Source organism: Panthera onca, chromosome A1 (assembly GCF_046562875.1).
Source record: "Panthera onca isolate mPanOnc1 chromosome A1, mPanOnc1 haplotype 2, whole genome shotgun sequence".
Lineage (NCBI taxonomy): Eukaryota > Metazoa > Chordata > Mammalia > Carnivora > Felidae > Panthera > Panthera onca.
The window spans coordinates 63,579,930-63,718,606 of record NC_138339.1 but is presented as its reverse complement, the minus strand read 5'-3'; the positions used below and the strand labels follow the sequence as shown (position 1 = coordinate 63,718,606).

Genomic DNA, 138,677 nt, shown 5'->3' with positions numbered 1-138,677 from the left:
GCCACGTCTTTCTGCTAAGTTTCTAGGCATATCATTAAGCACTGGCAGTGTGAAGGGGAAAAGCAGTGAGAATTGAGGGTTTGCCCCAGTCCATTATTAATTTCTTTTCAGAACCTTAGCTCCCTAGGTCCCTGCTTCACCGGTTCTTCTCCTTCAAACAGCTGTTTTGTTTGTTTCAGTTTTAATTAACAAAGTTTTTTTTTCTAATATTTATTTAATTGGGGCCACAGTGCGAGCAGGGGAGATGCAGAGAGAGGGGGACAGAGGATCCGAAGAGGGCTCTGTGATGACAGGCTAACAGCAGTGAGCCTGATGTGGGGCTTGAACTCACAAACTGTGAGATCACGACCTGCGCCAAAGTTGGACACTCAACCAGCTGAGCCACCCAGGTGCTCCAACAAACTTTATTTTTTTTAAAAGCAGGTTCAGGTTTACAGAAAAATTGAGCAGGAAGTACAGAGTTCCCATATACACCCTCTCCTGCCACCACCGACCCTGTGCAAACACACATCCAGTTTCTCCTGTTACTGACATCTGACATTAGTGTGGAACGTTTATCACAATTGATAAACTGGTTCAAATTGGATGAGCCAATATTGATACATTATTATTATTAACTAAAATCCATTATTTAAATTAGGATTTACTTTGTATTGTACACTCTGTGAGTTTTGCCAAATGTATAATGTATCTGCCATTACATGTATATAATACATTCATCATTACAGCATCATACAGAAGAGTTTCACTGCCCTAAAAATCCCTTGTACTCTACCTTTTCATCTCTCCCTCCTTCCCCCCAAACCCCTCGCAAGGACTGACTATAAATTTGCCTTTTTCAGAATCTCATATAGTTGGAATCATGCAGTATGTTTGCCTTTTCAGATTGGCTCCTTTCACTTAGCAATATGCATTTGAGGGTCCTCTATGTCTTTTCATGGCTTAATAGCTCATTAGTTTTTACCACTGAATAGTATTCCACTGTTTGGATATACCACAATTTATTTATCCATTCACGCAGGGAAAGACATCTTGATCACTTCCAAGTTTTAGCAACTGTGAATAAGGCTACATTAAACATTTGTGTGCAGGTTTTTATGTAAACCTAAGTTTTCAACTCATTTGGGTAAATACCAAGAAAAGGGAATGCTAGGTCATATGGTAAGCGTATGTTTAGTTTTGTAAAAGACTGCCACACTCTTCCAAAGTATTTGTATTATTTTGCAGCCCCAATAGCAGTGAATGAGAGTTCCTGCTGCTCCACACCTTACTAGCGTTTAGCGTTGTTAGTGTTTTGGATTTCAGCCAATCCAAAGCTGTATCTCATTGTTTCAAAGAGCTGTTTCTGTGTTCGCCAAAACTTTAGTTGTTCTCAGTTTAGAAGTATTGCCAAGCTTCTCCATCATGCCAACCAAGAATTTGGGACTTACCCTCTCAGGCCCTGAGTTCAAAATTCCCAGAGAAGGGCTCTGATGGGCCCTAGTTGAGTCCAGTGACCACTTCTGACAAGGGAAACAAAATTTGAAAAAGATTACAACTTCCATTCAAACCACATGGTTGAAGTGGACAAAAGCGCTTCTTGGAAAAAAAGGAAGGGGGTGTTTCCAAAAAGTGGGAAGGAGCGTTGATCACTCAAACTAACAGATATCTGAATACCACAGTAGTGGGGCGCCTGGCTGGCTCAGTCGGTTAAGCGTCCGACTTCGGCTCAAGTCATGATCTTACAGTTTGTGGGTTCGAGCCCCGCGTCGAGCTCTGTGCTGACGGCTCGGAGCCTGGAGCCTGCTTCAGATTCTCTGTCTCCCTCTCTCTTTGCCCCTCCCTTGCTTGCACTCTGTCTGTCTCTGTCTCTCAAAGGTGAATAAATGCTTAAAATAAATAAATAAATAAATACCACAGTAGCATGCTGAAAAGTTTAGACTTTATCAACATCACCCTTAACTAACAGTATGCTCTTAAGACAATGTATTGGCATTCCTGGATGAAACAGAGAAATAATTACTCTTTAAATATTATCTGACAATTGTAGGTGGCTTGCACCATAAATTACCTACAAAGAATATTTTTAAATCACCCATGTGTTTAGCATGTCATAGGCATTTTTTCACTTATAAAGTTTTAAGCTGTTATTCATTGTTTCCATGAGTTTTTAATCATTTTCCCTAATAATTGTGTGCATATTATGGAAATTAAAGATACAGTCTTTAGAGCCAGACTGTCTGGGGTCAAAACCCAGCCTTGCCACTTGCTAGACTTCTGGTCTCGGGTAAGTTTCTTAACCTCTTTGTGCCTCAGTTTCCTTATCATAAATACAGGACACTACCAATACTTACTGTGTAGGGTCACTATAAGGAGTTAATATCTGTAAGATGCTTAGAACAACACTTGTAAGTATTTACTCAACTTATTCAATAATTAGATACACACTGTTTTAGACCTAGCTCCTATATTAATCAGTTTTATTTTTAGTTTTCTAATTTATAGTTCTTAAATGTTTTCTTCTTCTTGATTTCCTTAAGTATATTTTATTTCTCTCTTTTGAACTTCCTGGAACAAATATCTAGTTTATTGGTTTGCTTTCTTCCTGTTTGAAAATGAGAAATTAATGTTATTATTTTAATTTACCTCTGGTTATTGCTGTTCTTTCATTATCATTCTTCAACTATTTTATAACTAAAGATTTGTTTCTCTGACGCAAGAGTCACTCAGTAAATAGCTTTATTTTTATTTATAAATGCTTACGTTTCTTTTTTTATTTTTGAGGGAGAAAGAGAGAAAGAGAATCTTAAGCAGGCTCCGTGTTCACACAGAGTGTAACCTGGGGCTCTGTCCCAAAATCAAAAGTCGGATGTGCAACTGACTGAGCCACCCAGGTGCTCCATAAATGCTTACTTTTCATTGTTGCTAATTTGTATATTTTGAGATCCATTTCCAGTTTTATGGTTTGTAGTCCAAGAGTGTTTTCTGTAAATTTTCTGACTTGCAGAATGTATTAAGTTTTCTTTGTGGCCTAACGTATGAACTATTTCTGTTAAAATTTTCTGAGCATAAGAAAATAAATCATTTTCTGTCCAAATACAGATTTTTTTATATATAACTATTAAGTCAAATCTGTCACAGAAAACATTTAAATCTTCTGTACCCCAACTGATTTCTCACTTGCTTGATCTATCAGGAAATTAGAGATAGGTGATGCTATTTTGATCTCTGTTGTGATATTTCTCCTTGCAGTAAAGTTATGTTATTTGACATACCGCTTCATGATGTCACATCTTCTTGTAAATTTTGCTTTTATGGATGTAAAATGACCTATTATTCCTTTTTAGTGTTTTGGGATTTTAATTCCTCTCTATCTAAACTACAAATACAAACTCCTCTTTCTAGGTTTGTATTTGTTCTTGCCAGTTTTTGGATTGGACTTGGACTTTATTTCTTGCCTAGGTCATTACAAGTAGTCTTTTTTTTTTTAAACCTTTTTTTTTTTTTTAACGTTTTATTTATTTTTGAGACAGGGAGAGACAGAGCATGAACAGGGGAGGGTCAGAGAGAGTGAGACACAGAATCTGAAACACGCTCCAGGCTCTGAGCTGTCAGCACAGAGCCCGACGCGGGGCTCTAACTCACGGACGGTGAGATCATGACCTGAGCCGAAGTCGGCCGCTTAACCGACTGAGCCACCCAGGCGCCCCTCAAGTAGTCTTTTTAATATGGGAACTTAACTCCTTAAAATGAACTCATGAAGACATGTATTGTCTTATACTTGTCATAATCTTCATGGTTCCTTGCTATTTCTTTCATGGTTTTCTACATACATTCTTTTCTTTACTAATTTGAAAGGCACACCTAATATTTTAAAATTATGTCTTCAGTTATTTTTTAATATACCAAAAACATATTTGAATCAACATTCATCTCCCAGCTTCAAGAATAGAACAAAATCCTTTGATCTCCTCCCATGTAAAGTAAGATGATTAGCATATATTTTTTTCTCTTCCTTTTCCTGCCTCTCATTTCTCCCACATTTATCAGATAGTAAACCCAAGTCTTTACTTTCCCTGATGCACATTTTCCCATTGTATTTCCATTTCCTGAGACACGCTTGTCAAGATTCAGAGTGGGAGAAAAGTGAATACAGTGTGAGTCTTTTCCCAAAGGGCTCAATGAGACTGTATCTGAAAATAATTATGTTACATACATAAGTTTCAAAGGATCTGTGAGCTTCTGTGATAGGTTTTCGTTACATCTTAGCATTTAATGTTTTGTTTTGTTTCCATGTATAAGATATATCTCCAATGAAAGAGATGATAAAAGCAATTTAAATGTCTCATTATAAATCTTGTTAAGTTGTCAGTTTAAGAATGTTATTCAAAATTTAATGGTGTGGTAGGAATATAAGCTTTTTAGAAATCTGTTCTAAGAATCTCCCAGAGGCCAGCATAAAAGGAAGCTATGCTCATACTATTGCTAGGAGCTCTATATTTAAATTTCAAACAACAGCAGTCAGAAAGCTATGAAAAGCATGAGATTCTCTTTCTTCTTAAAAAAGGGAAGAGGGCATTGCCTATTTTTGATTTAAAGGAAAAATGGACAATAGAGAGGGAGAAAGGCAAATGACAGAAAGGCCAGTCCACATTTCCTCTCGGATTGGCTAGAAATAGACGCAGAAGAAGGATTTCTAAATAAAGGAGGCAAGTCTTGGGGGTGGAAATTGACATCAGCTTAACTCAAGCAGGATGACTTATGAAGAACCCTTCAGTTAAGTCTGGGGATCCACCTAGAGATAAGTTGATAAGAATAAAACCTTTTAAAAGTTTCAAATTTTGTCTAGAAGTATACGTCTTTAAAATGCATTCCAAGGAAATCTTTCCTGTTAAATGATCCATTCACCTGTGCCTTCCAACAAAAGTTTTCTCGGTCTATGTTGTAAAATGAGTCACAGTTGAGTGGAAAGTTTTGGTTGTAGAAGAGGCTCCCCCAAAATCCAATTCTGAGAGCTCTGAATGCATGAAACATTTTAGAGAATGTTCTCACAATGAAGAAGGGAAGGGGGAAGGAAGCAGGACCAGGGGGAGAACCTGAACTGTGATACAATCTCAACAAAGCCCTCAGACAATCTCACAAGTACCTATGATGGCCTTTCTCAGTTGTCCTGAGTTCAGATGCAGATGGGCACCTTTCTCCGAGAGGGCAAGACCTTGGGCAATGTGGCTTTCTTCAGCCAAGGGCAGTTCTTGGAGAGGGCTAGAAGCTAAGGCTGTCAGCCAACACCTGAGGGGCAAAAGACTTTCAGTCCTGAAAGGGGATCTAACTGCGCAGCATGGCATCCACCACAGGCTCTGTCCTAGGCTGTCCTCGCGCTCCCTCATTCGACAGTCACAATCTGTGACTTCAAATATCCTTCATAAACCAATAACTCCCAAATGTTTGTCTCAAGCAGAGAGATTTCTTCTGGACTCCAGACGCATACATACAACTCTTTTCCTTGACATTTCCATTTCAATGGTTCACAGGCACTTGAACCACAACGTGTCCAAAACGAAACTCCTGATCTCTCCCCTCAAACCTGTTCCTCCCGTGTTGCCTCGTGGTGAATTGCACCATTATTCATCCATTATCCGACCAAAAACCCGAGGATTTCTTGACATCTTATTCCTCATTCCTACATCCAGTCACCGGCTCCTGATCATCCTCCCTCCAAAATACATCTCACATCGGTCCACCCTTCTATTTCCATGACTCCTGAATCCATCTTGTCTCCTCATCTAACAAGTCTTCTGGCAACTGTATTTTCCTCCCCACCAATCTATTCATTATACCGTAGTCCAAGCAATTTCTGTAAAATGAAAGTCTAGTAATTTTATTTCCTTACTTAGAACCCTTCAGAGGCTTTTCTTCTTCATCTCCTGCTCCTCCCCCCAACTCCTCTCTCTCCTCCTCCTCCTTAAAGATAAAGTCCAACATCTCAAACTTAGCCTGAAAGGCTCTTTATGGTTTGTCCTCTGTCTATTCCACAAGTTTCACCCCTGCCACTCTTCCCCTTACATCTATGCTCCAGCTTCCCTGACTCCCCAAACACACTCCTTCCCAATCCAGAGACTTTCCACATGATGTATCTTCTATGACTTCCTCTTCAGGGAGTGCTCTTTCCCATTCCTGTAATAATTTCTTAAAATTCTTCAGAGTCACTTAAATATGACTTCATCAGAGAAGTCTCCCCTGAGACCTCAAGACTATATTTGACTCCTCTTGGCTCCCATAAGACTGTTTTTTATGTTGAAATACCTACTGTTCTTAAAACTTTTTATGATTATTTGTGTAAATATGGCTTAATGAGAGTAGGGATTGAGTTCTTCCAACCTAAATATCAATAACCAGGAGGTAGATGGTCCACATCATATGATGAAATATTATTATGCAGTCATTAAAATGATGTCATAGAATATTAAGTAACATGGGAAATGTTTATAATGTTGAATAAAAAGAGTACTCAAAATTATAGAGACATTATGATTTTGACTCTGTGAAAATATAAAGGCTGAATACCAACTACTAAAAAGAAAGAATATGGGGTGCCAGGGTGGCTCAGTCAGTTAAGTATCCGACTTTGGCTCAGGTCATGATCTCACAGTTTGTGGGTTCAAGCCCCGCGTTGGGCTCTGTGCTGACAGCTCAGAACCTGGAGCCTGCTTCAGATTCTCTGTCTCCGTCGCTCTCTGCCCCTCCCCCACTCATGCTCTGTCTCTGTCTCTCTTCAAAAATAAATAAACATTAAGAAAGAATAATTATGAAATGTGACAGAGGTACTAATTATTGCTATTGTGGCAATCATATTACCATAGGTAAATGTATCAAATTAACATGTTGTACACCTTAAATTTACACAATGTTATGTGTCAAATATATTTCAGTAAAAAAGACTGAAAGATATAAAAGTGTTTATGGATTTTTTCTGGATGAAATTTTGGTGGATTTTCATTCTTATCTCAACACTTCTTTGCTCATCTCTCTCAAAACATGTGATTTAGGGGCACCTGGGTGGCTCAGTCAGTTAAGCGGTCGACTTCGGCTCAGGTCATGATCTCCCGGTTTGTGAATTTGAGCCCCGCGTCAGGCTCTGTGCTGTCAGTGCGGAGCCTGCTTCGGATCCTCTGTCCCCCCCCCCCCCCCGCCCCTCCCCTACTTGCACTCTCTCTCAAAAATTAACATTATAAAATAAAAATAAAATAAATGTTATTTATTTCTAAACCAATGGAGGGAAATTAGTAATTTTCTGTTAGAGAAAACTCTACTGAGTTCTAGGAAACAAACTTTTCTAAACAACAGCATTATTATTTTTTTTTTTAGTAAGGTAAGTCAGCCAACATGGTGAAATCAAATAGTTGAGTGCAAGTTTACTGGGTGTTATGGAACACTTCGTGGAAAATTCCTTTTATTCCTCTCTGACACACCAGAGAGGATTTATAGACCGTAAATATCTTTTACTATTTTTTCTTCCAACTTTAGTGAGATGTAACTAATAAGTATTGTAAATATTTAAGGTGTACAATGTGTTAATATGTGTATACGTTGTGACATGATCACCACCATCAAACTAACTAACATATCCATCACATCATATAGTTACCACTCTTCTGTATGTGTGGTGAGGACATTTAAGATCTACTCTCTTAGCAAATTTCAAATATACAGTACAGTATTATTATCAAAGTCACCATGCTATACATTAGATTTCCAGAACATATTCATTTTGCATAACAGCAAACTGTATCATCTCTCAAATTTCATACCTTTTAACCAGCACCTCTCCATTTCCCCCACTCCCAGCCCCTGGCAACTATCATTCTACTCGTGGCTTCTATGAGTTCAACTCCTTTAGATTTCATATATAAATGAGATTATGCAGTATTCGGCTTTCTGTGCCTGGTTTAATCATTTAGCCTAATGTCCTCCAGGTTTAATCATGTTTCTATAAATGACGGGATTTCCTTCTTTTTATGACTGAATAATATTCCATGTGTGTAATTATACACACAGCTGACCCTCGGGCAATGCAGGGATTGGGGCACTGATCCCCCAAGCAGTCCAAAATTTACATATAACTTTTGACTCCCCCAAAACTAAGCTACTGTACTAATGGTCTACTATTGACCAGAAGCCTTACTGACAACATAAACAGTCAATTAGCAATATTTTGTATGTTATTTGTATTACAGACTATATGCTCATGGTAAATAAGCCAGAGAAAAGAAAATGTTAGGAAAATTACGAGGACAAGAAAATACATTTACAGCACTGTACCATATTCATAAAAAAAAAAATCAGTGTGTAAGTGGACCTATGCAGTTCAAAACCATGCTGTTCAAAGATCAACTGTATGCATACATATATATACATGCATCACATTATCACATTTTTTTATCCATTCATCCCTTGATGAACAAAGGTTGATTCTATACCTTGGCTATAGTGAGTAATGCTGCAGTGAACACGAGAGGACAGATATCTCTTTGAGACACCGATTTCTTTCCCTTTGGATGTATACCCAGAAGTGGGATTGCAGGATCATATGGTAGTTCTATTTATAATTTTTTGAGGAACCTTCATACTGTTTTCCATAATCGCCGTATCAATTAACGTTCCCATCAAAAGTGCACAGGGGTTACTTTTTCTCCCTATGCTCACCAACAGTTGTTATCTTTTATCTTTTTGAATTTTAGCTATTCTAACAGGTGTGACGTGATATCTCACTGTGGTTTTGATTTGCATTTCCCTGACGATTAATGATGTGTAGCATTTTTTATATACCTGTTTTTCCTAAACAAAGTGCAACAAGGATGTGAGCGTCCCTCTCAGAATATGAACCATATACGTTGGCAAGGAATGAAAACTTAGAGTATTTGCAAATTTCCCATGAAAAGTTCCTTTTTACAGAGAAGTTCTCCTTGCTTGATTTTTTTATGTTTATATTAAAGAACTGAGGAAAACTCATCCCTCGCTGACCCATATAAGGTAAAAGGGCCCTTGCTTCCTCTCAGTCCATGCTCAAAACAGGTGCCAAGGTTGTTCTGTTAAATGTTAGTTGGTTCCTATCAACCCTCTGCTCAAAACTGTTCAGCAGTTTTTCCTCTTAACTCTGAAGAAAAGGAAAGTCCTCAAAGTAGCACAATGCAGTCTGGCCTCTGTCACCCTCTCACCTTATCTCCTCCTCCTACTCACTCTCACTCACTCCACTGGACCTGTTTTTTGCCCCCCCTGTTCTTCAGCCTTGGGGCACTGGCCTCTATGTAGAATGCTCTTAGGGTCTTTCCTCATATATCTGCATATATTCCTTACTTAGGTTTTTATGTAAATGTTACCTTCTATGTGAGGCCTTCCCTTCAGCTCCCTACCTAACACTGCATCCCTTGACACACACCTTCATCTCCTTTATTCTTCTCCATAGTATTTTTTTTTTGATGTTTATTTTTGTATTTTGTGTATTATCTCTCTGCCCCTGAAGACAGGGATTTTTACATCTTTTGTTTGCTTCTATTCCTCCAGGGCCTAGAAGAGAATCCGGAGCATACGACTTTATCGTAACAAAAAGTGGGAAAATCCAGGCTCAAGTTGTTTTATTTCCAAAAGTGTGGATATTTTTCCACACTTTACTTCACTTTTAAAAAGTGAAGAATCAAATAAACCACAGTGATGGTCAACAATACATATGAATGTTGGCAATATGATACTAAAAATATTAATATTAAAACTCCAAAAATATTACATGTAGCCTAATGTACTCATTCGAAAATTAAACACAAGTTTTAAGGAGACACGTAATTACAAAAAAACTGCATAAAAAGGAAAGTAGAGAAATCATATGCATGATCAGCAGGATGGGTATCTGGAATACAGGAAAGGGAGGGAGGATGGGTTGAAGGTATTAATGTGATTTGATATAGCTTATTTTCAAGATATTGTTTTGGGGATAGGTTCACAGTTGCTTATTGCATTATTAAAAGTCACTGAATAAAAGCAGACCATGCGCTGATCAATGAGAATGCGATGAACCAAGATTAATGATTAATGAAATCTCTACCCTTGAGGTTCATAAGTGTGTCAGGATAGAGATATGGTGATCAAACTTTCATGACAACATGAAATTAAACATAATCAAGTAATAGTTGATGGCCCAAACTTCTGGATTCAGCTTAGTATGTACCAAACTGGAAGGAGCATCACTCCCATCCTAACAAAAAAAAAAGCTGAATATCTGCAGAAATCACAATTTTCCTTTAACCCATCAGAGTACTGAGGTTACAGTGGAACCAACTTACTTGAAATCTAAAGAGAGATAAGCATGCCAGTAACTTTCTTACCTGAGTTAGAACCCAGACACTATACAAGTTGGTAAGAATAATTCAGCTAAAATGTTAATGGATTGTGAAAAGCTGAATTTGAGGCAGTCTGAGAGTATAGAATCCACAGGAACAACAGACATGAGAATTTTCACCTGTTCACAGGTCTTCTCCACATATTTCACCAGGTGCTCACTAGAAAGATTGAGGACAGAGTAAAAGGCCAGAGAAAGCCTTCTTCATGGTGTAGAACTTGCATAGGAAAATGGCTGCACCACAGGAAAGGCACAAAGCTGCGTTCAGATCCTTCCCTATCTCTAGTGGAAAAGACTGGCAACATACATGACCAGATGAGAAATTTTATCAGAAAAATTAAAAGCATAAGAAAGAATCAAGTGAAAATATTAGGAATTTTAAAAGTGCTGGAATAAAAAGTTTTAATGCCAGTAAAGAGATGAAAAATATTCTCTGAAGGCTCATCAGTAGACTTGAAACAGTGGTGGAAAGAATTAACGAACTGGAAGATAAATCAATAAAAAGTGCCCAAAATAAAAAACAAAGATAAAGAATGGAATGGAAGAGAACAGAGCATTCACAAGCTGTGAGACAATACCGAATGTCTAACGTATGTGTAACTGGAATACTAGAAGGAGAAGACAGAAAGAATGAAATGGAAGAAATATTTGGAGAGATGGTAGCAAACTTTTCCAAAAGTAATAAAAGATACCAAAGCACACAGCCAAAAAGCTCAGAAGATATCAGGAACAAAAACAAAAACAAACAAGCTGCAACAACTTCGACACATCGTATTCAAACTGCTGAAGACCCAAAACAGGGAAACCCTAAAAGGCAGCCAGAGACAAAAGAAACTTGACATACAAAGAAACAAAGACATATGTAACAGCAGACTTCTCATCTGAAACTTCGCAAGCTAGAAGACACTGGAGTGTCACCCTTAACATCCTTAAGAAAATTAATCCAGAGTTCTACACAGGGAAAATACTATCCAAAAATAAAGAAAAACATAAAGATTTTTTTTTCAGAGAAGGAAAAATGAGAGTAATCATTACTAGCGGCCATGCACTGCAAGAAATGCTAAAGGAAGTTCTGTAATCAGGATGACAGCAGACAGAAACTTAAATTTACACAAATAAAGGAAGATCACTAGAAATGGCATAAATTAAGGTAAAGATAGCATTTACTTTTAAATTGTTTTTTAATTTTTTTAATGTTTTTATTTATTTTTGAGACAGAGAGAGACAGAGCATGAGCAGGGGAGGGGTACAGAAAAAGGGAGACACAGAATCCGAAGCAGGCTCCAGGCTCCGAGCTGTCAGCACAGAGCCCGACGCGGGGCACGAACCCACAAACCGCGAGATCGTGACCTGAGCCGAAGTCAGACGCTCAACCGACTGAGCCACCCAGGCGCCCCTAAATTATTTTTAATTGCTCTAAAATAGTACTTGAAGGTAGACCAAATAATTTAAGATGTATACTGAAAACCCTAAAGAGACCACTAAATTTTTTTTAAAGAAGTAATAAAGTATAAGCTGTGGTAGGCAGACTTCTAAGATGGCCCCTAATGATATCTTCTTCTGATAATCACTTCTTCATGTAATCACTTCTCCTTGAATATGGGAGGAACCTAGAGACATGCTTCAAACTAATTTGTCAAAATATAATTTGACAAAAGAGATGGAATATCACTTGTGTGATTAGGCTATAAAAGACCAGACTTCCACATTGTTACAGACTCTCACTATTTTGGAGACCCAAATAGCAAGAAACGGAAGGTGGCCATAAGCCAGGGGCTAGCAAGAAACTTAAGGTTGCCAATAACGAAGGAGTAAACTTGAAAGTATATCTTTCTCCAGTTGAAACTTCAGATAAGAACAGACGCTTAGCTGATACTTTGAAGCACTGGGAGAGACCATGAAGCAAAGGGTTCAGTTCAGCTGTGTCTATATTCCTGACCCATAGAAACTGTGAGATAATAAATGTGTGTGGTTTTAAGCCACTAAGTTTTGGGATAATTTGCTATGTAGCAATAGGTAACTAATGCTTAAACTAATAACTTAGATTCAATGGAGTAATAAAAAAATACCCAATATAGAAGAAAACAGAAAAAGAGAACCAAAAGAGACAGAATCCATAGAAAATAGCTACCTAGGTGACAGACTTGAATCCAACCATATCGATAACTGTATTTACTGTAGTCTAAACACACCAATTAGAAGACAAAACTTACCAAATTGGATTTTTAAAACTATAGGCTTTCTACAAGAAATAGACCTTAAATATAAACGCAGACAGGTTAAAAGTAATAGCATGGAGAAGGATATACCAGGCAAGTGCCTACCAAAAGAAGACTAGCGTAGCTATGTTAATATCAAAGCAGACTTCAGAACAAGGATTATTACCAAGAATATAAAAAGACATTACCTAATGATAAAGTTGTCAATTTCTCCTTTACCATAGGTCAAACCATTCTAAATGTGTATACACCTAATAACTTGCATGAGAACAGCATTACCTTGATACTAAAACAAGACAAAAATTACAAAAAAAAAAGAAAACTATAAACCAATATCCTTCATGAATATAAAGGCAAAAATCTTCAACAGAATAATAACAAGTCAATTCCAATAATACATTAAATATATATATATTACATCACAACCAAGCAGGGTTTATTTCAGGAATGCAAGGCTTGCTCAGAGTTTTATAATCAACCAATGTAATTCACTTTATTAGAGCTTCATGCACTTCTCCCAAGCCCCACCTCCTCCTTAATCCCTGGAAACCACTGATCTGTTCTTATTTTCTATAATTGTCCCATTTCAAGGATGGTACATAAATGGAACAATACAGTATGTAACCTTTTGTGACTGGCCTTTTTTTTTTACTCAGCACAATTCTCTGGAGACTCATTCAGGTTGTTGTGCATATCAACAGTTTGCTCCTTTTCATTGCTGAGTAGTATTCCATGGTATGGAGACACCAGTTTGTTTAATTATTCATCCACTGAAGGGCATCTGAGTTGTTTTCAATTCTTGGCTCTTATAAATGAAGATGCTATAAGTATCATGTATTTTTATTTGATGAAATCAGACCAATCCAGTTTGAACCCTTTGCTTAATTCTATGTCATTAAGACTTTCTCCTATGTTTTCTTCTAAACATTTTGTGGTTTTACATTTTATATTTACACGTATGATCCATTTTGATTATTTTTTTACATAAGGTGTAAGGTTTAGGTACAGGTTCATATTTTTGCACATGAATATCCAATTGTTTCAGCACTATTTATTGAAAAGACTACTTTTCTTCACTGAATTGCCTTTGTACTTTTTCTTTATAAAATATCGAGACGTATGCTTCTGGGAAAATAGATATACTTTTCCCTATTCCTACCACTAAAACCTTGGATATTATATATATAACCTTGGATATTATATATATAACAAACATAAGAAGACTCTGAAAGGCGTAAAGAAGAAGACAGATCAGCTAAGAACCTGAGTACCCAAGAAGCCAGCAACCTGGAAATGCCAATGGGCACAAACAAAAAATTCCCAATAAAAGCCTGCTCCACCTGAAAAAAAATAGCCTAGAAAGACAGAAAATTTTAATAACTTCTCTTCTCCAGCCAAACACCACAGAAAAAAAACTGGATCCCAAATAACACCCATGGCAGCAAAGGCTGAGTGGAGACTTCAGACTTCCACCTTTCCCCTGAATTGAAATGCCCCCTCATAACCCAATGGGGTTATGTCAGAAAAGGCCGAGTAGGGAGCCAGAATTTTCAACCCCACTGGCAAGTAATGAGGCTTTTCTTTCTTCCCACACTCCCTTACTCCCCCCTTTCCATTGTTGACACAGTGTCAATGGACATCACATGAGCAGCAGGAAGGCAGGAAAAAGAAAACAGAGAAAAGAAGAAACAGAAAACATAAAATAAAATAGAAGAGTTAAACCCTCACATATCAAGAACTACCTTAAATATAAATGGTATGCGGTGCCTGGATGGCTCAGTCGGTTGAGTATCCTACACATGATTTCTGCTTGGGTCATGATCCCAGGGTCGTGGAATCTGCACTGAATGAGGAATCTGCTTAAGATTTTTTTTTTCTCTCTCTCTCCCTCTGCCTCTCCCCTGCTCTCTCTCTCTCTAAAATAAAAAAAAAAATGAAAAAATATAAATGGTATAAATATATCAATTAAAAGACAGAGATTGGCTGAGTGGGCTAAAAAACATGACCCAACTATATGCTGTGTATAAACATTTCAAATATAATGAAGGATATAGGCAAGTTGAAAGTCAAAGGCTAGAAAAAGATGTATTAATTAAAATAAGGCAGAAGTAATTATATTAAGATCCTATAAAGTAGACTTAAGAGTAAAGAAAATTACCAGACACAGGGAGGAACATTAATTATCTAATGATAAAGGGCCAATTCACAAAGAACACAGGGCAATACTAAATATGTTTGCACCAAGTAATATACAAAATATGTAAAGAAAAACTGATAGAACATAAAGCATAGACAAATACACAATTAAATAAAAAATGAAAATGCGACATACAAAAACCTGTGGGACATAGTTAAAGCCGTGCTGAGAGGAAAAATTATGACGCTAAATGCATACAATAGAAAAGGGGAAATGTCTCGAATCAGTAATCTAAGCCCCCAATTTAAGAATACAAAAAATAAAAAATAAGCCCAAAGCAGGCATGGAAAAAATAATTGAAATTAAAGAAATCGATCAAGTTCCTGGGCAGCCAGTGATGACAGGTGGCTGACACCAACTGGTCATCATTGTGTCTACTTAGCTGGTCAGTGTCTCTTCAGCGGTGGATACTTTCTCATGAGCACTGGCAAGTGATACAAAAAATTCACACTTTGTGCCCCTTCCCGTATGTCCATCCATATGCCTCTGTATCAGATCTTTTTGTCTCCAATATTCCAGTCCTTCCTACCACGCCCCAGATCAGATGACCAGGTCATCGACAGATTCATATGGATTCTTGCCTTGAACCACCCCACCTATCACACAAAGTGGATAACCATTTGTGCAGCTCACAATTCTGCCCTTTTCCCTTTCCAGTATCTTTCAGGGCCACTCTGGAATATGGCTATAGTACTAACACCCACAATGGAAAAATCCATTCGTAAACCAAAGCTCAGACTTTTCCTCCTCTTTTATCTGGTTGTATGGGACCGCTTACATGGCCACAGGTGCAAGCACAGGGAAGGGAACTAGTACAACTGATGTCGGTGACATGAGGACTGGACTATCTGCTCACACAGCCTGCTGCTTGTGCTGTCTGGCCCCACTTAGGAACTTTCTGCTGGGAAGTCTTCCTTCGCAGATGGGCTATTTCCATTTTGTGAGTCTGCTGCTGGTTTTTGTTTGTTTGTTTTTGTTTTTTGCCTCACGGCCAAGCGATTTGTTTCTACCAAAGCCTCAAACATGTTAAAGCTGTCTCTCAAATGGCATTTAATTTTATGCTGTGGACAGTATGACCTTGATTTATAATTCCACCATGGGGCCCCTTTGGTTGGCTTTTCATAAGCTTCATACTACATCTTTTCCCACTAATGATATCTCCAACACCAAAGGGTCTTCCAAATCATATAATTCAAGGAGTAGGACTGCTTATTTCCGGGGCTGGACCTACTGCAAAGCCCTTTCCTGAACTGGGTCCCACTCAAAGTTGGCAACCTTCTGTGCCAGCTAATAGATGGGCCTGGTCAATACTTCTAGGTGAGGAACGTACTGCCTTTAGAACCAAAAAGGTCTACCACGCACGTGCTTCAATTTTTGTGGCAAGAAATTCAGGATGGATGTGGAATTTTTTTTTTTTAATGTTTATTTATTTTTGAGAGAGAAAGAGACAGAGAGACCGAGAGAGACACAGAGCACAGTGGGGGAGGGGCAGAGAGCGAGGGAGACAGAGAATCCGGAAGCAGCTTCCGGGCTCTGTCTGAGCTGTCAGCACAGAGGCCAACGCAGGGCTTGAAAGCATGAACTGCGAGATCATGACCTGAGCCAAAGTCAGACCTTAACCAACTGAGTCATCCAGGAGCCCCATATGGGATTTTTTTGTCTTGTGTCTTGTTTTGTTTTGTTTTATTTGTTTTTATCACAGGCAAACTCTTTTTGTCTTTTCCTCCTAAGTTTTCAGTTCCACAGAGGCCTTTAAAACAATGCAGGGAAAGAGACTGCATCAACAAAAAGCAGATAAAATGATCTACGTAACAGCTGATTACTACTTAATACTGAGTAGAAAATAATGGTTCTTCACGGAGAAACATTTCTAAATTATTTTCAGAATTCTAAATCTCTCACTTATTGACTGAAAAAAATAATGTAGCTATTAGTTAGGGGCCTGAAAAGGAGAAGAATGTTTCCTTTGATCTTTGCCCCAAAATTATCCTAAAATACTCCATATTACAATTAGGATTTGCATAAATTTTCTAACTTTCCTTAGGATGAAAAGATGTGTTAAATAACCATTAGTTTTAACACCGAAAATAATTGTCACTATGTAAATTGTAGGTTTTTATCATAAGACAATTGGGAAATTTAGAAAAAGGAAGCCAGAAACAATTTAAATGAATCGAAGTTTAATTTAAAGCAGTTATATCATAATGAGGGATGAATAAAGTGGTGGTTTGCAGACGCATTCATTAAAGGGAAACATTGGTAAATATAAATGCCTGCAATTGTATTGCTATGTCAATTTAAATTTTATGTATAAGATTAATTTAAAAGAATACAGAATAAGTACTAATTCACACTTGAAAAACACTTGCATAACGCTTGTGTGCATACAACCATATTTAATTAATTTGTAAACAAACACTATTAATTTATAAAGAAAGTAGTTTTTCTATTCAAATATTAAAGTCCCAATACCAACAAAACACACCAAAATTAACATATAATTATGATTCAATTTAAAGTTCCATCTTTAAACTCTTCACAATCTTCTTTGGTAAACGGATCCAAAGATAGGTTAATCCTAAATAAAAGATGACAAAAGTGATTCTTGTTACTATAAGACGGTTAATAGTCACTAAAATATTTTAACTTTTCTAACATTGCAAAGCAACAGTTAGCCATTCTCTGTATTCACTGTTTTGGTAACTTTCACTTCCAGATTTTTCTTCTCCATTCCAGCACCGGCCAATAATACTGACGACTTCAACAGCCCCATTTACAGAAACTGTGTCACAAAAACTGTGTCACAAAGGCCTTAATCTCCAGGCCACTTCAAGGCACTCACAAGCCAGGGTACCGCTAGGGCAATGTCATCACTTGGCACTTGTGCCTTACTTCTAGGAACTCTGACATTGTTCCTAGCTGACTTATTTCTGCACTCCTACTTTTTGTACCCCTACATTCTCACTGAACAAGGCCATTGCCCTCCTTTGGACTGCCAAGCCCCTGGTCTCCTACAAGCTTCATCCGTATCCCCCACCACCCCACCATCACTTCTCATTACTCCTGATTAAGCACCCAGAATCACTCTCTGAAACTGAGACTTGCTCTTCATCCTAGACATCACCGACATTCTGTTCTCCTCCTTTCCTCTCCTCCCATCCTCACACTGAGGTTTTCATGCACATCCACTGCCAGAACTACCTACGACCTTCACGCACCATAGACTGCACACTAGCCTCAGTATGAAACTTCAAGCTGCTTGCTTGGAATTTCTACCTGAACACCTCACTATCACCTAAAATTCAACATGCCAAAATGAAACTCAGTAGCTTCACAAAATCGGTTCTTTCTCTTGACTTCCTTATTTCTTATCTCCTCATTCTCAGAACTCAAGATGATCTCTCTTATCTCCTATGGCCAATCCTTTGTCTCCTCTCCACAAACTCTGCCACTTCCATTTAAGTGCATTTCACTCACTTGGACTGCTGTTAGAATCCTTGGATTTTCATTTCCTATCTTGCCTCCATTCCAAACCTTTCCACATTAGTAACATCAGATCTGACGTAAATGCAGATCTGATCAATCCACTGCTCTAAAATGTTCTATACTGGTGATGTTTGAGGTATTTGCATAGTCTTTTATTAAGTTTCCACAAAATACTTATTAATTACAAAAGGAAACATAAATTTCCTGAATTTGATCATTGTTGGGTGGCTTTATGAAAGATATCTTTGTTCTTAGGATAAACACACTTAAAGTATTAAGGGGTAATATTTTATTTATTTTTTTAATGTTTATTTATTTATTTTGAGAGAGAGAGAAAGAGCATGAGCAGGGGCGGGGCAGAGAGAGAGAGAGAGAGAGGCTGAGAGAGAATCGTCAGCAGGCTTCATGCTATCAGCGCAGAGCCCAACATGGGGCTCAATTCCACGAACCATGAGATCGCGACCTGAGCCAAAATCAAGAGCCGGACACTTAACCAACTAAGCCACCCAGGTGCCCCAAGGGGTAATATTTTAAACACACATACATACACACAGACAAAGAGAGAAAGTGCCTAAGAATGAACCTGCAAATGTGACAAAATGTTAAAAATCAGTGAAGTTAGGTAAAGGTTATGCTGGAGTTCTTTGAATTTTTCTTGCAAACTTTCTGTACTTTTGAAATCATTTAGAATAAAGGGTTAAGAAAATGTTTCATGTTTCTTTACTGTCTACTTAACTGAGTACAAATCCTTGGTCCAGTGCTCACATAGGACCCTTTGAAATACAGTCTCAGTGGACTTTTATACCTTCCTTCACAAGGACTCCATAAACAAGCTTTGATCAAACTATATATTCCTGGACATTTTCTTGGACTCCATGAACTTGCTCACGGCCATGTCTAAAATATATTTCCCTCCCCCACCTTCCCATATACAAAAGTCTGATTTCTTTTTTCCAACACCCATCTTACTTTTCTAGTACTTTCCGAACCCCACTAAACTGGTGTCATCTCTCCCTAGAAATTTAATGAGCCCAGGTAATTAGCAAATCAAGACACAACTGAAAGAAATGGAGGAGAGATGATGCGTTCGATTTAAAACATGGAATATTTCAAAATAACTGTGGAATAGCCTGAAGAAATTCAGAGGTCAAAGGCAGAAGAGAGATTTAGGGGTCATACATCAAGAAAGAGTAACTGAAGCTATAAAATGGGTAAATTATTTCAGAATAAATATGTAAAGAGAGAGTCGACCCAACAACTACTCCTAGGGTAGTGTTGGATGTCAAGTGGTAACAGAAGGGACAAATTAAAAAATACACAGAAAATACAGTCAGAAAGGCAGAAAGTGAACCATGTCATAGCTCCCAGGACACTAAAAAAGAAAGACTGAAAGTAGCAGTGAGATAATATTAAATGTGAAAAGTTCAAAGAGAAAATAGAACTAAGAGATATTAACAAACAGAAACACACAAAAAAACCAAAAACCGTGGACCATGGAAAGAGTAGTTACAATAGCACTGTTAAGACAGGGCCCAAATGAAGCTTGTTAAATTTCAACAAATATTTAATGAGGCCTTACTGGGTTTAAGGAAGGAAACAGGCTGGAATTAGCAATGGGTATACACTAAAAGTTGGAGAAGTTAAGATATAAAAGGGGAGGAAACAAAGTCTATACTTTATAATTATCATATAAATGAATTCTTACCAGAAGATGATAAGAAGATTCATCTTGTGTAATCTGAGTCTACGAACAACATAAAATATATGGGAAAATTCAACTTGGCCTCTAGTGCTGGTTTTCCCATTAATAAATACATATTAGGAAATAAGAGTCATAATACATTTCTAAATGTATTTCTATTAGTTTTTGTAATCTGGTTTAAAATTATAATACAAAATAATGAATTACAAGGATACTTGTTTGTAACAGGCTATTTCTGGAAAAGCATAGCATATTATTTTAAATTACTAAATAATTCTTACAAGATTACTTGATGTTTAGTAGAAGCCCTCTTACTGAGGCACAAGAGACTGACAAGATCAAGGTTATGGCCAGAGCAAAATTAGATGTAATCTAATATGTTTATTAAAGTAACTGGATCTGGATTAACACTTGGAACAATGTCCAGGTTTCTTGCACGTTGTTCTGCCTATTCAAACATCTTTTTCTCCCAATAAATCACGGACTACTTTTTCTTCCTAATCCCCCCATCTGCCTCATTCTTCTCCTTAATTGAACAAATAAAACCGAGTATCACTAATCTGAACATTGTTCATATGCCACTATAGCAAACAACTTATGCTATTATTGACACAATATTACACTAACAGTCATGAGTTTCCAGTGTGACATTGTTTACAAAATGGCATTCTGTCCTAATTATTATCTTATGAAAATATTCTTCACAAAATTAAATTCTGCAGATTTACTGACTGTCAAAATAGAAGTTGCCATCGAGTGACTGTAGTAAGAGCCTACAGAAGCATTCAGCATGGTAACATGTGTATTAGGACAAGCATGTGAAGGAAAGGAAACAACTATTATGATTTATCAATTGATATGGCATTATCAGTTACATAAATTTTATCCAACTTAATTGTTTGAGAATCCAGAATTTCCAGTGACTTTAATAAATATACTAGATCACATCTAATTTTTCTCTGGCCACAATATCAACTCATTATTTTTTTAATATGAAATTTATTGTCAAATTGGTTTCCATACAACACCCAGCGCTCATCCCAACAGGTGCCCTCCTCAATAACCATCACCCACCCTCCTTTCCCTCCCACCCCCCATCAACCCTCAGTTTATTCTCAGTTTTTAAGAGTCTCTTATGGTTTGCCTCCCTATTGATGGAGCTTTAGAACATAGTTTAATTTATGAGTTGTTTTCCAGGAATGAAATAATGACATCAAGGCCATAATTCAAGAGCAGTTTTGTCAAAAGCATTAAATTATACTGTAGCATCCATGGAAAGGAAGTGACTATAAGAAGTGACACAGAATGTGTAATTTTATATTGCAGTTAAAATGTTTGTCTTCGTCAATATGGATGAGTTTTGTAATCTATATTAAAAAGCTGCCATTAAATCACAGGTAAGTGTGGTCCTTTTGCTCAGTAAATTCTCATCAACATTTACCTTCTGCTCTTCTCTACTCACACCTACATCGGTGGTCTAGCCTGTAACTCAGTGCTTTAACATTGTTTGTACTTTTTAATTACGATGAATAGTTGTAGCCTCATTTCTATAGTTCTGTACACCGCATGTGACAATTAGGAAAACTACTAGACTAATGTGACCCAAGGGTGACTGACCTGTTAGGAAAGCCAGTCTTCTTTCATACAATCAACTGTGTTAACTTGCTTTCACTGGGTAGTTGTTGGTATTTCAGCCTGAGTCTGTATTTTGCATTTTCTTCAAGCATTCTAGAAATGACTTTGTATACTTTATTCCATACTCGAACCTTAAAAATATAAACACAGTTAAGGAACACCGAGCAGAAAGGTGGAAATACATTTTGACAGAGGCAACTGGTAGTGACTGAACTGTGTTGTACCTCAGCTGAAACCACGCTAAGGCAATTCTAGCACTTACAGACCTAAAACTTAAATGTGACGGTTTTCCCACAATCAGTGATCTCTTCTGCTAATTTCCTAGCATTTCCTCTCTGTACTATTTAAATGAGCTACCCTGGGTGAAGGCAATGCCTATAAGGTCCTATCTAAATGGTTCTAACACATTCAATTTTGTTTTCAACAGTTATGAAAATACTGAATTTCTATCCCACTGGGAAATTACTCGATTTTTAATGGGCAAGTGTTTTACATCTCATCTAGTAATAGCTTCATACACTGGATTGTTAGGATTAATGAAAAATATACGTAAAGCACGTACCCCAATGTCTGGCATATTGTAGTTACAAGTAAATATTGGCTATTGCTCTTTTCTCTTCACCCAAGAGGAACTGATTCTCGGAAGAAATATTTCTTAGTATAGTGGGAAGATCAGGTGCACACTCAAATTACATTTGGGGTTAGTCACCTTGAATGCTGTTTTACACTATACACGGATTATAACTCATATAAACTCAAAGCTCAGAAACAATACAATTTGACGTGTCATTATCAACTAACGATTTCTTTAAGCTGAAGTGCTTAAGATACATGGTGGAAAACAAAGATTCGTAGAGCTACTGATCTCGAATATGTTTAAAACACTCAAGTTGCCATGACATTTGGACAACCAGAGGTGAAAATGGTTCAGCAGTAAAGGTTCATCCTCGTTAGCTTTCCTTCTAGGAAGTAAATGTATGTCCCTTGTCTTTAAAAGAGCAATATGTCGTTAATACAGATACATTATTCTTTTCTGTGAAATCCGTGATTTTCTCCTCATATTACACTACCTATCAGAGTTTGTTATATTCTGTGGAACATATATTTTTATGCTTTGAAAAATCTCCCATTATGTTTTGATTAAAATGTGTTCATATCTTCAAACACTGGAAGGACTGTTCTCTATAGTTAATAAATATTTCCAAACCCAGTTCTATTTCTGCTAAATTAATTCTATTTTCTCATTTCAGTAAATTTTCAAAAGATGGAACTGTTTTTACTGTTGAATATCTTCACACATTTGTGTTTAGAGAAGTTAATCTAAAATTCAAATATTGCTCGTTCTCCTTTATAATAATATACCTTTTTCTTTTTCTTCATTACTTTCGAAGCTTCATGCAAAGGTATAGGGAAATCAAACTGTTTAGCTAAATTCTTCTGGGTTAAACCTAATTTTAGAAAAAGAGAGAGTGAAAGCTAAAATATCAAGGCCAGCACATATTTTAAAGGATTCACTATCCTGAGAACAAAGACAACTATAAATGTCTCCTGAGCTCTCTTTGGGGATTTTTACACTCGTTGGTGTATTTCTGATCACAAGATGCTACCAGTTTACCAACTAGCTAATACTATGCCGAGGGGAGAAAACCAAGAAAACTAGAGACAAACTCCCTTAGAAATGTCTAGAAATCCCTTAGGAATCTCCTTTCTTTTTTGATTTGAAAGGTGAGTCCCCAAAAAATCAGCAATAGAATAAACAAATACCAGAGGCCACATCTTAACCCAATGCATCTCCAAACTCTCCTTTCTTCTCCGTTCAACTCCAGACACACATTATGCTTTCAACCATTCAAAATGCCTGTGGTTCTTCAAATGTTTTGCTCTTATCCTTCCTAGCCTTTGCACATGCTGTTCTGTCTGGCTAAAACACTCTGTGTGCATGCATGTGTGTACACACACACACACACACACACACACACACACCTGCCAGGCAAATTTCTACCTGCTCTTCAAGACTCAGCTCACACCATCACCTCCTCTCTACAGTCCCCTGAACAGCACTGGCTCTAGGAATGCTTAGGTCAGAGCACTTAGCACACTTTTATTTTATTTTTTTATTTTTTTTTAATGTTTTTATTTATCTTTGAGACAGAGAGAGACAGAGTATGAGCAGGGGAGGGGCAGAGAGAGAGGGAGACACAGAATCCGAAGCAGGCTCCAGGCTCTGAGCTGTCAGCACAGAGCCCAACTTGGGGCTCGAACCCACGGACCGTGAGATCATGACCTGAGCCGAAGTCGGACGCTTAACCGACTGAGCCATCCAGGCGCCCCCTTAGCACACTTTTACATCACATGTTTATAATGTGTTTCCTCCACTAGGCTGTGACCTCCCAGAGGGTAATAACTATGTGGGTCTTAGTCATCTTTCTAGCCACCCTACCAGACACACAGTAGGTACTAATAAAGGTTTGTCAGGAATGAATAAGCTTCCTCTCTCTACTCACCAGACCATGCTGCCTTCCCAAATATTAACTGTGAGAAGAAAACCCAAGGGCTTGTGTGTCCAAAGACAAAATCATAAAACACTAAGCATGTGTTCCCTGAAAGCCTTTATATTCCCCTATATTACCCACCTTATTCCTACCCTGCCATCACCACTCTATACCTGGCTTTCTTCCACTCATTCAATATTTAGCTTTCCAGGAACCTTCTCTGATTTCACAAAGCACCCTATATGCTCAGTAATCATAACGTTTACCATGTTGTTTTATTCTTTATTAGAGATCCAATATCTAATACCATACACATTAGAAATGCAGTAAGCATTCCATTTGTTAGCGAATTAGAGTATGTTCTAAAATGGCATTGCCCAATGTCTTAGAAGCACACCACGAATTCCGTGTGGGGCACACACACAGCACTAAAGAACATTGACTCACACAGTGAGAAACTCATTCTCTCCCATTCTTTTTCATTCTGATTACATCAAGGAGAAAGTTTGGAAGTAGTATGTCATTAAGACTTCCCTGAGACTTGCTCCTCTCTCTTTATGACCACAGACCACCTTTATTAGACAAGCTGTTTGGCTAGAATTTAATAATATTGTTGTTTCTTTATTAGATTGCTTTTAATTAATTTCTATTTGTGGCAAATGGTACAGGCTTGCCGCTGAGGTAATGATGTAACGTGTTCTAAAAAGAAAATTTAGTCGAGAGGGGAAAATGCACATATTAAGTAAATATATTAAGCAAATGATAGTACAGATGAAATGCAGATAGGGCATAGGAAAAGAACTCAAGTCTGCGAAATCTCTGTTCTTCATTTACCCATACGGACCCTTCTCCCCTAAATGCCTAAGCCTTTGGAATACTATACTTGCATCATTCCAAATGTTTTCCATTTGTAAGCCTTTCCTAACCTACACATTACTCCCCGGGGTCAGGATAGGAGCCGTCAAGTCGACCTGTAATTATCGGGGATCTAAAACGTGTCAAGGAGTATAGGGGATGTGAAAAAGAGAAAGGACGAAATCATTTCTTCTACTCGTTTTGCATACTTCACTGAAGGTAGCTCCAGTACATACCAAAGGCTTTGTCCCAACTCGTGTTTCCAAGCTTCCTCTAGCCTTCTTTCTGCACAGTTTCTACACACTCAAAATACGCTTCTGGTTCTTCCCTCATCACTCTCCCTCATGGATCCATTCCCGGGGTTATGCTCACACATTTTTCCCACATATAATTCCTTCCTAGCTCAGCAACATGTGGGACTCTCGTGGAGTTTCTGCCACTGTGAAGTCTTCCCTAATTCTCTCATCCTCAAATTCCTCACCACTCCGAAAGCATTTATTTGGACCTCCACAATAGTATTTGTCATCCCCTATGATATATCAATTATGAATATATCTCCCAAGTTCTGTGAGAACTAACTTATCAGTCTTGCCTGAAATGTTAGATGAGTTTCCTGATTTGCCTGTCCCTGGATTTCTAAACTCCACTGCATCTTACAAACAGCCGAAGATAAATTTGCTTATCTTCCAGAAGTGTAACTGTCTCTGATAGCTTCACTCCACCATTCAAAAATCTTCAGTGACTATAAAATGATTGTCTCCAAGGCATTCTACAATATGGTCCAAAACTTGCTTTTCATTCATTCTACAAATATTTAGTCCATTCTCACTATATACCACTCACTGGAATAACCACCCCCTTCCCTTCAAGCCATCTCTGTTCGGTAAGCCAACATTCACTGGTCATTTATTCCATATCAAACACTGGGCTGGGCCCTATGCATACATTACATACTGCATTTAGTCATTATAGTGACTTATTAAGGTAGGAAATATTATCCCCATTTTACATAGAAGGAAACTGAGGATCAGAGTGGTTAACTAACTTGGCCAATATCGCACTGCTAATAAATGACAGAGCCAAGATTATGTCTTTCTGACTTCAAAGCCAATACCCTTGATAATTTCTACCATCCCACTAGGAATGTCTCCATTCATGTCCCTTGATTTCCTGCCTTTATGCCTCTCCTTTCCCTAAACTATCAAAGCCTTTTGAAGGGGTCCATCTTACAGCATTCAAGTCTACTAGCTTATATTCACATTATTCATTTAGAAGTTCCTTATGAGCGGAATATTTGTCTGATCCATCTATGTCACGAGCACCTAATCTAGTGTCCACAGTGAGGGACACGTTCATGTTGTTGAACAAATAATTCACCTGGTTCCCCAAGAAGAGCTAGGCATAAGCATTTAATAAATGTCCCTGTAATATTAATATTAAATCCACCCAAAACTGAGTAAAACGTAAGCACTTTCTGGCTTGGTTTAAATATACATCTATGCCAGGACCTCTCTCCCTTAACTCTACTCCTGGTCGCCCAAGCACAGCAGGGGGGGCTCTGAAGTTAAGGGCTCCATCCTCTGCCCAGCTGCCTAGCACAGAAACTTCAGAGCTGGCATGAACCCTTCCTTCTCCATCTTTCCATCAGTCATTGGTCCTGTGTGCCAGCTCCATTGCTCTGCCTTAGGTCAGGCCTTTCATCTTTGTACTGGACCACTGTGCCCCCTACCAGGGCTGTAGACTCCAGTGTCTCCCAGCCAACCCCATCGTAGTTCTCCTTCCTCCAGATCTGATCCTGTCACCCCTGCCACAAAGGAGCAGCAAAAATCCCAAAAGAGAAGCCAACTAGAGGAAAGACGGACACCTTAGGTCTGCACGGGGTAAAGTTACAACAGCGCAACGCTGCTTTCATAATCCTGCCTACCCAGTTACTTCTAACCGACATAGGTGGGGATCTCCAGCACGAATTCATGTATCCCCTCCCTTCTCCCCACCAGCTTCTTCACCTGCTTTCAGTGTTCTTCACTTCCAATCCACTACCTTGCTGATGGACTATTATTTGTCCTCGCCATTTGTGGCCCTAAAGCAATACAGGCTTTCTATTGAATCCATTGTATTTGTCCTGGCTTCCTGCCAAAGCTGTAGAGCTCCCCACCACCACCACCACCACCACCACCACCACCATACTCTTTCCTCTTCTTAGAACAGGACTTTCATTTGTTTCTATTATTCAAAGAAGCTGGAAACCCAGGGCTAAAATGTTTTATACTACCCCCGGATTTTTTAATCCCCAGCAGAGGGGCCAGGAAAAAAAAACCCCAAAAACAAAAACCTGAGTGCCTTTTAACAATGAGGCCATCAGATGGGCTTGAAGTCCACAATAATGACCCTGCTTAAGTATCTCTGAAGGCTTCCCACCACAGCTCATTCTCAGCAGTCAATCAAATTATACAGAGTACCATTTTATACATCTAAATTATCAAAGCAAATTTAATCTGGAAGGATACCAAACAAATATAGATTATAGAATATAGATTATAGAATATACAGAATATAGATTATTCAACTTGGGCTTCAGTCTTGCCTACCTCCAATTCAATCTCCCTTATATAGATAGCATGGCCTAAATTAATCCAACCTTATCACTTCTCTTGTTCAAAACCTTTCAGTTTAGGATTTCAGAGTCACTGAAGACAATGGGGAAGGCGTGGTAACTGACTTCCCAAAATTTCACCCCAAACAACTTCACCTTTTGAAAATTCTACATAAAACCATGCCCTCAGCATTACTTGAAGACACAGAACATTGAAACTGCAAAATAACTGGAAGTAAAATAAGAAAAATCATTGAATCGCAGAGCTATGATCCCATGTGCTCCCCCCCTCACCCCAAGCAGGGCTTTGCAGCCAACAGGGAAGCCAAAGGAAGGACACTAGAAAAAGTGCCTGCAGGAGGGCTAGAGCAACAGAAAGACTGAATCCACCCTAAATCTGAAAACACTAAGACAAAACCCTATGGATCATAGCACAAATTACAGGGAAGGGAGTTCAATGGTCAATTTAAAGGCCTAGACACCACATAAAGTACTAAACATGACATTTAATGGGACTGACTCAATTTAAAAGGGCAAGCATGATTTAAAGGGACAGTCTTTCAATTGCATGGCTTCTGGGGGAGAAAAAGAACAAAAAGGAAGGATCATAAATTAGGTCACAAAGAAAACATCGGTAGTACCCATAAAGTGGAGACCTTACAAACACTCTGACTACAGTGCAATAAAACTAGAGTTTACTAACAGAAACAAAACAGAAAAGTCCTGAAAATTAAAAATGTTTTAAACTTTAACTCCACAGTGAGAAGGGTAATACAAACTGAAATCACAGAATGAAAAAAAAATAGTGACACTGAAAATACTACGTATTAGAATCTATGGGATTTATAATAGTGGTTAAAGGAAAATTCATTGCACTAAATATTTTTATCAATAAAAAGAATAAAAATAAATGAATGAAATGTCCTGCTGAAAATAAGTATAAAAAGAACACAGTAAACCAAAAGAAAGCATGTTTCATCTTTATTATCTATCTTCATTTTTTAATGAGGAAGAGACCAGAAAAACAAGATGTCTCATTAATAAATCAAAATCCTGGTTTTTTTTTTTTAATTAACAAAATGGACAAGACACTGGCTAACTTGCTCAAGAAAAAGGGAGAAAGCACGTACATACAGAAAAAAAATGACAATTTGGAAATAAGCACTGAAACACAAGAAATTTTTTTAAATTTTTTTTTAACATTTATTTATTTTTGAGACAGAGAGAGACAGAGCATGAACGGGGAAGGGTCAGAGAGAGAAAGAGAGAGACACAGAATCTGAAACAAGCTCCAGGCTCTGAGCTGTCAGCACAGAGCCCAATGTGGGGCTCAAACTCATGAACCGCGAGATCATGACCTGAGCCGAAGTTGGACACTTAACCGACTGAGCCACCCAGGTGCCCCAGGAAATTTTTTAAAAATCATAAAATACCACTTGCGGACCTCTATGCAAACAGATTTGGAAACGATGAAATATAATTTCCTAGGGAAATACAGATTACTGTTAGACTTAGAAAGCTTGAAGAGAGCAATATCCATAGAAGGTATAAAGAAAGTTGTTAAGGAATTATCCCACAAAAAGCACTAGACCCAGATGGTTTCACAGAAGAATTCTACCAAACCTTCAAACACCAGGTAGTCCCACTGTTCTATAAATTATTCCAGAGCATAAAAAAGAAGGAAAAGTTTATTTTCATTCCTTTTATGAAGTAAGTATAACTCTGATACCTAAACCAGATGAAAATGTACAAAGAAAGAAAAACCACAGATCCCTATCTGTCACAAATACCAATGCCAAAACCTAAACAAATTCTTAGCAGAGTCCAACACTACTTTAAGAGAATAACACATCATAACCAAGTAGGCTTTATTTCAGGAATGCAAGGTTGGTTCAATACTAGGAAATCCATTTATATTATATGCCATACTAATAAATCTAAGGATAAAATATATTTATCTCCATAGATCTGAGAAAGCCTTTGACAAAAATTCAACACCCATTTATGATAAAAACACTGAAAAAATAAAAGTTGAAGAATACTTTTTAATATTTTAAATATAAATGCCTTGGTCCTCAAGCCAGTACCTTATATAATGGGCAACACTAGAGACATTTCCCCTAAGGTCAGGAATAAGGCAAGGATACCCCACAACCTCCACTACTATTCAACATTGTACTCGAGGTATTAGCAGGCAATATTTTGATACATGGCAGGCATAAGAATGGGTAAAAAAGAAGTGAAATGATCTCTACTTACAAATAATACCATAGTATACCTGAACAGTGACAAAACTCATTCTAATAATAAAAGAATGCAGTGAAGTGCTAGGACCTAAAATTAACACACCAACAGGCTAAGTGAAAGAAGACAATCAGGAAAGCTCATATATTGTATGACACAATTTACACGCGATGTCCAGAAAAAGCAAATCTATGCAGATAGAAAGTTTAGCACTTGCTTAGGGCTGGGGTTAGGGGTAGGGGAGGCCAGTAAAAGGGAACAGTGAGTGTCAATGGATACAGGGTACGATGCTAACAGGTACCCGGTTCTTTGGAAGGCAATAGAAATGTTCCAAAATTGAGTGTGGTGATGGTCGTACAACTCTGAAAAGCACTGAATTGTGCACTTTAAATAGGCGAGTTGAATGAACTGTGAATATCTCAATAAACTTTCCAAAAAAAAAAAAAAAAAAAAGCACAGGTAGAGGGATGAGCCTTCAAAAGAGAGGCAGGACTTTTCCAGAAGGAACTGCTCTCTATCTTAACTGCGGTGGTGAGTTACTAAAGAATATAACCTTGTCAACCGCCTCAAAATGTATATAAATCAATCCTAAATAAAGGTGATTTTTGAAAGATCAAGAAGTTTCCTATATACAAACAACAAGCATTGAGAGGACTTTACGAAGAGGAACAGACGAGAAGTCCAAACACCTGGAATAAATTTAACAGGATATACGCAAAACCTATGGAAACGTTTCAAATAGAAAACATTCCCGAAGGACACCGAAGCAGATGGAAGAAATGTTTTCAGGGAGGAAGTGACTCAACAGGGTAAAGATGTCGGTTCTGCTCACGCGAATTTGTAAATTCAGCGAGCGCTAGGAACGCCGACAAGCACCCCGACGCCCCCCTCATTCTGGGGGACGCCGGCGGCTCCCTCCGGTGCCCTTCCCTGTCCGTCGGGCTGACCTCACATGACCGGCGTGTGCCCCTGGGCGCCCTCTCCGCCGCACGCGTGACGCCGGGCACGCGAGGGACCCGTCTTTCTGCCCCCCGCGCCGGCAGCCGGACTGACGGGAGGCGGAGCCTGGCCGCCGACGGCCCCAGTGCCCCGCCCCGCACCAAGGCCGCGGGCCGCGGCGGGGCGGGAGGGCTGACAAGACGCTGACGGAAGGCCGAGGCCCGAGGCGCCCCACCGCCCTGAGACGGCGGCCCAGGGGACGCGGGGGCCGACTCCCAGACCGGCCCCCGACGGGCGGCGCGCCCCGCTCCCGCACGCCCGCCGCCCCCTAGGCGCCACCTGCTCGCGCCGCAGCCCGGGGACCGCTCCGCGCGCTCGACGCCGGCGCCGGTGGGGCGGCCGCGGGAGCCCGAGGGCCGGGGGCCAGCTCCGCGCCGGCCCGGGCCGCCGCCCGCGGCTCCTCGGGGCTGCAGCCGGCCCCGCGCCCGGTGCTCCCGCCGCCCCGAGCCCGGCGGCGGCCCAGCTGCAAGACGCCGCCGCACCGGTGCGAGCCGAAGCGCGTCACGTAGACGAAGCGCGCCAGGTCCCGCTCCTGCTCCCTGCCGGCCGCCGCCATCGCCGCCTTGGTCGCGCAACCGCCGTGGAGCTTCCTCAGCGACCCGCGACGTCCAGTGAGCGGGCACGCCGGCTGACGGGGGGGGGGGGGGGGGGGAAGGGGGCGGGCCACGGGGCGGGGCGGGGAGTGAGGGGCGAGCGCTGGAGCGGGATCGCGGGGCTGGCCGTGGGCAGGGGATGTGCGTGAGGAAGGAGGGACGCCCGGTGATCACTCGGGAGACAGCCCTTTAGAGGGCGGGGGACCCGGAAGGGTTTCTTTGCGGGGATGGTGGACCACTCCGCTGGAGAGTGGTGTTGAGGTTTGGGGACCAGATCACTCGGGGGTGGGGAGCAGACCGTGGGGGCACAGCCCTCTGAAGAAATGAGCTGAACCAAGAAGAGGATGGGGGAAAGGAAGCAGGCCACCGGGGCTCCCTTTCCCGTGGCTGAGGGTGAGAAAGGTTTCCGAGTGATGAGCTGACCCCGGACTTGACCGATCTGGAGTGTCAGTCAATGAAGTTGGGGGCCTGGGGGGAGGGGAGGGGAAACGGCACCCCTTACTGCCACAGGGTTCCGGTGAGACCTTGGCATGGCATATGTTGTGCTGGGCCAAGGGCCTGAGGTAGGCGGCTTACTCATGCCGACTTGAGGCCCATCGCGGTTCTGCTGCTCCCCAGCTGGATTACCTGGAGGCTACTTTCCCTCTATAAACTTCGTTTCCCCAGGGGCGCCTGGGTGGCTCAGTCGGTTAAGCGGCCGACTTTGGCTCAGGTCATGATCTCACAGTTTGTGAGTTCAAGCCCCGCGTCGGGCTCTGTGCTGATGGCTTGGAGCCTGTTTCAGATTCTGTATCCCCCTTTCTCTCTGCCCCTCCCCTGCTCATGCTCTGTCTCTCTCTGTCTCAAAAATAAATAAACATTTTAAAAAAAAAAATTAAAAAAAAAAAAAAAACTTCGTTTCCCCAGATGTAAACTCCGCATGACTGGGTTGTTAAATCAGAATAAGGCATTTTAAGCATCTGGCACATAGAGATAGTTCCCCTTAGACTTAGACTTAACATTTCACATTTATTGAGTGCATAGCCTATGAAGTGCCCATGGTAATATCTTTACATTTATACTTTACAAATGGTTTTCCCATAGACCACCCTTTTAAATCCATGCAGCATTTTATAGCAGAGGAACTGAAGCTCCAAAATGAGTGACTTCCCCCAAAGTAATAGGCAGAGACATATTTTTCTTAAAATGAATCTTTTTCATTGAATTATAAATACGTGCAGAAAAGTGCCCTGATCATCAGTATCCAGATGGATGAATTTTCACACACTAAATATATCCATGTAATAGCCACCCACGTTCAGAAACGGTGCAATGCAGAAGCACCTCATGTCCTCACCCAGGCCCAATCCCTTTCCCAATTCAAACCACATCAATTAGGTTTGCCCACTGTGTTTGACTTCCTTCACTCAAGTTGTGTTTGTGAGATACAAGGTATGGCACGAGTTTGTACATCATTTGACTACACCGCCATTTATTCATCGGTTCCACTGTTGGTGAACATTTGGTTGTTTCCAGTTTGAGGCCATTATGAATAGTCCTGCAAGGAACATTAAAATATATCTTTTGGGGCGCCTGGGTGGCTCAGTCGGTTAAGCGTCCGACTTCAGCTCAGGTCACGATCTCGCGGTCCGTGAGTTTGAGCCCCGCGTCGGGCTCTGGGCTGATGGGTCAGAGCCTGGAGCCTGCTTCCGATTCTGTGTCTCCCTCTCTCTCTGCCCCTCCCCCGTTCATGCTCTGTCTCTCTCTGTCTCAAAAATAAATAAACGTTAAAAAAAAATTAAATAAAATATATCTTTTGTTGAACATATATCACAAGGGGTATACTTTATTGCTTAGGGTATTCATAGGTTCAGCTTTAGTAACTACTGACAAACAGGTATTTAAGTGGTTGTACAAATTTTCACTTCCACCAGCAAAGCTTGAGAATTCCAGTTGCTCCACATGTTCATTTTGCATTGTCAGTGTTTTTCATTTTAGCCATTCTGATGGGTATGTGTATTAGGGCTTTCCAGAGAAACAGAACCAATAATGATATGAGTGTATATGTGTGTGGAGGGACAGAGAGAGAAAGGTTTTAAGGAATTGGGTTACATTAGAATGTAGGCTGGCAAATCCAAAATCTTCAGGATAGGCCAGTAGGCTGGAGACCCAGGGAAAAGTTGATGCTGTAGTTCAGGTCTGAGGACCAACTGCTGGCAGAATTTTCCCTTCTTCAAGAGAGGTCATTAGTTTTCTATGAAGGCCTTCAACTGTTTGGATGAGATCCATCCACACTATGGAGGATAATCTGCTGTCCTCAAAGTCTACCCCTCTAAATGTTAATTTCATCAAAAAATACCTTTGCAGAAACATCTATGATAATGTTTGACCAAATATCGGGGTACTGTGGCCTAGCCAACAAGACATGTGAAATTAACCAACACAGTGTGATACTGCTTTCTTGTAATTTGCATTTCCCTGATTACTTAGGAAGTTAAGCTCATTGGCTATTTGGATATCATCTTTTGTGTTTAAATGTCTTGTCTATTTCTATATGGGATTTTCATCTGGTTCTCGGTCGTTAAGAGGACTTTTTAAAAATATGTTCTGTATATTAGTTATTTGTTAGTCATATGTATTGTAATTTTTTTCTCACCTTGTGACTCACCTTTTTATGCTGTCTACGAACTCTTAATAAATAAAAGTTTTTAACTTTAGTCCAATACATCCGTATTTTTCTTTAGAATTATACTTTTTGTGTTTGATTTAATAGATCTTTGTCTATCCCAAGAAGTTATTGGCTATCTTTTAGAAGCTTTATTGATTACACTTCACATTTAAATATTCAATCCACCTGGAATTGATTTTTATGAATAGTATAATATAGAGATTTAAGAATCATTATTTGTTTATATGGATATCTAGTTCATTTTGGCTAAAACCTCCAGTATAAGGTGAACACAAATGATAGTGAACATCCTTGTCTTATTTCTGCCCTCAAAGTAAAGTTTCAATGTTTTATTATTAGGTATAATAATAATTAAGTACTCTAGTCGCTATAAATTTTTTTTTAATCATGGTATTTGTCAGATTAAGGAAGTTCCCTTCTATTTTCAGTTTAGTTTGGTGTTAAATTTTATCCAATACTTTGGCTATAATCTATTGAGATGGTTATATAATTTTACTCCCTTTGTCTGTAAATGTGATGAATTGCGTTGATTGAATTATAATGTTAAACCAACCCTCTATTCAGGGATAAATCCTACTTGCTTGTGGCATATTATCATTTTATATGATTGATACACTTCTCAATTTTATTTTTCAATGTTTTCTTTAGACTTTCCACTTCTGTGTTCATGACAGAGAATGACTTAAAACTTCTTTCTTACGTATTTGGTGGAATTCATTGATGAAGACACCTAGGCATGAAGTTTTCTTTGTAAGAAGGTCTTTAGTAGTTATAGAATTATTCAGATTTTCTATTTCTTTTTGGGTCCATTTAGTAAACTGTGTTCTAGGATTTGTTCAGTCTGTATTTTAAAGCTTAGTAGCAAAAAATGTTCAAATATTCTTTTATTATCTTCTTAATGTCTCTAGGAGCATTGCAAGATCCTCCTTTTCATTCCTAATATTGATAATTTTTGCACTATTTTTTCTGATTTGGTCTCAACAGTAGACCATCAGTTTTATTAATCTGTTCCGAGAATTAACTTTTGGCTTTGCCAATTCCCTCTGTTGTTCTTTAATTCTTTCTATAACATCCTGTGATGGATACTTAAATCATTGATATTAAGCCTTTTTTTTTTGTAATGCAGGCACATAAAGCAATACATTTTCCTCTGAGCATAGCTTTAGCTGCATGCCATAAGTTTTGTATTTCATATTTCCATTATTCCATTCAAAATATTTTAACTGTAGTTTCTTAGACATATGGGTTGCTTATAAGTATATTGTTTCATTTCCAAACATTTGAGAGCTTTTCAGTCTTTTTGTTATTTATTTTTAACTTAGTTCCATTGTAGTCAGGGACTATACTCTGAATGATTTCATTCCTTTGAAATTTTCTGAAACTTGTGTTAGAATGCAGCCTGTGGTCTACTTTTGGGAACTACCTGTGTGCAGTTGAAAAGTATGTGTATTCTGTAGTTGTTGGGGCTAGTGTTTTATATATGCAAATTCGATCAAATTTATGAAGTGTCTTATCTAGGTTTCTTTTTTTAAATATTTATTTACTTTAGAGAGAGAGAGTGCACACGGGCACACACACAAGCAGGGGAGGAGCAGGGAGAGAGGGAGACACAGAATCCGAAGCAGGCTCCAGGCTCCGAGCTGTCAGCACGGAGCCTGACATAGGGCTCAAACCCATAAGCTGTGAGATCATGACCTGAGCGGAAGTCAGATGTTTAACTGAGTGAGCCACCCAGGAGCCCCTTATCTAGGTTTCTTAATGTATCCTTGTTGATTTCTTTTCATCTGTTTTGTACTATCAGTTAAATAAGGTCAGACTGTTCTGTAAGTTGCTGACAGAGGTGTGCTGAAAATCATCCTCTATAGCTCTGAATTTTTTATTCTCTTAGTTTTGTCAGTATTTGCTTTGTAGGTCTTTAACTGCTGTTAGACGCCTACACATTTACAATTGTTATATCTTCTGGTAATTTGACCCTTTGATTTTTATGAAGTATTAGCTCTAATGATGCTTCTTGGAATATATTCTGGTGGTTATTGTTTCATGGTATATCTCCATTATTTTACTTTCAACCTTTTTTCCTTATAATGTCTGTTGTATAATGTCTCGTGGGTTCGAGCCCCATTTCCTTATAATGTTGTAAACAGCATATAGATTTTTTTTTGGTAATTCTACAATGTATTTTAAACATCATGAGACATTAACATTATTGTTTTATACAGCCAGTATTCATTTTGACTTACCAAATTTTGATAAATCTACCTTCTCTGTTGTGTTTTCATTCATTCCTACATACCTGTTTTTCCAAATGGGATTATTTTCTCTCTACCTGAAGAACAGCTTTAACATTTTACGTTAGTGTGGTTGTGCTGGTGATGAATTCACTTAGTCTTTTTTGTAACTACTTTCATAATTTTTTTTTACATTTATTTATTTTTGAGACAGAGACAGAGCATGAACGGGGGAGGGTCAGAGAGAGGGAGACACAGAATCTGAAACAGGCCCTAGGCTCTGAGCTGTCAGCACAGAGCCCGACGCGGGGCTCGAACTCACGGACCACGAGATCATGACCTGAGCCGAAGTCGGCCGCTTAACCGACTGAGCCACCCAGGCGCCCCTTGTAACTACTTTTAAAGAATGTTTTTGCTGAATATCAAATTCAAGCTCGCCCGCTATTCTTTCAGCACTTTGAAGAAATTCTATTGTCTTGTGATTGCTATTTCTTTTGAGAAGTCAACTGTCAGTCAGATTACTGCCCCTTTAAAAGTGATGCAATTTTTCAGGGCGCCTGGGTGGCTCAGTCGGTTAAGCAATCCGACTTCGGCTCAGGTCATGATCTCACGGTCCGTGGGTTCGAGCCCCAAGTTGGGCTCTGTGCTGACAGCTCAGAGCCTGGAGCCTGCTTCTGATTCTGTGTCTCCCTCTCTCTCTGCCCCTCCCCTGCTTGTGCTCTGTCTCTGTCTCTCAAAACTACACATTGATAAAAAAAAAAGTGATGCAATTTTCCCCTCTGCCTGTTTTTCAGATTTTCGTTTTGTCTTTGCTTTTCAGCACTTTTATCACGAAATAGTCGACTGAGTATGGTGTTCTTGTATCTATAGATCCAGCTTGGACTTCATAGTGCTTTTTTTTTTTTTTTTTTAACATCTATTTATTTTTAAGACAGAGAGAGATAGAGCATGAACGGGGGAGGGGCAGAGAGAGAGGGAGACACAGAATCCGAAGCAGGCTCCAGGCTCTGAGCCATCAGCCCAGAGCCCGACGCGGGGCTCGAACCCATGGACCGCGAGATCGTGACCTGAGCTGAAGTCGGACGCTTAACCAACTGAGCCACCCAGGTGCCCCTCATAGTGCTTCTTGAATGTGTGATTTGCTATCATTTATCCGCTTTGGTAGATTCTAAGCTATTATTTCTCCAGCCGTTGCTTCTGCTTCATTCTTTCCCTTTTTTTCTGAGACCCCGCTACACATATTAAGTCTTCTTTTACCCTGTTCCGTATATTTCTTTTGCTCTTTCCTGTGGTTTCCGTCCTTGGTTCCGTCGTCACTTCTGTCTGGTTATTTTCTGTAGACCAGTCCACTAGTCCACTTTCCACGAATTCACTAACCTGCCATCAAGTTCTAAATTTCAGTTACGTTTTTCAGTTCCGGAATGAAATGGAAACTGAGTTTTCTGCCTCTGAATTTCTTCAGAATATTTTCTAGAACGTATTGATCAGAGTGGTTTTCCATCCCATTAGGATCCGTGCAACCACTTTTTTTCTTTCTTGTTTTTTAGTTACTTGATTTTTGAATCCTGGTGTTCTGGGGAATTTGTGCATGCCAGATAATGTATAATTAAAACTATAGATTATTTGAGAGTCTGGATAATATCTATCTTTCGTTTCTGGCAGGCAGGTAGGGTAGGGGAGTTTGAATTGATTTATAGCTTCGCTTGAGTCTTTATAAAGGTCGGTGTATATCTTGTTCAGTCTTGCTCCTTAGAATGTAGTTCCTCAGAGTCCCAATGTAAAGCCTGGGGCATTTACTAGGCCCTCCTTGGGTGACCTTGAACGCTAGGCTGCCACTCATAACCTGGGCAGCATCTGGGGAGGGGGGAGAATTATGGTAGAGAGTCCTCTTGGTGCTTCTCTAGTGTTTGATTGTCTTCTTGGCAGGAGAGACGCTGGACCTGACACCAGCTAGTGCCCCCACGGCCACCACAGGGGTGGGGCAGAGGCAGGGACCAGAGAAGACCGGCTTCCACGCCTCACCAGCGTATTCACTCTCACTGGGCCCACCCTGTGCTCCACTGGCAGTCGGTAGGGATGGCCTCTGACGGGACTACCAGCAGGATGTCAAGAGAGCCAGGTGGGTGGAAGCATTTGCCAAAGCCAGAACCTTCTCAGGGTTCAGATCTCATCCCAAAGGACCCTCCTGAGAGTAGCCCCCCGGGGTCCCTCTCTCCAAAGCAGCCTCTGTGCCCAAGTCCCTTCCTCACCCAATGTCTTTCCCGCAGGCTGCGAGGTTCTTTCTAATGGAGCGGCTTACCCCACAAGCCACTTGTCACCCCACAAGCCCTCCAGTTGCTACATGAAAGCAAGGACCCTGACCCTTTTGTCCCCACAGCCTGTCCCCAGGCACTTAACGCAGTGCCTGACACACACGTTCCACACTCCCCTGTTGTATTTATGAAGAAATAACGAAATGAGTGGCTAGACGCATTAGAAAAGGCCAAAAAGAGAAGGAAGTTGCTCAGCTAACTTCCTCCACCAGGTGGCAGTCACAGCTCCCATATAAAAGAGGATCGCCCCTTTCAAGGAGAAACCACTCCGTTTTTATTTTTGCCAAGGAGTTAGTAGCCTGAATTCAAACCACGACTCTTTCCTTTGGCTTTTCGAAAGTAACACTTGGAGAAGGTGCGTTCCCAACCCGTATGTCCCGTGGGGCGAGTGGTCCTGGCTGCCTGCGCAGGGGGCAGGCTGGGGTAGTGCTGCGTAGAAAGACCAGGGGCAATTGTATAAGAAGGCATCTCAGCCCACAAAAGAGATATTTGCTCCTCCGTCGCCCCTCATCAAACAGCTGCAGGAGCTGAAAGAAAAACCAATGGATGCATATTCCTAGCCATGAATTTCATTTGGCCAGTCGTAGGCCTGGGGACATATGGTCCCTCCCCTCCCCCCAGGAGGCGGCCGCTGACGACTGTCGATAAGGGCCTTCCCACCTCATCCGTGCTGAAGTGCTGTTCCTTCACCCTCCACTGGCTCTGACGAGTACTTCCCGCAGCTTCTGCCTCGTTCCTGGGAATGTACAGGGTGGGGGACCTGGACCGGTCCTTGCTGCTGAGCCCTAACTTCCAAAGAGCTAACATCAGGGACTCCTTGAGAAAGAAAGCGGCCCAGGCCAATTCCATGTCAGGGGGTAGGAAGCAGGGGGGAAGGTAGGTTTTTTAACAGGAAGAAATTGTGATATATTTTAAAACGCTTACATTAAACAAATAAAGCTTTCACCCTCAAAATACAACTTAGAATTCTGTGTTTCCCAAGGAATTATAGGGGTTCCTTTTTAAGACTGGATCCTTTATGTGTTACAGGCAGAGGACGAGGTAATGGTACCTGAGTTTAAAATGGTACCGGAGGGGCGCCTGGGTGGCTCCGTCGGTTAAGCGTCCGACTTCAGCTCAGGTCACGATCTCGCGGTCCGTGAGTTCGAGCCCCGCATCGGGCTCTGGGCTGATGGCTCAGAGCCTGGAGCCTGTTTCCGATTCTGTGTCTCCCTCTCTCTCTGCCCCTCCCCCATTCATGCTCTGTCTCTCTCTGTCTCAAAAATAAATAAACGTTAAAAAAAAAAAATTAAAAAAAATAAAATAAAATGGTACCAGAGTTTAAAGGCGTGTGACGGTTCAATTCTATTCTCATACCTGTCAGCAGATTTCTGCGGCCTTTGTTTCACCTGAGATAAGGTCTCCCGGCTCCCTTTTTTGGCCCTTTGTGAATGAGAGAACCACGGGATGGGACGCGGCTCAACACTGAGTAAGTTGGGATTGAGTGGATGGGAGGACCCCGCCCTGTGGGGAATGCAGAGAAACTTCACTAAACCTGGTGGCAGGGAAATCAAGTATTCCCTCCCTCCCCTGCTGCCTCCACCACCAAATCGACACCCACTCTCACCCATACACATGCACACACACATGCTTTGGCCCCTGGTTTTTAAGCCCCATCTCTAAGATTAATTAAATTGTCTGTGTCATTCATCTAGCTCATCTTCTTTCCGGAAAACCCCTCCGAATTAAACTAATGCTTAATCCGAATTAGAGCCCATCCAAGGCATCTAAGCGCCGCTCATTACTTGCTAAAGCAGGATCTCTCTTGCCCTTTCAAACAAGCAAAGGATTTCAATGAGACCTCCCAGGACAGGGACGGGAACAGGGTAAGAAGTTCCCTTTGTAAGCGACATGCTCCTTTGGAAGCTTCTGTGTGTCTAGGTAGGATTAGAACTGCCTCGTTTCCTCCGGGTTCCCCGAAGGTTTCGCTTTTGTAGAAGCGTGCCAAGGGAATGGGATTAGGACTGCTTGGTAAATTGTGCTTCCTCCAAAATTAGCACAGCGTGGACCCAAGTCGTTCTCACGTATCCCTCACTCCAACCTATAGCCCTCCCGTGCCCACCTCTCTCCGTTCTGCCATCACTCTGGCCCATGCCGCTGTCATCTGCCAACATCCACCGTCCTCACTCACAGACACCCCTGCCATCCCTTCCTAAATTGTTCTTCTGCTCCCACTCTAGCTCCCCTCGGACCTAGTCTCCACACCATCACCAGAGTAATCCCAACTCAGTTCCCACCCTTGCCCTGCAGCTCCTTTTCAGCAGCTCTGCATCTGATTTAAAACAAAACCCAAGGCCTCTGCCCTGGCTAACAAAGCCCTGCTTTATCTGGCCCTTTGGCCTCTCCGAGCTCATGCCACGACCTCTTCTTCCCCTTGTTGCTGTGTCCAGCCACAATGTTCTTCCTGAAGTATGTCAAGCTTGGTCTTGCCTCAGGACTCTTGCATGTGCTGTTCCCTCTGCCCAGAATACCTTTCCCTTATATGTCACCTTGGCTTGTTTTTCTCCTTATTCAGGTCTCGGCTTAAATCTCGCCTAGAGATGCCTTCTCGAACCTCCCAGTTCAAGTAGCTCCACTTCTCGTCTCCACCAAGTTACCCGGTTTTATTTTCTTCGTGACTCTCAGAACATTTTCCTGTTTATATATGTGTTTGTTGATTATCTGATTTCTGCTTCTGAATGTAAATGCCTACAGGACAGAGACTTCGCCCCCACAATATCCCCAGAGCCCAGAGCAGTGCAAACACTTGGATGAATGATTGACTGAACAAGGAAACCCCTCAATATAATTCTCCTTTGCAGATTTCCACCTTTGGCTAATAGAGGGCAAGTTCAAAATTCAGATGAGTGGTTCTGTGCATAATAATGCTTTATCTTTGTAAGGCACTGTCTCCTGAGAATGTCCCGGCAACTCCCCATGTTGGGAACAGGCATCGCATCTTGCCAGGGCTCAGAAGTTGAAATGACTCACCCAAACCTCTCTCTCTTACACACACAGGTGAGGTCTCAAATCCAGGTCTTTGTTTACAGGACGTAAACGCCAAGAGGACAGAGACTTTGCCTGTCTCATCCCCACAGTATCCTCAGGATACATAATATCCTCAGCAGGTATTTGCTGGAGAAATGAGGGATACATGAATGAGCAAACTCCTGGGTAGAAGTCTCTCTGTGAGACGGAGGCACAGTCTAAAACAAAGCCTATTCCGACCTTTCACCCCATCTGGCTGCTCTGCTCTCCGTATCCAGAGGACGCTCCTCCCCTCTTGGCCCCTGGATCCTGGGTCTGAGAAGCTTCCAGCTCAGGAGGTGTGCGCACCACCCCTCCCAGCCACTATGCTCGCCCCATCCTTGGGACTCCAAGGTTTAAAAATTCAAGGCTTGGGGGCGCCTGGGTAACTAAGTCGGTTAGGCGTCTGACTTCAGCGCAGGTCATGATCACACAGTTTGTGAGTTCGAGCCCCGCACGGGGCTCTCTGCTGTCAGGGCGGAGCCAGCTTGGGATCCTCTGTCCTCTTCTCTCTCTGCCCCTCCCCCACTGGTTCTCTCCTCTCTCTCTGTCTCTGTCTCTCTCTCTCTCTCTCAAAATAAATAAACTTAAAAAAATTTTCAAGGTTTTCACGAGGCCAAAGTTCTTGCTTCTCCGCATGGTCTGCGATGCAGCAGTTCGGAGAAGCAGTTCTGAGAGCTTGTTAGAAAGACAAGAGTTTCAGGCCCCCAGGAGTGCTGAACCAGAGCCTGCATTTGAACAATATCCCTAGCTGAACTTGGTGCCCATTAGGACTGCAGGGCTCGGAGCTACCTTTATCTGGCATTCCGATCTCTATTTTGCTTGTGAAATACCTGAGCCTTGGGGCCCCATCAGCTCTCAGGCCCTCCTTCTGAAACACAGATCCTTTGGTGGCTGTTTTGAGAGCAGGTCTAGGAAAGAGAACTAATATCCAAATCCCGTGAGTCACTCATTCAGTAAACATTTATTAAGCACTTACGCTGTGCAAGGCACATGACTGCTCCTGAGGACACAAGCGCGGGTAAGACAATATCTCCCCCGCCCCCAAAAAACCGGGTAAACAAATGATGTATAACGCTAATTACACATTGTAAGAAATACTAGTCCGAAGGTGTGCTTCTGATAACAAAGTGTGATGGGAGGGGAGGCGGGACGGGGAGACTTGAGAAAGAGCGATTCAGGAAGTCCTCTTGGAGGTGATGTCTAAGTGAAGTCCTGCAGGGTGGAGGAGTTGAGTTGAAGTCTGAGGTCGGGGAGAGGCGGCGGGGTAGGCCGATACTTTCTCACTGAGGAGGCAATTGGTAGGAAGACCCTGCCCCGGAAGAAGGGGCTTGCATTGGAGGAGGAGGGCCGCAGTGTGGCTGGAGTGCACAGTGGAGAGAGGTGGGGGTGGGGGCCGGGGCCAGATCCCATAAGGCCTATGGGCTTGAGAAAACAAAAGCAGTTTTTCGGCTTTTTTTAAACATTTATTTGTTGTTGAGAGACAGAGAGACAGAGTGTGAGCAGGAGAGGGGCAGAGAAAGGAGGAGACACAGAATTCGAAGCAGGCTCCAGGCTCCGAGCTGTCAGCACAGAGCCCGACGCGGGGCTCGAACTCACAAACCGCGAGATCGTGACCTGAGCCGAAGTCGGACGCTTAACCGACTGAGCCAGCCAGGCGCCCCGAGAAAACACAAGCAGTTTTATCTCCAGGGCCATGGGATGCTGTGGGAGGGTTTGGCAAGGCAAGGGCAGAGCCCTGGGAGGGCAGATTTCTGTTTGACCCCAGCTAACATGGTGGGGTGGGTGTTGGGGGGAAGGAATTGTAGCTGGTGGAGGCAGTAGCAGGGAGGGTGACCGCAAGGAGGCAACACTGAGGCGGGGCAGGGGACCGGGCGTTCTCCTGACTTGGTTCTCACCACAGCCCTGGAGACCGGTGTCCTTGTCCCCTCCATACAGAGATGGCAAGTGTACTGTCTCAGAGAGGGGAAGGGACTTCCCCAAGGTATTGGCAGGCCACGATGGCCAGATCTGGCACAATAATGGTGATGATAATGACAGTCTCCAAAGTTTATTGTTTAAATGCTGCTTTGTTTACGATTGCCTCATTGAAGACTTAACCTCCGCCCCGAAGATGGGGATTTCATTTTTTTACCCCTTCTGATTGGTGAGACAAACAATATTCAGAGCTGAACTGAAGTGGCCAAATTCACTCACCCAGAGGTGGCAAAGGGACAGAAATCCTGGGGTCTCACCCTAGAACTATGTCTCCTGTCTCTGGGGTATGAGCCTGACTTCTAAATCCCAAGTCACCTCTAGTACCCAACACCACGCCTGGGGCCACCTTTGCCTCCGTTTTGCCATTTATAAGGGCAAAGGGGAAATAGCGGAGGAAGGAAAAATCGTATTTGCTGGAAGGCAGCATGACGGAGCTGTCAGCTCGCAGACTCCAGGCCTAATCTCCAGCTCCTCCCCTTCTTTTCCTGCTTATTTCCCTAAAGTGAAAGATTCTTGGCTCACCTAAAACTCTCCAGAACACCAGGGTTCCAGGGCACCGTCCCTGGGAGTTTGTGTTCAAATCGGTAGCAGAGTCCTGACCCTCTGTGCAGGGTATGGTTCCCCACCATGGGAGGAATCCCGTTCCCAACGTGGAAGAGAGACGGCAAGAACAGGGCGCAGCAGCGGCACTTGGCCTGGAGTCGCCACACTTTCCCCGTCACCATGGCAACCCTTGCCGGCTGGATGGGACAGAATGCTGAGAATACGCAGAAGGGAAATGATGTAGGACAGCGGCAGCAAGAGGGTTCCTGCCTGACGCACGCACGGCCACCCTGCCACCCTGTCCTGCCCCCAACCCAGCACAGGCACCAGCACTAAGTGCACAGAGAGTAATAATAAGAACAGCAGTCGTTCGGATGCTAATAATGATTAACACGTACTGAGGGCACTAACTGCCGGACAGAAACAGATCAAGGCGCCCAGAGACCCCACGTCTGAAGGTCGTGGAACTGCGCTCTCCGTATTAACTCAAAGGGGAAAATGATATAAAATAAATACACCGAAATCCAGGAAAGATTCCAATTTTCTGCCATCGTGGGCAACTACTTGCCATCATTGCAAAATGTCCCCGACCCGGACGAGAGAGGAAATGGTGTGGACGGCTGTGGCCCCAGCTGTTTGCAGCGGGTGTGGAGGGTGGGGCTACTGACCTCTGACACAAAATTGTATTTCTTAACTGAATTCCACTGCCCGCCTCTTCCAGTTCTTCCCACTCCCCCTACTGTCCCCCTTCACCCACCCTCGTTCCCCCTGCCCTGGGACACCCCTTGGGGAGGACTGCTGATTCTGACTTAAGTAGGACACTTTAGGGGACTAAATCTGAGTCCCCATTTGCATCCTTTCCAGTTTTAGAGTGTCGAGTTTGCTCTTTGTTAGGTTTGAATTCTTTGGGGGCAAAGAAAAAGGAAGTTGCTGATGACTGTATTTGGCTGTGGCCTTAATGTCTCCCTCAGAAGGGTGTTGCTGCAAATCTATGTTCAAACATTCTAAGTTGGTTCTTCTAGGCTCTCTAGCATCACATCTGTTCAGAAACAGCTGTTCGGGCTGCAGCAATGATCAAAGCTGTGTATTCCGGAGCTCCGGTGCTCTAAAAATGGCAAACACTTCTCTTTCTCTTTATATATATATATGTACATGTACATGTACATTTACATATATGTATATGCATATAATATATTATATATGTCATATATATTATATATGGATATATATGATATATGATATATATGGGGTATATATAATATATATATATATGTGTATATATGTATATATGTGTATATATATATGTATATAATCAAGAATATATATTCTCTGCAGAAATCTATTTTAATGATTCTGACATCTCAGTCCAGAAGCAAAATATTCATGTGCCATTTTAAAATTCACCAGGAAAATTCGTCAGTAAGAAGGCCTCTCCCTGCTCTTTTGGATTTCAGAGCTTTTTTTTTTTTTTTTTAAGTTTTCATTTTGAGACAGAGAGAAAAAGAGAGGGGGAGGGGCAGGGAGAGGGGAAAGAGAGAGTCCCAAGCAGGCTCCACACTGTCAGCACAGAGCCCGATGCACGGGACTTGAACTCATAAACCGTGAGGTCATGACCTGAACGGAAATCGGATGCTTAACTGAGCCACCCAGGTGCCCCAGGGCCATTTTTTTTAAGCTTGTTTATTTGAGGGAGAGAGAGTTTCTGTGCACCCACGCGCAAGCGGGGGATGGACAGAGAGAACCCCAAGCGGGCTCCATGGTGGCCGTGCAGAGCCTGACACAGGACTCAAACTCACTAACTGTGAGATCAGGCCCTTAGCCGAAATCAAGAAACACCTAACCAACTGAGCCTACCAGGCGCCCTGGATTTCATGATTATTTGGAGGAGATTACAAAGACTGCAGTCTCAAGAATGAGATGCGTGAGGGGAGGCTTGATTTGTACGATCTCTATATAGAACATGTTCAATTATAGTTCTATAGGAAGAAATAAAACCCTTTCTCCTGGGTGAGAGTTTCTTTGAATCTAAAAAAATATATCAGATGTATAGATGTATACAATATGTATGCAAATCTGTCAGTCTGTCTGCCTGCCTACCTGCTTATCCATTCACCCATTTGTCCATCCATACACCCACCCATCTGCCCATCCATCCATCTAGCTAACTAGATATCCTTTCTTGACACCCATGTGATTTGGTTGGTCGGGTTTCTCCTTGGCTTTCTCAATTTAGGAGATGACGTAACTACACCCAAAAATAGCTATCACAGCATTGTTAAAGACATCCTTGTCAGAGACAATAAAGGGCAATGATTTTTCGATGGATTTGTAAAATGGTATTCTTTCAGTATCATTTCTTTTTAATTTTTAATGTTTATTTTTTGAAAGAGAGAGAGAGCACGAGCGGGGGAGGGGCAGAGAGAGAGAGGGAGACACAGAATCTGAAGCGGGTTCCAGGCTCAAGCTGTCCGCACAGAGCCCGACGTAGGGCTCGAACTCACAAGCTGTGCGATCATGACCTGAGCCAAAGTTGGACACTTAACCGATTGAGCCACCCAGGCGCCCCACAGTATCACTTCTTGGTGAAACTTTAATGCAATTGCTCTTTGATTGGTTGGAAACTTAAAAGGGGGGTGAGGTCACACAGGACCTGGGCGTCTGTGTGCCTGGGTTGGAATCCTGGCTTTGCAGACTGGTTAACCTTTCCGAACATTAGCCACACGAACAGTACCTACCTCGTGGCGTTGTGGGAGGTTGAAAAGAGGAAACGCCTATAGCAAGCGGGATGCCTGGCATCTGGTAGGCACGCCATCCACGCTAGTTGATGGGATGGGGGAGCGTTAGGCAAGCTGAGGGGCCGCACCCCCCCCCCCACTCCCACCCCCAACCAGGTGGGATGTGTGCTATTCCTTGGGCACTCCTGGCTGACCAAGAATGAAGGAAAGGGGAAAAACAAATGGTTAACCGATAGAGATCATAGTCCCTCAGGACCTCAGTCTCCATCACCCCTCCACAGTGATGTGGGAAACGAAGGCAGAAGGAAATGGCGGATAGAACTAACTTTCCTTATAACCGGCCGCCTATTGACAAATACTTGAGGCTGGCAGAGTAAAACGTCCAGGAACTCCTTACTGTCTTAATGCTTTGCTGGAAAGAAAAACAACCTTAGTCTGGCAGTAGCCAGGCCTCCAGTATCCTGGGAGTCTTCTTTAATATATGAAAATCTCACTGGAAACTTCCCCTGGACTTTACCTCCCCCCAACCCCATAGTATATACCCAGTCTCTCCTCGTGGTCCCCGGGGCAGCTCTTCTTGCCCACGGGTCCTGTCCCCGTGCTTCAGTAAAATCACCTTCTTTTGCACCAAAGACGTCTTCAAGAATTCTTCCTTGGTCTTTGGCTCCAGAACCCCACTTTCACTCCAAAAAAAAAAAAAAAACACCTCATCACTAGCTGTTGTAATTGTTATTCTTACTCGAGAACTGTTCGTGATTCTGGAAGTTGGGGGTTCATGGTGCTGGAGGAAAGGGTCTTCCTTTGGTCTTGGTTGCCCGCCCCAAACTGATCGGTCTTTCACTGGTGGTTAAGTCAAAGAGAAAAGGTATGCATTAAGAAGTCTGCAGCTCCTCCAAGTGAATAGAAATGACACTTCAACTCCCTTGCCCCTACTCCTGGAGAAGTCCGCCAAGTCTGGTCACTGAACCAACGACACACACTTAGGGAAGCCAGTAGATACACCAGAATCGTAGAGATGGCCCAGACCCAATCAAAACTCCCATTCTCGCCTGCAACTTTTGTTTTGTCTCCCTGTCTCAATACTTTCAAACATGATACCTTGCGCCCAGATTAGTTTTAAGAACGAAGCTTCTGTTTTAAAAGCAAATACCAATTGGAAGACAAAAAAAAAAAAAAAATCCCGTCCATTGCCATCCCCGTGGCAGTGAGGTTTACGGGGAAAGAACGTGGGATTTGGTAGATGGGGCTTGAATCCAGCCTTTACCTCATACGGGTTGTGTAACCTTGCAGGACACCCAACTTCTCCCGGAGATAGTTCTGTCTCCTGTTCAGTAGCTCCCAGGGCAGGGGTGGGGGTGGGGGCGCGGGGAAGGGAGGGTGCTGGCTATGCTCATGTATGTAAGTGCCTAACATACCAAGGTAGTCAGCAATTACGGGTTCCCTCTTCCAGAATCAAACCATTCCCTCACTGCCGAGTCAGGCGAGCTGAGAGTCACCTGAGAGATGAGGCCATTCTACACTCCTACCCCCAACCCTATAGCAGGTCTTTGGAATCAAATCTTCAATAGCCGGCTAAACACACAAGGGGCCGCTTCCCTTTTCCCTCAACTATGAGAGGTGAATTATGCCTCCACGCATTCAGATAAGGCGGCTCAGGTCTGTACTGGACCCCGCCTAAGACCTTTTATGCAGTTTCACACATGTTTATTACACCCAGTTCTCATCCTGGCTCACTCACTCCAGAACACGTTTTGAATGTCCTGCCGCCTGTGGCGGGTTCTGCAGCGGGGTGGGAGGGTCATTCCTGGGGATGTTTGGTCCTTTTCTCTCTCGTGGTGTTGGGGGGGGGGGTGCGGTGGGAGACGAGTGGAAAATAATCTCTTTAAATGGTGACATTTGCTTCATCACGTTGACATTTTTATGGTATCGAAGCCCTGCTTACCGAAATAGAACTCCAATGAAAAGGATAAAGAAAGCTCGGGCTTAGATTTGGACACCGCTGTTCATTTTTAACTTCCCGAGACACACGGCTCTTTTCCAACTCTGGTCACCGCACTGAATCACAGTAAGACACTTTTTTTTTTTTTCTCTCCTTTTCCAGCCAGTCAACAATGACACCCAATTTGACTAGGAAAAAAGATTCCAACTTAAAATATTCTGACAAGGTTCAGGCATGCCAAAAACACAATGTTCTTTAATAAGAGACTGAATTGGTACTGCAGAAGAGTTCATAGTAGGGCACGAATGTTCATTTTCTGAATTCTTAGAGTTTATTCAAAGCCTGCGGTCCCGGCTCTCAGAGCACTGGCAGGGGGTGCGGGGGACATTTGTGAGGGAAAATTTTCAAAGTTGGGAAATGACATGAATTATCAGGAAGACAGCATGTCACGAAGGGCAGATTCAAACCACAAGGTGCTTGTCTGAAGCAGCACTTGCCGTGGCACGCATGAGCATTAAGGGCCGCTCTGAGCCAGGGAGAGGCACGATCAACAATCGCTTCCTAAGGTGACGGTCCATTCTGCAAAGAAACTTCTCTCTTCTGGAACTGGGAGTAGAGGGAGGGGAATTAAGAAGCTAAACCGGAAACGGTGCAGGGGTTAGAAGCTAGGCAATGACTTCGAAGCCCCGTAAAGTTAACGTGGACAATGGTTACCAGCCTTGGGAATAACTAAGGAGGGACAGGACCAAGAGACGTTCTAGAACAAAAAACAGTAAGGTTCTTCCACTTCCTGATACTAGTAAACATACTAAAATGGAGAGCAATAGATCCCAAGTATGTCCCATGGGGCCCTGTGTTATCTGTAAACAGAGACCGTAGGCAAAGAAATTTGGTGGTGGGGGGAGGCACTTTTAAACAAAGTAAAATGGGTTTCTTCATTGTCCAACCTCTCAAAGCCTCAGCAAGCTAATTGCACGATTTGATTTTCCACGAAACAGGGTGCCTTATTTTCTATGTTTATTTAATGACCGAACTTCACATTTTTTTTGTCTGTTTCTTATAGAAAGGATTACCTTACTGTTTTGAAGATCCCGATTTGGGAAATAAATATGGAGTTCCTTGTTTATTATTCTGCCATTCCATACTTCAGAAAAGAATTACTCTTTTGTATCATTGACATCTCCACAGTTCCTTAATTTCTAAAATCAGGAATTTACTTTCCCCATGACTTTCGATCAAACTTTAAGGGGGTATTTATCCAACTTTAAGAAAGAAATCCATAAAAAAATCATTTTCCTTTTGAACTGGGTGTGGATACAAAGCCATTACCAAAAGAGGTTATGAAACAACTTGATTGTTAAGGATGGTGAAGAATGGGGTAGAGGACATTCCTTTTCGGGTGAATTTGGGTGAACTACCAGTGAATAAGAAAATGCAGCCCAAATAGCCTCTTACACGCTACAGATTCACCGTTCTGTGATTTAAAACACCCACGTGTTGCACCTACATATTATTTTCAGATTTAATTGTTATATCACTTACAGTTGATGTGCACTTGCCTAACATAAATATTTCTAAAAAATAAAAATAAATAAAACAAAAATAAAACAAAAACCAAAAAAAACCCCGGAATCTACTTATGTCTTTTTTTTTTTTTTTTGCCCCTACTTTAAGTGCTTAAACCAACCCAGAACGCCCAGGGATGTTGTCGAAGTGGCAACCAAACACCACCCGCATCTCCAATGTCCCCTGGGGCTTCCTCAGGGGCCCTTCACTGAACCGGGAACATAAGTTTTCCCGCTATTGTCAGCCAAAGCTTGAGTGACCCAGTATTCCCGGGGGAATATCTAAGCGCTGCTTAGTCCTTCAGGCTAAGGCCCCTCAGGCTCCCCTACAGCTGGAAGAGCTACAGGTTGGAAAGACAAGTTAGAAGCAAAAGACCTCTACAGTCCATTTGTCTCAGGACGAGAACGGCTTCTTCTCGTCTTAAGACTACTATCCTCGAGGTGAGAAAGAACAGAAATTAAATTTGACAAGACAGAACATTCTCTGTGTTACGCTTCATGCCATAATAAGTCCTGAAGTTAAAAGTTTGAAGATGTGGTGTAAAATGTAAACACAAATACATTGTGCTCGGTAGTCCACGTGATTAACGAATGGAGTCAGAGATCGTACTTTCAATTCACATGCTACAGAGATTATTATCCCAGAGGCCATATCCTGTGACGTTAGGATCCAGGGAAAAACTAGGGGTTTGAAAGTCCAGACTTATTAACCAAGATCCTCTTGTACGGTGGCCAAAAATCAAGGCTCTTCATTAGCAAAGACCACAAATCAAACCCCCCACATATTGACCTTTCCTTACTTTTACTGGACATTGGCCTTCAGCAGGTGACCGAATGCTCGAATCCTGGCCGAGGCCTCCCATACACACGGGAGGCTATTTAAAAAAAAAAAAAAGAAAGAAAGAAAGAAAGAAAGAAAGAAAGAAAAGAAAAGGAAAGGAAAGGGGAAAAAAAAGGACTCTGCAGGGCAACGTGTGAACTAATAGTACAGATCAAAGACAACAACCCACAGATATTTACAAACTTACACAAGCAACGCATACTTGCGACTGGTCCCTATATGGCTGGACATCTTTTCGTATCAGTATGTTCTGCCTTGGCCTGAGATATACACCTAATATTTTTTTAAAGGTTTCATTCCTGATCATGGAAGCATAACCTACTCATGTTGCAAATAAATAAGTATATTAAAAAGAAAGCTGAGTTAAAAGTTTTATTCATTCAACATCTCACATTACAAATATTTAAAAATTATATGCATACTGGTATAAATAGTCATTTGCAAACTATTTAATAACATTAATTTTCCACTAGCACTTCAACAAATGAACTCTTTTAAAAAAGGAACTGTGTTATATAACTTAAGAGTAGAACATACAAAAATAGGAACTTAACGTGAAAATGACTTTAATAAAAAATGAATTACCCTTATTTAAAATGCTATAATAAATACTACAACCTCCCCATACACAGTAAAAACTATATGGAAATTCAGCCAAGTAGTACAATTAACTGACATACTTAAATAACTTTTCCTTCTGATAATATGAGCAATACACTGGAAAAAAAAAAAAAAACATTAGGGATTAGTAAAAACTAGACACCCACTTGCTAAAAGTTTCACTTCCAAAAAATATAACAAAAATCTGATGAAAATTATAAAAACTAATTATACTTTAAATTTTAAAAATATAAAAAATAAAACAGTTGAATACAATATTGTCCCAATTCTTACAATGCTATCAATCACAGTAGCTTTAAAATAAGATAATAAAATAAAGCAAATGACCAAAACCTCTTTTATTCCATTTTTAAAAATAATCTCAAATTTACATTAGTAGAAAGATTGATTTCTGATTCTTTTCTTTAGAAACACCAGCAAGAAAGAGGATTACTCTTAACAGTAGAAAATGACATTTTTAAATGTCTGCAATTAAAAACAAAGAATTACACTGCAAAGATCTTTCAAAAGTTTGAAATAAGTATTGCACATAACTTGAAGTTAACTTGCCACAATTCATCACATTCAAGTTTTAAATCACCTTTTAACAGAAGATTCAACTCTTCAAAACAAAAGGGGTGAATTATCAAGTCTTTCCAACAGCACTCTCATAAAATGCTAAATTCGTTCACTGCAAGTTTTATTTTGCATTCTGCAGAGGTCTGTGTATGGAGAAGTATATATATTATACCAAAGCGTGGGGACCAGAAGGGGAAGGGAGAGAGGGTTCCTTTACATAGAAAATAATCAGAAACACTTTATTTTACATTGCAAAAATAACCATGTAATTACTCTGTAACTACATTGTAAGTACATGGCTGGTGCCATGCTAGTGTGCTAGAACTACATGCTTGGTAAATTGAAGTGATACCCTAAAATCTGTAAACTAATTCCATGTTAATTACGTTTTGAGTTACATGGTAACTCCCAACTACAATCCCGTGTAATCTGAAGGACATGTAATCAATAACGTTCAGAGTAATAGATAATAATTGTTTATGCCCTGTAAATTGAAGTGTAACCAAATAATCTGTAAACACGCTTGTCACACAATCACAAGTAAATATTAGTAGAATAACAATTTCTTACATTAGTCATGCATACTAACATTACACACCTGTCCCACGGCAGGCTATTTTTTTTTTCTTTATATATAATTAAAAGAGCAGACATCTCTGAATCAAACACTTAACATCAATTTATTAATATTAAAAATGGCTAAACATTCACCAAGAATGTCTGCGTTGTGAATAATTTTAAAAACTTAGTAAGAAGCTGTAGACAATTTTGTTATTTTAAATTTCTACCCTATGCTTATGCGTTTAATTTTTTGTCTTTTTAGGAACTACCGTGTTATCTGTCATTTTCATGCGAATTTTTTTCATTAATTTGTGACTTTACATAGACTATTTCTTAAATTATAGGTGCACCAATAGCTGGTGCTGGGGAAGGATGTTTAAGCAACATGCTTTCTCTTCTCTGCAGACTCTAAAATAGCATTGCCAGTGCACAACATTCATAATTTAAAATGTATGCAGAGCACTGAAATGTATAAAAAGCAGAATATAAGAAAATAAAATTTATTAAAATTATTTATATTAAAAAATGAAGTATATGAAGATCTCTCAGTAATAAAAGTACAAAAAGCTACTCTTTGCAATATGAAAAATTGAGGTATTGCATAAAGAGATATCCCGTCAGTGAAAAGTGTGCCTAAAAATGTTCACTGTTGGAAAAACAAGATATACAAAAGTAGTGCATAACAAATATACATTATGTGCATGACAAAATAAGTTAGCTACAAAAACACTGTACCGAAATTCAGCAGGTCATGTACAAAGGGAAAAATTATTATTCAAAGCTAGTTCTCAAACAGTGTTATTTCTTGTTAACTCATCACACCTGTTTACTGAGTAGGAACAGTACAATAGCACACCCCAAGCCACCTACAAGCATCGAAAAGAATAAAAAGAGGCAAATGAACGTTTCGGTTAGAATCATGTAGTTCAGGAGAAAAGAAAAAAAAGTCCCTGACCAGCTACACAAGAGCACCCTCCATTCGCATGACTGCTTTCCGTATTTGCAGGGAATTCTTTAAAAGCAGCTCCCTTTCTATGTCTGACCATTAGACAGCATATGCCTCCATTTTGACCTTTGGAACTTAACAGGTATGCAGTTCGTTAAAGCCTGTGCTAAAAATAAAGGACTGCTTTTCCTAACGATAATCAGCAGGGGTCATCAGCCAGGTGGTTCCACCGTAGTGCTGGGGCAAGTCTTTGGTTTTGAAGGATCCAAGACGGTACTGTTAGGTAGCACAACTAGCAGGATTTTTGTTAATGTTTTGCACACCGGTAATAATCCTTTTGGTGGTGGGTAGGGCATTTGATAAGAGAATGTCAATTAAAATAAAAGTTACTTCCATGACCAGGGCTTCAAGAGACTATTTTAAATTTACCCCTGAAGCGTACTGTTCAACACATAATAACGCCTTTCGAAGCTAGAATTTTATGTATAATAAAGCATGCATTACTTGATGAAGTTGGCACTTCAAACACTGACTATGTCCCATGCTAAGTTCTGAAACGGTAATGTTATTTTTATTTTATAGGAAGAGTAAGATAAACATACGTACCTTTGCACAGATTTACACAGTTACTTAGTTCAACAGTGCAAAACACTCTGCAACTACTTAACTTTTTTTTTTTAACTTTTTTTTTTTTCCGTTGTCTATGTTACAACTAAATTACAGGATACCCAAAGCAACTTTAAATCTAAAAGTAAGCCAATCGGCAGCCAATTTGTATATTGGTTTTGTTTCCCAGTTTGGGCTACAACTGTACTGTTAACACAAAATCAAAACTGATGTCCTTGAGGTATCTCTAGATCCGTTCTGTTCTGTTTTGTTTTTTAACGTCAAAATGGAGAGCAAAGGCTGACACCTGATGAGTGTTTACTAAATTAGGATATAGAGTTTATATATAACATCAAAAATAAAATTTATACATTTGTTCTTCGGGGGGAGGAAATGCTAGTTTTCCCACCAGTTGTCATTAATTCTAGCTTTGGTAGGTTTCCTGGGGCCGTGACCAGACGAGGAAGTTTAAAAATAAATAAGTGCACTCCCCTCAGTAGTACATTTACCCAATTTTTACATTCTAAAGGTTTTTAAATGGTTGAAAAGAAAATAAACCTAGCTCTGCCTACTTTACTATTTTTTTTTTTTTCTGCTGTGGTAGTAACTCGGAGGCGTCATGAAATTCTACTCGGCCTCGAAACCCTTACAGTTTGTTCTAATGCTGCTTCGATCTTGCTCATGCATTTGTGTTTGCTTTAACATGCTCTTTCCTGTTAATAATTGTTAACTTCCTCCACTGCTGTAAATGAATAAAACGGTGGGGGGGGGGGGGGGATGGCAAAAAAGAGAGGCAAAAAAGAAAGAAAGGAAAAGGCAAAAGCACTTCTCTGGGGGAAAAACTGTGTCAGGACAGACTGATAGTGTTACTGTTGCATGGTTAATTTTAATAAAAGTATTCTTATATGTTATATTATTAATAATTTAATTAAAAACCCAAAATACTCTATTGTTTCATTTCTCTTTTAATATTTCTCTTTCTCCTCTAAGAAAATGTTACAGGAAGTTTTGGATCCTCTTGGTCTCCAGCAAAACAAGAGAATAAAACTTCCGTGCAACACGATGGCAATACGAAAAAGGAGTTCGTACGTACTGTTTTCAGTGACACGAGAATCTACAAAACGCCTATATTATAGGTCATTCTTTTTGTTACACTATTGTTAAGTTACGGGCTGCTACAAAAGGACATGCCAGCGTGAAGAGGGCGAGGAAGGGGTCAGAATTAACAGAAGAGTGCACTTATTCTGAGGCCTGAAAATGAGCACTGTAGTTACCCTTTAGTTCCAGCGGAATGAAATATGTCGCGGACGGTCACCGCCTTCCTTCACCAGGGGCTTGTGGAACTCCCTGCCAGCACGAGAATGAATAGCAGCCCAGCAATATTCACAGTAATACTGCAGACAGGTAACGTTAGCACAGAAAAATGGAGCAAATTTTCCACCACAACGGGCCCCCTGACATTCATCACACAGCTGATCATCCAAGACATATGGCTTAACTTCCACCTGCAATCGAAAAGAAAAGGAAGGCGTTTACACTTTTCAGTGAATGGTCCAGGCACCTCTTACTGTGGTGCGTGCACTTCCAACCTCTGTCTGAATCAATCTGTGCCGGGGTGCCCCGGAACAAGGGTCAGTAGCTCTTTTCCTGAAATTAAGGCAGTCCAGTCCATCCTTAAGGACCAAAAGCCTTAAGGTGAGGCTTTTGTACTCCTCATTTTACATTTCTGTCTTATTAAAGAAACACTTTTCAAAGGAAAAACAATTCGGCCAGAAATAAAGAAGGGAAGCCAACTGTTTAGAACATCACGAGATTAAACCCACAGGAGCATTTTTATAGACACAAACCATCGCTTTAATTAGTGGATCTGGATTTTTGTCATATGTGGAATTGTAATTTGAACAAAACCAACGAAGGGCTTCCCAGTTCCACAAAATAGCACTTCAGTATTCGCATCAGAGGGAAGATGCCTGACTTCTGTGTCATAAGCGTCTAAGTTGTAATAAAGGCTGGGTCACGGTTTCTATTTACAGTGTGCACATCGTGGGTTATAATCACCCAGACTCGGAACTCTGAGCAAACAAGACGCGGCCGTAGTACTCACAGTCTAAAACCTCGCCTTATTCTCCGTCAGTAAGAATGGTTCAGTCTAAAAGTCAGAGGTGAATTTCTAAAACTGGGTCTGTTCCAGTGTTCAATAGGCCAACCTGTCATTTGAGTCTCTCAAGCATTAAAAATAACCTGGCTGTTAATTCACCAGTGAGAAAAGAGTTGGTTATTTTTAGTCGTAGAGAGACTCAGGGTTAAAATTCCCTTATACCAGGCCATCACTACCACCGGTGCCATCCGGTTGTGACAAGGAATCCTGACAAAGGTTAGCCATGAACAAAAGAAGACGAGTGACAGGAAGACGGGAAGAGCAGACAAACCAGAGCATTAGCCTTCTGGCCCCGAGGCCACTCCGTGACATCTATGGAGCTGCAAGAACGCTGGTCAAAGGGCTTGATTGCAGAGGAATACAAATGAAGCGTGCATTTCCATGACTAACCTTACACCTCTGACACCTTTGCTGGGATGAAGCGGCGAGACAGGAGACACTGCTTGGTCAGACGTAGCTATTTTTTCAGTGAACTAAAAGCATGCGGGCTTGTTAACTTATACTGCAACGTGTCTTGCCCTCTCCCTCCGTGTTTATGTTCGAATCTAGACCTTTCTTTTCATACGGTCACAGTATGACAGCCACTATCACCTTGTATTTCATACCGACACTGTAGCAGCGTATACATGAAATGAAACATAAGCAGTAAGTGTCAACCACCATCGCCTTGATAGTTTCTACATAATGAATTAAGAACAGCACGATACGATCAATCAGTAAGGACTTTTTGGAGCACAATGCCTCAGAGTGTTGATATCTAAGTCAGTCCTAATGAAAGTGCCAGTCTCCCATGAAATAAGGAGCTAACACCAGAATATAAATCAACACACTGCTTCTTTCATCAGGAGGGTCTTTCTAGGGGGAGAAAAAAACCCCCAAAGAACCCCAAGTCAGCTGAACTAATCAACACCACGCTTCCTAATGTAGCTGATTCACATTCTGGTGTAATGGTGTAAACTCCTATCTCACCACAAGCTAGTAACCATTTGCTTCTGGCAGTCAGCTCACAGGCCACACTTTGAGCAGTGTCAGTGTAAGATACAGTTATATCTATCAGAACATCAACTCCTCAGGAGATGTTCCCGAGAAGAACATCAACTACTTGTCCTAGGTGCTAAAACATCTGGTGAATGCATGAAACACCAAACTAAGAAATAAATCTGTGAATGCAAAGAAATAAGACGGATAACGGAACACAGAGCTTCAAATACAGTAGCTTAGAAAACAGAGGAGAGCGCTCTCTCCGAGGTTTTCTCCAGCTTTTTAACTCAGAAGACAAACCAACAAAGAGGAATTTAAAGTACCGAAGATAATGCTAATTACTGCCTGATTTCAGGTGGTAGAATACACTAAAAAGATTATGATTTCTTTCACTTAATCTGTTTCAATGAAATATTTCTAACGCAGTCCTACCAGTGAATTTATTCAGTCATTTGTTACATAGCACACTGGAAAATAGGGCTTACGAGATAGTCATGATGTCTCGGGATTAAAAAAAAAAGGTCAGGGGATCTCAAGGGCATCAATATATAATATATTGATGTGATATAATACATCAATATATAATATATTATTATTATTATATTATATATTATATATAATATATAATTATATATTATTATATAATATATATATACTTATATATATAAGTATATATACTTATACTTATCAATATAAGTATACTTGATATTTATATCAAGTATATTGTACTTGATATAATGATATTTACTGAATGACTAACTGAATAAGTGAATGGATGGAGGTGATAGCTTAGGAGATTAAATCAACCACAGTAAATTGATGCAGGGCTCTGATTAGGCTACTCAAGAAACTAAGAGACAGAAAAAAATCACAGGAACCCTTAGATGCATTAAAGAATATACACCTAACTGGTCCTACAGGCATAACTGTCAGCTGCCAATTTTATTGCCATATTAAAATTCCCCCATTCCAATCTTGGTAATGACACACCGAGAGGGCCATTTCCAGAACTTTCCAGAATGTAATCTAGGACTTACCCGTTTATCTATCTCTCCATGCTGCAGCTGAACAAAGCGGGCACTGATAGCAGCTATGTAACTCTGTTGATTAGAGAATGCGACTCGCCCAGCTCCTTTAGGGTATTTCAGCTCAGGGTCGGTATCAATCCCCGCATAGCACACACCTCCATACAGACGATCCATTATCATGGCAAGCTCCACTAAATAAGAAAGGAACAAAGACGGCATTTGAAATCAGGAAAAGCCATCTCGCTCACCAAAGATTTCATCAAAAGCAGTTCATATGTATTCTGAGCTCACGTCCTTATGATAATTATGAAATCAATCTTTAATCTTTTAAATAAGGGCAGGGGCTCTGCTGGGTTTGTTTTTTTTTTACGTACGGTCTCTTTTAATCTTCACAACAACCCTATGAAGTAGGTAGTGATTTCCTGGGGAAATTGAGCCACCGAGTGGACGTTCAATCTGTCCAAGGTCACAGATGGTTAAGTGATAGTGCTGGGTCGGTCATCTTGGTCTGTCCGCTTTCTACCATGTGGCCACCATGGCTTTACAAGTAATAGTGTATTGCTTAATATAAATAATCAGGTGAACGCTAGCAAATTGACAGTATGGAGGTCGTTCTAGAATATCTCCATGAAAGCCTTGTTACCTTTCCCTACAGTCTAGTTTTCCACCAGTTTTTTATATAAAAACTTGAAATAACGAACGTATGGTGTTCTCCATGAGGCGTTTAAATTTTGAAACTGCATTCTCGTTCGTTTTTATCTTATCTCATTTATACTATTAAACCTCAAATTACTTGAAGTCAGGGACGAAATTTCTCCTGTAGGTCCTACTTTTAAAGACATGATGCACTGCTGAAAACCCTCCCATGTTTCAGAGCTCAGTAAAAGCCGGTGGGCAACTGGGGGCTTGGGAAATAAACCCTGAACATCTTGACATCTAGTCTACTCTTGAAGGGCTCTTCCAGATGATGACAAGAGTGATGCTCACTAACACCACACGGAGCCCTTGGCCCTGCTCATCACACTCAATCCTCAAAACTATCAAAACTCTTTATGAAGCAGATACACTTATAACTCCTTTGGACTGATGAGGACATTGAAAATTAGAGAAAATAACTTGTCCAACGTCACTCAACTATTAACTGGGAGCAGGGCACATGAATTCAAAGCCAGATACTTTGATTCTAGAATTCTCTTGGACATTAACTCAAATGCTTACGGAGAATTTTTCCTAAGATATCTTTATAAGGGGAGCGCCTGGGTGGCTCAGTGAGTTGAGCAGCCGACTTCTGATTTCAGCTCAGGTCATGATCTTACCATTCACGAGTTAGAGCCCTGCATCAGGCTCTGTGCTGACCACGTGGAGCCTGCTTGGGATTCTGTCTCCCTTTCTCTCTGCCCCACCCTCGCATGCATGCTCACTCTCACTCTCTCAAAAATAAATACACATTAAAAAAAAAAAAAAACTTTATAAGGTTATTTCTTATGCTAAAGAATAAAGGGGGTATTTTTGTTTGTTTAATCATACCAGCTCGTAATGGTCGAGGAACACCACCAACAAATATAGTTTTTCGTGGGTCAAGAGGCTGTGAACCATCCATCACAAAGTCACTGTCACTGAGATTCCAAGGCCGAATCTGCACCTAGGGACCAGACAAACCAAAATGTCTCATTCTTAATGCTAACAATTTATGGAGAAATAAGTTTAAAATTACTGCAGAGTATCTGAAGAGCAACAATAATCCACATCATTATAGATCAATAAGGCTGTAAAATTAGGGGCGCCTGGGTGGCGCAGTCGGTTAAGCGTCCGACTTCAGCCAGGTCACGATCTCGCGGTCTGTGAGTTCGAGCCCCGCGTCAGGCTCTGGGCTGATGGCTCGGAGCCTGGAGCCTGTTTCCGATTCTGTGTCTCCCTCTCTCTGCCCCTCCCCCGTTCATGCTCTGTCTCTCTCTGTCCCAAAAATAAATAAAAAACGTTGAAAAAAAAAAAAATAAGGCTGTAAAATTAGAAGACTTACAAATAGCATAGCCCAACCCTTCATTACATTTTTAAGAGTAAACCAAGTGATTTTTTTAAGTGAACCAATGTTAAGCGAACCAAGTGAACCAAGATGGAAAGTTCAGTTTCATTACCTATTATAAACTAAATCACTAACACTTCAATTATCGGTAATTAGCTGTTTTTCACACTATTTGGGCTTCCATCCCACCCGATCCCCCCAAATCTACATAATGTAAGTTAGCATGGTACTTGAGGTTAAGCAGACTACAGTGCTAAAGGGGCGCCTGGGTGGCTCAATCGGTTGAGTGTCTGACTTCGGCTCAGGTCATGATCTCACGATCTGTGAGTTTGAACCCCGCAGCGGGCTCTGTGCTGACAGCTCAGAGCCTGGAGCCTGCTTCGGATTCTGTGTCTCCCTCTCTCTCTCTGCCCCTCCCCTGCTCATGCTCTCTCTCTCTCTCTCTCTCTCTGTCAAAAATAAATAACATTAAAAAGAAAAAAAATTAAAAAAAAAATACAGTGCTAATAAGTAAACTATGATTGTGTGCCCAATCCTACAAATGCAAACTACTCCTAATACTAACAAACCTGTTGCATTATTTCAAAAAGCATTTCAAAGTAAAAACATTAATATTTGCACATAGCGATGGGTCCACTGCTTCAGCCAACCAAGAATAATATTTGCACATAGCGATGGTTCCACTGCTTCAGCCAACCAAGAATCATGTATCTCATCCTAATTGTTTGCATTTATTTATTGTTACAAATGCCCATACCAAAGGCTATGGGTAGGTTCATAGTGGGGTATTCCCAATATGCCCATCAACAAAGTCCTAGGCCAGAGGTCCAAATTCAAATACTGTGAAGACTATGGGGGAACATAAACAAGTCAAGTATAAAGAGTCTAGGCCATGGGAACTCTGGGAAGAGTGTTCCCGACCTAGACAACCCCGAGGGAAGCTCCACTAATTACTGCTTGAGCAGTATGAACCCATAGGCACCTCCATTCTGAACTGCACCCCATTACCAGATCAACCTGAGTGATAATCAGTTGTTGATTTGCCAGATTTGTCAAAACAGGACAGTTGCTACTATTCTTAAAGACCAAATTTTTTGATAAAAAAAATTTTTTTTTTCAAAAAGAAAAAACCAGGGGCGCCTGGGTGGCTCAGTCGGTTAAGCATCCGACTTCGGCTCAGGTCATGATCTCACAGTTTGTTGAATTCGAGCCCCGCGTCGGGCTCTGTGCTGACAGCTCAGAGCCTGGAGCCTGCTTCAGATTCTGTGTCTCCTCTCTCTCTGCCCCTCCCCTGCTTGTGCTCTGACTCTCTCTGTCTCTCAAAAATAAATAAACGTTAAAAAAAAATTAAAACGGAAAAAAAAAAAGCCATGTACCTTTCTCTATATACATAATTCATTTTACTTTGGGAGAATACCTTGTGCAAAAAGTTAAGGACATTTATTGGGTAAAATTTTGATCAAAGAGAAGAAGGAGATAGACAAATACGTATTTGTGATTTTTGAGTTCTATTACTCAGAGGAAATTCAGCTACTTTATCAAACGTATTATCGACTGAAGTCTTTCAATGGTAAAGATTTACCAATATTTTAATTAACCAAAAAATTCAATGTCAAAAGAATGCGCACGAATAATACAGAATGTCAATGTTAGGAGGTTGACAGCAACGACATTCTACTTACAAACTTATCCATTAACAAACACATCAAGATGTCTGTGGGTTTTCAAACCAAGCAGAGATGGAGGCAAAAACAAGAAGCTATTTTCATGTTAGACAACACTCACTGGCTTATCTTTGATAGTGGGACTGGACACACACAGGTAGAGCTTTCCATCTTCTTCAATACATGCATCAATCAGAGCCTGAACAGAGCTTTCATCTTGAAAAAGCAGGAATGCATAGCCTGATAAAAAGGGGAAAAGAGGCTTATTTGTTTCCCTTCTTTTTTTTTACATAATTCTTCAACAGAAAGGAAGGATAAACTGAAACTAAGGAAGAGAAAAAGAGTAAAAAAAAAAAATTAATAAACTTAAATATTCCTACCTGAAGTCTGATAGTATCAACATTAAAGTTCAGTTTGATATCTTGAAACGTATTTTGGAGTAAAATTTAATTTGAATAGAAAGTATACATTAGGTAGAAATTTTAAAGATGTATTTGGGAAAATATAAGTTTAACAACGGAAACTTTTATAGCAAAGATGAACATTTATTAAAAGGCTAAACATTAAACAATGTAAGGATACACTGTACATGTATATTAAATTTGGAGAATTACCTTTAGGAGGAAAATAGGATTTGCTCTCTGCTTTATGAGGCCAATCCACAATCAAAGGGCCAAAGCGACGAAAACTAGCTGTGATCTCATCTAAAGAACAACAAAGCAAAACAAAACAGTAAATTTAAATATTTTTATAATCATTTTGGGGAAGTGGTTTAGAGAAAAGTTTCAAATCTACTCTTTACAAGAACAGTACAAAGAACTCCTACACCTCCTTCATCTAGATTCCCCAATTGTTAGTATTTTACACATTTCTTGCCCTTCTTTCTACCTGTATGTATGCATGAAATCAACCTATCTACCTACCTACCTACTTACCTATCATTTTTTTTCTGACATCGCACTCTATAACCCCAAAATACAACCACTGGCACCTGCTCAAAACAAGGCCATCTCCCCATCTACCACCAGGTAACCCTCCCAATCAGGAAATCAATATTCATACACTATTACTACCCAATTCACAGACTCCACCCAAATTTCGACCTATCCCAGTAGTATCTCCTTTTCCCTTTCTGATCCAGAATCCTATCCAGGACACGTGATATATTTAGATGTCCTGTCCCTAGGGTATCAGTATTCTCCAGTCTTGGAACAGCTTCTCATTCTTTGCTATCTTTTATAGCTTTGACAGTCTTAAAAGGATAGAGGCCATTCATTCTGTAGGATGACTCTCAGCCCGTACCATTTCCTCATGACCAGACTCATGAGTAGACTATAGGAAAATAAATTTCCAAAGAAGTTCTGGAAACGGTAGGTAAGCGTGTATAGATAAGACCCAGAAGGAGAGCAGGTCAGAGGAAAAGAAGAGATGGGAGATGTGCTCAAATTCCAAGCTGGTAGAACTGTTTTTCTCTCCTCCAGATTGTGAAACAGTACAGTCTGCGCTCCTCTTGATGCCTGTTTCTACAGTACCATTTAGCTCACGTAAGAGAGACTGGTAAATAGAGGAAGGAAATCAGTACAACCTAGAAGTTTTACTGGCTCACAAGTGATTTTTCCTGGGCACGGTGAGCTAGCATAGTGGGAGGAGAACTATAACCTTCCCCAGGAAAAGAAAAAGCCCCTAGCTTGTCTGATATGCTGGCAGGAGCCCTCCCTCTCTCTTGTAAGAAAATTACAAATGAGCACAGCGACCAGGGCTCTCTCGCTGGAGAGGTATACTCTCAACCTTGCAGGGCTCTTTTCTCGGGAGTGTTTGCACCTTCTCGGGTGCTGAGGTCCAGTTACATCTGCACTGCCTCCAAGCTTGCAAGCCAGCATTTCTGCTCTAGTGGTTTTGTGCATTTTCAGTATTCCTTGAGGTAACCTCCAACCGTGCTGACCTACTTGCCTACATTGTCCAAGCTATCTGCGGACATTACTTTCCTTTTTGCTGGTGCTTCCTAATGAACTTTGGGTACAAAGTTCAACAGGTTCGAAATTAGCTGCTTCTAACCCTATGTCACCAGAAACCCTGTAATTGTTGAGGTACCATTCCACATAGCACAATATTCTCCAGGACCGCATATTTCATGTTATAGAAATAACTTATCAATATGCTTGGTCTTAAGGATAATGCAAGACGACTACCATCATTCCCATTAATTTGGCTCAGTTTAAACCATCTCCTTTGCCAGGTTAGTTATATCTACCTGTGCTTCTAAGAGTTTTAGAAACTGCACATTTAAGATGGCTCAGTAATTTTCCAAAAAAATACAGACTATCTAGGCCAGGAAGGAGTTTATCCCAGGCAAGGTCAGGTCAAATTCAGTCGTCTCTCTCTTTTTGTATGTAAGCATGTAATTCACTCATTAAACACCATCTGGGCTATAAAGACTTTAAAAGGTTAAAACACAAAACAAAACAAAAAACCACCTAGAACCTATGGTACTAGGGAAAATGAGGATTCCAGGCAGAGAAAAGAGAAGGCTGCACTTCAGAGCTTACTTAGAGAGGCCAATTTTGTGACCACGTGGTGAGCCCAAGATGAACACTTTGGAAAGCTGTGCCCTCTGAGGACAGGATGGAGACTGATTCAGTCTCACCTGAAATCCCAACACAGCTTCATAGATTAAACAAAACAAACGAAACAAAAGAGAACCGTGTTTATTTCAGTCTTTGGCTTTTTGAAACCTTTTTGTCTCAACCTTCCAAAAGATTGATCATCTTCAGGAAAATGAAGTGACTCAATACATTTAATCTCAGCCTAATGGGAAGCCATTAAACCTTATTATTATGACTTTACAGATTTTTAGAGAAAACTATTCTCCGTAACATTAATTGGTTGATTTCCATTTCCAATTCGGGAAACCAAGACAAAAGAGATTAGGACAAACAACAACGTCACCACCACCACCAAGGATATATGGTTGCTCTATGGTCTGCACCTTGGGTCTTTACTAGGTCATTTAGACCCACAGAGGAATACAATATTACTGAACAATTAGTCCTCTAAATCTCTGCATGGCTGGCTCCTAATTCAGGTCTCAGCTCAAATATCACTTCCCTAAAGAGGATTTCCTTAACCACCTAATCTAAGAAGATATCACCGTATCACAAAATAGCACAGTATCACACTATTTTCTTTTCAACACTTACTCTCTGATACTTTCTTACATGGTTGCACACTATTTTATCTGCCTTTCTCCACTAGAACTGAAACTCTATGCAAACAAGGACTTTCTATCTTGGTTATACTATAAACAAGCCTAAGAACAGTGCATGGCATTTTAAAAGCCTGTAAATATTTGACAAGTGAAAAAATACTCCTTGAATGATAAAACCCTGAAGATTCCCTTTCTTGTGGTACTCCTTCAGGCTTTATTTTCCAAAAGTTCACACTTAATCTAAGATTTTTAAATGTTCAATTAACCACATTTATGGGGCACTCATGAAAGGTAGGAAACAAATAGGAAAACACATAGTGGAATTTGGCCAAGGCAGCCCACACGGACGAAAACGCAGTAAGCACTGTTTGCCCACACAGACTCCTTGAGCCGGTTTTCCCATGTTTACTCTTTTTCATCTAGCACAATCACTTGCTTCAGCTGGTTGCCAAAGTCCTGTTCCCCTTCCTCCGTAAACTACTCTCACTTGCCAGGATAGAGAGATAGAACAAAAGAATCATGCAAATCGAAACTGAATACCTGGAGTCAGATAAGATTGTTATTATAATAACAGCCACCACTATCTATGAGTTACCTACTATGTGCCACAGTAGGCACCGTGCGGTTAACAGTTCTTTGTAAATATACCTTCATCGATGTCAGGAGGTAATCCGCCCACGAACACCTTGCGAGAGTATCGTTCCACTCTCTCTCCATTCTGGTGAGTGAAGCAGTGAGGTGAACCCAGGCCACTATGAAGAGGTTGATCCCCACGGCCATCATCCAAGAATCCATCTTCCATTGGAAACAGTGAAGACTGACCTGGAATAGAAAGCAGGAAAAAAAGAAAACGCTAACAGCAAATGTTCCTTGCCACCGATGACCTCACCCAAGAAACCAGGAAAAGGGCAGATTCAATAAAACTGCTGCTTTTATTTTTCTCACTAGATAACAAATCGCTTAGATAGGCTCTTGAATTCCCATCGCTTTCAAGTCTCAATGGAGTCAGAGAGAAAAGCACACGGTTAAACAGAAGACTGCTCAACTAGCCCCCTGGGATCCAGAAACTTCAGGGAGGTGAACTAGAAGTATAGTAGGAGGGAGCACTCTCTTTTGGAAGCAGCTGGCAGTAGACAGCACTGCCTTGGCAGGGCCCCATGGTCACGGGCAACCTAGACATGTATACCAAGTATTAAGTTTGACTAGCAGATGCTAGATCACTTGAATTTTTCAAAAACACGGAATGACATAGCCTGCACAACCTCCTCTAAGACTGTCCTTAAAATGCACAAGTCCATTCTTAAAGTGAGCACTCACCTTAGTTTACCTGAGTGGGTTCTAATCGAAACCCATTTAATGCTGCTCTCCAACCTCACTGTCTAGTCTTACAGAATTTAAGATTCTTAGGCATGCTAACGATCTATTTTCTTTCAGTTTGAGTAAGGACCAGCTGCCACCGGTGCCAGCTAATTCTAAAAACTAGGCATTACGTGTGCGGTTTGAAAATCCTGTGATACAGAAAATATAAGCGGAAGAGACCAGAGATGCCCAAGCGGTTCACATTATTCCCCTGTGTACTTGACCGCAAAATATGAACGTTGCAAATCATAAGCGAAAACACAGAGCTACAAATAACTGTAGAATCTCTCGAGCGCTGTTTTGGGACTTTCCGGGCTGCCAATTTCCTTGCAGGTACTACCTGAGGAGTTTGTTCACAGATCCTACAGAAATGTAGCTGTCAGTGCTCTTCTTCCACTGAAACATTCCGATGTCCCTTTGTTGCCACACTTGCCTTCCTCTCGACCTTCCTGACTGAACGCAAATAATAACAGTGTACTCGCTATGAATTTATCCCATAAAACTATAGCTCAAGGGCTATGTAATGAAGATAAAAAATTACTTTGGAGGTTATTTCCTATATGGTCTTTAAAAGTCACTTCCACTTTAGAGTTGAGCTATCTGACTATCCACCTTGCTTGTAAAAAGGCAAAGCTATCACAGGCGTCAAAAATAAGGTTTATTCAGGTACCTCTAGGAAATGGTTCTTTTAAATTCTCTAAAATTTCTCGAGTTTTTTCCTCCAGTGTTGGAAATGTATAGGATTTGTCATTTGTGTAGCTAATCTCATTCAGTATTATGCTGAAATTAGTAGAGAAAAGTAGACATAAGGTATTCAAGTATAACAGAGCTTCCAATATGATCAGGTACTTTGAGACTAGTCACCCCATATTTTCCTTTTTAAAGATCCTTAAGTTTCTTCTCCTAAGAAATTCCTTTCAGCAAGGAAAAAAGCAAAATAAATCTTCTGATACAAAGAAGTTGGGTTTATAATTCGGGGACATTATTGATTCAAATCCAAATCCTACCATGCTGACTCCTTCAAATTAGAAAGTCTATAATGTTGACTATGACACATAATGTACCGATCAAAGCTATGGTGCGTTCCCCCGCCCCCCTTCCCCACAAGGGTTAGAAAGTGAGTGAACTTGGGTCCTCTCCAAATACAACTGGTACATTCAAAAGTTAGAAACAATAATGTTACCTCTCCTTCGCCCATATGTCCTTGCTGCATGTCAAATGAGAAAAAAAACAAAAAACAAAAACAACCTTTCAAACATTGTCAAAATAATCAACTGTGATTTCAACTACCAGCTTTTGAAACTGAAAAAAGTTGGCTATGCTCTGCATTTCCTAGTAAATGTCTCAAAAACAAGGAATTTGGATGGTGAGAGGTCAATTTAATACACCCTTCTGACTTGTTTTTAAGTTCTTCGAGAACACTGTAAAGCTGTATTGAATTTTACTTGTGGTAAGAGAAGTTTTTGGCTATAACTGTCACCCAGGATCCAAACTAGGTAACATGTAACACGATCTAAACCGACTCCTACCATACTGATCTTATGTTGTCCCAGAATTCCCTGCTAACTAGCAATTCAGCAAATATGTCAATATTTAATTCAAGACTTTTTCACCACTACAGGATAAATAGCAATTTTACACGATGGCTTGATTAATCCCTCATAAAGAAAATCATAACAAATGAAATCTTTAGGCAATTTATAAACTTCCTTTTAGCCAAAGGAAGTTTCTTGTCCCTTGTCAAATTTCCCACCATGTCCCAAACGCTGAAAAGCAAAAGGTCTGGCATTTTATTGCCAAGTAGTTACGGCTAAGAGAAGTATACAATATACTGATACGTATTTCCTTGAATATCGGGAAAAGGGCAGTACAAACTTTAGATCAAGAAGCTTTTGAGAAAATGGCTCCCCTGAAACCAAGTGGCACTTAAAAGCCCGGCTTGTCCGAACACCTGAAACCAATTCAACAAACATTGCTTGAATGCCTGATCTGGCTGGGCACTACAGACAAAGCACATGGCCCTGACTACACAGAACTAGCAAACTTAAATGCCAGACAGCCGCATAAGCAAATAATGATAATACAGCATGCCTACTGCAGTGGTAGTTATGTGTTAGGTGCAACAGAAACAGAGGAGGAAAGCAACTGGCTCGGATGAAAGAGTCAGGGAGAGGGGGTGTGGCATTGGAGCAGGAGATGGGATGGCATGTGAGACCTTAAGGAACAAACAGAGGAAGGGCACTGCAGGCCTAGCAATGCAGCAAATAGGAGTGCTGTCATGGTCAGGAAAAGGTGCCTAGAACAGAAGGACATGGAACGAGTGAGGACCTGGCTGCAGAGGAGTGTTCAAACAGGAAGTCGGGGTAGATTTTTGAGTTAGAAGGTGGAGTCGTACCTTGAAGAAGTCATTATACAAACTGGTCGGGGTTTTAGTTCTTAGCCCACTAAATAAATGCTTAAGATATTTAATTCAGTTATAAGTGAGTTGTAACTTAGAAGCACTGTGTGGGTATTTTCCAAAGTGAGACTGTCTCATACAAAATACATGTTCTCCCACTAGTAGGTAACATTGGATTTCACCAAAATACTTGAACAAATGGATTAAAACCACATAAAATCTCCCTCCCTCAACTAGGTTTTCACTTTGGTAGGTCTTAAATTTGGGGTGAGGGGAGGTATTTTCTCAGTTAACTTGACATAGGTTGCAAAGACAAAGATATAAAAACAGGTGCTTGTTTAAGAACATTCTATTCCTATAACTACTTCAATGACAAGGGAGTTTGGGAAAACGAATGATTTGAAAATCTTGGTTCCGTCAAACTTAAAAAGTTGACTGATGCTACTCAGATTTCTAAGAAAACAAATGTTTGAAAAGAGTAGACTTTTAAAAGCTATAAAATTAACATAAAGCTCTCATAGCTTCCACTTATCAAAAATAAATACAGTTTCAGGAACAGTAAATGCTATAGATTAAAGGCAAAAATAAAATCTCAAAAATCTTTAAATGTATACTTCCAAACTTTGATCTTATACCACAAAATTAAGCTGGTTAATACACAAGAATTCATGGTTAAATTCTGAAAACTATTCAGAAATGCTTTCCCACACTGAGAAAAATAAGTGATAGGCACACAACGCTTACAACCACAAAAACTGTCAAATGAGGTAGGGAAATTAATATAAATTAGTACCAAAAGATAAAAACAATGATATTCTAGAACACAGAAGAGAAGAATGTTTATTTCCACTTATTATTGTGCTGTTAATTATACATTATTTTTAATGCAGATTTTGACATGACAAAATAAAGTACACAGATCATTAAGTACAGAGTCCAATGAATTTTCCATAACATGAATACACCTATGTAACCAGAACCCAGATATTAACAGAGTAGTAAATGGTGCCACTTCATCCTACATAGGAAAGATGTAATAAGCATCTTTTTCCCAACTATTTCAAATTATACTTGGCTTAAGATTATGATGACGGAATACTTGAAACACAGGTCTACACCACTTTATTGAGGAAAATGTCAGATTTGAAATCTCATGATCATCAAATGTTACATATTATTTCATGTTTCTCAAACATCCAAGGAAGTGGTGGGGAAAAAAAAAATCACTTAAATATGTATAAAGAAATCTACACTTTGGAAAATTCTAGCTAAGTTGGCTGAAATAAACTCTGCCCAGATTCTTCCTTTAATTTTCAAAGGGTACACTGTTAAAGATATTTGTAAAATGCATGCTATTATTACACACAAATCTTCTAGTCCCCATATGATTTAAAATGACTACTATTTATATGTTTATCTACTTTTATTATAATTTCTTAGTTTTCACTTATAAAGTCCTCAATAATTCCATGTTCAGTATTAACATGATTCAAGAATGCTCTAAATGGACTGGAAACATTGTAGCTATAAATTATTTTTTAATGTTTTATTTATTTTTAAGACAGAGAGAGACAGAGCATGAGTGGGGATGGGGCAGAGAGAGAGGGAGACACAGAATCCCAAGCAGGCTCCAGGCTCTGAGCTGTCAGCACAGAGCCCGACCCGGGGCTCAAACTCATGAACCGCGAGATCCTGAAGAGCCAAAGTCGGATGCTTAACTGACTGAACAACCCAGGTGCCCCATAGCTACCAATTTTTATGATTTCTAGATGCATGTTGTTATTAGATCTATTGATAAATACTTTCTCTCCAAAATGTCTCCACAGGATTGCTTACAAATGCCCTACATTCATCATTAAATTCCCTCTAGTAACATTCCAGTACTCTGGGATGCTAGATTTGCAAAGAAGGTAGGGATAGACTTTTCAGATCTTTTTTCTATACATCATTATAAAAATGAAAATATTATTTGTTTCTTATAAAGTATCTTTTTCTCATTGTTTCTCATTTGTCAAACGTTTCTCGTTTCTTGTCAAAAAGAAACAAGTATCCGTAACAGTGAAACAATCTTAAGAAGTAAATACCTAGCATGTAGCCATTTTAAGAGTGGCAAATATTCATGTGCTGGTATCTAAAGCTCTCTCAGAGAGTTTCCATGAGTTTCCTATGTGTGTACTGTATGGTTCATAACGTGTAAATTTAAAAATAAAGAAAATACAAATAGGCATGTGGGAATTTGCATAAATCTTTTTTCTAAAAACCACAAGAACCTTCAGGGAGAAAAACTGGCACGGAGAAAGAAAGAAGGATTTCACTTCTTGTTTTATCCTTTTCTGTATTATTTACATTAATCAACTACATTACTGTACTCGCTCACAGATAGTTTTTGGTTTTCTTCTTGGTACTGACATTAAAAACAAACAAATGATATATTAAAGAAAAGCAACTTTGTAAAGAAGAGGCTTTAGGCCATGAGGGATAAGAGATTACTACGTTTTAGGAGGCAATGAAAGACTGATCACACTCCGGCAACTCTGGCCTACCTCAGGCCTTTGGTCTACAACTCTCACTGCCCCCAAGCTGAGAAAACAGATAGCAATTCTATTTGGAAAAACAAGGGGAGAGGGCTCAGAATAAAAGATGTTATCGAACAACAGATTTTTTCAATAGGACTAAAAAAAAAAAGTATGTAGGGGAATTAGTCAAATTAGCAGTCATTTAAAAAGATATAAATCAAAGGCTGGAAGCTAAAAGAATGGAGATGGTAGAACCAAAAAGCAGGCAATCATCATAAAGACTGGGGCCAACAATTCAACAAAGACGCAAAGAATCATTTTAAATCATTTTATAAATCTACCCCTAATGTAATGGACGCATTGTCACAAATTTTAAATCTACGTTTCACAGTGAGAATCTCCTATGTCACGTTGGCTTGTGTTTACGCTAACTTGTTGGTATGATGTTCAAAGATACTGATAAGATGAGACAAACATATTATGTGTGAAGAGCTATTTTAGAGAAGGGCGGAGAATGTGACCCTAGTTTCTCTATATCCCCAACCCTCAGTTTTTTATAAAAATGGAGAGCTGATTAGAGAATAACAAAAGATAGCCTATGTATATATCATGACCACATAGTCAGATGTTCAGTAAATAGTGATTTTCTCCCTCCACAAAAGTAAACTCATGTGTCTATATTCTGAGGTTGGTCTTCAATAATTACTCTCGGCTTTTCATTACTATTCTAAGGCTAACAACCGCAGAGCACTTTAGAGTTTACAATGTTTTCATATTATCTTTTTCAGGAAGGCATCTTTCAACATGCTCCTTATTCTAGCAACTAGAACCATATTATATACATTTTCAGTAAGTGACTATAATCTACTTTTCTCCTGGGTAAATTATACCTTCTCTCTTTTCATAGATTTCTGTGTATGTCGCCACCCCCCACCCCACCCCGCCGCCCTGCAACCCTTAAGCAAACAATCTTCCTCCTCTCATTCCAAAGAACTATAATTAAGAGTTGTTGTTCTATGCTAACCTTTAAAAGATCTCTTACGAATCTCCTATCTGGGACAAACAAATATTTTAATGGATGCTTCCAAGTAAAAGACATCCACAAAGAAAAGGAAATACATACATGAATCTGTTAAAACCTAATATATTTCGCTGTTATTCTATAACTTTCCCTGCCAGAAGTTCTATTTTTGAAGCAGTTAATCCTATGGGCTGAAGCAGCGGAATGGGAGGTTGGGGAAAAAAAAGTGCCAAGCTCAGGGGCGCCTGGGTGGCTCAGTCGGTTAAGCAGCTGACTTCAGCTCAAGTCATGACCTCACAGTTCAGGAGTTCAAGCCCTGTCATCAGGCTCTGCGCTCTCAGCCTTGCCTGAACTCTCTTACTCTCTCAAAAATAAATAAATACGCATTAAAAAAAAAAAAAAAAGTACCAAGCACGAATACTTTTATACAGAGGTGGTGGTAGTTGTATGTTAGTCTTCTCAGGCAAAATAAATTCTCAAGATGGGTAAAGGGAAAATTAATCTTTTAATCTGATGTCTGTCTCAAAGCTACACCAAGGAATCTGAGGAACCCGAGGATAGTCTGGCCCAAGCTCCTTTCTGACTTGGCTGAGAAACTGAGTCAGTCTCAGGCTTGCTTTTCATAACCATGAAATGGATGTTCTAACTATATTCCTATTACATAAAACTTATTTGGAAAAGGTATCTGTTCTGGGATGAATTGTGTCCCCTTCTCAAAATTCATATGCTAAAGTCCTAACCTCCAGGACCTCAGAATGGGACTATATTTGACAACAGGATCTTTCTAGAGGTACTTAAGGTTAAATGAGGTCATTGAGGTAGGCCCGAATCCAAAATGACTGATGTCCTTATAAGAAGAAATTAGGACACCATTCATGCACAGAGGCAAAATCATGTGAACACAGAGAGAAGAGAGCCATCTAGCCAAGGAGAGAGGCCTCAGAAGAAATCAACCCTCCTGGCACTATGATCTTGAACTTCTAGCCTCCAAGACTCGAAGCTGGAGTTTATTTTTTCCGAGGAAAAAAATGTCTGTTTAAACCACCAGTCTATGGTACTTGTTAAGGCGGCTCTAGCAAATGAATACAGCATCCAGAAAGTAGCTACGAAGTTTGGGGGTTTTATACACTTAAAACCCAAGGATTTCCCCTGTGAATGTCCCTTAAAAAAAAAATCTCTACAACTGATAACGGCAATAAATTGAATAATTCCCCAGAATGTGCACTACAATATTCTCAGCATCGTTATCAATTATTATCTGTTGAATTATACTTGCAGTGTCTTTTAAAAGTCATGAGTGGTATATGAAGGTCACTGCATAGTATGAAAACTGATGATCGAGCATGGCCAAGGGGGAAAAAAGTAATTTGATCTACCAGATGAGTAAGCCCTTTTTATCTCTGTACATGCAAATCCCAACACTACTCCAATATAAACTCAATATAAACTGCTGAAGCTGATAGACCACTCTGAACATTCTGAATCTTTTTTTCTTTTTAGTTATTGAGGATTTAAACCCTACTTTTTTCCAAAAAAAAACTTGGAGATTGCTTGAAAATTTCAAAACAAATTGTACGATAAAAATCATAGTCGAAATTCAGAGGTTCACGGGAGAAAGAGTAAACAATTCTTACACATTTTTATCCAAACAAAAGAGAAATGTCTTTCCGCTCAACAGTGGCTTGGAAGAAAAAACCTCTGAAACACTGCAGGTTACACGAAGTCGAATAGCTACATAACCACTTTTATAAAGGTTTTAAAACATGAACAGATGATTTATGGTGGGCAGGGAAGGAAAGCTCCTATAGTTCCTTAAAGTCTTAAACTTAGTAATGAATATATAGCAGCACAATGAACTAGGCTGTTATCTTCAGTTTTCAGAAAAGACTGCAAGGACATAAGACAGGAAGGGACTGTAATTCAAAATGAATACAGTAAGTTTCATGTTATCTATTTTAATTTTGTTTAATGTTGATTCATTTTTCAGAAAGAGAGAGAGCATGAGAAGTGGGGGGAGGGCAGAGAGAGAGGGAGACACAGAATCCAAAGCAGCCTCCAGGCTCCGAACGGTCAGCACAGAGCCTGACACAGGGCTCGATCCCACAGACCGCGAGATCACGACCTGAGCCGAAGTCGGATGCTTAACCGACTGAGCCACCCAGGCGCCCCTCTGTTAATAATCAGACAAAGAAAGCATGGTCAACTATAGACAATTCTTAGACTCCTCTTAATCCCTTGTTTTTTCCTTACAAATTTTTAGCATCTATTCCTAAGCATTCTAATTATTTTAATTTGACTGTGTGCCATGTATTATGCTAAGTGGTTTACATGCATTTCATCGTCATCTCAATTCTGTGAAATGGGTAGTATTTGTGAATTTATCTTCATTAAGTACAATTAATGCTTTACACTAGATTTCCAAAACATGAGCTAAACTGACAGCAAAGTTACTAAAAACTCAACACATGAATAAGAGTAATTTATCTATAGAAGCAATCCACCATAGAAGATGCTTCATAAATCTGACTGAAGAGAACAGGCAATGCCCACATCTAATCAAGGTGACTGAAAACTGCCTCAACGTCCCTCCGTCCCCACCTTGTTTTAATTCCAGGATTTTAAAGTAATCTGCTATAATCTGGACTTTGCTACCGGGGAGAAAATGACCCTGTCAGCCAACTCCAGCATCCGGTCAACCTAGTTTTATTCCGTATTAAAAATGTATAAATTGGCATCTGGTCCTAGTTGGCTGGTGATTAAAAACTGACACTTGATCAAATCTGACAAAATCAAGTTCTAGGACCCTCTGAGATGAACACTAGATCTGAGACTATGGTAGTCATAACCCCACTCTGCGATCCTGCTTAAGGAACCAGTAAGTTCCCCCTCTTTGACATCTCTTTGTTCTTTATCTTCCTACCTTTCAGTTTGAGACCATATTAACCTCAGCCAGTATATCTAATAAACAAAATTTCCATGAATGTAACAGCAAAAACCATAGAGTCTGTGGACCAGTAAAATGTCAGAATATAATTATTTGGGGGAGAAAGTTACCTTTATTTTTCTTTGCCAGGTAGGGGTCACAAAAACTAATCTAGTCATAAAAGAAAGGATATTAATGGCAGGGGGGAGGAGGAAATATAATACTAGACTCTAAAAATTTTTAAGTGAATTTAGCTTTAAAGAAAACCCATGAGAGAGTCTCGCCTCAACAAAGATGGACCCCAGAGGCAAATGATCTAATTTAGCAACTGCATGAGGAAAGTGAGACAAAGAAGACTTGACCACTTTGCCTAAGATCACACATCAATATCTCAAATCTTGGGTTCACTGCCATTTCCAGCACACAGACTCTGGAACTCGTTCCACAAGAAAAGCTAAGATCCTGCTGTAATGGCAACCCCTTATATTATTCCCCCTTATCTCGATGTCATTATCACCACTGGGTTTGGTTTTCGGTCTACACACATTTACGCTGAAGTATTATATTTTGACATTATTTCTGGTAGCTGTAGCATGAAGAGTCTGATAATAAGTGAGGCTTTTATAAACTGTACAGTCTCCAGAGGATCTGACGCATCCATCGCAATTCTCACAAATCAAATTTCTTTTCACTTTTCCTGACTCAACAATCCTATGTCCTTCAGAATACTGATTTCAAACATAAAAGCAGATCCAGTCACAAAAATAATTTGTAATCCTCCATTCATGATATACCATAGACAAGGAGTACAAGGTGGTGTGTTGGTTTTCTGCCTGCTTGTTTGGTTTGATTTCGTTTTTGGAATGATGAGAATATGGCTATTTAGTCAGGGAATACTTCTTCGAGATGGTGGGACTTAAACTTTGGCAGATAGAAGGCATTGTGAACACACAAATTTAAGATCCATATTCAATAGTGAATGAGTAGAAAAGAAGTAAATATGTCTTTTGAATTCTACCCAATTAAACGATAGTAGAACAAAACAGACACTTTTTGATTCTTTAATTCCTTCTATGAGTAGATGCCCCTTCCTGGTGAAATTTAGTCTGTTTCAGCAAATGTGCATAAAAGAGAACTCAATAGTACAATGGGGTAATATTTAGAACCAGAAAGGAGAATTTACCAAAGGCACCGTAAAGGCCAATAAAACTTCATCCTTCTTGTTCTCATTAGACAGCCAACGGTGAATGACCTTGTCCTTCACAATGTCAAGCCCTGTGGTCTCAGGCTGCTTTTTCTGGTTTCAGATCTCTGATTACCCTCCTTTTCCCCTGGAACATTTTTCTAACTACATGGAAATGGTTTTTATGTTGACATTTCAAAGGTCACTCTACAGAATCTAAGGGTAGATTAAACCATTCTTTATGTATCAGTATGTGATTCTCATTTATCCTGTCACCAATTTCAAGACAGAGAATCAGTTGGTTCTCAACGTTTAAAAAGTTCCTGCCACAATCAGGAGGAAAAATAATTATTCGTTATACAGCTAATAGATTAATAGCAACTTGCAATTATGATTACAGAACAAACTAATGTCATTTTTTCCACCGGTCAAAGCATACCTCCTATATTTTCTCATCTAGGACTAACTTGGTTCAGTTCTGTGAACTTCACTAGGGTAAATCAATTATCACTTACCATTAATAAGCAGAGAGCTATCGGATCCTGGATATGAATAGTTTAGACGACCTGAAGGTAAAAGAAGGCCGTTACTAAATTTATTTTTTTCAGAGATGGTTTAAACGTATTTGTAACAAAGCTGAATTAATAGCTTTAATAGGTAAGGTATTTTTAAAAAGCTTTATTATGGGATAAAACTTTGCTGTGCTAATGAACACAATGAGTCAGAGGACATGTCAATCAGCATGTTCACAAACATCCAAAAAGGGCAAGTTTGAAAGTGGGAAAATAAAATATCCCTCATATTTAACTATTTGCTCTCTAATTTCCAAATTCCCACACAAAGTAATTTCCTTTATAACATTATGTTCTAACACAAACTCATCATGATAGTTTTTTTGCTCCATAAGTGTGAAAGTTTTCAGGTGTGCAGTTTTTTTTTTGTGTGGTTTTTTAAAAGTACGTAAGTAGCAGGAAGATTTCTCTATATAATTCATAACAAAAGTCCAGGCTTATAACTACATGTACAGACACACTAATAGGTTTAAATTCTCATTTGGGAGGAAACGCACAGAAGGTAAGCAAAACATATCACCGTACTTACATGTGACAGAAAATATCAAAGCCCAGAGCACAATGCCCAGAGCACAATAGGTGCTCAATAAATGCTGGGTTGGTTTACTTCTGATTTCGAGGTGATTCAAAATCTAGTTTTGAACCTACAGTGGACACCCAAGATGTCCATCAAAAGAGAATTTGTGTTGGCACTAAAATTTTTGGAAGCCACAGCATCTTCTAGATTGGTAGCCACAAATAAAGGGAGGGAAACAGCAGTGGGGTGGATCTCTCCATTTATAAGGAATTACATTTCTGTTTTGGAGGAGTTTCTAAATATCTACACCACATAGTACCATGTACTACTTCTGGGTACACACCATGCCCCTAGTTCTACTCTGTAAATTATAAACATTATTAGGGCAACAGTTTTAAGTCTCCATATTCTACACGTTCATCTGCACCCGCCTTCATAAGAATGGTGGAAAACCCTCTACAAGTCTAAAGAACGAATAGGAGAACGTGACTGTTAATTATCTACCATGGTCAGCACTTTGTAAATCGGGGAATAGTGTGAGAATTTAAAACTGACTCCTAATTACAGTCATTTCATTAGGAAATAGCACACTAAACTCTAATCCCACAGAATCACAGCAGACTCTCCGAAGGTACGGAAAAGTGGGTAAGCAGAGGTTCTCGCACGCCTTAAGGCTGAGGCAAGCCTTCCAACATGCCAGGAGGCTCTGTCTAGCTCCAGGAAACACTATGGGAACCAGAGCTAATATGTGGTCCTATCGCTCCACTAGCCATACATTTACAACTCCTCAGAAAGGAACTTTAGGCCTCAACTATCTTTCGATTTCTCAAATTCTGCTTCTTTGAAATAGTCTCCAAAGAAACGACCTCATGCCATGAAAAAAAAGAAAACTGTGCTCTATTGCTAATAGCTTTAGTTAACCCATGTCCAAAACTTGGGAGTCTAATATGAAACAAAATCTGAACTTCATAATTTTCCTATACTTTAAGGCCAAATACAAGGATTATTATTAAGTTGTTAATTATTTCACTTAAATTTCAGTTTGCTCCTAGTTAGACTGAAGCTAGGGATGGAAATAGGAAAGGAGGAGGTAAAAGTTAATTCTGATATTCAATGTCTTCACGGAAGTTGGCTCAATTATTTAACGCTAATATACACAGCCAAGTATCCAAGTCGGGCGAATTCCATCTAACCTGCTTTTAACTATAAGCCTGGATTGTATGATCTGTCACAAGCATTTTTTTTTCTTTTTTTTTTAAAGCAGAGACTGGTGACGCTGGAAAAAGAACATGACCTTAACTGTTAAAAAAGTTAGGAGCGGGTGAGTAGTGTTTCTGAATCAGTTAACTCAAAGTAGCAGCTGATTTTCTGTAATGGAACACACGTATAAATTTTATTGCTGCAAAAACCCTCTAGTAAATAAGAGAACTATGACACATACCATTTTCACTTGCCATTTCATTTTTTAAGTTGATGTAAGTCAACACAGAAACAAAAGTATTTAACTATATTAATCGAAGTTAAAAGGAAATGTTTTACTTCTAAGAACATATTCTATTTTTTTTTTTTTTTTTAATGCTAACCTTCCAGGTGAAACCAGGACTGTTCCATATAAACTAAATGCCTCTTATCTGATGCCAAGAAGGGATAATCAACAATGAGAATCCAAAAAGGACAAATGACCAAACTGGCTGGCCCAGTTTAAACAAACCAAGTTCCACCTTATCAGAAACTCACCTTTTGGGTATCTCTTTTAAGGAGAGAGAGATAAGAAGAATATTTCAACTTGACAGGCACAAAAATGTCCTGAACTCAGTTCTCAGAGTTTGCCTCAACGCACAGCTTCTGAGGAGATCCTACCCTTTACCGCCAAGTAGGTGACCTTTGACCCCTTTCCTGCTCTTCCGACGACTTCCGAATGCAGTAATTCTACCCTTCAGCGAAGACAATAGGGCACTGAAGAATCAACAGCCAAGTTCATAGTTTAACTCTGAAAGTGATACTTGTTTTTAATTTTGTAACCTGGTCTTGTGATATGAGTCCTGTCAAGCTGGAATCAATTTTGGCCTCCAGGTAACAAATACACCTGTGACATTTTGTTAACCAATCAGTAATGTTTTCTACTTCGATTCAGAAAATATAAGCAATGATATTTTTTTTCAAAAAACTTTTTTTAAAACTTCATAATGCTTCCTTAACCTGACTGCCCTACCCTTCTGTAAATTCTTTCTACAATTAAAATATCTAGAGTCACCCATTGATGACATCCATTATGGATGACACGTATCACTTCCTTTCTGGAAATCTTCCATAAACTCTCATTTTAAGTGCCATGGGACATTCAAGTCTTCCATAAGCCTTTTCATTCTCCTTGTACACCCTTCATTTCTGTGCTAATATTCCCTCTGTTCTACGGATGCCAATTTTTACAGACATTTCTGCGGTTTCTATTCCACAGCTAGATCACTGACAATCCCTTCTTTTGTTTGACAGTACTCTTCCTTTGTTCCCAGGGGAGGGGACTTTTCAAATCTTTTCTTTTTTTTCTCTCTTCAGATTCACCCTTTTCCAGTGCAACCTTCCCCAAAAGGCAACCCCCTTTCTAGATTAACTCGCTAAGTTTTATTTCTCACTATGTTGCAACAGCCAACCTTGTTAGGTAATCATCTAAATTTCTTTTTTTTATCTCTTTATCATAATAGCCCCCTTTAAGAATTAGACTTTTACCTAGGTACCTTGAGTTTCCTGTTTGAGTACCAGGTAAGCATTGAATGAGTTCATTCCACTGAAATTAAAATACCAGCATTTTACAAATGAATAAAGTGAAGTAGAACAAAAATAAATGAGCTATCTGAATATGAATATAATCCAGTGTTTGTGAGTTTTGCTTGGTTGGTTTTTTGATAACTCATCTATCTATAAATATAAGCCAGGTTTTGGCACATTTAGAATTGAATTTCTCAAGGGAGAAGGAGGACACTGGGATTTCAGGCAAAGTGAACCTACTGGATAAAATTCAGTCTTGGAAGGCTCTTAGTATTGATTATGTTATGAGTATATAGAAATACTGCCTGGCTAGCCATCCTAATCTTAAGGGCGATTATGACAGAAAAATAGTAGTCCCTGGAGACCAACTGGGGCATTTGGAGCCAGGAGCCCGGCATACATCATGCAGAAGGCAGAGACTATATTTGGTGCTATGACTCAACCTAGCCAAATACAGGCAACTGATACAGTGTGAGACTCTGGGGAACTACACTACCAAATTCTACAGCTCGGAAAAGATATGTACTTCAGCTAGCCAATTTTATGCCAGGCATTTGCAAGTTGCAGAACCAATATTTACCAACCAGAATAAGAACTGCTGGGGGGGGGGGGGGGGCAGAAGTACCCAAAAGAACACTATGTACTATTATACTAAGACGAAAACTAAAGTAACCTCGTCAATGAGATGAAAGGAGGGAGGAAGGACTAGAAGGAGATACTCTGATATATTAGAGTATATATATGTATGCATTACTTCCAAATTAGAGAAAAAGTTATTTTCTAAAACATTACCCAGATATTACTGCTACTGATGATTCGGCAGGAAATGATATAATAAATGCTACTATTTCAAACACAGAAATATACAAATATACAAACACCGAAAAATGTCAAATGTTCTATAGTGCTATTAGATTTCATGCCACAACCTTCTTTTTCAGTCATGCCAGCATTGTCGGTGACGTGTGTAGGCTAAGGAATGATAATACGGGATAACTGCAAGGTTGCCCAAAATACAGCCATGCAGTCCTATATAAAGTAACGAGTGATGTAAAAGTCTAAGTTTTTTTGATTGACTCACCCTATTAAAACCTGGATACTCCAAGGAAAAGAGAAGGGTTTTCAGTGGACACCATTAAAATTTTCTAACAGGAAAAGGATAAGTATATAGGCTTAGGCCCATTCCTAAGGCAGAGTAAAGATTTATACACAGTACCAACATACATACATACATAAACATACATATACACTTGTTGTTTCACTGCAGTGTCCCTGCTAATTTTCTTTAGCTCACATTTAAGCAAGTCAAAGCTATACTGCCACCAACGAGTTTTTAAAGGAGGTGTTGTTGCTCTACCTGCCTTTCTGCATCTGCGGTTTTTACCAACACTGCCTGAGACTTGCAGCAAGATGGCGCTGTGGGGACCTAGACAACACAGAGCGAGGCTCAAAGAGATGTACAAAAAATTCAGTTTCTGAATACCAAATGTATACTTAGATGCAGAACACATATCAATAGGAACTATTGTAAAATGTGTTCAATACGTTCTATCACTTAATCGTATAATTATTTTTACTAATGCATTCCACTGACCTTACTCTATCCCCTGACCTGTGATACCACCAGCCTCCAGTAAAGATGTCTCCATGCAAAATCACAAAGGAGGAACTGGCTGGAACTGACATCAGCTGGAGAATCTTGCCCCTCACCCATCCAAAGAGACATTTAAATCACACGTAGACACACTTCACGCTAAGCAAAACCCTTCTCTGAGAAAGAGCTGGCTTTCACTTTAAAAGCCAGGGCTTATTAAAAATTCTTGACTTCTCTTGCCTATCTCCCCAGGTTCATCTTTCCACACTGCCATTTCCCTTCCCACATTAGCTACTCCATTAACTTTTACTTCCGGGTAAACTTTTACTGGCCCATTAACTTTTACTTCCGGGTTCCACCCTCTGTCTGGAATGCCCTCCTCTTTCTACTCCCAATGTCTCACCACTCAAGCCACCACCCTTCTGCCCAGGTAGCTTCTCATCCTATGGGAAGTCCTCCCTGCCTGCCCAAACCACTGGCTCTCTGGTTCAGACAACCTCATGCACTCCATACAACACCCTTTACATGATATTTGAATTACCTATCTCTAAACTCCCTCTTTCTCTAAGGCAACAAAATCTTTCAGGACCAATTTGGAGGTCTCGCCTCCCAGAGCTTCGAGCAAAGATGCTCCATAAATAGCTGAAGCAAATGAAGCAAAGCCAGCAATTGGTGGTCTCTCTGCCCCGGAACATGCAGTAGAAAGGGTAGAGAGGCAGACCAATTCCCGCCTTGTGAGCTAGGTCGAATTACGTAGCTTTTATGAGCCTCGGTAAAACAAGTATTTCCATTTACTTTGCAAGGCTGTTGTTGAGAAATTCATGACACAATTTTTGCAGAATGCTCGGAAAAGTCCCCGGTACAGAAGAGGTGCTCTATTAACATTAAATCTTTTCCCCTCTGAGACCACAAGCCAGAGATAACCAACAACCTTCCACTTATGAAAGAAAGAGGAAGGATTTGTTTTAGCCAAATAAGATCCAAACTGAAAACTTGGAGAAGGGAGTGGCCATCTGGGGGATTTTTCAGCTTCAGAGAGATGAGAGCTTGCTGGTGTTCTTGGTTACAAACGGATGTGATTCTTTGGGGGAGTGAAGAGGGAAAAAAAATCAAACTCCTTACCTTTATAATAGCCAAATTGGCAAAGTAGCAGAAGTGTTTTAGGAAATGAAAACTGAAAATTCAACTGAAAAATGTTCCTTATAAAAAAACCAAGGAGGTCTTCCTTTTGTACCAATGCCTCAAATTTATTTTTCAATTGTGGTAAGAGATTGTAATAGTGGCAAAACAATAACATTTATCTGTAAGACAGTAAAGTCAAGGGGTAAGTTTCCATAGATTATAGAAGGTTTCCTATAAAAAAGAAGGATGGCTTTGCCTGGAACTCAGGGCAGGTACAAAGTTGCAAGACCTAACAAAAAGCATCTAAGAATTTCAGGCAGAAGGGGATGTCTAGAGAGAAACTAGCAAACAGCTGACCCAATTAAGGAATTCAAAAGATTTCCTACTGCCAGTAAACCAACAACAAGCCGGCAAGCAGGAAGGCTATTTTTATCCCTGCCAGAGGCCTTCTGACTCTGGATGCTACATTTAGAGGACAGAGCAACAAGATAACTTGCCTTAAGAGGATGTTATGATACCAGTGATTAATAGCAATTTTTAAAGCTTAAAAAACTAGGCATAGTTTTTGTCCAAATTTGAATGAACAAAAGCCAGTTTGAAAAACAAAAACAGAAAGATAATATAATGGAAAGAAAAGTGGAAAAACAGACCAACGGGTAGTAAAGTTTTAAGTAATCCAGAAAAAAGTCAAGGCAGTAAATTGAAATTCTCCTATCTTGGCAAAAGTTTGATTAAAAAAGGCATGTGTTACAAGAGACACATTTTAAAAGAACCAGTGAATAAACAAAGAATTAGCGATCTGACCCCAAGGTACAAATGATTTTGAGACACGGCTCTCTGTACTGACATGAACATAAACGATCAAGACAAACTTATGAAATCTCTAGATGCCAGAAGCCAAGTTGCTTGCAAACGATTGAGAACTTTAGAGAAGAGTGATAAACTGCTCCTGAAACTGATTACTGAAGTCCAACCCCCAAAAAGCAATCGGCAGAGTCATTAACTGGCTTTCTGCATACATACCTATCCTCAACTCTAATCACTTATTTAATATAAAGTCTGATGACTTTATTGAACCTTAATGAAGAATGCACTTGAATTTCACACCTGATGCAATTTCACCTTTTGTGGTTTCTCAGAAGGCCCAGTTTTTATTTTCTCCTATCGATATTTAAGGCACTGAGGCTTCCTCCGCCTTACTAGCCTTCAAAACTAAGTAACAAACAAGCTATTATTCCAAGATGTCTGCTAATTATTTGAAGGATAAGATGCATGAGGCCAGGAGTCTTTGCTTTTATTCCCTGATATATCCCAACAGCCTAAAATAGTGCCTGGCACATGGCTGATTCTTGATAGGTATTTGTTGTACGAAAGGCCTCCCACAGCTTTAGATTTTATATCCAAAGTGGTTCACAAAGTGAGTGAAGATGACAGGGGGGCAAGACAGCAGTGTATCTGAATCACTTGGAGAATACGCATGCTTGTCTCATGACAGACCTGGTGAATCAGAATCAGGGAAAATAAGCCACCTTGGAAACGTTCCCTCAGCGATCCTATTTTGACCTCTATCCTCGATAATGTAACCTTCAGTAAGAAACCAGCAGATTTGAGATCGGAATCTTTTACAGTACATTAGGATAAAATGCAGATCTTCAATTCTGACCCAGTGTCCTAAGTAAAAATTAAGAAACGTTAACGCCTATTCTCTGTCTAAAGCGTACTAAAAAAAATAAATAAGTAAGAAGAAGAAAAAAAATGTTCAGGCTCTTTTTATGTTTTCCTCTTAAACGCCACATAATAAACACCCGAGCTACTAAACCAGGAACCAGGAGCTCTGTGTTCCTTTCTAGGTACCAGTTAGTTGAGTGATGAGTGACTTTTCCAGAAGCTGTTGTGTCTCTCTGAACTTCAACTTCCTCAACTGTAAAATGGAGATCACAAAACTCACATAAAAGGTTATGGTAAGGATTTAAGTTGCATAAATCCCAGAAGGGGCACGGAGTGAAAGTCAGAGAAACGGTATCAGAAGGACGAGCTCTTCCACTTGGAAGTGGTTGTTAACACCGCTTCCTACACAGGATGTCCAGGTCTATCTCAAAAAAGAAAACCGTAGCCTGGCATCAAATGTGTCCTCTGATCTACTACTACCTGATGCATAGAGTATGCTCGAATGTTTGTGGAACTGGAATATAAGCAGGAGCTCAAACCGTGGGCCTTAAAGAAGGCTGTCTCCCCCTGCTATCGGGGGCTGCCATGCTACCCAACCCCTTGTGGCAGGGCTCCCCCGGACCCTAGCATTGCGCCAGACGTAGTCTAAACAGCCCACGCTCCTAGCCCGGCCTCGTAGGGCAAAAAGATGATTTTAGACGTCAAAGTCCCAAAGTGCTATTTTGGTGGAGCTAATAATCTAGGGTAAGGCAAGTTCAGCTCCTCGTTCCTCTATGTCTCCATCGTCACCATCTCCTCTATTAAATTCCTCCTTACGCTACACTCTTTTTGGTAACGGGGTACATTCCAATGGCAGTTTAAAGAAGAACAATTAGGGGCGCCTGGGTGGCTCAGTCGGTGAAGCGTCCGACTTCGGCTCAGGTCACGATCTCGCGGTCCGTGAGTTCGAGCCCCGCGTCGGGCTCTGGGCTGATGGCTCGGAGCCTGGAGCCTGCTTCCGATTCTGTGTCTCCCTCTCTCTCTGCCCCTCCCCCCATTCATGCTCTGTCCCTCCCTGTCTCAAAAATAAATAAACGTTAAAAAAAAAAATTTAAAAAAAAATTAAAAAAATTAAAAAAATTAAAGAAGAACAATTAAAGAAGTTCTCTAGAGCAGTGTTTCATAACCTTTTGTAATTATTAAGACCTACTTTAATCAAAATATTTCAGGGGTGCCTGGTGGCTCAGTCGGTTAAGCGTCCGACTTCGGCTCAGGTCATGATCGCACAGTTTGTGAGTTCGAGCCTGGCGTCGGGCTCTGCGCTGACAGCTCGGAGCCTGGAGCCTGCTTCGGATTCTGTGTCTCCCCTCTCTCTCTGCCCCTCCCCTGCTCACACACTGTCTCTGTCTCTCTCAAGAATAAACATTAAAAAAAATATTAAAAAAAAAAAAAGTTTCGGAGAGCCTCCCCACCACACTAACAAATGAGACCCCAACCCCCGCTCCCATGAATACTACCTGTAAAACAACAACAAACCACCTTAATAATAAAAGGCTACTATGAATTTAGCAACACCTTGAAATGTATTTTAATTACATTACATCAGCATCCACATGCTTCTGAAAGACAATCCTGCATATGTAAATGATGTATCTATCACCTAACTGGAATGCTTAGTCCTAATGGGTTCATAAGGGCCCCATCAAATAATTCTCATGGTTCAAGAGGCCCATGGTCCACAAACTGAGAACAAAAACATTCCATGACGCCAAGTTTAAACAAAGGCTTCCTAAACATAATATTTTTAGGCCTATCTCAAAAAGAAAAGATGCAGTCTAAACACAAAGCCTACATTCAGCTGACTACATTTATTTGATTCCTGGTATACCCTTTCTACAACTAATCAGTATAAAATACTGCCACGCCCAAACTCACACGAAATCCATTCGCTACTTTTCGTCATGAAGCTACAAAACTCTGCAATTTTGTCACTTAGGAATACCATGTCAGAGAGACTTTGTGGAATTGCTAACAGTAGTTTAAAGGTCGTGGTGTTCAATCCTTCCATTCCCAGGTGAGGAAACCAAAATCTAGAAAGAAGTGATGGACCGAAGGCCTTATAACTGCTAATGGCAGAGCCAGGTTGGAGCACAATCCTAAATGCTTCTCTTTTCACTCCTCACAATTTGGGAAAGTCTGTTAGAAGGTAACAACTACTGATCATGTACAATAAAGAGATGGAGTGGCTAATTTAAATACCCGTATTTAATGAACCATACTAGGCATTTATTATTTGGAATATTAGGGCCAGCAGAAGTTAGATTTTTTTGTTTTAAGTTCTTTATACTTCAATTAATCACGACTGCTCTCCAGAATTGAGATTTGCACTTAGTGTGGGTTTCTTGAGAATGAAAAAAGGGTCCTCTAATTGGTTGATTCCTCCTTCTCTTTCCCAATGTATAGCAACTGGCATCAGCCCAACTGGATTCCAAAGAGATTATGGAACTGCTTTCCCTTCAGAGTTCCACTAACGTTCTTAATTGACTGGTTACCAGGTAATACCCAGAATAAAACAAAGCCTTGCTTTTAGACCAGAGCGCACTGGCGTGGGACTGAATTCAGAATCAGTCAATTAGACAAAATAATGAAGCCCAGAGGCAGCCTGGCCATCTCAATACCTGATTCAAAGAGTAGTAACTAGTTCAAAATTAGTTAAAAAGTACTCCTTTTGCAAACTTTTAGCGCTGAACAACAACAGACTCTCTCTTGCGAGTTTTCTCTCTTTTCCATCTTGTAACTTTAGTAGTGAGGATAGTGGCAACGTGAGGGGGAAAAAATAAGGAGCTGTGGGGTAGAGAAATTCACCGTACCGGGTATATATATATATATATATATATATATATATATACATGCTAAATGAATCACCTGCATACATTAGTCATGTGGAAATGCCATGCCTATCAAGGAAGAAATAATTTTGTGGCACAACTGTGCAACTGATCTGTCCTTCCTGTCACTGAACTGAACGCAAAGAGAATCTCGGATATTTTTATGACAGCTCCAAGTTGGCAAATAACATATTCAAGGATTACAGATCACAGGGTCAAGGAAAAGTCTTAAGATCTTTGCAGACTACTCCCTATTGTATTACCCCATTATCAAAAGACTTTTCATTATGTAGCTATTAGTATTCAGGGCTGGTTTACTACCTGTCACGAAATAAGAGAGCAAGTCCCCTCTCCAGAGAATTTTAGAATATAGAAGGGAGACCAAAAGTACTAAGTGACACTACCAAAAGGTGCACATATACTATTAAATAATAGTATTTGGAGGCAGGGCATGGACAAAATGGATCTCTATAAATATTCTCGACTTCCTTCTCCTATTTTTCTAGTGTAGGAAGCTCCCTAATATGTAACGCTGGCAAACTGTTGACAAAGTCGGAAGACTTTACTGCTTAAATATCGTTCTGATTTCATTTCTGAACGAAAAATAATATTATTGCCTGTCCATAAGGTAATACCTATACTTACTAAGCTGTACACAACACTGAAAGGGTAAAACACTGCAGAAAAGCACTTGTTAATGTGCTACCTGACTGCTGCCTTTTTTTCCCAAGTTACTGTTTTCTTGTTATTTCTAAGTGTTAACTGTCACGTGCAGTCGATTCCATCACCAGTCCCTGCTCTGAACGTACATCCAACAAAATTAAGCCACAACAGCCATAAAGTATGTGAGCCTTAACGCAATTGTAAAGTGGGGGGGGGGGGGGGGGGGGAAAGGTTGCTAAGTTAAAAGCTTCTTTTAAAGAAATGTTTCGGATCTTTAACCTTCTATAAACAGTTCACTCTCACCCCTCCCCCCACCCCCCATGCCCCTTACCCTCACCTCTCACGCAGGTAAAATCAGGAGTTTAACAATGTTTTCAGAGGATCACTGAATTTTCATGGACTCAAAATAAGATTCTTTGCGCTCCATGCTCAGGATTAAGAGGACTGCTTAAGTAATTCTGGACCCACATCATGGATGACATAAGACAAACTCCCCCTTTGTGACAACTGCTTACATGATTTTCAAAACAAATAAAAACAAAAGTCAATATTCTATCACAAATGTGTGGAGGGGACAGGGCAAAGAATCTACTTACCACGACATGTTATGTTAATAAACTGGGCAGAGGAGGGTCTGGACACAGCACAAGGAGTGTTTACTATGAACAGAGCGGGTTTCAGTTCAGAGGCTAAAGGTCCAATGCTCTGTTCATACACATCACATTTTGTTCTCCCAGCCATCCCCACCCCCCCCCCCCCGCTCCGAAAACAAAATAAATAAACAAAACCAAAAACAAAAGCAATCCCCAATCTGAAAAAGTGAAGCCATGCTGGTCAAAATCCACACCTTTGTAAGCTCTGCCTACACAGTGCTTGAGGAATCCAACAAATCCTGACCGGTAGTAAACCAGAGAGCGGACAGTGGTTCACAATTAAGAATATACCCTGCGTCGGTGATACAAAGGAAATCATGCCCCGCTACTTTGTCCCCTCCTGGCTCACAAAAGAAGTTACCTCAACACAGAAGCCCAGGTCCCATCCTGCGGCACCGCTAAGCCAAGCAAAAGAGAAGGAGTGTTGAGGATGTTCCATTTCAGGGGTCATAAAAGGGAGAGAGCGAAAGGAGAGGAAACCACTCGTTTCATTTCTAAACAGCCACACACACAGTTCACTGCAGTCGAGTTTAAATTGTATTTTTTGCTGTGTACTTAACTCTATTACTCACGAAGCTTCTAGAAGTAAGGCCACATTCTTCTCTCTGGAGGCCTTAGCCACTCCCCTGCCAGGCTGCTCTGAGTTAACTTGGTATCATCCAAACAGAGCAAGAAGGAACCAGTCGAGTTCAGGAAGGATCCCGCCCGACTTTCAGAGCAGCTGCCTGGTGGACTCTGAATCTTCAAGACGGGTAATATTTAAAGATGCCCCCCAATTCACCGGAAGACATCTGACGCCAAGTAACAGTCATTTACTTGGAAGGTGAAATTTGATTAAGAATCACGAGCAAAATTAGCTGGTTTGCACTATCCGTTTCTTCTTTACGGTACTTTGTATCACGCTCTGTTAAATCTCCCTTAAAGGAAAACGTTCATCTTGTCCTTTACAAAAGCGATGGAGGCGTGGGGCGCAGAGTAGTGCATAGTAGTCTTTTCTCGCATTGCCACAGGCAAACTGATTCAACTGGGATAAAGGTTAAATACTACAAGAAGTGATATCCCCTCACTACCACTTGAAATAAATCATTTTAACATTACAGCAGCGGAACTTCTTTCAGTCAGAGCTCCTTTCGTTTTTATAATTTTATTCACTCCAAAATCCAATTTTATAACAATGATGTTAAATGTAGTCCTATTTTCAACAACTCTCATAAAAAGTTTTTGGAGCTATCTCAAGTATACATAAAGTCACTCTGCAATATATGTTCTAAAACATCTGTATCAGTTTGCAACATCTGTTCCTTAAACTACGGAATTAGATGGCTGCAATTTGGAATATAGGATTATTAAAAGAATTGGGGATCAAAGAAAAATGTAAGGCTTCCTGGCTCTTTTTTATGGTATCTATTTTTAAGTAGCACTAACTTTATCCTCCCCCCTACTGTAAGGAATTTAAATTATCCCAAAGGTCATTCTCTTACAGCGACATAAAAACTTATGCAAAATAAATGAAACAGGCTTTGTGTACTCAACTTTCAACGGAGTTTCATGATTTTCTTCTAGAGAGATCATTATAAATTCTTTTGCTTAGCAACAAAGAAATGAGGCACAGATGGAATCATCACTTGCCTACTCGTTTAAGCATTTGTTTCAAACAAATCCACAGCAATGAAAAATGGGGGGGGAGGGCCCCCAGATTTAATGTGTAATAAAGAAAGAAAAACGTATATCAAAAATATTTTAAAACGCAAGGTCACAATACCTTCGGCAGCCAGGAATTAAATACATCGCGTTTTTGGAGTAGATCCAGCTCTCAAAATGAATTCTTATTAAATGAATGCATGAAGCAAGTGTGGCAGTAATGTCTAAGTGTGTAACATACTCCCACTGCTTACCCTACATATGCAATAGATTTCTTGGGCACCACGGGATATGTAAAAAAAAATGGCACTTGAAACAACTTGCACCTCTGAATGCAATCCTTATTGCTTACATTCAAGTCAAGTATTTGAAATGCCTGAAACTCACTGGGTGGATACTTTTAGTCCCTCTTCCACGAATGAAAGCAAGACACATTCTGGAACAATATAAAGACAAGAACATTCCAATTTCACAATATTCTGAGGAAAAAATAGGATGATACCCTGACTCATAATTTACTTAGTTTATACCTGAAGAACAACTATAATGTTTTGACAATTTACAGATTTGCCTTTATTCTCGCAATAATTTTGCTGTCTCATTTGGCTTTCTAGTGAAATGAAGCAAACTATATACTAAGTTGCTTCCATATACAGGATTTAAAATACTCAGCGACTATTATGAAACTGTGGATTGTTTTACTCCATCTGACATCTGATAATTTTCAAATACTATTTCTCTCTCTATTCCAGTGCGGCCTCCCTCTGCTTCCTCTCGCTAACAGCTACTTTTTGGTTTACATCTATACTCTTTCATTCCCTTCCCAGACAGAAAAGGAAAAAAAAAAAAAAAAAGGCTCCTTAATTGTCAGAGGTCTTTCCTACCATACACTGAATATAATACCATTTTGTGAATCTTTTATTTCACTGTGTCCAGCCCATGCTTCAGAAGGCTGAAAACAGATGTGCTCGCATGTGGTTTTAATATATTTCACGCTACTCCATTTCTAAACAGTAAGTACCAATTTCACAGGCAAGAAAAAACACAAATAACAGTAAGATAGAATATTCCCCCAAATGATCAGCTGACCACCTAAAACAGTAAAAGATTCTTCTGTCCAGGTGAAGAAAATACTTGATAAGCCTAATAATTCTGTGGCAATGAGCAACCTGCCACTGGGAGATCAAAATTCAAAATCTGTCAATAGCTCACGCTCTTAGCTTACGAGACTGGGTGTGCAGTAAAGAAAATGAAATCGGTCTCTGGGGAAAGGCTTCTATGGACTATTACCGGCATTGGTTATGGAGAATGCAATATATAATTTCGTGGATAAAAATAACATACAGACATGCCAGCTGATCAGAGAAAGGACATGGAGATAAGGTAGAGGCAAGACCCTTTTCCTCCCAAAGAGCTAATCCTCTGTCCATGAAGAAAATGACAGTAGCCTTAATATTCTTGGAGAAACTACTTCAACTGTAATAAAAACTAATATAAATTATGAAATGAAGGCCAGGTACTCCTTTTGCACATTTGTTAAAAAGGTTAAAAAAAATTTTAAAAAGATGAAAGGTTTTCAACAAGCCAGTTGGAATCAACAACACGTTCATAAAGATACTCAAAAGCTATATTTGAAGGTTCCTAGGCCTATTAAGCATTTTGTCTGTTGACTGCAAAATTAAGTTTTAAACCACACTACATTAAAGGAGATTTTTTTTTTCCCAAAAGGAAAAGCAAAATTTTGTTTTCTAGGTTGTTTTTTTTTAATTTAGATGAATAATTTAGCCATATCAATCCATTCAACTTATAGGTCTTATATCAACTTTAAACACATTCAACAATCACATTTCTATAAGGAACTGCAAACGAAGGATTAGAAATAAGTGAAGTCATTCATAATATATTTTATGGAATTATTTTTAAGATAAAATAAACCCAAATATAAAATTTGCTTCCATATGGTGGGCTCTTTTTAATTCTCAAATTCTTTTAATTGAATTCTCATACTTTTTTTTCTGAGAGACATATTATTTTCTACTAGTCTCACAGAATCAACGCCCATATTCTGTTTTCTCCATTTCTAAAGTAGCAGAGCAACCGGAGGGGTTCTTTATTTTCAAAATGGATTGGCAGGTTTTATATATTTACTTTAAAAGGACAATATGTTGTTGTGGTTTTTTTTTTTTGTTTAAGATATTCAACTTCTGTTATCACCTTTAAAAAAAAATCTCACAATAGAATCACTGTTAAAATCAAGCACAGCTTTCCTAGTAGCTATCTAAACCAAGGGAGCTTGACAAGAAGTAAAGTATTTCCTCGACCCAAACTACATTTCGGTGGTAACAGACTACAGTAATATAAAGTTCATCATCTTGGTTTAAAAAAAATCAAGCTGGGGCACCTGGGGGGCTCAGTCGGTTACGTATCTGACTTCGGCTCAGGTCATGAGTTCGAGCCCCATGTAGGGCTCTGTGTTGTCACTTCAGAGCCTGGAGCTTGCCTCGGATTCTAGGTCTCCCTCTCTCTCTCTGCCCCTCCCCCGCTGACGCTCCGTCTCTCTCAAGAAATGAATAAACGTTAAAAGAAATTTTTTTTTTAAATACAAAAAATCAAGCATAACTATACTCTGACATTTTAGGACAAAGAACTCATGTATGAATTCCTTACTACTCTTTAAAGGAAAAAAGGGACAAAGTTCACTTAATATACTTAAGTCACTTCGGCACTTAAGCTTAAGTTCGAGCTAAGTTTCTCATTTGACAGGCTTGAAAATAGACTTAACAGATATTTAGTAATAATCTATACCATTTATTGAGTGCTTTCAAGGCTGGGCAGTGTGCTGGATCTCATGGATATATCATAGCATTCAATCCTCCCAACCACCATAAACCATAGCAACAGAATGGCAGTTGAAATCCAGATCCGACCCCAAAACCGATGGCCTTTCCGCTTTGCCGCACTTCCTTTTATAAATCACTATTTTTACAAAACCTTTATGTTTCCAGACCAGGCCGATCAGATTTGATGTTTTCTGTCATCGGACTTAATTTTTCGTTACCCCTACAGAATCAGCTTAAAGAAACTTGATTTGGGTAAAAGTTGGTAGGAAGAAATTGAAAGGGGAATATAGAATAAAAGCAGAACTTTATACGATGATTCAGCACACTAGAAGAAATAGAAATAAACCTGAGAGATATTCTGGCTGTATCTGATAAATCAAAGAAATGCTACTGTTAATCCTATTAGAATAATGTGTGCAAACTCTTATTTCTAACCTAAGTACTAGTTAGGGCTTGCTTCTTAGAAGCATCACGTAATAAACTGCTTACATCTGCTACCGTTTGGAAACTGTGTTTTCTCTGAAATGCGCTTATCATGAATAAATAAATAAAATAAAATATCATGAAATAAAAAGAAACAGGCACTTATCATGAAAAATGAGTTCTGATTATTTATTATCCCTTGTATCAAGTACATAAGAGGCTCTCCCCCGCCCCAAAAAAAGAAAGTTGCTAAAGGAATCCAATACATTAAGAATAAACAAATGTTCTTTACCTTCAGCTACTTTTTCGTACTTAGCTTTTAATTTGGGGATAATTGCAGATTCACAGCACATTGCAAAACATAGTACAGAGAGATCCCATGTACCCTTTATATGACATCCTCAAGTGGTGACACCTTACATAAGTAGAGTACAAACCAGGAAACTGCCATTGGTACAATCTACAGACCATATTCACATTTCTCCTTTAGCTTATACTTTTAATTTAAGAGTGTGTAGTTTTTCTGGTGCTAGAAAGGGCCTTAGACTCTCCTCACTCTTCTTTTTTTTTTTTTTTTTTTTTTTTTAATTTTTTTTTTTTCAACGTTTTTTATTTATTTTTGGGACAGAGAGAGACAGAGCATGAACGGGGGAGGGGCAGAGAGAGAGGGAGACACAGAATCGGAAACAGGCTCCAGGCTCCGAGCCATCAGCCCAGAGCCTGACGCGGGGCTCGAACTCACAGACCGCGAGATCGTGACCTGGCTGAAGTCGGACGCTTAACCGACTGCGCCACCCAGGCGCCCCTCTCCTCACTCTTCTGATGAGAAAACAGACACGTCAAAGAGGCTGACCCCAAGTCAGAGTGCTAAGAAATGGCAAAAATAAATTCTGAACAAGAGATCATCTTTCCTCAGAAACAGACTGTGTATCTGGGTTAGAGTCACCCGTCAGAATTATATGGGGAATTCAGTAAAGATCTTCAAAAATATTCTTAATTATGGCAAAGTTATCTCAACAGCTGGATGCACACTTTTTTCACATATTATTTTTCATCTCCCCAGACCTCAAAAAGCTCTCCTGAAAAAAATGTACCATTGTTCGTCTGCTGAAAAAATACTTAAAAGTTTGACTGCAGCAGTAATATAATCAACCAAACTCAAAGGAAAACCAGGCCGGGCTGGTCACCACTTAAAGCAACAGGCTGTCTTGCCACCTTTGACCCTAGTGCAAAGCTGTGTCTGGCACAAAGTAGGATCATAAACACTGAACAAATGAATGGATGAAGGAGTGAACGAACAGGTAAGTGGGATGACCAAATGTATCCAACGTTCCAAATTTCTTTAAAAAAAACAAGCAAACAAACAAAAAAAAACCCAACCCTGCTTTCCAGTAAACTGACATTTATGTGCAGAAAAATATCTTATTTTGTGGGGTAGTTTTCCCAAAATCAGAGCTGGAGGGACCGTTAGAGAATACCCAGTCTGGTAATTCTCAGTCCTGGTTACCGGTGAGCATCACGTGAGACACTGAAAAGTTGACATGCCAAGTCCCATCCCATAGGTGGAATGGAGTCCAGGCATCTATATTTTGCTTTTAAAGCTTACCCATTATAAGTGCCTTACTTTAACAGTGAGGCTAAGCCTCTTACTATAAAGATGAGAAATTAAGGCCTAGGCAAAAGAAAATGTACTATTCAAAATAACAGAGCCAGTCAGCAACAGAATTGAGACCAGAATGCAGAAAGAACACTATTTTTTCCTAACATAATCCATAAAAACTATTTCAATAATAAAACTTCATTTTAACTTGGAAACTACTGGCCGTTTTTAAAAATGTGAAACTAGACCAAAACCTCTATCAGCATTTGGACTCTTACTAGCGTCCAGTCACTATCAAGAGCAGAGACACATAGAGGTTTGAGACACTGAGCACTTTTTGCCTCAGATGTAAAAAAAAAAAAAAAAAAAAAAAAAAAAATGAAGTGTATGGTTCGTGTCTCCCATTAAATTAGAACTCTTGCAGCTCTCTTAATGGGTACTGGGAAGGGCCCACAGTGGATGCCCACCAAATACGTTTGATTTTTTCACAAGAGAGGTCCATGTACAAAATTGATGGAACTGACTACATACAAAATATGCACCCATAATATTTGCCGTATTGCTCACGAGATTACATAGATAATACAAATGTTTAACTGTTCGCTAAAACCAAATAGTTAGATTTTTTAAATTACCTTTAATGGAATCATTTTCAGCTCTCATAATGTCAATGAGGGAACTCTCCAGGGAGTGCATGTCAAATGTCCTGGGGCGATCCTGCAAACACAAACAGCCACAAACCACTTTTAAAATAGCTTTTACTTATAAAAGGAGACAATAAGCTGCATCCCATGGGACACAGATCAAAAAGGGGCAATTTTACTCCCTCTGTGTGTAAGGTACATTATTACTACATTTTATTTTTAACACTTCCAAAATATCAAAAGCACAAAAAGTACCCAGCGTTCAGCAGAGAGTGATTTGATTTCTAGTAATTTCAATTAAAGCTTTACTTTTACTAATAAAGCAAAGGCAACTAAAACCTGTTTCCATATAGTCAACAACATGAAACAAATGCAAAAATAAAATTCATAACCTGTCTGCCACTTAAGATTGCAGTAACGTGGCAAAACTTGACAAACTTGTTTCAGCACTTTAGGTTCCAAGCTGCATTCAGTAGAGATTGCTACCAAATAGACATATGCTTGTAACCCAAAGTTTGGAAATCGTTATCCAATAGTCTTTTGACCACTAAGTGGCAAAGCAGTCTTGATATTGCTGCCATAATTTTAAAGGGAAGACAGGGGGTCAACACTGTTGATCTAAACCCTGGCTTAACCAAATGCATTTCAAGAGTGGGTGAGAAATCTGAAAATACACAACGAACCAACCGCTCTGGCATTCTTCTGGAGGAAAAGTACTAGAGATAACTAAGATTAAGTTTAGCCTGACAAGTGACGAGTAGGAGATGAAAATATTTTAAAATTAAACTTTGAAAGGAAGCAGTAATACAGGTTTCGGAACCACCCGAAGAATAAACAGGTGCACATACAGAGACAACTGCCAAACGTCTTAAAGAAAAGGGGCTGGGGCGCCTGGGTGGCTCAGTCGGTTAAGCGTCCGACTTCAGCTCAGGTCACGATCTCACGGTCCGTGAGTTCGAGCCCCGAGTCGGGCACTGGGCTGATGGCTCAGAGCCTGGAGCCTGCTTCTGATTCTGTGTCTCCCTCTCTCTCTGCCCCTCCCCCGTTCATGCTCTGTCTCTCTCTGTCTCAAAAATAAAAATAAACATTAAAAAAAAAAAAAATTTAAAAAAAAAAGAAAAGGGGCTTCCAAAGGAATTTGACAAGCGGGAGTCTATAACCTTCTCTTCAGCTTTATTTTCTCTTACATTACTTTTTAACTCAAAGCTTTGGCTTTTTAAAAAAAAGTTTCCCCTGGGGCGCCTGGGTGGCTCAGTCGGTTGGGCATCCGACTTCAACTCAGGTCACGATCTCACGGTCTGTGAGTTCGAGCCCCGCGTCGGGCTCTGGGCTGATGGCTCAGAGCCTGGAGCCTGCTCCCGATTCTGTGTCTCCCTCTCTCTCTGCCTCTCCCCCGTTCATGCTCTGTCTCTCTCTCTGTCTCAAAAATAAAATAATAGGGGCGCCTGGGTGGCGCAGTCAGTTAAGCGTCCGACTTCAGCCAGGTCACGATCTCGCGGTCCGTGAGTTCGAGCCCCGCGTCAGGCTCTGGGCTGATGGCTCGGAGCCTGGAGCCTGTTTCCGATTCTGTGTCTCCCTCTCTCTCTGCCCCTCCCCTGTTCATGCTCTGTCTCTCTCTGTCCCAAAAATAAATAAAAAACGTTGAAAAAAAAAAAAATTAAAAAAATAAAATAAAATAAAATAAAATAATAAAACGTTAAATAAAAAAAATTAAAAAAAAAATAAAAAAGGTTCCCCTGATTTTATCCCCCACCCCTTTCTTTCAATTTGTGGAATCTCACTTTTCCTCTTTCCTAGCAAACTTCTAGAACCCTAAGACTGATAGAGCACGTTCTCCACTGGAGAGCATTTTTTGATCAACTTGGCATTTCTCCTCCGTCCTTCTGTAACACCACCTGTCCTATTTCCCTGAAATAGGGATCACTTCTGACCACACTCCACCATGTAGACATTCAGAATGTTCTCTGAATGAACTGTTTTAGGATACCAATTTCTTTTTTTTTTTTTAATGTTTATTTAAAGAGAAAGATACAGCCCCGACACCAATTTCTTTACCTCTGCAACTTGAGGAGCTCAAGAACAGTTATATTTGAATATAATCCAATATTTAAAACAGAGCATTACAGGTTTTTTGTTGGGGGTAGACAGGATGAAGCTGGGGATGGGGAGCAGAAGCCTTAACAAGCTGTTCTGCTCTGACCTGGTACAACTCCCTCCAGAATATCTTTCTCACTTTTCTTCCCGGTTCTTTCCTCATCGTCTTCACCTTCTCAATATGGTCTACAGAGAAGCAGGAGGACACGTGGCCAGAATTAGAATTTCTAAAGAGTAGTGTTCACAAAAAGGGAGACAACTGCTCTGTTTTTTTATCCTTCCTCATCTCAAGCACTGAATCAAATCAAAACTCTTGAATTAAATCAAAACTGCCTATTCTTTTGGAAGCTAGGTGGATTTGAGGCATAACTTGCGAAAGAAGTTAAAACAAAATTCCACTGTCTTATTCTACAGTTGCTGGATTTGTCCCCTGTTCCGAAATCTACGAAGCACACCGATAACTAGGCCATCCACTGTCTCTACTACCTCCGATACAAAACCAGTGTTGGAGGCAAGAATTCTCGGTGTCTGATAACTTGCCTATGTCGTCAGTTTCTCAAGGTCAGGAAGTATGTCTTACATCAAATGTTCCCAATGGGTACAACTCCAAAGGGTGGCGGTGTGCCAAGATATTCAGCGCCTAAGCCCACAGGACTGATGTAGCAGGAACTCCCTAACAGATGATTTTTGTTTCAATATTATGTTTTCTATGTGTGTCATGATATGAAACAGGTTGAGAAGCTTTGCCCTACATTTCTGTATCACTGTGCCTCACCCAGGATCTGAAAGGTAGAAAGCACAAGCGTTTGCTGAAGCAATGAATAAATAAATGCCTTCAAGTAATTTTTAAATATTTAAAATATTTCTTTCCTCCTATTTCCTTAAGGTTTGTTCTTACATTTTCCCTTTCCTGCCTTAGAGTTGTAGGTTTTCTTTTGCCAAAATAACTGTCCTGGGTGGTGGGGTAGAGGATACTCAGCCTGGTGTTGTTTTTTGTTTTTTTTTTTAATGCAACTAAAGCAGTAAGCAACCTTGTGAATTTCCAGAACTTGCATTTTGCCAATCACTGAATAACAAGATCACTGAAGAGAAGCAGTTTGTTTTGGTTTATGACAGTTGTTTCCATTAAATAAAGAAGCTTCCTGCATCCGACTTCAGCCCAGGTCATGAACTCATGGTTCATGAGTTAGAGCCCCACATCGGGCTCTGTGCTCCAAGTTTGGAGCCTGGAGCCTGCTTTGATTTCTGTGTCTCCCTCTCCCTCCGCCCTCCCCTGCTCAAGCTCTGTCTCTCTCTCAAAAATAAACAAACACTTAAAAAAAGAAAGAAAGAAACTTCCTTTTGGGGCACCTGGGTGGCTTAGTCAGTTAAACATCTGACTTTCGCTCCGGTCATGATCTCGCAGCTTAGGAGTTTGAGCCCCACATCGGGCTCTCTGCTGTCAGTGCGTAGCCTGCTTCAGATCCTCTGTCTCCCTCTCTCTGCCACTCCCCTGCTTGGGCCCCCTCTCTCTCTCAAAAATAAATAAACATTTAAAAAAATATTTTAAATATTATTTTAAAAAAACAAAAAATAAGCTTCCTTTTAACCTGTTAAGTTTCTAAATGTGGTACTGAAATTTACCAAAGCCACTTCATTACCTCCTCCCCCAGCATAGTGCCTGAAACATAAAGATTTTTGCTAATACAACCATTGACTTGTAACTGGTGGAACATATTAAAATTAAAATCCTAAATGAAATTTTTAAATTTTCAGTAATGCTTTATGGGATTAAAAACAAACAAACCCTCTATCCTTTTTACACTCATACTAACTTTCCTTTCATTTCTCACGATTTAATACAAGATTAACAAATAAATGCCAATATACAAACTCTGATCAATTGGTATTGATTCTCAGATGCGATGTGTTGAGAAAGATTCTCAGGCTCTGTGTAGATTCAAGAGGGAATGGTGTCTGGACAGACTTCTGATGATTTAAGTGCAAGGTACAGACCCAATGGCACAAGTACCACATTCTTGCCAACCGCCTAATATGTATTCCTTCCCACAGTCCAGCCTTATTACAATTATTATAAATGACTACATCCGTATAACATTTTATTTCTTATGATGCCTTGGCAATTCAAAGAGTTCAAAAGCCACACATTTTGTCAAGTAAACACTCTGTTCTCAGAGAGGGTCTAAAGTTTATCCTTCTTGATTTACGCCCTCTCACTGGTCTTTTCCATCGATTTTTAACCTCTAATTAAAATAAAAACAAAATCTAACATTTAGGGGCACCTGGGTGGCTCAGTCAGTTAAGTGTCCAACTTCAGCTCAGGTCATGATCCCATGGTTCATGGGTTCGAATCCTGCATCAGGCTCTGTGCTGATGGCTCAGAGCCTGGAGCCTGCTTCAGATTCTGTGTATCCCCCTCGCTCTGCCCCTCCCTCACTTGTACTCTCTTTCAAAAATAAATAAAAAGTTAAAATATTAAAAAAAAAAAACCTAAAATTTAAGTGAGCCACTAGGAAATAGGTGGAGAAGTAGACACAAATAAATAAACCCAAGGAATAAGAACACAAACGATGTTGGTTTTCCTACGCAATAACCAAAGTGTCAAAATAAGAGGGCTTTGATTTCCCTATTTCATTCTTTGACTTTGCCTTTTTTTGATTGCTAACTGGGCCAAATATCATAATCACTTATCTGTTTTCTAGGATCCATTTCCCAGAAAGTAAACTATAAAATAAAAAACTCGCTAAGTGACAGCTCTCCTAGATTGAACTTGAGCTGATAACCAAAATATGAACATCAGCATAAATCGGTGGAATGAACATTGGACACTAGGAAGCCCCAACTTCTCTACTGGTGGGTCATGTGAGTTTGGGCACTTTCACCTTTCAGACCTCTTTGCTGATCTGAAAAAGGAAAACATTTGATTAGATCTATAATGACCTCTTCCTAGCTCCAAAATATATTTGTATTCCAGCTTTCTGATGTCCTTAGTTTGTGGTCTCCCAAGATTTAGTTTAATTATATTGATGACTATTGGCAGGAAGCAAAAATGTAATTGAGAATGACTAATGAAAGCTCATCATTTTGTGCCCACGAAAAGGTGAGAGTCAATCACAGGTTAATAAGAAACGAAGCCTTAAAAGTCTTAGGAGGACAGTCGTTACATTTTCTTATGCTATACACAATGGAAAATAAGCTTTTTAAATAAAAAAAATTTACTTAAAACAATTTGTTGAAGGGGATGTGCTGATTTCAGGTGAAAGGGCAAAGACTCTATTATAAAACAAAAAACACCAGAAACCATATTTGCTTCAACATACCATCACCTTTTCTCTTGGCAGCCTAAAGGGAGAAAAGGCAGAAAAACAGAACTATCTTTTACTGAACACCTACTAAGTTCCTGACATTATTTTAAGTACTTTATTTTTTAAATTTTTTTTTTTAACGTTTATTTATTTTTGAGACAGAGAGAGACAGAGCATGAACAGGGGAGGGGCAGAGAGAGAGGGAGACACAGAATCTGAAACAGGCTCCAGGCTCTGAGCTGTCAGCACAGAGCCCGACTCGGGGCTCGAACTCACGGACCGTGAGATCATGACCTGAGCCAAAGTCAGACGCTTAACCGACCGAGCCACCCAGGCGCCCCTTAAGTACTTTATTAATACTGTCTTAATTAATCCTCAAACCTCCTTCTAAGTTAGATGGCATTATTCCCGTTTTCATGATAAAAACTAAGACTAAGGAAAATTCTGTTTACTGCACAGACAGGTTCCTGCATAGTTCAGCAGCTTAGTCAGGATTCAAGCCTAAATCGCCCTCCAGAGCAGGCAGTAATTCCTTGGGTAAGCAGTCAAAGGACCACACTAATTAAGACATACATTTACACAGGGGTGCCAGGGTGGCTCAGTCACGTGTTCGACTTCGGCTCAGTTCATGATCTCACGGTTCGTGAGTTCGAGCCCCACATCGGGCTCTGTGCTGACAGCTCAGAGCCAGGAGCCTGCTTCCGATTCTGTGTCTCCCTCACTCTCTCCCCCTCCCCTCTCAAAAAAAATAAACGTTAAGAAAAAAAATGTTAATAAAAATAAAACAAAAGACATGCATTGGTATAAATGAGATACTCTGCTGTAAAGGTCCAGGGAGCAGGAATGTGCTGGCAAGTGCCCAACAAATTGCAGGCACTGGAATATTTCTCAATAAAGAAAGAAAGAAAGAATAAAATGTGTAAGAGTATGTATAAGGATAATCTAGGATTATATCAGAGGTACCAAGAAGATACGAAAAGAAGCCTCATCTTCCTTCTTTCTGTCGAGGTGGCAAATAGATATGGTGCACAAATGAAAAACCTACCACAAATGCCACTCTAGGCTTTCTACTGCCAACCACAGGAGTAGAAGTGGTAGTAACAGTAGTAATAATACCACTAACCTTAGTAACTAACACTTATCAAGCTCTAATGCTTTATATATATGATCTTCTTTATTCCTCACAAAAATCCTATACAGTTAGGTATGTTCCGTAATTATCCCTTTTCACAGACGAAGAAACGGAAACTTAGAGGGATTAAATAACTGTATCAACGCGAGGTAAGTGGAGGGGCAGAATTTGAACCCAGGCCTTCCGACTCTAGAACAGGTGAGCTTAATAATCCTGAAGGAAGATAGAAGAGTACCAATTATTTTCAAGGCTCAGCAAAGCAAACCTGACTACGACACTTTGACCTCATTTTATTTTGTAATCCTAATTGTTATATTTAACATATAGAGTTGCAGGTCAGTAACTGGTTGGTTTCAATTTCTGTCATCTGTACCTCACAGAACAATTTCTAATGGGAAAAAACCATACAACCTAATATGAAAATCCAAGTTGGCAAAAAATAATGTTCTGATAAAACAAATTAGTACTTCAAACAGCAGGACACGTCCTTTTAACTTACACCTGAGTGATCCTGACTCTGCCATGGCAAAATAGGAAGCCTTACATCAGCAAATATCTGATGACATGGCTTTTCATAACATTCCAGGAGTAGCCAAAAGAAACACATGAACCTGTCGGTCTATTGACACAGGAAGAACAACTAGACTGCAGTTATACCACAAACCAAAATCATCATTCATGGCTTTTTTTTTTTTTCTTTTTAACATCCAGATGGATATTCTAAAACTTGAGAGCGTATGAGAGACGGTGATTCTCAAGCTCGAGAGTCTATCAGAATCATCTGGAGATCTTGTCAAAACATAGATTAGGAGGTCTACCCACAAAAGTATCTCATTCAGTAGGCCTGGGTAGGATCCACAAATTCACGTTTCTAGTAAGTTTCTAAGTGAAGCCAGGGACCACACTTTGAGTGGCACTGAGTTAAGCAATTACATTCAACAGGTTAACTTCCTTAGATACTTGGGGTTGTGTTTGTGAGTTACATCCTGGCTGACTGGCCACGATACAGTCCAGCTTAAATAGTCTACGTCACCCATTTTAAGGTTTCTGCATAAAGCGAAGGGATTGCTCTCACAACCCAAAACAAAGCCCTCTCCAAGCCCCGAGACGCCTAACTTGGAAAAAGATTACAATCAAGTTCAATTTCAACAATTCAACCACCATGACCACTCTATTACTGGTTCTTGTCTGTTTATACTTGAGTTAGCATGTTTTTGCATTACTAGACTGGATCTAACACACAAAAAGTACTTAACTGAATACAGCCACATTATTAAGAACCAAAGCCAAAAGTCAGCTACTACTCCCTTCACTCACTCTCTCCCTACAAAGACAGACAGCACTGTGATCACCACTTCCCAGACAACTATGTATCTATATCAGCCAATGGAAGTTTCTCTTTCTGGCTTAAACTTTCCCTAGTGAAGAAGGGAAAAGAAAATATTTTGGTTTGAAAGGAAAGTCTATGCCAGGATGTCAGCTGCCAAAATAAATAGGAAGTCTGGGATGCCAGTAGAGTCCATAATTAATCAAAGGTACTATGGGAGTTTTAATCCAAGATTTGCCAAGATGCGAATGTTCTTCTTGGGTTAAACATGTAAGCCCACAGGCATCAAAAAAGACTACCTAAGTCAACTTTCATGAGTCCACTTCCAGATGTCCCTCATATCCCTGTGCAGAAACGAGTCCCTTTTTCCCAGCCCCCCTAACATGCCACCACTCCACATGATGCTGACAAAGTTCCATCACAGCCATCCCCCCAGTGGGCTGTGAGCACCACTCATCTACACAGCCACAGATATGCTGCACATGTGCAGAGTATAAGTCCTTCATTATTGTCACCACCGTTATTAAAGTGGCCAACACGTTCCTCCTGGTTCAGTGTTGTGCATCTTATGTGAGTTATGTATGATACACATACGTTGGTTCCTCACAACCATCACATAAAGTGCATACGATTATCATCCCCATTTTAGGTAAATGATGCTGTAAGAAGTTAACTAATCGCTCTCCCAGTCACACGGTAAGTGGTAGAGTCTGACGTCAGAGAAGCTTAGAAACGTGGTCCATTTAAGTAAGCCTCATCGGGACCTAGAAATTTCAATGTGTAAACGCCCCGCAAGTATGAAGTCCTTTGCTATATACAGGGCCTGAATGCAGAGAACAAGTGTCAGAGGTTAAAGTCAAAGAGGTAATTATCTGCAGGAGAAGAAACCACACTCAGCATCATCTCATATTTCCTCACGTGTTTCCTCTTCCATCAGTACTTTCTGATTATGACAGCTTAATAACTAAGGCAGAATCTTAAGAGACCATAGGCTACCAAACGCTCCCTATAAAAAACCATAACTAAATGAGTGAATGTCGTTGGTGTTTTACTCTGATTGGATCAATAGCTCCATTTGCTCCCATGTGAACTGATGAATCGGATCTCTCCAGAAAGCCTTCGAGAAGAAAATTTTACTCCACCTTCACTAAATAAACCACACTCATTTTGAGCATTAGAGATCCTTGAAATGGTAAACACTTCTTGTCACCACTTAACTGAATTTACAAAACAAGCTGGCTGCCTTTCCAGACTTGATTAGTCATTCCTGGGTCGACAGACCCCTTCTTTTTGTTGACTATTTGTTCATTCTCACCTTGCCTGGCAGAGAGAAATAATTAAAGTCTACTCTATTCTAAGACCTGAGTTTATTATGTTTTTAATATAATTTATGGACAAATTGGTTTCCATACAACACCCAGTGTTCATCCCAACAAGTGCCCTCCCCAATGCCCATCACCCACTTTCCCCTCTTCCCCCACCCCCCGACAACCCTCAGTTTGATCTCAGTATCCAAGGGTCTCTTATGGTTTGCCTCCCTCCCTCTCTGTAACTTCTTTTTCCCCTTTCCCTCCCCCATGGTCTTCTCTTAAGTTTCTCAGGATCCACATAAGAGTGAAAACATATGGTATCTGTCTTTCTCTGCCTGACTTATTTCACTTAGCGTAATACCCTCCAGCTCCATCCGCGTTGCTGCAAATGGCCAGATTTCACTCTTTCTCATTGCCAGGTAGTATTCCATTGTATATATAAACCACATCTTCTTTATCCATTCGTCAGTTGATGGACATTTAGGCTCTTTCCACAGTTTGGCTATCGTTGAGAGTGCTGCTATAAACACTGTGGTACAAGTGCCCCTATGCATCAGCACTCCTGTATCCCTTGGGTAAATGCCCAGCAATGCTATTTTTTAAATTTTTGAGGAACCTCCACACTGTTTTCCAGAGCGGCTGCTCCGGTTTGCATTCCCACCAACAGTGCAAGAGGGTTCCCGTTTCTCCACATCCTCACCAGCATCTACAGTCTCCTGATTTTGTTCATTTTAGCCACTCTGACCGGCGTGAGGTGGTATTTCAGTGTGGTTTTGATTTGTATTTCCCTGATAAGGAGTGACATTGAGTATCGTTTCATGTGTCTGCTGGCCATCTGGATGTCTTCTTTGGAAAAATTCTCAGACCTGAGTTTAAATGACCACTTACTAGACAAGTGATCTTGATGCCACAGCATCTGTGAACCTTGGTTTCATCAGCAAAATGAAGATAATAAATCGCGGTGAGGAAAAAGATAAGGTATCTGAACAGATTGTGCAAAATGCCCGGTCGTTAGTAGGTCTATTCAATAAACAGTCTTTCTGCCCCTTCTCTCTCTTGTGAAATAGCAGAAGAGCCTGAAAGTAATATACTAAATTAGGAATTGTTATATCTGAATAATTCAGCTGCTCTGTGCTATTTCCTGTAGTGCATTTTCATAGGAAACTGAAATGGAAAAAAATATTTCTCCTACTTAATAAACTACTCAGGGCAAGAAGTCACTAGCTTAAGGAAAATAGGTAAATACTACTAAAACTCAACACTAAGGAATGAAGTCATTTAGCCCCTTCTGGCCCTTCCTCTGCCTTTGGAAGCTTACTGCCTATCAGAGTTCCTCTGTTCCACGTCTGCTGGGCCGGATCGGGTCCTAAGTCAGCAAGGAAAATGGTCACCCAAATGCACAATCTTTATTCCTAAACTGAGGCCCGTGTCCTATAACCCATGACATCTTTTTGGGGAGCCTTGAGAGCAACGTCAAAAAGCAGCCTGTGCCCAGTGTCAGCCTTTCTGGGCCCTCACAATTCCCACCCCCATATCCTTAGCTCCCCAGAGTTTCCTGAGCAGAAGGTACTTCTGGCCCAGACTGTACACTTCAAGAAGTATGCTTGCCTTGGTCATGTACTCCCAGTGCGTGGACCATTGAAAGTATCAGACATTTGCAAGAGGTGAAAAACTCTGATGCAGTCCAACAAAAGCCCCAAATCGCTCAATTCTTCTTAAAAAACAAAAACAGACAAAAATATGCCCCAAAAGCTCCCAGTCGTGTCCTGTTCTCTCTCCTTTCAGAGATCTTTCTCACAAGTCCACAGGAACCTGAACCTGGGGAAAGAATAAGGTGGATAGAAGAAAACTAGACCATCCTCTCCCAAATTTTCGGTCATCGATTGATACGTTTTGGCATTTTTGTTGGATCTCTCCTTTTTTTTTTTTCCTGATAGCCAAGTGACTACCAACACCCTTCTCTGCCCAGAGGGAGGAAATGAAGGCAGCAGTGATTTCCTTGGAGATTAGCACCAGCTTGAGTGGTGAAACAAGCTGAGCAGGTGCAACAGAATGTGGGCCTTGCTTCAGTTTCTCACTATCTTTTCTTTTCTTTCTTTTTTTTTTTTAAGTTTATTTATTTTTGACAGAGAGAGAGGCAGAGAATGAGCAGGGGAGAGGCAGAGAGAGATGGAGACACAGACTCCGAAGCAGGCTCCAGGCTCCGAGCTGTCAGCACAGAGCCTGACGCGGGGCTTGAACCCACAGACCGCGAGATCATGACCTGAGCTGAAGTCAGATGCTCAACCAACTGAGCCACCCAGGCACCCCTCTCACTATCTTGGCTTAAAAACACTCATGAAATGTTGTGGTTGTTGTTGTTGTTGTTGTTGCTGCTGCTGTTGTGGTGGTGGTGGTGGTGGGAGGCGGGGAACAAACTCCTAATCTTTTAGAGACACATACTAAAGCATTTACAGTTAAAATGATACACTATCTGGAAACTGCTTTAAAATAACATGAAAAGTGGGGCGCCTGGATGGCTCAGTCGGTTAAGCATCAACTTCGGCTCAGGTCATGATCTCACAGTTTGTGAGTTCGAGCCCCGCATCGGGCTCTGTGCTGACAGTTCAGAGCCCAGAGCCTGCTTCAGATTCTGTGTCTCCCTCTCTCTCTGCCCTTCCCCCACTCACACTGTCTCTCTCTCTCTCTCTCTCTCTCTCTGTGTCTCTCAAAAATAAATAAATAAATACATAACATTAATTAAAAATAAAATAAAATAAAATAACATGAAAATAACATAAGAAGATACAGGAGACTGTCAAGTTGATCATTGTTAAAGCCCGATGACGTGTACATGGGGCTCTGTTATACTATTTTGTCTACTATTGAATATGCTTAATATTTTTCCTAATAAAAAATTTAAAAGTCATGAGGGAAAACACTTTGCCAAAATAGAGACCAAAAAAAGTCAATAATTTTTTTAGCAGTGTTCAAGAAAGTGAGAACATCATCTAGCTTTGAATTCCACTGTCATTTAAGTACGGTGACTTTCTTTTTAAAAATTATAGTTTGGGGCTCAGTCGGTTAAGCGGCCGAGTTCGGCTCAGGTCATGACCTCGCGGTCCGTGAGTTCAAGCCCCGCGTCGGGCTCTGTGCTGACAGCTCAGAGCCCGGAGCCTGTTTCAGATTCTGTGTCTCCCTCTCTCTGACCCTCCCCCGTTCATGCTCTGTCTCTCTCTGTCTCAAAAATAAATAAATGTTAAAAAAAAAAAAAAAAAGTTATAGTTTGGTTTATGAAAGTCTTCTTTAAAATTAAGCTCAAATTACCAGACACAAGTTATACAATGGTTTTCATATTTTAAGAAGACATGCTAATTGCAAGATTTTGAATCAATATTTCTATGTGATCACCTGTCAAAGCAAATGAGAAAATGAAGGATCAGGAAGGTTGAGTAGCTTGCCCTAAGTCGTACAGTGAGTGGCAGAGCCATATTTGGAACCCAGCTCTGACTTCCATACTATAATTAGGAGATTTTTCTGAATAGCAACATTCTTATGTTGACTTTTATTTTAAAGGTTCTTACAGATGTAGGGGCGCCTGGGTGGCTCAGTCGGTTAAGCGTCCGACTTCAGCTCAGGTCACGATCTCACGGTCTGTGAGTTCGAGCCCTGCGTCGGGCTCTGGGCTGATGGCTCAGAGCCTGGAGCCTGCTTCCGATTCTGTGTCTCCCTCTCTCTCTGACCCTCCCCCGTTCATGCTCTGTCTCTCTCTGTCCCAAAAATAAATTAAAAAAACGTTGAAAAAAAAAAAAAAAGTATGTTACATAATATTTAAATATAAATATGGCTTTAAAATGTATAATACTGAGGGATTAACTATAATGTAGTTTAGATCTATAAAAAAAAAATGATTGGGATATTTCTGGTAAATGTTCAGCAAACAGAAATTGCCCAATCTAAATACTCTAAAATATGAAAAGTATGGGCATGGCTTAAGACTTTGAACTTTCATTAATTCAGTTTGCAAACATGAGAGAGGACCTGTAAGTGGCTGATGGAGTTTTCTCCTTTATGTGTCATAAGGCCTGAATTCTGTTAACCATAGGTTAAAGTTTGCCTTTTGTAACACCATTTTGCCACAGAACCTAAATAAGCACATGTTGCACACAAGCATATATTTATAAATGCGACCATTAATAAAATATTTGAAAATACCATTAACACATTGTTTTTGTTATAGCTAAAGGTGGATCTCTTAATTTGCCTTAAAGTTCAAAACAGCTCATGGAGGGGCGCCTGGGTGGCTCAGTCGGTTAAGCGTCCAACTTCAGCTCAGGTCATGATCTCCTGGTTCTTGAGTTAGAGCCCTGCGTTGGGCTTTGTGATGACAGCTCAGAGCCTGGAGCTTGCTTCAGATTCAGTGTCTCTGTCTCTCTCTGCCCCTCCCTCTCTCTCTCTCTCTCTTTCTCTCTCTCTCACTTCTCTCTCTCTCTCTCTCTCGCTCTCTCAAATAAACATTAAAAAAAATTAAAACAGCTCATGGATTAAAATGACCTGAAACTATCAATTGCTAATTGTATTTATAATGAGATTAAAAAAAAAAAGTATGTTTAGTATCATTCAGGGACTAGCACGGATCAGAAATAAATTATAAATCAAACCAAAACAACTTTTATGAGACATCTAGTCTTGCCCCTGGTCGATAACATAGGAAGTGCTCATTAAATATGTGCTAAATAAATTAAAATATACAAAACAAAACTGAATTCCAGAATAAAAGCTAAAATATACCCAATTCAAATCCCTGGTACCTTTTCCTATCTCTTACCAAAAAAATCACAAATTCTCCTTTGAAACAGTCTCCTTTAATGTATACAAAGGCAATGAAATGTTCTAAATTGCTCAAAATAACTACAGGTAAAATTTTTCAAAGTACTGAAAGATACAGTCTGCCAATCCTAATGAAATTTTAAGCGTATACACAATTATAAAACTTCTCAAGAAAATTGATAATTCTGCTAAATGTTTTATCTGTCCTGGATTGCATCTAGCTCATTCAAAAGGAGTAAAATGTAAATAAAATATATAGCATGAGAGAGGCGGTACAAAGGACTGTTAAAAATCTTCCGTAGATACCGTAACTGTAAGTAATTTCATTGTTTTGCTAAGAACCAGAGCCTGTGCTTCACTCTACTTCGTGTTTGTTTGGCGTCATAAAATAGGCTTTCTCGATAATTTTTCAAGTTTCACCTTCAAAAACTGATTAAAAAGAGGACTATACCTTTATCTTTCTAGCTACTAAGAATTTTCTGAAACCCTGAAAGTGGAACCCCTTCTGTTTCAATAATATAAAATGTGATGAGAACCTATACTAATTTTGAAGTTAAAAAATTACACATCGCTATAAATTTATCATGGTAAAAACGTACTTTAATTTCTGCAAGAGCAATTTTCTCTGAACAATTAAATTTTATAAAATGAGTCTGTCAGGAAATATTAAAATGAATGCTCATGTTATGGGCTCCCTGCCTTAATTCTATACATTATCTTATCTGTGCTGGGACCAAAAACTGAAGTACAATGTAGTGTTGAAAATATGTGATAATGGATCTTCAAGCTTATTTTCCTTACAGCAAGATAAAGTTCTTAAAAAAATAAACACGGGGTGTTAAATTTAAACTAGGCATATGTTAACTTTAAGACTACTTTTCCAGGGGCGCCTGGGTGGCTCAGTCGGTTGGGCGTCCGACTTCGGCTCAGGTCACGATCTCACACTCCGTGGGTTCGAGCCCCGCGTCGGGCTCTGTGCTGACAGCTCAGAGCCTGGAGCCTGTTTCAGATTCTGTGTCTCCCTCTCTCTCTGCCCCTCCCCTGTTCATGCTCTGTCTCTCCCTGTCTCAAAAATAAATAAACGTTAAAAAAAATTAAAAAAAAAAAAAAGACTATTTTTCCATTCTTTCTCATGAACACCAACAAGAATTATTCTCAAAAGCGTAAACCCATGAACCAAGAGCATCTTTCTAGTTGCAGCCAGCAACAACCAAGTTCATGAGGCTTGCTATAAACAGGTTTTTCCTGAAAGACATAGAACGATGTGTTGATCATACTCCATGGCTTCTGTGAAGACAACAAAAAAAATAATAAAAAAAACCACTCTACCCTGCCCAAGTTTTGATTCCATCAGAAAAGCAATTAAACCTAGTTGAAAGGTTTTCTACAAAAAGGCACAAAATTGTATCTGGTAGGCTTTGTCCAAAGTTGTTCCAATATCTCAATTCTGCTGGAGCAAAAACAATCCAACCCATACTTTATAGTTTAAAAAATGAATTTTCCTTCTTCTAATATGAAGAAATACAAAGTAATAGAAAATGTTTCCTATATAAAGATTCCCTCCCAGGACGCTATTAAAAAACCAAAACTGTAATGAGGTTGCACTTAGACAACTGCAATAATTCACCATGACTTTCAGAAGTGAAGCAATACAGTAACTTTCTGTTTTCAAATATAAGATGCCATATATCATTTTAAGGATCAATAAACTTACAACACAAGCAGAGTTATTAAAGTGACATGAGTTATTTGCCTGGTTAAGACAAATCCATGGTGACTGTGTCTTAAGTAAAAGCAAATGGGCTCTAAATCCCAAAATGTCTCCCTATAAAGTTTTAGGATGGTCTTTAGGAAAGATTTTGCCCACCCCACCCCCGCCTTTTTATTAATTAATTAATTTATTGATTGATTGTCTATTTCCTGGTATTTAGCTAATGGAGGTGTGAGTATAACTGAGCTGAAGATAAGAGAGTTTCAGAATATATACTATACAATTCTCCTTTACTTTCCTGTAAGGACAGAAAATAGGCACCTCTCCAAAGAAGTGCTGTATTCAAATATAATTATTGGCAAGTGCCCCAATATATTATTTGGTTTGGACACTGAAATTCCAGGATGTGTTTGGCAGGACAAGGAATTTTTTTTTTTTTTCCTCCTTAATGTAAGAGTCAAATCATGCCTTTAAGAATACGGACCTTGTTTCTTCATTTTAAAATTGGGACAATAAAACCAAACCTCATAGGATTGAGAAGTCCTATGCCAGTGCCTGACATATAGTGCATACTAAAAATAAACAAAAAAAATTGACTTGAATATTATCTAAGCTTAACATTTTAAAGTTGAGAAGTATATTCTATTATTTTATATTATTTTCCACTTTCGAAACTTACATCTTTTGATTAGCATGTACCAACCATTCAAACTATAAAATTTTTCCTCTCATCTTACTTGCTTCTAGGAGGCATTCTCCCCCAAAACCTGTATTATGTTTATGTCAAGAGGCACTGTAGTATACTGGTTAAAAGCCAAATCTGAAAAGTAATAATAATTTCTACCCCATAGGATTGTTGAATGAATTAAATGAGTTAATATATGTAAAACTGAATATCATAAGCATGTTAGCTATTATTATATTAATTATACAATATATATAATTATATTAGGTATATATAATTATATACATTAGTGGTATCTGAAAACAGGATTTGAGGCATGTCATTTGAGTTCGTATTAATTAAAGCTTTAAACTAAGCAAAAACAAAACAGAAAACTAGAAAAAGACCTTATTTTTTGTAATACAAAAAATATTCACAAAATACAATGCCTTGCCATATCAGTTATTTAGAGGATTATTCACATATTTGAAATCTCTGTTCTTGCTCCGCAAACATGGATAAAAGAGAATGTTAAGGCTGGACAAAAAAACTAACTGAAGACGTTATCCTCAATTTCAATTCACTGTACGTACTCAAACCTGCACTAAACAAATGTGAAAAACATTCTGATTTATTTCAAGTTAAAACAAACATTGCCTGGTGTTAGTTACGTATCAGGTGAATTCTTTCCTTTCAATGTAACAATACCATGCTGGCCTTTGATTGAATACTAACATCATAATGTGGCCATGTAAGCTGGATCCTGTAACTTCTGTGGTGCATTTCCAGATCTCTACACAACACCTTAGGAATTCTTGACAATAGCCATCGAAACTGAATTACTAATATCTATAAAATTTCTTTCCTAAAATGAATAGCTTTTAGGGTAATAAATTCAAAAATGGCAGCGGTTAGGAAAGAGTGTGGTTGTGGTTGCAGCAATTGCAATTTCACAGTAGCTCACTTCAGGATCATAAGGAACTTAGGCATCACCTCCATCATCCCCCACATTTTATGGAGAAACCGAGGTCCCCAAATGCTATGATATTGATAGGGCCAAGACCATAACCTAGGTCTCCAGGCTCCCAGTCAAATAAGTGTTTCTTTGAGTTTTTCATATTAAATTTAACCAAGTAATCCATACCAACCCAAAATGGCATTTTTTCTTTTTTGCCAAAAACCAGTTCAAAAGAGTAATTGTTAAAATACACACACACACAGACACACACACACACACACACACACACACACACACACACACACAGACAGAACTACATTCATTTAAGTAAGCACTACAGTAGTCAGTTTACTAACTTCGTGTGATTTTTTTCAAAACCCAATCAGGATTTTTTAAAATCCCTTGTTTCTATTGTGACTTTCAAATCACCACCACACTTGCTCTTGGCTCCCTGAACCCCACTCCCTTTCCTAAAAATGGTGGGGACGGTGAGCAGTAATCAACAATCTACTTTCTAATCCTACCACATTTGAGCCAAGTATATTGACTCATCCTTTTTCCCATCCTCAGCATAATAGACAACAATCCTAAGGGAAGAGTTAGTTTCCTAGTTAGTTAGTTTTAGGATCAATCTTAGTCTATTCTATTATTATTTCATATATGCCTCCAACTGAACCGAAAGATTTCACGTTAAACACATTCCATTAGCCTCCCCAAAATACTAATAATGTACATATATATAGTTTATTCATTTTCCGAATTTTTTATTTTTCCCAAAGCAAATCTTTATCAAAAATCAGTAAACTGAGAACAGAAAATAAAGCATGAGGTCACATAAGTTCATTCTGTCACTGTATAGTAGTAAAATAAAGTGTATTCAGTTCTGAACCAATCTTAATCAGTTGAAATGTACAGAATGCCATCTCAGATCTAAAAATTAGCAACATACGAATAATTCATAAAAGTCACCTTTGCACTACATTTTCCTTAAATGTATGTTCAAAAGAGTACTAAAAGCAACTTTTTTAAAAACAGACTTCATGAAATTGCCAATATCTAAAAGAGCCTTTTTTTACCTAACCACTAACACAAGATAACTGCTCTTCAGTTTTGAGTAAAGAATCCTTTATAAAAGCAAAAGCCAACAGCTTTTTGATACTTAGACAAAAAAAAAAAAAAAAAAAAAGTTTAAAACTCTAAAATAAACTTAATGGAATATTTTAAGATACATCCTAACTGTTACACCTGAATCCTTCAGGGAAGGGACATTTAATTCCTTGGAATGACATAGGATTCTCTTAGCAGACTTCCCCTCCCGCTAAGCAAATGATTAATCAAAACAGATAATTCTGCTTGTGCTGACATCATATTTGGGGACATTGCAACTATTTTGTAATCTGCTTTAGCCCTTGCAGAAACGTCTCTACAATAACCCTCTATCTGTGGTGCATGCATGTGTATATACACACACACAATGTACATACACACATATGTACATACACAGGTATACAGACATGTATTTTAATCCTTGTTTTTTTAACCTAGAATTGGCACTCGAATCAGCTGTGTGCTTTTGCACAAGTTATATCTTTCTGATACTCAATTTTATCCCTCTGCAAAATGGGGATAACAATAGAACTTACCTTGTGGGGTCATTGTGAGGACTGACTCAGTGTTAGCTTATTATCCCATATAAATTTCCTAAACACATATAAACAATCATACCCCCGAAGTGTACAAACTTAGTGGGGCATCTGATGCTCAATTAACTATGAAATTCCCTTTATGTCCTATCTGTCAACTAGACCGGCTGCTCATTAATTCAAAAACATCAAACAATGTGACTCTTACAGAGTAAAGATACACTGGTGGCCAGAAAGACAAGTGATCTTTGCCTGGATCTATTTTTAGGAACGGTTTATCTACACCCCTAGTGTTAACACTGGAAAATAAACAAATGGATGAAAGGCATCATGAAAGAGTCACTCTGAGATCAACAGTTTCATGGTATTTGAAAATAAATGGGGATGAAGAAAACATTTAGATCATTTCTGTACCAGTCCTTACTGAACAGGGCAGGCCGGAATTTGCAAAGAGGTTTAAGAGGAATTGCTGAATTGATGAATTCAGACTGTTCACACTGCAAGGTTCAGAGAGGTTCCAGGTTTAAAATGTAACCAGGGAGAAAACTATAATTCAATAGTTGGTTTTCACTGAATCACTACCCTACACTACAGTGGAGGAAAAACATGAATTCTGTCATCTAGTTACTTCATGCAGGCAGAAAATGATCATCAGTTTCCACAGTGAAATATACTTGTATCTATACATTATTTATTCCCACCTAAAAAAGTAGGGAAAAAACCAACCCTGCTGATCCTGTCAGGCTAGAAAGGTATTACAGTTAATAATTCTGACATCATTAGCTATCTGGTATTCATAAGTACGCCAATTCACACTATTATCTATGGGGGAGATTACAATTAGAAATTTCCCAAAGAAACCGCTGAATATTTTGTTCCAAATTATACTCCTGTCCTGCCAAAATAACGTCTGGTAATTAACTCATTTTCTCAGAAGAGTTCTGATATGCGCACGAACAATTCAAACTCTCTTTAGTTAAACAGATACTACAGCAGGCAATTTCCTTATTCATCTTAATCTATAAATGGAACATAATCTTACCGGAAAAGGAAAAATGTTGTCAGCCCTGTTCAAGCTATCTTCCATCCAGGATTTAGGAGCAAAGGCAGAGCTGGGGCGAGCGTACTTCTGCAGCTGAATATGATTGCTTGCAAAATTTTTCTTCAAAGGCGAGATGGAGTTCAGGGGCGTTATTCCTCCATTCAGCCCTCTGCGGTGATCTCGGCCTTGGGAACCTCCCCAGCCACCATATCCACCACCTCCCGGGCTCCACGAAGAAGATGGTGTAGGAGAGGGGCTCTGGTAGCTGCTCCACGGAGAGGGGGGCTTGTTAAGATTATTCGCCAAATGAGGCAGCTGGTTAAAAGCAGCATTTCTATGTGTGAAAGGCGGGGGATGGGGACTGGCGGGAGACCTCCTCTGCTGCTGATGCTGGCTGTGATGATGCTGGAAATGAGGGTGATGAGGGTGGTGCTGTGACAGAGGCCCGATCTGAGGGGAGAAGCTGCCTCCAAAGCCAGGGCTGACGTGATGGGGGAAATTCTGGAACAACAGAGCACCGTTATTGGCCGAAGCAGCCGGGACCCCTCCCTGGTGAAAGAAACTTGCATCTTCGTTGATGATTGTAGAGGAAGAAGGTGCTATCGCTGCCGACCAGTTACTGAAACCAGTAAGGGACGATGCACTAGACGTCAAGGGTTGGGTCGAAGTCCCCAGCCCCGTGGCTTCTTGATAATCAAACCCTGTCAACACTGGCGATTCGATTCTTATTTTCTCCTTCCCGTTGCCGTTTTCCGAAGAATTGTCCCCTTGATTTTCTTCCGACTTGGTCTTCTCGGTTTCAGGCAGTATTCCGGCTTCCTGACCTGGACTGGGGGAGAGCTGCTGCTTTTCTAAAGGGTCCTGCTGTTCCTGTTGCTGACTTTTTGCTTTTTCTGACCCCAATATCTCATCCTGAATGTTATGGGTAGCTGGAGCGGGAAAGAGCCAAGCTGACCCCGCACTGCTGCCATTGGCAGCTGTGTTATTATTTATAAAAGCAGCAGGGCTGGGGGTGGCATTTTGGTGATGGTGTGGAGGCTGCAGATGTGGATGGAATCTGACTGGAAAAGCAGATTTATTCCCAGTATTGCTTTGCACTAGCACTCCAAACCCGTAATCCCCCATTTATCACTTTTAGGATCAGAAGCTTACGATAAAAAAGGGCAACCCGGTGTCCCGCGTCTTTGCGTCCTCCACCCGAAATTTAAGTCGTCTGTTTGCAGTGTCTTATTTATATAGCTAGCTCAAAGATCGCAGCTTATCACTCGAAATAGTTCTGATTTGGAATTCTGGTCTCTGAAAGGAAAAAAAAAACTAAAAAAAAAAAAAAGTCTCTTAACACATGGACATGAATCCGACTGGGCTTGTTTCTAGGAGGGAATAAAAACGAAGAGGGCAAAACTCAAGTCTTTGGTTAGTAAAATAGGCGCTTTCTTTTTCCAAAGGAAAATGTACATGAATGACAAAAACACAGCTTCTCAAGCATCTATGGATGTAGAAGAATAAGCCTTGCGCGGAGTAAAAATATATATATATATAATTTAACAATCACATATGGTCTTCCTCAGCAGTTTAGATTCACTCACATAAAAATTAGAATAGGGCTAAGAGGAGAATACGTTCTTTTCTTGGCAGCTTGGTTAAAAAAAATCAGGAATAATTTAAGAACATTATATATTATATATTTATATATATAGATTATATTAGGTTATCTGGGGCGGGAGGTGAATTCCTGGTTGCGGGAGAGGAAATCAGCATTGACTAATGGAAAGATGATCGCAGGGAGGTCTCTGCTGTTCCCGGTCCTGTTTCTGCTCTTTCACGGGGCGCAGTTTTGGCCTCGGGGGCTGTTCCTGAGGCTCTGGGTGCAGATCTTGCTGCGGTCGCTGTTCCTGGGCTCCCCCCCGGCCTCCTCTCCCCCATGAAAGGGGTTGGAAACACCCGTTTCTCCCTCTTGGGGGGATCGCGATCAGCAAGGATTAGCGAGACTCGACGACAGGGAGCTGGCGGCCCGGGGGTGCGGGGACCAACGGGGCGACCTGGAAGGTCCTGCAGTTTCGGCCTCTTCCCCTCTCTGCGGCTCCGGGGTTTTTTTCCCTCATGGGACCCAGGGGCGGTTTGTTCAGTTCTCTCAGTTCGATTCTCCGCAGGGGGGGTGGGGGGGTTGGGGGGGGTGGGGGGGGCAGGGAGAGGAAAAAAAGGGAAAACCCACTAGTGTAGTTATTCTAAAAGAAAAGGGCCTCCCCCCTTTGTGCTCTCTCTTCTTCCCTCAGATTAAAAAAAAAAAATCTATAATTTAGAAGGCTTTTGTTTCTCCTCACGGTTGCTGGGCCGTCGTCGCCGCCGCCGCCGTCACTTTGCCCCGGTCCCGCAGTCCCCGCTGTCGTTGTTGCGGACTCCGCCTGGCTCTTCTTTTTCTCTCCTTCTTCCTCCTCTTCCTCCTCTGCTGTCGCCGATGCCGCCGCCGCCGCCGCCGCCACCGCCTCCCGGTGTCCGGGTCCCGCAGCCGCGGCTGAGTCCTTCTCCTCAGGACCGAGCCGAGTGAAATGACAACCAGCTGGAAAGACCGAGAGACACTTCCGGTTCGAAGAGGGAGGGGTGGGGTACCGAGGGCACCCCGCCCACCTGTCGAAATACCAATCAGCTGTTAGAATTTAGACGAGGCCACGCCCCCCGGCTCCGGTCCCCTCCCAGGAAGGTCGAAAGCTCACCTCGAGAGACGCCCCTTCCGTCTGCGCCTCGCCCAGTGAGGCCTGGCGACTGGAACCCGCTCCCCCACCCAGAGTGAGCGCAGCAGGTTGCCATCTTTAGTGTGGGCACAGGACCCCTTCGCTGTTGATCTCCCCTCCCCTCTCTTTGCAGGAGTTGCATGTAGGGACGCACGGAAGAGAACGGATCCCTCGAGCACTAAGAAAAAGAGCCAGGGTCTTGCGGATCCGAGTGGCGACCGGTAAAACCAAGGATGAACGGGAGGCCTGCCCACAGTAAAGGTGGGTCCCCGGGCATCACGTGCTTTGGCCCGAGCTCCGCCCCAGAGGGATCTGGAAGGGGAGGCGGGTCTCCCCAGCCTCTGTGCCGAGCCTGGAACTGCGTACGTCCTTGTCCTGCCTGTTGACCTCACGCGGGACTCTCCCTTCACCTTCCATTCCACCACCCCCACTCCCCAGCGTGGCTTAGCTGGGAGACTTGGTGCAGTCTATCAGGCACAAAGATACAGCTGCTGTAAACGTACGTGGTTGAGACCTCTTCATCCTATTCTAGTCCGCTCGCCACACCGTACCAGAGAGACATTTCCAACACGAAAATCTTACGGTCTTCCTCATCTGTTCAGATCTTTCTATGAAAAAGGCCAAACTCCTTAGTCTGGTATTCAAGGCCTTTCCGCTCTGTGGGCGGTTGTATCTTAACACCTCATCTCCGAACAAATGCCCCACACCAAGCTGCTCCAAACACCCTCCCGGTGCCTTTTAACATGCCCTTTTCTTCATTCTCCACTTGGTAAATGCTTGTTTTCATCTTAGGAATCCGTTCAAACGCTACCAGCTCTGCCTCCTGAATTCTCTTAACGAGCATCCATGGCCCATTAGTCCTGTGTGTCTCATGCTCGTTTATCCCATTATTGTAATGGCTGCTTATGTCTGCCAGACCTGGGCTCATTGAGGAGAGGACCTTGTGGATAGGAGGACATGGGTGAATCAATGCTGAAGAAATGAATCAACAAACCAACTACAGTGGACGCAATCTGGAATGACAGCCTCCTTACCAAGTCTGAATTAATTCATTCCTTTTGCTGTTTGGAGTTCACGCCTCTCAAACTCTTATCATTTGGGTGATTCATTAGCTGCTCCAGCGTTGGTCTTGTTCATCTTTGTACATTCCCACTTACGACCGCCATCAGGGACTAGGGTAATGCCTCACTCTAAAGATGATGAATAAGTGTTTCCCTTTAGTAGGAAATGAGAAATGAAAAATGAAGGGAAGGAATCACAGTAGAGCCAGAGTAGGAAAAAAAGAGCGGTCAAAAACTTTTAAGAAGAAGCTCATGAACACGGGTGGCTTCCACTTCATTTCTATTAGCCTTCCCTGAATGGTCCTAACTTCTTCTGCCGCAGTTCCTCCATCCTCCAACACTTCCATGTAGAACGCCTGTTTAGAGCCTGAAGCCGTGATTTTTATTCTCTTTCCTTCTGTCATGACCATGAGTCTTACCTCTGCAATTCTATTTGGAGTTCTTTGGGCATAGGGATTGGGTCTTAGTCTGCTGTTTGTTCCCCACGACAGGACATACCTTGAGTCTTGCCGGTTCGGTTCCACCAGAGTGTCCAAGGTGTCATTTCTTCCAGAATGGTTGCCCTGACCGCCCCTCTCTCTAACATCTCGTAGACTCCTCTCTTTACATTACTGCTAGTTGGGGGCGCCTGGGTGGCTCAGTCGGTTAAGCGTCCGACTTCGGCTCAGGTCACGATCTTGCGGTCCGTGAGTTCGAGCCCCGCGTCGGGCTCCGGGCTGACGGCTCAGAGCCTGGAGCCTGTTTTCCCATTCTGTGTCTCCCTCTCTCCGCCCCTCCCCCGTTCATGCTCTGTCTCTCTCTGTCTCAAAAATAAATAAACGTTAAAAAAATAAAATAAATAAATAAATAAATAAATAAATAAATAAATAAATTACAGCTAGTTGTTAGTGGGTTCATTTCTTAAGGGCAAAGGTTTTATCTGGTTATCTTTGTGTCCCTAGTGGCCAGCGTAGGGTCCAGCACAGAGCAGGCTCAGAACACGTTTGTTAAGTGAATGAATGAATGTTCAGTACCCAGTAGATAGTTGAGTCTTTTGGAGCTACCAATTCTCCATGGCTAAAATGGCAGCCATGACTTGGGGGGAAAAGGACTGTCTTTGGAGCCCAACAGTGTAATTTGAATCCCACCTCTACTTCTACTTCCTGGTTGTACAACCCTGGGCTTTACCTCTATGAGCCCCCACTTCCTTATAGACCAAATATGAATGATGTTTTCCTCTCTCACTAGGTTAGTAAATTACACGAGCTACATGTGAAGGGCTGGGCTGAGGTTTTTTAAAATATCAGTTCCTTATTAACATATTAAGTGCAGAGAACTTGTACTTCACAAGCGTCTTTTGCCTAGAAGCAGCTGTGAGCATGACAGAATCCAGGAACCCGTGTTGCTTTATAGGGGGAGGAGGCAGACCTGAGCCACAGTCAGGGTGCTGCTAGGTCGGCCTGTTCTTTTAAGACTAAATCAAGTATGGGCAGTAGGTTTAGGCTGGACTGGAGCTAATTGTCACTATAGACATCAGGCTCCTGGTTAGGGAGGAGAAGCTTGGGAGAAGGAAGAGGGAAACAATTCTCTTGGATCATTTGTCTACTCAGAAACCCAGGATACCCACCCCAGGGCTGCCCTCCTTAAAAACATTCTGGCCTCGGAAACTGGCCTAGGTAACCATGACAACAATTCAGCAGCTCCATTTAGGATCTCCAAAGGGATCTACAGTTGTAGATGAGTGCTGGCTTGAACGCTGTGCTGACAGAAGAGAGCCCCTCCATGAAGCATGCTCCCTGAGAACCTTTCAGTTTGCAGAGAAAGCAAGCTCTGCACAAACATTAAGGTGCTACCAGATAAAAACAAACAAAGCGAAACAAATAAACCTCCCTCCCTGTCCAGCAAGGAGCTGACACACCTTCAAGAGAACTTGTAGCGTAGTGAATGCCTGTACCTTGCTGGCTGTTGCCCAGCCCCCTCTGGGGTTTGAGGTCAACCACACCCCAAACCCAAGCCTCCCAGGAAGCATGGCCCTAATATCTCCTTCACCGGCCTCTTTTAAAGCTTGGCAGGTGATATAAATCTCACCCCGTAATCACCCAGAGTGAACTCTGCCCCAATCCCAACTCTGATGTCCTCCACCACTGCCCTTGAAGCATCCGTCAGCCTTCCCAACAGCACACACCCCACTCCCCAGGGGCCTGTCTGGTGACTTTAGTAACCAGCGCCACCACCCAAGGCCACTCATATTGTGCACTGTGCAATTCCATAAGGCGCCACGGACTATTATGGGAATGCCACCCCCTGGAGTTATACAATGTGGCGGCCCTGCTTCAGTTCATCTGAGTAAAACGCAGAGGCACCTTGTGAAACGATGACACCCATACAAAAAAAAGTACACCTAGGTACTACTGTAAATTATATGAGCACATTCTTATTGCATGCAGAAACATTCAAAGCAGTTGATCCATTTAGAGGTTAGAGTTGGTGGCCCAGGAGCTTTCTGTGATGGAATTGAAGGACACGGTGTCCTTGATATTGTTGAGTAGTGAGCTGTAGTGAGAAGGCAAGTCTGGGCAGGTTCATGGTCCCGTCCCCTAAGAGATTAATACCCAGCTACTTTGCCTAGCTTTGTTAATAAGCCTTCTAATGTAGTGGTAGAATATATGTTTTACTGGAACTAAGAAAATATAAAAGTAGTATATTCAGAGGCAGGTCCTGTGAAGGTAGAGGAAGAGAGAAGAGTGGAATTACTTTTGGAATATCTTCTTGTCCACAAGCATCTGGAAGCTTACTCCCAGAAGGCAAGCTAGACAGAAAAAAAAACCAAGTTCCCAAAGTAGGTTTTATTAAACCCCGCCTCCGATCTCCACCCTGTTTTGATATTGAAAAGTGTACATGTTTCCTTAAAAAAAACCACTGTTTTGTTTCGTCTTGTTTTATCGTTAATTGCTGGGTTATATTTTCCCTTTTTGTTTGTTGTTTTACAATCTGCACGAACCCTCTGCGTCTTAAACACTGTTTTTTCCCTGCTTTCTCATTCAAGGTTATTATCATTAACATAGAGTCCATATTAACAAGCCATTTTGGTGGGGGTGGTGAAGTCAGTTCCTCCAATGCACTGTTACTACCTAAATGGCTTGGAAAGGTCCTGGACACAGACATGCTTCACTTGAAATTGCCTTCTCCTGGCAAAGATTTAGGTGAGCAGGAACAGGGGGTTGACCTTCCAAACTGTGACATGCATCACATGGGATGACTGTTGTGGCCTCGGCCACCTATGTGGATGGGCTGCCGACCTAGATCACCCCTTGCTGTTTTGATTGGACACACTCCACCTCCCTGCACCAAACCCTGGCCTTACTGCTGAACAGCTGCCATCTCATACCCTGTGGATAGGCCGGAGGATTTTCACCTGTGAGACTAGAAAAAGAATAGCTTTTTGGAGCTTGCAGGGAAGATGTAGGGCCCAGAGGTCAGACCCAAATTCTAGCCCCAGCATAGCCATAAGTTCATAGGCACTGGTTCAATTTGATGATTTCCTTTCAGCCGGAATTTTTACTACCGAAAGGGTTTCACTTTGGAACTCTTAACCAATAAAGGTTCAAAGAAAGGCATTATAAAAAAAAAAAAAAATTTGCTAAATTCTTTACTAAGTAACTAACTTCTTTTATATCCAAATTTCCTGGTCCCCTATTCCTGGAGTATACATATTCCTGAAAAACAGTTATGCGTTGATTCATAAGCATCCAGCCTCACACTTTAGTGTGCACTGGGCCTCTTAGCAGCCTGTCAAATGCAGATTTCTAGGCCCCGTCCCCCAGGATATTCTGATTAAATTTTCTCATACTGCTTTCTCATAAATTTTAAAGTACAAGAGATTCTCTCCAAATTATGTAAGAGCACAGAAAAAAACAAAATCACAATGGCCCAAGCAAAAACAACTTCCTTTCTCACATAAAAGGGATTTGAGAGAATCAATAGAGGGCTGGTGAGTGGTTTCAGGAAGTCATCAGAAGCTGGGTTCCTTTTATCCCATTCCTTCCCTCCCTAAAATGTAACTTCTGCCTATGATCCAAGATAGTTGATCAAGCTCCAGCCATCACATCTGTATTTTAGACCGAAGGAAGGAGGGAAAAGATGAAGAAGACATGACCCTTCTGTTTGAGGACACTTTTTGAAAGACCTACACATCACTTCCGTTTTCCTTCCCCCGGCAGGAACTTGGCCATATGCAATTTGGGCAAAAGAGGTTGGGAAGTATGGTCTTTATTTCACGCTCAGGTGACGCGTTAAAAAGTGACACTCTATTACCAGTGAAGAATAGGGGAGGTGAATACTGATGGATGAGGCACTTTGGCCTAGAGAAGTTCAGTGTCGTACCTGAATTGTGTACTCGAGTCAGTGCCCTTGTTCTGCAGTTGAGGAAACAGGTCCAGGGAAGGGCCGTATCTAAAATCAGTTATTTTGCTCGGATAGTTTGACCCAGAACTCTTCCTCTTCCCAGTGGTCCTCAAATTCAGCGTGCTTCAGAATTACCTGGAGGACTAGTTAAAACTAGAATTTCTGATTGAATAGGTACAGGGTAGGGCCAAGAATTTGCATGTCTAACAAGTTTTCAAGTGATGCCAGTGCTGCTGGTTTGATGGAACATGCTGCGAGGACTCGTGATCCATTGAACGTCCCCACTGGGCCTTCAATTCACTGTGACCAGCCTTAGTCCACCTCCCATTTTCTCTGGTTTGCTAAATGGTGCCATGATTCATTCTCTCGGTTGGCTAAGCCAAACATAGGAGTCATCCTAAACGCCTCCTCTCTCCTCCTCCATCCTCTTAGAGTTGGACCCCAGGTTTTCTTCATTTCCTCTCTTCAGCATTTCCTCCTTCTCTCCATCTCCTACTTTGGTTCAAGTCTGCTCAGGTCTCACCTGGATTTTTTTGCAGATGCTATCTTCAGGCTGAATACCTGGCTCTGCTCACTGAATCTTTCTAAATGGGGAGTCTAATTGCTCCATTGTTTAAACACTTTCAGTGGCTTTGTGATGTATTCAACTGTATTTTTCAAACCTCATGGATTTTCATTCCAGCCTCACAATTTTTGCCATATTGGGGTAGCTCCTGCATTTAATAGGTTTCTTTAAGTTGGCCTACCTTTTAAAAAAACTTAAAAACTTGTTCAAGGTAATGTGATTTACCACTCAAAAGGAACAACAATTATCATTCACTAGAACCTAAAAGTATGTTGTAACATATAAATATTGAAAACAAAATAACGGTGTGAATTTCTCCTAGATCCCAGATTACAAATCCAAGGCCCTAATTTTGCGGGCTTCTTCCTCCTTGTTAGAAAGGAAGGTTAATAAGCTTAGAAAGGTGCTAAAGACTTACTAGCCCAATCTTGAAAGGTCTTCTTTACGTAATTAGAGGGACTGAAAGAGAATGGAAAGGGAACTCAGTTTCTCACTGTGCGACTTAGGAGTACACACTGCGTTGTCTGGGTACGACGTGCAACCATCTCGTGTACCCCACTAGAAAAGGACCCACTGTCTGAAAAGCACTGCCAGACTCCTTAACATCGCATCCCATGCACCTCACCAACAAGATGATGGTTCAGCATCATTTTGTGCAGCTCCCCCAGAACCTTGTTCCAACCATCCTGAAAAACTTGAGGTTCCATGAACCTGCCATCAGTCACAAATACCACTTGTTACAAGTCACAGAATGCATGAGTAAGAATGACCTAACCAATAAGAGGTTATTTTTCTCACACATCAAGGAGTCTAGAGGTGGGCGGTTGCTGGTGAGAGGTGACTGGTCAGTGATGTCAGAGCTCTGGGTTGGAATCTCTAGATGTTCTTGGCCTTTCCTTCAGGGTCTTAAGATGTCTGCCACAGACCTAGTCTGTGACTTTCAGAGGCAAGAAACTAAGGGCTTCAAAGAGTTGAGTTTCTGGGCATGAGGTTTCTTCTGATCAAGGAGAGTAGGTCTTTCCCAGGGGCCTTCAGCATACTTCCTTTTACATCCTTTTGGTCAGAACTAGGTCATATGCCATGATCTAGAGCAAACCTGGGCCCACCTTTCCTGAGACCAAAGAACTCCCAACATGAAACGGAAAACAAAATCAGAATTCTGCTAGCAAAGGTAAAGGGAGAGTCTTTGGAGAAGTCAAAAAATGTCTCCCAAGCTCATCACACAACGTCCTTAAGGCCTTTCCATGTGTGTCTGTTTGCCAACAACACTCACTTTGCTTGCCAGGGGAACTCCCACTCAAGCACCCTCGTTGGCCTCCTCTGACCGCCCAGCAAAGGTGGTGTCTTCTCCTAAGTTGGCAGAGACACTTGGCCATGTAATTGACTATTATGTAAATGACTTTTTAGATCCCAGTCACTAGAGCTGCTCCTCTGGGTCAGGCACTCTTTTCTCTTTTGTATCCTCCGGGCCTGACATTATGCCAGCACATAGTAGGCCTTTAATGAGTGTGTGATGAATTAAGGTTGAATTTTTTCATTTTTTTTTTTTTTCTGACACACAAGCCACGAGTAAATCCAAAGTCATACATGTTAGGTTGGATTTAACAACGAACACACTTTGGAAGATCTTATAAAGAGTACTCTAGATTTGATCGTTGCTCTTTTGTGTTGGTTTATGAAAAATACGGCCATCTCCTATTAGCATACACCAAGTTTATATTGGCATAACACTTCTACGATGCTGAAGATCTTTCTGGCAAATCAGTCACTGTAAATCCTGGAGAGTGGTTTTATAAACTTAGTAAACCACTTCAATCTTGTGTAAGGCACATTATACAGGGTTATAGCTTCGTTGGGCCAAGTAGGTTTAGGTACAGTTCCACGATTGCATTAAGCTAACCTGTATTGATATACCCTCAATGTTAAACAGCTTCTTAATGAGGTGAATTGCCTTGAAGCCATTGGATAGTGCACATACACACACATGAATACGTGTAAAGTCATCACCACCCCCAAAACAACTACAGAGGCAGTAATTATATAATATTAATGATCAATATACAGTTGGATGTACCCGTTTCTAAGGTAGCTGAGTTGATTCTCAGTAATGGGTTTCCAGAAAGGACCCGGACCCCACAAAAGTACCTTCAGGTTCAACAGCCCATGTAAAATATAATAAGTGCATAAATAATTTAGCAAGAGAAATAGGTAGCATTATGGCCACACTTCTGTGTGGCTGTTATTTAAGAGCCTGGCAGCTTGGCAGTTAGAAACCACTATGTCCAGGGTGCTGTAATTCACCATTTGCTCAGAGTTAAAATGAGGCAGAGGAGAGCTCCAGGCCCCTCGCTCATTTTTTATTTAGAGGCGTTTTTTTTAATCCATTCGGCCATTTAAGTTCTAAAAATAGAAAAAGGGAAAAGAAATAAACATGATTCAAATTTAGGAATTTAGAGGCTGCTTGGAGCCCTCATTAGGCAGGGTCTGGGAGGCATTTTCTAAGCAACGTTCTACAAACTTGCAAGTGCGTGGTGCGAGTTTAAACATTCATTTCATTGTGCTTGTGTTTCTTTTTAATCCCTAGATGGTGGTTTACGGGGCAGAGTTTTTCGAATTCTAATCTTTTTATATGCTCAAGCACATAATTTTTGCTGTATTATTATATTACCTTTTCTATTATTCACCCAATGTTATTTGTAAATGGACTCAAGTTTTTAGAACTTAGCTAAATAAGTTGAAAAGGAAAATGTTGTGGACCAATATAAATAGAAAGAGCAACGTCATGTCATAAACAGATGCTGTCATTTACTTTTTCCTAACACACTCTGAAATAAACATATATGGACTCAAACACAAGTCTAGTAATTCAGGGTTTATGCTGAAAGCATCTCAAAGGACTGTCGGTGGCACTTTTAGGGAAGCATTGACTTACTGGTTAGGAACGCACACCTTTTAAATGGGGCAGGATTGATCTCGATCCCATTTGCCAGAGTGCCATTTGCCATTTGCTGGATGACTCATGAGCAGGTCTGCTTGTCTTTCTGAGCCTCAGTGTCTGCATCTGGAAAACAGGGATAAAAATTGTTAAGCAGTTAGTTGCGAGGATAATATGAGGCAATGCATGGAAAGCTCCTGTCTGAGCTCCCCACCTAGAGCAAATGTCCACGAAATGTCAGCTATGATTATTACTCATCTGTGATTGGGGAGATGTGGGTGATTACAGAGCACCCACCGCCAACAAACTCAGTTCAGAACAAATAAAATACATATACAAATAAAATAGTTTACGATGTGACTTTGTGGTAGGCTCTGGGGACACGCAGATGATTCTCAAATTGATGGTTATAAAGAGCTCATGACAGCAGGTGTATAGGAAGTGCAGTGAGAGGTATGTGCTCAAGTCATTTTGGCAGACCAGAGGAGAACATGATGAAACTCAGCATCAGGAAAAAAAAAAATCCATACGTCAGGCCTTTGCTGATGGGTTACCGGGACATATGTCAGTACTGGAAGGTACCAAGTAAATTGGATTTCTGCTGGAAAACAGAAGATGCATGAAATTCAAACGTACATACAGCAATGGAGACATATCATCATTTACTTCTGGGCTTGAGTGACATGAATGAATTGGTGAATATCATTTTCAAAACCAAATAATGGTGAAGCAACATATAAATGGAATTTTGATTTTCTTTCCTTCCATTGAGGTCACAGACAGGTGGTTCACGGATACTTTAGATTGGGCTTGCAGAGTAATTTACCTTTTTTTTAAGTTATTACTTGCTATCATGTAGAAATTATGCAATTTCATAAGAAAACCAAGACTTGTATTTTTTTTTTTTTAATGGAAGATGTGGCCATCTGGATTCCTACATATGGCAATTTGGGGCTGGAGTTAAGAAGTTGCTACTCTTGTAAGATGGGGCGTTTGCTATCTAGTTCGCCATGGTCCCAATCCATCCAGCTGATAATGCTGACTAAGGAGTCAGGCAAGTGGGACCCTGCCTTTGGCCCCATGCCTTAGAGGCACCACTCTGTCCCCTCTCCAAAGGTGCCCTTCTTCATGCAGCCAGAAGTTCATTGAGCCAAGGGATGCCTGCACTACCTCTTATAAACCATACTACTGGAGCCGAGGGACCCTGGAACTCCCTGCCCATATGACCTGTGCCGGCTTCCAGAGCCTGTAGAGACCTCTTTGTCAGTTAGTTCTTCCAAAGGTGAATGGCATACATACCCTGGGCCTAAGGAATGGAAGAGAAAGCTAGGGTGTTTTGGTGGGGAGGGAAAGGAATGAAACTTGAATGTGCAGGCCAAGGTGCCCATCCACTTGCACGAAGTCCTTTTCTGTGTGAGCTCAAGTCAGGCATGGGAAGAGTAGAAGAGTGAATGGTCTGTTGCAGTGTGTGTGTGTGTGTGTGTGTGTGTGTGTGTGTGCACGTGTGTGTGTGTTATCTTGGGCTAGGGACCAGTTCTCTCCGTATCATCATCTTTAGGTAAGGAAGTCTGAGGAGTCCGAGAATTCTAACTTTGAACTTGGCCTTACAGGTCATTGTAAAGGTGTATTTGTCAATGTAGGAGACTACCCGATACTTCAGTTTATTAATTCTATTTATAACTTGTAAGTATTTCGACATATGGTGGATGGACTTCCATTTATACTCTTTCCCCGGGCCTGCAAATGTTAGTAAATATTAATAGTGGGCCAGCAGGTGGATCTCACTTCTTTCTCTTTGCTGCCTGACCCCCATTAGTACTTGAGTTTGTGGCTCCCACTAAACTGCGAGCTCCATGAGGGTGGCATCCAGCCACGCCGCCCCTCGCCATGTATCCAATTAATGTTGAATGAGTGACTAGGTAATCTGAGAGCAAATATTTCAGGTTAGTCCTTTTGGAACTACTTTCTTCTGTCATCTATGTACACACATCGCAATTATTTAAAGTTTTCTCCTTAGAAATATGATTAATCTCTAGACTTTTTTTTAATTTTTTTAAATATTTATTTATTTTTGAGACAGAGAGAGACAGAGCATGAACGAGGGAGGGTCAGAGAGAGAGAGGGAGACACAGAATCCGAAGCAGGTTCCAGACTCCGAGCTGTCAGCACAGAGCCCGACGCAGGGCTCGAACTCACGGACTGTGAGAGCATGACCTGAGCCGAAGTCGGACGCTTAACCGACTGAGCCACCCAGGCGCCCCCTCTAGACTTTTTTTTTTTTTTTTTTTGGTGATTTCTATTTTTCTGATTTAAAATGAATTTATATGCATGGCAAAATAATCCAAAAGGTTTAAACAAGCACAAAGAACCTCATGCATTGCCCTAACTCCACGGACGCCACCATTATTCACATTCTGATATCTTTATTTCCAGTCTTTTTTTCATCCGTTTCTTTTCATAGTTGAGACCCTGCCCAGAGATTGATGACAGTAAGCTGCCACACTCCAACTATTTGAGCCATGTTTCTGCTGCTGTTTGTCATCCCTGTGATGCATTTTAAAAGATAAATTGCCTAAGAAACTTCTCGATTTCACGGAGAAATATCGAAGTGAGGAGTGTTATGAACACTTTCCAGAGAGGTGAATGACCAGGTTCTAAATTTGTGTGTGGGGAGAGTTCATGATATATTCTACTTACTGATCGTTCATCATTTTTATCAACATCATGATCGCCATCGAAGGTGAACTATTAGCCATCTAATTGTTTACAGCCTTTTTCCGTGGTGCTCTGTCTGAAAAATGCTGCCTACGCTTGGCCTGTTCCATTTCGAAGGTGACAGACTGCCCTGTGTACATGCACGTGGTTCAGTCAGCAGTCCATACACATGCATCATGTGACGCACCCTTGAGATTCCAAGACTATCCAGGCCAAGTGGGGAGAGATGACTAGATTCCAAATTGCAGTAAGCATGACAAGCCAGTAAAATAAGGGTGCCATGGGGACATGGAAGAGAAGCTGCTTTACTCAGCCTGGGCTCCGGGGAGGGCTTCCAAGAAGAGGCGAAATTTGAGCGCTGTCTGGAAAGCTGAGCTAGGGGTTGGCAGGCGTGGAAAGGAATTGGGTGTCGGGGTGAGGCCCCTCAAGGGTGTGGCTGGTGAAGAGGAGAGCACCTAACCCACACTCATTGACAACTGTGTACTATGTATTGAAGGGCCATGCTGGATCCTCAGAAGATAGAGATGGACAGATTAATGAATGACTGACTATATGAACAGACCTTTGGGTGACATCCCACCTGATAGAACATTTCAGATCTACATCCTGATAATGAAGCCTAAGTCCGAGGCATTCTAGAATATCCCTAATAAAAGTAATTTAAAACACCCTCTACACTCTGGCAGTGCCTGTCAAAAACGTACATAGCCCATGACCCAGAAATTCTATTTCTTGGTTTCTGCTGTAAAGAAAAAACCTGTTCAAATAACTTGCTTGTGTAAAAGGGTATACATCACAGCACTCTTCGTAAAAATAAAAAATAAAAAAAAAATGGGATCAACCAAAATGTGCAGAGATGAATGGTTGTCAAAACTAGGCTATATCTATCCCATGGAACTGTATGGAAAGTTAGGGTTAGTAGATTTATATACGCACAGTAAAAGCTCCAAGACAGCTGAAGGGGCGGGGGGGGGGGGGGGGGGGGGAGAAGTCAAGCAACATACATACAATATATCATTTGTGTAAAAAAGTGACTTTTACATTGTGCGGGCACACAAATATCATGTTTCCTATAGTTACAGAGATACACAAGTTTTTATTAGTTCGATAGAGACACATTTCATACAAACACTCAGATAACAAATTAAATGCTTTACCAGAGGACGGTTGTTGAACCGCAAACCCGTGGCTACCTGTGAGGGAGGGCAGAGATTGGAGGAGGGTACAAAGAGCCTGTATTCTGTGAATGAGTTCTGCAATTAAAGACTAATTACAGCAATGAAAATGTTCTAACTTTCGTGATAAATCAGTACCACCTATCTGGGAATAAATTGAGCAACGTGAAACAAGACACTAAAATGTTCCTAGCCTGCGAGTGAGTCATTTTCCTTTTAGAAATCCATCCAAAGGAAGTAACCACAGAGAGCTGCAAAGATTTTCATATAAAGATATTCAGTGCAGGGGTTCCTGGTGTGGCTCAGTCGATTAAGCAATTAAGCATCTGACTTCGGCTTAGGCTGTGATCTCAAGGTTCGTGAGTTCGAGCCCCATGTCGGGTTCTCTGCTGTCAGCACAGAGCCCGCTTCAGATCCTCTGTCTCCCTCTCTCTCTGCCCCTCCCCTGCGCACGCTCTCTCTCTTTCAAAAATAAACATGAAAAAAAAAAAGATGTTCAGTGCAGTACTATTTATCATAGTGGGGGGGAAAAGGAATCATCTGAAGTGTTCAATTAAATGGGTAACACTTAAGTGGTAAGTTTTCATATGGAATGTTGGGTAGCCATCAAAACTTGGTTGCAGAAGAATTTTTATTGACTTGTAAAAATGTTAACAAAGTACTATGAAATCAGAATATAAAAATGTGAAGATAGTATGATCCCTAATATAATACAAGCACAAAGGCACATAGACAAAGCCCATGAGGGTGGGGTACAGGACCCAGGAGAGCAATTTGACTGGGTCTCATGTTCACTTAAGGTCTCAAATTTAGCCTTTTGACACAATCTCTCTCTCTCTCTTAATGTTTATTTATTCTTGAGAGAGAGAGAGAGTACAAGTGGGAGAGGGGCAGAGAGAGAGAGGGAGACAGAATCCAAAGCAGGCTCCAGGCTCCAAGCTGTCAGCACAGAGCCCGACCCAGGGCTCGAACCCACAAACTGTGACATCATGACCTGAGCTGAAGTCATACGCACAACCAACTCAGCCATCCAGGTACCCCTCGACATGATCTTTAAATGCAGTTTTATAAATAATCACAGGGATACTCTGAATAATTACACTTACTCACAGATATACTGTTGCCATTTAATAATCATGTGACTCTGTTTGTGGCATGTAAACATTTAAAATACAGCATAATTTTCCCCCACCCTGCTATACAGTATTGCTTCACAAATAGAGGAAGCCCCGACTGCTCACTCACTGAGAGGGCCTGTTCTGCCACGGGCACACAGGGGCAGAAGGAAACACCCCAAGTAGGACTGTGCACTCTTGGTGGTGGTATTATAGACTTTTTAATGGATAGTTTTCCCCTTTTCCTAAATTTTCTATACTGAACGTGTTGTATTTCTTTCATAATTTAAAAATAGCTCTAAAAATAGAGTAAAAATTAAAACAAAAAACAAACAAACAAACAAAAAAAAAAACGGAAGAGGAAATGTCCTTCTCTAAAACACAAAAGCAGCTCCTGGTTCTAGAATGTGCCACATCAGGATGTCCCCAGCCGGAGACCGAGGCAGACTGGCACCAGGGTTGGACAGAAAGAATGCAGCTGGACCCTGCTTCAGTACGTCACTGAAAGGCCAGCGGTGACTTCTGCCCCCACCCCTCCCTACACTGCGCTTCTGTGTGAGGCCAGAGCAATTCTGCAGGCCAAGGGGGCAAGACAATTCTGGTTCAAAGCAGGACCTGACAGTTGGAGGGGGTGGGGAGATAATCCAGGCTCCTGATAAACTGGGCGAACCTGCAGCCCTAGTTCCGTGGCTCTAAATCAGGGTGCGTGGGAGCCAGGAGGAGCTGCTCATTTGCAGGAACAAATGGGATACTCAGGTCGGGCTGATAAATAAATCCCTTTATCAGGGGACTTCAGAATAGGATTTATTTGCATGACAAACAAACAGCACCTCGGATGGCAGGCACAATAGGGTGAGAGAAGACACGAATCACTAGATTAGAGTAGAATCTCTTATTAATGGATTCGGGCCCTATTCTTGACAGGTTCAGGGTGTGTGTGTGTGTGTGTGTGCGCGCGCGTGTGTGTTTTATAGCCAACAAAAGTGAATGCTCCTTCCCACCACCCTCCACCCTCGTGCTCCACGATTTCCTTTTTCTCCCCCACTAACAAAGCGGGTGTAACTGGTTCTATCAGCAGAACCAGCACACTGGCGTTCAGGGTTTCCCCTCGTGAGGAAATCGCTCCTGCCTCCTTGCAGGAGACACACACGCACTGGTAGGTCAGGGAGAGTATCTAGTGGCGAGCAGCTGGGGCCGGGAGCCAGCACCCTCATTAGAGAAAGCTGCTGCTATTTCTAGCCTGCCTCTCTTCAGTGAAAGCAGGTCATTACAAACACAGCGCGTTTTTGCATATTAACCAAATTAAAATAATAATATGTTCTCTCCTTTCATGTGCTGTACTGATAAATCCCAATTTATGAATGAAACATGCTGATTAGTTAGTTAAAAAATAATTAGTCCCAGAATGTGTTTCTGAGTCGGAGACTTAATGAATGCACACAAATACGTTTTCCCAAGTCCTCAGCCCATTAGTCTTTTAAAGCAAAATATTCATAAGACGCGTTCGTGAGAGACACATGATGAAGTAGCCTGATTTTATTTTTCTTCTTTTCTCACTGCGTGGGGGTAAAATTTGGATGTTATTTGGTGCCTTTCAGGCTGGGTCACTTTAGAGATATGGATCCAAGCAATGGCTGTCATACTCGATTGGGTTTTGACATTCAGAGTGCCGAGAGAAAAGGTCTCAGCCCAGAAGCTCCTTCTTGTCCTGGAGAGGACCTTCGAATTCTGTTATGGAGCCTTCATTTCTGGGGTCCAAAGGTTAATTACACAAAGACTGGGGCAGCTGAGAATCAGGGGCTAGCATCCCCAAGACCAGGGTGCGGTCAATTAGATTTTCATCATGTTCCTACATCTGGGAAAACCAGTACTGGGTTTTGGACAAAATCTAGGTATTTGGGCCACTGAGAATCAGGGGGTTCCAGACACTCCAAGGACAGAGGAGCAAAAGAATGACCACCTAGCTAAGGGCCTTTAACCTGAAGACCAGCTGACCATTTCTAACCTGGGAGGCTGTGCACGGCACAATTGTACCTTCCTGGGGCATTAAATTCTACGGCTTGTACTACATTGTATATTGTAAAAAACCACCCTTGAAAATTCCTTACCTTGCCCAACGGATGTATGTCACAAATAAGATGGTTAATTTCCGTTGTTGGACCAGACCGCTGTTTCTTTGATTGAACCTCCTGCGAACTACAGGCTTGCATTTAGGAACTTTGTTTTGGACTCTCTTTCCTGCGTCTCTGCCTTGACCTTTCCTTCGGCCCGCAGTTCGCCCTCTTGAAGTCTGTCTAATGAACATGCCCTCACAACTCAACTCAAGCATACTCTCCTCTATGAAGCTCTCTCTTAGCCCGCCACGAGTTGATATTCCCTCAGTTCTGTGTAAAGGCTGGGATCTGTTCTGATGCGTTGGGCAACCATTCAGACTTGTCTGTCTGCACCAGTTGTAAGATATCTTGAAACTCCACTCGATCCCTCCTCCCCACTCTGTGGTCCCACAGCACTCTGCAGGTATCTCCATCTTTGTTATCCTGGGTTTTCTTTGTTGGTTTTTCCTTTTCTGCTTCCCTACCTGACTGTGAGTCAAGAGAGGACAGGTTTGACTATCATTCATCTCTGTAGCTAGCCCAGGGCTGGCCACTAGAAGGTATCAATAATGGAGAGAGGGAGGGGACAAGGAGAGAGGAAGATGGGTAGAAGACGAGAAACATGGGGGGAAAGGGAGCTGGTGTATTTTGGGCCCATGTGCTGATCACCATGAGGAAGTGGCCGCAGGCTATAAAGCTGTCTTTATAGACACCTCCCCCAGCCATCTGCCCCCAAAACTCTGGCACAAGAAATCTCTGCCTTTCCTAGAAAAATTTCAGCTCCTATGCAAATGGTATATAAGTGTTGAGTATTATCTGCGTTTTGCATTTGGAAAGAAAAAAAATCTCTTGCCCTGGCCTGTGTCTGTTTTATTGTCCGGCCCTTTGAGGCTCTGGTCTGTGAGTGTCTGTGCCAGTGTGTGTGGCTGAGAATGGGCGCTTTATGTGCAAAGGAAGCAAGGCTTTTTTTGGCCGGTTCTCTGAACCCAGCTGCCAGTCACAGGGCTGGCTGCCTCAATCCGCATCAAGGAAGTCTCGGTCTGTATTTGAGTCCTGTGCTAAGGAAGCCGCTGCCTTTCAGAGCAGGCCTCTAGGACATCCCTCGAATCGGGAGTGCCCTGGGCCATGGAAGGCTCACAGCCCAAGTGCCAGGCAGCACAGAGGAAGGGTACAGAGCCTTTATGCGCCTTTCTCTTCGGGAAGCTCCGTGCTACCGTGAAAAGGAATCAGGCTGACAGTGCAAATCTGCCTGCAAATCTTCCACTGGGCGATCTCAGGCAGGCTTTTCGACCTCTCTGTGCCTCAAGTTTCCTCATCAGTAACATGGGGAGAACAAAATTGCCACCTTGATAGAGTTGCTGTGACGAACTGACACAATGCACCTGATCACGTTTTGTGAACGGAAAGGTTAAATGCATGTGTCGGTTTGTTAACAGGAGATCAAAATGGGGGTTTTAGCAGAGGCACCAAGGTGCAACAGTGGCTACATTTCACGGGCGGGGCGGGGCCAGCCAAGCGAAGCCTTTACAAAAGAAAAACCCAAAAACCAGTTGCACACTTCTCCAAGCTCTTCACCACTTTGGAGGAGAGAACTGGGTTGGGCTGTTGAAATGTGGGGAAGAGTTTGTGAAAACTTCTTCGGAAAAGGAGTTTGTGCTTCGGCCTTAGCCCTTAGGCCATCGGGGACTCTCAGAGAGCTTGTGTCCTGTGCCCGGCTGTGGGGGGTGGGGGGCCTGGGTCTGGCGCATGCTCTTGGAAGTGACCGTGGCTGATGGCAGCAGAGGAGGGGAAGTAGGGATATGACCCTAGGTGGCAGGTGAGAGGTTGTAATCATAGGTGGTCACAGCAGGGACGTCTCCAGAAAATCTAAATGTCAACCTAAAACATCTGTCACACTCAGAGAGTGCAAAGCCATCCTTCGACAATACACACAACTGAGAACTTTTCTATCCCCCTTACCTTCTTGGAGGATCCAGAAAACAGGCTCGCAAGCTCACGGAGGAGCAGAAATGCTGGCCTATCAGGAAGAGGAGAGGAGACAGAGGTAATGAATGGAGGCAGTGTCCCTGAATTAGGACAATCACTGGACCTTCTATGACCTAACAGTGATTAGGAAACTCATGGGCCTGACCATATTCTCATTCTGGAGCAAGGAATAGATTGCACACAATGAGTAGGTATAAAGGGAAATGATAGGCCAAAAATAAGAAGTTGTTTTATAGGAATCTTGCTTGTTCGACGTATTGGATACATTATTATCACTTATCCAGCACGAACCATGTGCTAAGCGCTGTGCAAAGCACTTTATATTCTCAAATAACCCACGGATGTAGGAGCTGTCCCCATGTTCATCTTGCAAAGGAGGGAACTGAGGTTCAGAAAAGTCGGATAACCTGCCATAGGTTGCAGGATGGGTGGGAAGGAGCCGGGATTGGGAGTCAGGTCGTCAGGCTCTAGAGTTGCCCTACCCCCTCCCACCTCAGTAGGCAGTGTCTCAGTAGGCAGATCAGACAAGGTATTTGGTGAAGGGCTAAAGTTGTCCTTCATGCCTCCAAGTGCACTCAGCTAAAAATACTTCAAGAGCGCACAGGAATTCTCAGCAATCCCTTTGGGGAGGGACTCTAAGGAGACATGCTGTTTTGGTTAGAATGACTTGGTTTTAAATATCAAGACTCACTCAGGCTAGCTTAAGGCCAACAGGGAACATGACCGGGAAGACACAGGGATGTGTTCCCATCGCCTGTCGGGACTCTGTCTGCCTCCTTCCCTCTCCTTTCTCTTTCTTACTCCTCCTCTTTTTCCCTCTGCACATTCCACAGTCCATTTTGCAGAATGTGGCTGCCTCCGATCCCAAGTTAGGGGCAGGCTCCTCAATGCCAGCTCTGCAGAGGCTGAATCCTGATTAGAAGTGCGGAGACAGTTTATATACAGTGAATATACACTGAGTACCTACTACGTGCCAGGCATTATCTTAGACATTTGGGATGTAGCAGTGAACAAAACAGGACAGAAAAATCAAATCAAACAACCCCCGGGGGTGGGGGGGGGGCGTCCCCTCCAGGGAGATTCTGATTGGTCTCTTTAGGGTCAGCTGACCTCTTCCCCTGGTCCAGTCAAACATGCCCGGGGGCGGGATCACAGAGTAGAGGCTGGTGGCTGGAAGCCCAGCCAGGAGACTGAGCTAGGTGTGGAATCCAAAGCTGTCAATCCCTGAAGCCATCCCAGCCAGAAGATTTCAGCCTACAGTTGAGCTAGTTCTAGCAAAGTTTCAGCCCTTCATAGCGGCTGCTCCCCTCTGTTAGGTCCCACTGGCAGCCTCTCTTGGGAGGGTCCCCACCTCATCAGACTCGTCC

At 40.8% G+C, this 138,677-nt stretch overlaps 2 protein-coding genes and 2 long non-coding RNA genes across 8 annotated transcripts; 2 read left to right on the top strand and 2 right to left on the bottom strand.

Annotated features, from left to right (window-relative positions):
* Positions 1-16,921: 16,921 nt before the first annotated feature.
* On the bottom strand, positions 16,922-31,390 carry CA1H5orf47 (chromosome A1 C5orf47 homolog). 2 transcript variants are annotated; one of them, XR_009610817.3, is made up of 5 exons: positions 31,071-31,390; positions 22,971-23,056; positions 21,591-21,739; positions 19,977-20,015; positions 16,923-17,363 (listed from the first exon to the last, which is right to left on the bottom strand). XR_009610817.3 is itself a non-coding variant. In XM_060635055.3 (4 exons), the coding sequence occupies exons 1-3, from the start codon at positions 31,345-31,347 to the stop codon at positions 21,614-21,616; spliced, it is 489 nt and encodes a 162-aa protein (XP_060491038.1). In that variant the 5' UTR covers positions 31,348-31,390; the 3' UTR covers positions 16,922-17,363; positions 21,591-21,613. The 2 variants fall into 2 exon arrangements, 1 of the variants encoding a protein (XP_060491038.1); XM_060635055.3 differs by lacking the exon at positions 19,977-20,015 and having other exon boundaries at positions 16,922-17,363.
* A 6,585-nt stretch (positions 31,391-37,975) lies between these two features.
* Positions 37,976-41,394, top strand: LOC132681028 (uncharacterized). The gene is made up of 3 exons (XR_014138064.1): positions 37,976-38,399; positions 39,959-40,060; positions 41,147-41,394. It is a non-coding gene; the product is annotated as an uncharacterized LOC132681028 (long non-coding RNA).
* A 10,202-nt stretch (positions 41,395-51,596) lies between these two features.
* On the bottom strand, positions 51,597-119,114 carry CPEB4 (cytoplasmic polyadenylation element binding protein 4). Of its 4 annotated transcripts, XM_078446929.2 has the most exons (10): positions 116,554-119,114; positions 96,550-96,631; positions 77,504-77,554; positions 68,131-68,154; positions 66,237-66,410; positions 62,998-63,087; positions 62,505-62,623; positions 60,224-60,338; positions 58,706-58,887; positions 51,597-56,034 (listed from the first exon to the last, which is right to left on the bottom strand). In XM_078446929.2, the coding sequence occupies exons 1-10, from the start codon at positions 117,676-117,678 to the stop codon at positions 55,807-55,809; spliced, it is 2,190 nt and encodes a 729-aa protein (XP_078303055.1). In that variant the 5' UTR covers positions 117,679-119,114; the 3' UTR covers positions 51,597-55,806. The 4 variants fall into 4 exon arrangements, with proteins under 4 accessions (XP_078303055.1, XP_078303057.1, XP_078303065.1 ...); XM_078446931.2 differs by lacking the exon at positions 68,131-68,154; XM_078446939.2 differs by lacking the exon at positions 77,504-77,554.
* On the top strand, positions 90,118-99,319 carry LOC144616382 (uncharacterized). The gene is made up of 3 exons (XR_013555639.1): positions 90,118-90,233; positions 95,378-95,615; positions 99,067-99,319. It is a non-coding gene; the product is annotated as an uncharacterized LOC144616382 (long non-coding RNA).
* Positions 119,115-138,677: the final 19,563 nt, after the last annotated feature.

Bases quoted from the DNA above. Each gene is read 5' to 3' on its own strand.
- CA1H5orf47 (XM_060635055.3), bottom strand. From the start codon at position 31,347: ATGGCGGCGGCCGGCAGGGAGCAGGAGCGGGACCTGGCGCGCTTCGTC. The intron at 23,057-31,070 runs GTGGCGCCTAGG...TTCTAAAATTAG, and splicing joins CCGGGCTGCGGCGCGAGCAG to GTTTAACCCAGAAGAATTTA. The intron at 21,740-22,970 runs GTATATTATTAT...TATATTTTTAAG, and splicing joins TAATGAAGAAAAAGAAAAAG to GTTCGAGTATGGAATAAAGT.
- CPEB4 (XM_078446929.2), bottom strand. From the start codon at position 117,678: ATGGGGGATTACGGGTTTGGAGTGCTAGTGCAAAGCAATACTGGGAAT. The intron at 96,632-116,553 runs GTAAGATTATGT...TTGTGTTTGCAG, and splicing joins ACAACATTTTTCCTTTTCCG to GATCGCCCCAGGACATTTGA. The intron at 62,624-62,997 runs GTAATTCTCCAA...CCTTTTTATCAG, and splicing joins ATCCTATTTTCCTCCTAAAG to GCTATGCATTCCTGCTTTTT.